General features: G+C 49.9%; 7 protein-coding genes across 13 annotated transcripts; 2 read left to right on the forward strand and 5 right to left on the reverse strand.

The window, feature by feature from the left end:
• Positions 1–3,450: 3,450 nt before the first annotated feature.
• GDAP1L1 (ganglioside induced differentiation associated protein 1 like 1) lies at positions 3,451–16,284 on the reverse strand. Its single transcript, XM_049817375.1, has 6 exons — positions 15,821–16,284; positions 12,777–12,969; positions 9,179–9,352; positions 6,953–7,050; positions 6,676–6,790; positions 3,451–3,802 (listed from the first exon to the last, which is right to left on the reverse strand). Exons 1-6 carry the CDS (start codon positions 15,998–16,000, stop codon positions 3,459–3,461), a joined length of 1,104 nt encoding a protein of 367 aa, XP_049673332.1. The 5' UTR covers positions 16,001–16,284; the 3' UTR covers positions 3,451–3,458.
• A 3,866-nt stretch (positions 16,285–20,150) lies between these two features.
• LOC126045832 (oxidative stress-responsive serine-rich protein 1-like) lies at positions 20,151–25,556 on the reverse strand. Of its 2 annotated transcripts, XM_049817383.1 has the most exons (4): positions 25,458–25,556; positions 24,643–24,763; positions 22,857–22,967; positions 20,152–22,192 (listed from the first exon to the last, which is right to left on the reverse strand). In XM_049817383.1, the coding sequence occupies exons 2-4, from the start codon at positions 24,717–24,719 to the stop codon at positions 21,508–21,510; spliced, it is 873 nt and encodes a 290-aa protein (XP_049673340.1). In that variant the 5' UTR covers positions 24,720–24,763; positions 25,458–25,556; the 3' UTR covers positions 20,152–21,507. The 2 variants fall into 2 exon arrangements, with proteins under 2 accessions (XP_049673339.1, XP_049673340.1); XM_049817382.1 differs by lacking the exon at positions 25,458–25,556 and having other exon boundaries at positions 20,151–22,192; positions 24,643–25,196.
• Positions 25,557–25,652: 96 nt separating this feature from the next.
• LOC126045834 (oxidative stress-responsive serine-rich protein 1-like) lies at positions 25,653–33,120 on the forward strand. Of its 6 annotated transcripts, none has more exons than XM_049817389.1 (4): positions 25,653–25,723; positions 29,581–29,697; positions 31,445–31,558; positions 32,305–33,120. In XM_049817389.1, the coding sequence occupies exons 2-4, from the start codon at positions 29,621–29,623 to the stop codon at positions 32,996–32,998; spliced, it is 885 nt and encodes a 294-aa protein (XP_049673346.1). In that variant the 5' UTR covers positions 25,653–25,723; positions 29,581–29,620; the 3' UTR covers positions 32,999–33,120. The 6 variants fall into 6 exon arrangements, with proteins under 6 accessions (XP_049673346.1, XP_049673345.1, XP_049673344.1 ...); XM_049817388.1 differs by lacking the exon at positions 25,653–25,723 and adding an exon at positions 26,021–26,331; XM_049817387.1 differs by lacking the exon at positions 25,653–25,723 and adding an exon at positions 26,021–26,317 and having other exon boundaries at positions 29,584–29,697.
• A 3,859-nt stretch (positions 33,121–36,979) lies between these two features.
• Positions 36,980–70,362, forward strand: JPH2 (junctophilin 2). The gene is made up of 6 exons (XM_049817348.1): positions 36,980–37,700; positions 45,212–45,995; positions 61,202–61,320; positions 64,802–65,592; positions 66,679–66,776; positions 67,838–70,362. The coding sequence occupies exons 1-5, from the start codon at positions 37,322–37,324 to the stop codon at positions 66,757–66,759; spliced, it is 2,154 nt and encodes a 717-aa protein (XP_049673305.1). The 5' UTR covers positions 36,980–37,321; the 3' UTR covers positions 66,760–66,776; positions 67,838–70,362.
• Positions 70,363–77,387: 7,025 nt separating this feature from the next.
• LOC126045827 (thyrotropin-releasing hormone receptor-like) lies at positions 77,388–86,506 on the reverse strand. Its single transcript, XM_049817370.1, has 2 exons — positions 85,721–86,506; positions 77,388–77,857 (listed from the first exon to the last, which is right to left on the reverse strand). The coding sequence occupies exons 1-2, from the start codon at positions 86,504–86,506 to the stop codon at positions 77,477–77,479; spliced, it is 1,167 nt and encodes a 388-aa protein (XP_049673327.1). The 3' UTR covers positions 77,388–77,476.
• Positions 86,507–101,438: 14,932 nt separating this feature from the next.
• Positions 101,439–104,933, reverse strand: OCSTAMP (osteoclast stimulatory transmembrane protein). The gene is made up of 3 exons (XM_049817367.1): positions 104,890–104,933; positions 102,928–103,972; positions 101,439–101,907 (listed from the first exon to the last, which is right to left on the reverse strand). The coding sequence occupies exons 1-3, from the start codon at positions 104,931–104,933 to the stop codon at positions 101,566–101,568; spliced, it is 1,431 nt and encodes a 476-aa protein (XP_049673324.1). The 3' UTR covers positions 101,439–101,565.
• Positions 104,934–111,594: 6,661 nt separating this feature from the next.
• On the reverse strand, positions 111,595–138,438 carry SLC13A3 (solute carrier family 13 member 3). The gene is made up of 13 exons (XM_049817352.1): positions 138,325–138,438; positions 127,735–128,000; positions 127,206–127,369; positions 122,178–122,244; positions 121,257–121,442; positions 120,249–120,374; positions 117,776–117,871; positions 115,885–115,989; positions 114,788–114,885; positions 113,397–113,509; positions 112,885–113,046; positions 112,394–112,531; positions 111,595–111,789 (listed from the first exon to the last, which is right to left on the reverse strand). Exons 1-13 carry the CDS (start codon positions 138,433–138,435, stop codon positions 111,604–111,606), a joined length of 1,818 nt encoding a protein of 605 aa, XP_049673309.1. The 5' UTR covers positions 138,436–138,438; the 3' UTR covers positions 111,595–111,603.
• Positions 138,439–138,765: the final 327 nt, after the last annotated feature.

Raw genomic sequence — 138,765 nt, forward strand, 5'->3', positions numbered from 1 at the left:
AAGATTTCAGAAGCTGTAGTTCTACAAATCTGACCATTGGGAGCCTATTAAACGGGAGGCTTGGGATGGGGGAGGGAGTGACCGCTCCTTGTGAGCTCGCTCAGTGTCATGAAGCTCCACCTCAGGTGCTCAGGAGGGCTTGGACTTGACAAAGCAGACCCCGATTTTCTTTCCTCTGATAATTAAAAGTTCCACATTTCAGCACAGGTGCAGATTTTAAAGCCCGGAGGTGCCTAAAAGCACATTTGCCTCCAAAACACAGAGAGTTTTTAAGGATAAAAATTTGCTTGGGTAAATAAGTACATGTAGGGTAAAGCCTAAGAAGGACCCTAAGTGGGGTTGGATCAGGTACACAGGAGTATTTGGTGCAAGATACAGCACAAGCCATTCCCCAGGGGCAAATTGTAAAGTGTCCCAGTGCAGACTTTGCTCCAAACAGTATCTCTGAGGTGCCTGCCCTTCCAGCCCTACCCCTGGGTGCTGCTGTTACCCCACACCTTGCTGAGAGGAAAGCCTGAAGTCCTGGCATGAGAAAACAGGTTTTTGTGATTGTTTTCATGTTTCTGTGTGCAGAAACTACCTTGGGCAGCAAACATTGGGCCAGTGCCTGGTTTATGGCCATGTAGTGTGATGGTCTCCCCTTTTAAATGGAACTAGAGCAGAAGTTGTCTGATTAGGCTTGGATCAGCTAGAACAAAAGCAACTTTTTGTGATGACAGCCTATAATCACCACAGGGCTGCTTATAGTAACTCACTAATCTGGATCGATTGGGGTGGTGACATTCATCTCTCAGTTCATTTCAGCATGGTCTTGAACGTCAATCCAGCCTTTGCCTGTCACACTAATTGTCTTTTATCACTCTCACAGATTGCTTTTCCCTGGAGCAAAGTCCTGGTATTTTTTTCATTACCACAGCAGGGAAACAAGGCCCAGTGACAGGGAATGGCACTGTCTTCACTGATTTTTGCTTTCTTTTTTTTCTTTTTTTTTTTTAATTTGGTCCAAAGCAAAGGCTTGTTAGTGAATATTTCTAGCTGAAAACCTGTACAAAACTCATCACTACAGCATCTGTGGCTTCCCAGCAGCCCAAGAAGCAACATGACGGACAGATCTCACGTGTTGGTCCAAAATGACCTGTGCCTTGTTCCACCTGCTGGCTCTGTCTGGCTTCCTTATAATAGTTGCATTTTTAACAGTCTGCTCCAAAATAAAACAGACACCTATTTTCTCCAGCGTTTAGAGTTCTGATTTGCTCCGTGATTTAAAATTTATTCTTTGGTTTAACAAAGCAAGGAGCAAAGTAACCAGCAGCAGTCTTGCTAAGCTTCCTTCTGCCTCATTCTTGGGCTGAAATCCTGGGAACTGTGCGAGTATTTTGCTCTCATTCTCTCTGGGTTTCCTGGCCTTGTACCCCCTTTCTACCCTTCCTTTCTACACCCAGCGTGTGCATTTCATCAGCTTTTGGAGATCACCAGGGAATGTCCGTGTAGGAGAACGGGTAAAGGTAAAAGGATGAAATCCTGGTAAGGGTTTCATGTCAGTGTATCTTTGTACATTCTTGTGGGGAGTTTAGCATCAGCTAATAGACCATGGGTCATTGTGTATATTCGTACACCTTTCAGATTCAGCAGAAGGGATGAACTCAGGGGACCCTCTTGCCTCCCTCTTCAAAAAGAAGCAGAGTAACTTTCTTCCAAAGTCATTGATACCGTGAAGCAAATATCTAACTGTATTTGGGAGAATGTGTCTGTAACATTTGACTCGGCAGCCTTGGCTGCAGGTGCCTGGTCTGCATGCGCAGGTGGTGGATTTGGGTTCTTGCACACCAATTTTAAGTGTGGCCCTAATCACTGGGGGGGAACACGGATAACATAGCTATGGGGGTCGTTGTATTCCAGAAGTATGTCAGGCCAACCTACACAACTGCGTCAAGCACAGCATGAATTTGTGCATTTTGCACTGTCTAATCACTATGTGCTCATCCCTTGTAATTCCTGCTAAATATTCACAATTCCATGGCTGCCAGGTTGTATCAAGAACCAAAGCTCCTGGGAAATCCTGCTGCTTTCAAATACATAAAGATAATTTTTGAGTCGGAAGCAAATGCAATTCATATTACTTCAGTCACATGTGGCATATGTTCCCGAGCCTAAAGATGTAACGTTACTCACTAGGGATCACCAGAGCACTCGGAAAACCAGCCAGAGGAGATCCTAGCAGGCCGAGCACTTACAGAAATGAGTGCCTTGGAAGAGGAATACATATTGTTTCCATGCGAGTTTTATACCAAGGCAGTACACAAGAAAAAGTACAAACCACCTGCACATCCCTCTGCCCTTCCTGCAGAAGGATGTTGAACACATTTAGAAATGTGAAGCCGTTACTCCTCCCATATGGTTTATTGAGGATCTCAGTTTTCAAAGCATGAGTAGCAGTGAGGCCTGTTATTCTTTCCAACATGCAAAAGGCACAAGAAAGTCATCAATGTGATTCTGTGCAAAGTGTCTCTAAGAAAACACACAGCGAGGAAATGACAGAAAAGAGCCCCCGATGGAAGAGAAAGGCAAAGTGCCTTCAGGAAAGTGCTGAAAAGTTCTGAAAATGGTCATACTTTTTCAGAGTCCAGATATGCTCAGTCGGTGAAAGATGCTTTGCAAATCCGTGAAGGAAAACTCAAGAGACAGAGCCAAAAGACTTAAAACAATAATCTCCTTCATGTGCCAAAATTCAGGATGGAAGTCGAAATGATTTCTCTCAGGAAAAAAGTGCGGCAGTTAAAGACAGACATTAAATTCTTTAAAAAAAAGCCCACCAAAACCAGACGTAGAAAGTGGTTACATTCTAAAAGCAGCTCAATAAAAAATATTCCTTTTAATGAAAATAATTTAAAAAATGGATACTTGAAGAATGCAAATCCACCTTGACTGTGACCAGCTACTGCACCCTGCTCCCAGGAAAGCCTCCGAGCACAACAACACAACGCCTTCTAGAAGAAGAAAGTCCCCGCTACCTGCATGTGTGAAATGTGGCCAGTGAACAATTTGGAAACACAAATGTACAGGACCGAGTATCCGAGTCCCATTAGTTATCTTGGGCGTCAGGAAACTTCCCGGGGTTCCTGCCTCTCCCACTGGAGCCGGACGGTGCCGGAGGCGGTGTCGCTTCCCGGTGAGCACGGCTGAGCCCGTGAACCCCTGAGCCTCTCACTGGAGTTGAATACTTAAACCTAAAAAAGGCATTTACAAGTTGACGCATTTTTTGTTGTTGTTGTTGTTGTTGTTGTTGTTGTTGTTGTCTTATTTCCTTGCAGTATACGTTTCTACTTCTAGACTATGGAATGTTACATTAAACAATATAATTATTCATTACCTTGCTTCAAATTTCATTACAGTTACTGAGGCTTCATCATAATTTCACACAGCACAGAGACACCAAACTAAACACCAAGCAGCCAGCACTAGATGTATTTTTTCTTTAAGTACCAATAAGCAAAATATCCCATTCCCCCCAGAGATCCCATCAGGAAGGAGGCTCCGAAGAAGGAGGGAGGTTTCCGCTTGACCAGCCTGAAGGCATTGGGTACCACTGCGGAGAGGAGAGTGGTATGTATATCTCCCAAAACTTTCCTGAAGGCAAAGCGTTTTTGTATCCTGTCAAAGAAGGACTGTAGGTTAGGTCTGCTGCCATCTTCCCAGTATTTCTTAGAGAGTCCCAGAAACTTGAGGCGGTGCAGGGTGGCTCCTAATAAGACATCGGCCAAAGTAAAGACGCATCCGCAGAGCCAAAGTTCACACTTCTGCCCTGGAGAGATAGAAGTAAGTAGGGTAAGAAGAAACCCTTGGGTGGGCACCCAAAGGCTTGCTCAAAAGATCCACAAAGGCAGGAGCATTTGCATTGGACCTGGGGTGCTTTTTCTCAGCACTCTGATATCCCAAGAAATCAGATCCCTTCTACCAGGCTATGTGATGGAGGATATGGGGGGGCCACAAAGCTGAGAATATGAGATTATCATTTATAGCCCACATGAAGATTCAAATCACTGTCTGCAAAATGGCTCTGCTACCTCTCTCTGAAGTCAAGAGCAGCAGGAGATGGCATCCTCCCGTACCCTGGAGGCCCCTGGAAAAGGGCCCTTAACCCCCCCTTGAAGGAAGGTGTGGTGCAGTGACCCCTTCTGCTGTGTTAGTGCTCAGGGAGAGCAGCAGTGTTTGTCCTTGGCCGTACTGGGAGCTGTTTCAGGAGTGTCATGTTAACTTGTCCTATTTTAGGGATGTGAGAAATCCTCAGGAATCAAAACCATTTGCTGGCCCAGTCTGGCTGCTCTCCCAGTGCGCTGCTGAGGAGGTCCTGCCTCTGTCTGCTCTCCTGCACCAGGGACCCTGCTCCAGGACACCAAAACCGGCAGCACATCTGTGCTGAGACAGGTTTTCAGGGGAGGCAGAGCTCAGTGTGCATGCTGGTCATGAGGAAGGATGCTAAAGCTTTGATGGCCCCTGATAATGGGTGACCCTGGAAATAACCTCACCAGAGAGATGTCCAGGAATAAACCAAGCTGTTGTTAGGCTGCAAGAGGCGGGCTCAGGCCAGGATAGTGTTAAACACCCCTCTGCTGCCATTTCAATGCTAAGGAGCAGGGCTAGGATGGAGCTAAGGCAGATGAAGGGAGGTGTAGGTGAGGAAGAACAACAGAAGGGGCACAAAACCTGGCCCCATCCAGCCTGAGCCCCCGGCTTTGCACCAAATCCTTAATTTTGGGGCTCTTCCACTGTCCTGTGGCTGCTATATCAGGGAAGGAGAGAGAGGCACCTTTATTGCACCCCTGTGCAGGCATTGGTGCTGTAGGGCTGCCTGCAGAGCCAGGCCAGTGGAATTACTGGTAATTAGCAGCCCTCATTTGTAGCCGCTTGGCAGCCTGCCTAATCCGGCTAGAGGCACAGCCCAAGTGGACAGATAGCCTGTGCCTAATTAGTCAGTAAATGTTTTCAGTGACTAATGAATTGGGGGGGTTCTGTGGGGACCCTGAGGATGCTTTGGCTCAGAGGTAAGGGAAACGGTGCTGAGGTGGCTGCCTTGCTCCCAGGCACTGCTGCAGGCGAAGGAGAAAGTACGTGTGAGGATGGCGACTTTGGGAGAGAGCCATGATCCGGCCCTACCCCTCTTGCACCCACTGCTGAGACCTGGACCCAGCTGTGGGGTGCCCCAGCCCCTTGCACCCCTTCCCATCACCAAGGCGGGGCAGAAGCACAAGCAAAGGTAACTTGTCCCCTTTGCACCCCCAGTTTGGACCAGCCTGTCCCAGCTGAATGGGGTGCCTGTGGCAGGGGGTCGCCCTGTGCTCCTGCAGCATCTCCCACCCTCCTCCTGCCTGCCCTGCCTGCATCGCTGCGCCTCCGGCCGGCAGCCTGGGCTGCGTGGGAGGAGAGCTGCTGCACTGCGGCTCCTGGGAAATTGCCAAAGGGCTGGTGCTTGTGCCCGCTGCTGAGATCCTGACCTGGCTGTGGGCACGGTGGGGGGAGTTTGGGGGGCAGAAGCAGCACGCAAGTACCGAAGGCAGCAGAGTGCCCAGGTGCTGGCAGTAGCAGCAGCAGCAGCCACCCCTCTGCTCCAGGCACTCAGGACGTCCTCCAAGGGCACCTCATTAGACTGAATTCTGCTGAGCTATCCCAGCTCTCAGATTAGTTAATGAGAGTGTTCGTTGGAGGCAATTAGGGCAACGCAGGGTGCTGCTGTGAGTGCATCAGGGCTCTCAGCAAATCCCCAACCCGGTGCCTTGCAGGGCCCGACCTCGGCATCTCCGAGGGCCCTTTGGTGCGGCCCTGAGCGTGACGCAGGGCTCCCCATGGCCGAGGCCAGCCCCAAGGGCAGGGGCAGCTGTGGGGCCGTCCCCCGATTAACCGCATCTGGGCTCTGCTCCGGACTTGGCACCGCAGCGCTGGCAGCCACTAGCCGTCCTGGGGCTGGGGTTACGAGCCCTGCCAGCAACAGGGACAGGAGGATGATGGCGTCAACCTGGGGTGACGGCGGGACAAGTGATGCCCAGCTGTGCCCATGCATCCCTGTCTGCCAGGGCGCTGGGGTGGCTCTCAGCAGGCACCCAGCAGCATGTGTTTGATGTCGGGGATGGCTGGTGTTGCTCTCTCCCACTTGCTGGCATTTGACGCAAGTCAAAAGTAAAGGCTCCCACCCCTCCAGGGCCTCTCAAATTCCCATCAGGTTTCCCTGCCCGTGCTCTGCTGAGATGTGCAGCAGTCCTGTGGCCAGGGGGGTTGGCTGCAGGACATGTCCCCAGCCCTGCACTTTTGTCAGCCTGTGCTCCTCATGGTGCAACAGCTTGGGGCCAGCCCGCTCCTTCCTGAACCAGCCAGGGCATCAGTCACTGGCAGCCCCTCACTGGGGCGGAGGGGACCTGCCACCACCTTGCAATGACTTTAGAGCTCCCACAGAGCAGCTACGAGGACAGAGGTCCTGCTGTCCCCTTTGGCAAGGGGTGCGAGGGCTCCCCAGAGCAGGGGTGGTTTGCCGGAGGCTAGTAAGACCACAGCTGCAACAACATTGGTACACCCAAAAACGGTGGTCGCCCATGGGGATGTTCATCAGGTGCAAAGCCATCAGCTCTTCCTGGCGTTGCACGTCGGTCTCATGTGGAAAAACGCCCCATAAATGCGGCCCAGTACCTTGGTACTCCAGTTTCCTCTTCTCCAGCTCGGCCTCAATCTGGTCTAGCACCATCCCCAGTTCACCAAGGATCTTCTTCAAGTAGTTCACGTTGTCATGCTCCAGGATCTTGGCCTGGGTGGAGAGCAGGATTAGGGTGGGGAATGGATGGATGGATGGATGGATGGGCACATGTCCCTGCAACCATGCAGGGATATGAGGCACCAGGTGCCTGTGGCAGGTCCATGGGTCATGTCCCCCAACTGCCAGAAATGTGTGCGGCTTTGACCTACTTACCATGAGTTTCTTCTGCTTGGAGAGGTAGGGCTCTGAGAGCTGTGGCTCCTCGTCATGGTCCAGCTTCATCAGCTCCGTGCTGGCATTAGCTAAATGTCCTGGGGGGAGACAGAGGGGCTGGGGGGGCTGTGTTTGGCAGGGGTCGGGATGACCTTGTGTCCGGTAGCAAAGCACCTCGTCCTGCATGCAAAATAGCGTTGTGGCACCAAAGAAAACACCCCAGAGAGTTTAAATGGGCCAAATTCACGGCTTGCTGCTTGCTGTGCTGCCATACGGGTGGGTGGCTGGGGCATCGCATCCTCTCCCGAGGGCACGTGGTTTCTTCAGCCCTCCGATCCGCTCACGGCAGGCAGCACTGGCTGCGGGGTACAGCAGATCCCCCTCCCTGGCTGTGGCCAGTCCCAGCTCTGTGGGTTTCAGGGTGGGTTCAGCTCTCCGTTTCCTTTGCTGGATTCATATTAGAGCTGCCAGCAGATCTCTGTCTCTTACTGGTTTAAGAACAACCCCGAGCTTCCCCATAACCTGGTTCCTGCAGCTCCATCCCCAGCAGGTCAATCCTTTGGGATGTCTGAGCTGGCTGCCCACGTGTGGGTGTGCGTGCAGAGCAGCACGGGGGTGAGGGGGGAACGCTCCCTCACGAATGAAGTTGTCCTGCCCGGCTCGGTGTCTGGGGATGCAATTTAGTAGTGTGGAGCCCATCGCGAGCGTGGGAGAGACGCCCACCCTCCTCCCTCCCGGGGCATGGGGAGGATGCAAAGGGCTTTGTGCAAGGGAGCTAACGGAGGGAAAGGAGCAGAGTAAATGGAAGAAGAGAATACGAGATGCAGAGTAACACCTTAGGGACGACATAAATTACCCGAAGCTGGGCTAATCTATTCCTGCCAGGGACCATCTGTCTGTCCCTCCTTGTCCCTCCAACAAGGGCTTGGCTCTGCCAATGCGTGGGTGTGGGAGGTGCCAGGGCTGGCTGGGGCGGCAGCCAGCAGCAGGCTGTGCACTGCCACAAAATGGTGAAACTCCCTGTTTTCCACCACAAGCCTTGAAGCTCGTGCTTGCTAAGGCTCCCAGCCAGCTCTCCTGGGGCTGTAACTCAGAGGGAAGCCTGGATATCACCCCAGTTTCGTTCCTCTGTTCCCCTTGGGAGAGCCTGGCCCTTGGTTCACCGTCTCCTTGGGTCACAACTGCATGGATTTGCCTCAGCACCCACTGCAACGGGGCAGCCCAACCACTGCGTGGGCATAGGGGATGTGCTGGGGAGGAGGGGCACCACAGACTCTGGGGCATCCCAAGGACCTGCCCATAGCCCCTCTGTTGCAATGGCTTGGGAAAAATGCCGCCATCAAGGAGGTTTGGACAGGGAGATATTTTTAATGACTTAAACAGAGTGCTGGGGAGGTGATGCAAGGCAGACGGGGTCTGAAGCCATCGCAGCAGGACCTCTGGGGAGGCGATGGGCTCTGCACCCTGCATCTGCCCAAGGTCTGGGGGAGGAGGTGGTGCTTTGTGACATGGGGAAAGCCGCCTGTGCAGGGTGCCAGCAGAGGCAGGGCAGATCATGAGATACACCTCAGGAACAGCCTATTTCTCTTTGTGGCTGAGTGCATCCCATTTCAGAGGGACCATTTGTGAACCAGCAGCTGAAGGGACAGTGGGAGGGGAACAGTGTTTGCTACAGGTGCCACTTGGGGCCGGAGCCTAAAGGAGGTGAGAGACATGGGGCATGCCAGTGCCCTCCTAACAAGGTCACTTCTCTGGCAAGGGACTCTCTCCAGGAGCAATCCTTGCTGTTGAGTTATATTAAGCATCGTCAATGTTTCATGAGCACTTGAAGGTCAGGTACACAGTCTTATGCCGATTCATCCACTATCTGCAACTCTGGCTGTAGTCACCCACCTCTGCCCTTAGAGCTATTGGAGGGAGAGGGGATGTGCAGGAGAGGGAGCAAATTCATGTGCCCTAGAAAGAGCTGGGCAAGAAGTCTGCAGGGCCCGTGGGAGCCTGGACACCCCCAGGGCTAGGAAGCCTCTACAGGGTGCCTGCAGTTCCCAGATTAGCTGTGCTTTGCCATTTCCCAGCTCTGTCCCTGCCTGCATTGGTGGAAAGGGGAGATGAGCAAGAGCAGGGTAGCTGGCCAGGCTGCAGAGCCAAACTGAGCCTAAAGCAAGGGCTGGGGGACCCGTCCTGCTGGCGCCAGCCCTGGGCAGCCCCGCTGGAGAGGCAACTTACTGCGGATCTCAGCGGTCGCGTACTTTGGGATCATGGAGTCGGTGGTGAGCTCAGGGTGCAGGATGCAGCCGTGTGTGTAGGCGTCCATGGGGAGGGAGTCCAGCAGCTCCCGGTACTGCAGCACCCGCGAGTGCAGCAGGCTGCCCGGCTCGGGGATCAGCTGGGTGACGTTTTCTGCAAGGACGAAGGGAAAACTGTTAGCAGGACCCGGGAGGCTCAGGCACTCATGAGTGGCTCATTAGCCTGCACTGGACACCAGTGTGCAATCCTGCTTGAGCTACCTCTACGCAGGGCTGGCTGTAGCAGTGCATTAACTCAAAACCATACCCCATACTCTGACCTCTCCACTCAGCCCATCCCAGCCAGGAGTGCATCCAGGCCGTGCCCAGAGATCAGCAAACCTGCAGGACCACAGGGACGTGTACGCATGTAATTACCCACACCCGCAGCCCCCATGTCCACAGGAGCTCAGCGTAGCAAGCCCTTCATCTCTGCAGCGCCTTAATTTGTACACTGTGGTTTCACATCTCTTAGAAGAGGAAGAAAATCTTCCCATTCTGCAGAAAAGAGCTAAAACACAGGGATTTGAGTTTGGGATCTCCTGAGTTACGCACTCGTTACACCAGTGGCAATGAGATACCTAATTGTCTTGGGCTTCCTTGAAAATCCCATTCAAAATGGGTAATCAGGGAGTAGATGACCAAAGAAGGAGCCCAGCACGTCTTCCCTGGGTGCTCAGCCGGTGCCTCAGCTGCAGGAGCATCCCTCACCCCAGCTGGCTTGGCACCTTCCTTGCCTTGTTGGGTTTGTTTTATTCATCTTTTGCGGAGGGCAGTTTGTATCCTGCTCTTTTTATTACACTTTCAGCTCAAAAGACACGGTGGATGACACCACAAGGAGCAAAATGTTGCTCTTGTCTCCAAGAATATCGGGTCCATTTTTTTTATGGGATCATAAAGGTTTATGGCATTTTCAGGTAGCATTTAATAGGTAGTGAGTAAATTTACCACCAGGACTCAGTACACCCAGTTGCCCACGTGCCGTCCGCAGTGCAGGGCTCGCCGCACGCCAGCATCTTGGGCTGAGTTAAGGCACATCAGCAGAAGGACTTTGGCAGACGTGGCCAACGCAGCTCCTTAACTAAGGGCCTGAAATGAGAGCAGCAGGAGCAGGACTGCGGGCACAGCCTGGCGATGCCTGCTCAGCAGAGACGCACAGCTCGCTCTGCCCTGGGCCGGGCAGCATCATGCCTGCCGGCACCTGCGGCTGGACAGGAGCCAGGGAAATTTTGGCAGCTCCTGTATTAACAAAACTCCTCACAGCTCTGATTCAGGGCTGTCTCTGACCGATGGGCATCAGCATTACTGTCCCCTGAGCAAGGGGAGGTTTTGGTAGCTCCTCCCTGCCCACGGGCTGCTCGCTGCCTCCACTGCCTGGACTCCAACTCTCCAAGCAGGGATTTTCCACCCGAGAAAAAACAATCAGCTGAATGAAATAATAATAACTGACCTATAGCCTGTGTGCTCCTTCCATAGGACTCCTGGCCAGCACCTGATGGGCAGACTGGGACCGAGGCTGGAAACCAGCACATCCAGAGTGACTGCCCTGTCCAGCAGCGAGACGGAGCAACCACAATGAAACAGCAGCGTGCTGGCCACCAGCCCGTGTCCTTCTGCACATCCCAGGGAGGTTTTTCAGTGGGATGGTGCTCACCCTGCCTTTGCACGCCACGGCAGACCTGCACATATGGGCTGCTGTTGCATATACTCAGCAAGGGATGGGCCATGCAAAAGTGGGATGGGGGGAGGCTCAGAAGGATGGGGCTGGGGGTCCAGCCCTTGGAGAAGCTCCTTGCCCAGGCTCTGAGAGGCATTGCCACCGGCCACCTCATCAGTGGTTTCTTGGCACTGCTGGGTGGTGCCCTAGTGAGAAGCACCCTCACAGGTCCTTATTGGCACTATTCACAGCTTTTTTGGGGAAAGAAAAACATTGCTCATCACACCACCCTTTACTGATAGCTGACCCTCAGTTTGTGTGTAAGCAACTGAAAAAGACCATGCTCCCAGCCCAGGGGAAAATGTAACTCAGTGAACAGACCTTCTTATAAAGGCATTTTCAAGCTCTGCACGTTTCTGCAAGTTGTGTGTTTCCCCCTCGGACCAACACCATGGCATCCTGATAATGCTTTTGCCAACTAGGGCTGGTGGGCAATGGCTCGGAGCAGAGCACACAGCAGGGAGTGATGCTCTGGGCCCTCTTCTCTGGAGCTTCCCCTCTCCATTTTTCAGTGAAAAGGTAAGAAATTGCACCTGGCTGGAAAATCTCAATGACAGGAGTTTCCCAGTGCATGGGCAGCACTGTGTCCCCCTCCCACTGGGGACAGCCTGTTGTCACATATGCCGGAACACCTGCCCTTCACAGAGACCGGCTGAAGCTGCTGCGCAGTGTGGGGTCCACAGAGCGATGCTCCCTGCTGCCCCTTGGCCCCTCGGCCGCCACCAGGCAGGAAAGTGGCTGCCGTTCCCTGGGAGCCGCTGCCAGCGTGGGCTCTTCCTGACCGATCCCATCCCGCTGCCCTGCCGGTGAGTGAGCATTATGCCTCCATCAAGCAGCACCACCGTGGTGGGGCTGGGAGAGGACAGCAGCTGAGCTGGCAAGACGCCCTTGCTTTGGGAGCTATTTTGAGATGTTTTTGATGTCTCTCTTGCAAGGGGGATGGATGCTGGGGCGAACGTCGTGATGGCACAGCCTGAGCTCCCTGCTCAGCTTTGAAGCCTCCTCAGTGGAGGGTCCCAGCCTGACAGCCTGCAGTTTTGGGGAAATGAGGGCGAAGGGACGTGAGATGCTGGGGAGAGGCTGCTTGTCGCAGTAGCCCTGCAAATAGCCGCCTTTGAGCGCCGTCTCAGCATCCTGGTGTACCGGGCTCAGCTGGCCGCTGACTGCAGCCCTGCTCCGGGGGGGAATACAAGCTTCCCTCTCCTGGCTGTGTCTTCCTCTGGGTTTGTGTCACATCATCCTCCCGCGGTCCCCAGACCCGCTGCCTTTGACTTTAAAGAGGCAGTTTTCTCTGAGGAACAGCAACACCGGCGATGGCAGGGTCCCCTGCCCATGACCAGTGGCACAGGGCTCATCGAGGAAGGGGAGAGGGGAGCAGCACCCAGCTCAAAGGCACCTTGTCTCAGCAGGGCCACTTAAAAGGAGTTACTGGGGTTTTTGTACCATTACCCAATGCCAAAGTACAAAGGCAGCTGAACTCAGAAGTATTCCCATGGGCCGTGCCCCCGCTGTGGCTCTGGTGAGATCCCACCACGTACCAAGAGAACAGGGGGAAATGTTCCGCTTTGGGAGCATGACCTTCAAGGCAGAAAAAGGGGGCACCCAGCTACATTTTCCCCCAGAGCCTCCCAGCAGCACTTCCAAGGGACATTTGGGGATTTCTGCTGGAAATCCTTTGTTTTCATGGGAAAACGTAAAAGTTTGAGGAAGGCTGGTGGCTTGCTGCTCTTCTGGGGTAAAGCAGAAACTTCAAAGGACATTGCATTTGGCAAACAACATCTGGATTAGAGCCAAGTTTCCCCCAAGACACAGCCCCCCTTACCTCCTGTGAAGTTCTTCTCCATGTAGTCGATGATCTGGTTGTAATCACTGATGATGTTGTCCCTGTGGATGATGACGGGCACCTCCTCCCCCAGGTTGAGCCGCATGAACCAGGGCTCCTTGTGCTCCATCAGGGGCATGCTGACATCCCGCTCCTCGCAGGGCAGCCCCTTCTCCGCAATGACCAGCCGCACCTAGGGCAAGAGGCCGGGGAGAAAGGGCTGAGCCCCATGCACCGAGCTGGCCCTGAGAGCCCCACCACCACCCCATCGCACGTCCCTGGCCCTCCTCTGCCACTGAAGCACAGTGATGTGCCATGACACATGCTCGTCCTGCAAGGAGCCAAGCAGATCTTGGCATGGGGCAGCTGCAAAATCCAGGCAGCCAAGTGAGGATTTCTCTTCCCAGCAAATGGGGGAGACCCAAGCCCATCCTAACTTTGCAGTATCATGGACCACCATCCTCCCGCTGGTCACTGGTGGCCCGTGTGACAGGTGGAGGGGCCAGGGGTCCTGGTGGGCTGCAAGCCCAGCCCTTGGCAGCAGGTGGAGAGAGGCAGCAGCTCCCCAGCTGGGGGGAATCAGTGATACTGCTGTGGGTCCCAGCAGAGCCCAGCACACACCTGAGGAAGAGGAAGAGGAGGAAGCAGCAGCAGCAGAGGCTGCTGCAACACTACACCTTGCATGCGGTGTGTGCTACCACCTGGCTGAAGGATGCCCAGATGCTAACTCAGGTATGTCCCATGCTCGGGGGTGGGAGATGGCTTTGCTGGGCATGTTTTGAGCAGGAAAAAGGCTCCGTTTCACGGAGGGTTTCAAGCAGCCCCTGCACAGTATCACTCCTGCCACCAGCCTGGGGGCATCACCCATTGCCTTTGCACCTCCTGTGCCAAAACCACTGCCTTCCCCTTCCCCTGCTGCTGCCCTCCCTCAGCGCTGGGCTAGCGAGCAGCACCGTTGGGGTGGCACCCACCCCTCTTACGGGTGGGAAAGCAGAGTCCGGCAGTGCAGAGGGGCAGGAGGAGGCAGGAGCGGGGCTGAAATTGGGGCACCATCCCCATCGCCCATGGACAGCCCTCAGGGCTGATCCTGCTACTTTGCTCTGTGCTTGAGATGGTGTTAAATATGCACTCAGGGATGGATTTTAGGCTTCTGGGTCATAAAAACCTGACCATTATGAACTAAGTCTGTCAAACAGGCAAAAAACCCAAACCTCAGGGGACATGAAACAGTCACGTCTTACAGAACCACTGAATGAGGGAAAAGCACTTGTTTTCCTCTAACTAGCAGCAGCTAAAAATACAACTTAACAAATATAAGCATTTCTGTGAGTACTTCAGAGTTCTGGGGAATTAGTCATTAATTATTCATAGGGCTGGCAAATTATTTTTTTCTTTTAAAGTCAAACAAGGAAAAGCCTGGGTCCCTCAACTGCAACTTGCTCTCAGGCTTTTCCTCCCAGCTGATGGATAAACCCTGGGCAGGACCACCCAGGGCATCTGTCCCCAAACTCCCCATGCTTCCCTGTTCTCCTCTCAAACAAGCTGAGGCCAAAGGCCTGGCAGGAGGCAGCTGCTGGGCATGAGGCAGCATGGGCAGGAGGGCTCAGGGGGTAACCCCAGTGCCTGCGGGCAAGGGGAGCCCCTGACAGCACCCCAAGGAGGGGTCCCAGCTGGGGGTGACAAAATGTCCTCGGACCCCCTACCCAGTCCCTGCAGCACCGGCACAGCTGCCGTGTGGCGTCTTGTGTAAAAATCCAATGCTGGCTGTAAAACTCCAAAAATCTCTTTGCAGGGAGGGCCGGATCCTGGCGGGGGCTCAGGATCCCTCCCACAAACAGCCCAGTGCCCATGGAGGGTGGTTCTGAGCAGCGCCCGGGGCAGAGCAGGAAAACCTTCGCCCGCAGCCGGCTCCCAGCAAAATTCCTCTGCAGGGGGGTCCGGTGCAGCCCCTGCCGCTCCCAGCCCTGTGATGTCCCTCACACCAGCCTGTGCTTGTCCACCTTCCAGCAAACGCTCTTTCCTTGCAGGTGACCTCAAAAGCAACGCTCGAAGCGGTTCCAGGTGGCCCGGTGGCTCTAGGTGTGCATGCCCTGTCCCCAGCATCCCCAGCCCCGCAAAGGTGAGGCCGATTGTAGGAAACCCCATACAAGAAGTGCCTTAACCACTGCCGGCGGCCAAACGAGCAAGACAAAAAATAACAGCAAGGCCAGAGCGAGGCGGGAGAGCTGGGCACGAGCATCCCTCGCCGGTGCGGATCAGAAGCTCATTAGTCACCAGCTGCCAGCGGCGGCGAAGCCGACCATGTGCAGCCACCCTGCTGCATTGGGCATCCTCCCCTTTCTTTGTGCCTGCAAGTAGGAATGGGCGCCTCTGCCCCCCGCCTCCCCCGGCCTCCCCGCCGGGCTCAAGGGGGCCCTTGCACCAGGGGAACTTTGTGTTCCCCCCACCCCTCAATAGCCCGTTCCCCAGATAATATTAACGGTGTGGGAATGACGGGGGGTTTGGGGCCGGGACGAGAAGGTCGGGTTTGCTATACGGCTGCTGTGCTGCAAAATGAGCATTTACTATCGCCTGGAAAATGTGATTTCTCGCTGGGGCACTCCAGGAATTGGATTTCCAGGGCGCTACTGCAATGCCAGGGGTAAATCGTTGCTGCGTGCCGGGGTCTGCTCCCTGGAAGGAGCCCGGCTCGGGGGCTGCCGCCCCCTTTCCCGGTGGCAGGGTGGTCCCAGGGCCCGGCTCAGCCTTTGTCTGCACTCCTGGCCACGCCAGAGTGGGGCTGTGAGGGAGCACAAAGCCAAGGCGGCTCCCGCCACGATCCCAAAGCAAAAGCAGGCTTTGGCTGAGCCCCCCCTCCCCCGTTCCCTCCCCAGGCAGATGCTGTTAAAATGCAGAACTGCAGGTACAAAAGAGCTGCCCGGCCACAGGCTGCTGCCCTCGCCAGCCCTGGGGACGAGCCCCTCGCCCTCCCCACGAAGGGGATGCCCTGGGGACTGGAGGTGATTCCTCCCTGGGAACCCGGCCGAGAGATTATTTTTTTTTACCTTTTGTGAGCTGAAGGACTGGGTCCAGTGGTACAAAACCAGTCTGTCCTGGGATTTGAGAGCGGGGTCTGTCGGGTCCTGGTTTTCCTCCCCCTCCGTGGATTTCCCTGCGTCGTTCTCCAGCGCCGAGATGGGCCACCAGCTGCAGTTGGTGGGAGTAACATTATTGGGAGTCGCCATGACAGCCTGCGAGCGAGCGGGGAGAGGGACGAGGGAGCGAGCGGCACTAGCCCAGCATCACATGGGCTCCTGCCAGCAGCATCACTCCTGGGGCAGCTCCATCTCCCCGGCTGGGGTGGGCAGCGCGGGGCGGTGGGTGCCGAGGGTCACGGGAGACGATGGTGGCAGCGGCGGCGGTGGTGTGGGTGAAATCGCAGCCCGTCCCCGCTCGTGGCGGGGCTCCCACAGAAACGCGCAGGCATCGCTTCAATAGGCGAGTCAGCAGCGGAGGCTCCTGCTGCCTGCCTGCCTGCCAGCTCGGCAATCCGGGGCAGCTCCGACCCCTGGGGCTCCTCAGGAATATTTTGCAGCAGAGATTAAGATTTTTTTTTGACTCGTTTAGATATGGCAGATATGTAATAAATAGCCGCATTGATGGATACTGGCTTTAAAATGTCTAGCAGGTGTCTTGCCTGCCTTGCAACCTTCATGGAAAGAAGTGGCAATGACCCTTTAAAGGTATTCAGTGAATTTTGGAGACCACAAATTAATTACTGCCTAATAAGCATTATGTAGTCTGTACCAGGGTAGACCCCAGGAGCCCTCGCTGTGTACCAGAGCCGCGGGGTGCTGGGCCAAACCGGTCAAACCCTCCTGCACCAAAGCAGGCATGGTTGGGGGTCATTTCCAGAATTAACAGGGTGTGCCACAGTAGCAAACTGGCTGGGTTTCCATTGCTCAGGGAGCTCCAGAAGGAGCTGCTGCTCTCAGGGCACTACGAGCATCACCCAGAGGTTTGCAGGCAATCGTGTGTAGGCAGCTGACACCTTTCTGGGCACAGCGACCTGGACATCTGGGCCTGTGTTTTATGACACCGGGCTTCGTCATGCTCCATCTCCAGCAATCTGGCAGCCTGGCGATAATTTCCCACACATGGGACTAGCCGCCAGTGCCAGGGGGTAAAACCAGCCTGGTTATGGGGGTTGTAGAGGCAGCTTTTGGAGAGGATGGAGGTGAGGGTTCTGCAGACGCAGGGAGCCAGCTCGCGCCTCGGGGCTGCGGGAGGGCTCTGGGTGCGAATGCAGCTTCTCCATGTGTTGCTCCTATCTCCACCCACGCTGGAGCCGGTGAGGTTGGAAACGGGGGAGGGTTTGGGAGAGCTGGCTCAAGTGGGGAAACCGAGGCACACTTCACCCAAGAGCACTGGGAGGGAGCGGGGCCAAACTGGTACCCAGCTGCATCAATGTAGCAGAAGGAGCAATTTTCTGGGGACTGGGAGGTGAAAATGAATCCTTTGGTGTCGTGATGTCCTGCTCCCAAGGATGTGCAGGAGCGTGATGGCGGAGGGGTGAGGTGGAGAAGTGCTATGGCCTGCCCTGCCTCCTCCCTGCTTTCTCCCCCATAGGCAGCAGCCCCCAAAACCATCCTCCCTCCCCAGCCCAGGGCTTCCCAAGGGCTGTCAGAGACCCTGCGCTGGCCTCGGGGACACCCACAGGGAAAGGCTCTGGCTCGGCCTCTGCTTTGGGGCTGCAAAGTCAGGGCAATGGCCCCCACTGATGCAAACTCAGAGCCAGCTGGGCTTGGAACAAAGAGCTGGCCCCATCGCATGGTCCTGCTCTCTGCTCTGCAGCCTCCCTCTCACCTGCTCTGCACGGGAGAACCCTCGCCGCCCTGGAAGCATCTTTTGGGGCTCCCTTCACCTTTGGGTTTAGGAAAGGAGCAGCCTGACCAAGCAGAAGCCGTTCTCTCCTGTGGATTGCTGTCCAGAAAGCCCCATCTAGTGGCATATTTTGTGATGAATTAATGCTGCGCCGTTGGGAATAAAAAATGACAAGTTGCTTCATCCCTCTGGGTCATGCAGGTACGTGGCACCTCTGGAGGCACTTATTTATTTAGCTAGGTTTTGGCTTGCTAAAGTGAGCAAGGCTTGCGGGGCAGGATTGGTGCCAGCCCCCTTTAGGGGTGCCCTGACCTTGTGTGACCTTGAGAACATGCCCAGCTCTTGTCCCCAGCCTCCCTGCCTGCGAAAGGGGTCGATGCTGGGCTGCCCCGTGGGATGCTGTGCGGCTGGACCCGGTGGCATTGGCAGAGCCCTGGCAAAAGGTGCCATCAGGGCAGGATTGTGGGTGCTGGCAGTTCGGAAATACACAATCTATCTGGGGTGTCTCATCTCAGAGCTGATGCAAACATTACAGAGGGGAGAGAGCAGCCGGCCAGAGTCAGTCAGGGGATTTTGCAGGCACAGAAGCACCTTCTCTGTTTTAGAAGGAGGGGGTGGAGATCGGGCTGTAGAATCAGCTCCATTGATTTTTTTATTTTTATTTTTTTTTTTCCTGGTGGCCTGATTCAGTGTCTGCCAATGTAAAGCTTAGCTAGGAGTCAGTTTGGCTTCTGTAAGGTGAGAAATAAATTTTATTGATCCATGGTGCCCTTCTGCATCACGCTTCAGTGGAACTAGTCCTGAAACTAGACAGGCAAGTAACTTGTAAAGTGCTGGGGGTGGGGGGAAGCCACTGAAAGAAAACCCCAGCCTGCATCTGCTGAGATAGGAAGTAGTGAGGTGGGATCGGACCTAAGGAAAGTCCTGGGGGTGCTGCAAGCCCACTGTGCTGTCTCAGAATATTTTAGACATATTTTTCTGTAGATTGACTGGGGACACATCCTAGAGCATTTGTGGACAGAAAAAAATTCCCCAGGCTTGTTGGGGCAGGTAGAGCAGCAGGCTGGGAGCAGTAAGGCTGGCAGGGCTGTGCTCAGCACTGCTTGTACTGGGCCAACTCTGAGGCTGAGCACTGATGCTCATCCATCAAGCTAATGTGCAGGCATTCCCAGAGAAGATGCAGTTTGCTAGTGAAGCTTAAGGTTTCTGGCAGGCAGCAAGCAGGAGTCAGTGAGTTATCAGAGGAGTGAAGTGGGTGAGCTGAACTGGGAAGGCTTTGAAGGAAACAGTAAGCTTGGGCTTGGGGCCTCTCTTATTGTTCTTTGTTCCACCCAAAGGACATGGTTTGAGCAATGGGAATGTCAGCAGCAACACTTCAGTATGTTTGATAAAAGCCTGATAGCTGCAGTCAAGAACCCAAAGTATCTGCCCTTCCTGTGCCTCAGGCAGCACTAGACATGCTGGAACACTAGCACAAACAGTAATTCAGGCAGAATATTAAACCACTGAGTTATTGCCTCTTTTTATCCCTTCCTTTCTCCCCACCCCCCTCGCTACTAGTTACTTCTGTCCTGCATAGGACACTACAGAAATGGTCCCTGAGAACCTGCTCTCAGGCTCTTCCCTCCCATCCGGCCTTCTGGCAATCTGAATTCACTTCTCAGCCCTAAATTGCAGGGTGTATCTTGGACCAGTTTAACCTCCACGATTTCCCCAGTTCCCTCACTCTCCCTGGACACTGCAGGTCTACTGCACATTGCCCTGCTCCACAGCTGAATATGGCCTTGTGCCCTTCCAACATCATCGATCACTACTAGTTTTATGTAACACCATCTTGAAGGTCTAGACACTTCCAGGGGTTTGTGCACACTTTATTAAAGAGAAGCAAGACTGTGCTCCACTGCAGACACAACTGCACCAAGGTGACCTCGAGCCAGGCTTGCCACACCATGTTTTGGGGAACGAGCCTCACTGTGCGCCTTCATAGGGCTCCAGCTCCAGAGGGGAGTGGGGACAATCAATACTGGTTTTAAATAACTGTATTTGTGCATGTTAAAGATCTGTGCCCCAGCTTTGTATGCATGGACTCCAGGTCAACGCTCACTGAGAGGCAAGGTAATTGTTAAATAGTCTTAAAAGGGAGAAACACTGCGACTAGCAACAATACCTTCAAACGATTTTAAAGAGGGCACAAAGCCAAAACATGAACGGGAACATGAGCAGACAACCTCTGCTGAAGCAGAAATAGCCTTTGAAAAACAGCAGCAGCAAAGATAACTAGTCCTGAACATTTACGTTTAAAAGCCAAGTACATATTATACCAGATCTACTGTTGGGAGAAAGAAGGGAAAGTGAAGAAAACCAAAACTGCGTGTCTCTGTGTGTGTGTGTATGCTGGAAGAGGAAGGTGAAGGGAAGGGGACAGTAAAGTACTAACCCGAGAAAATTTAGGTTATCAGTTAAATTTAATTTGAGAGTACAACCCAGTATCACATGCTAAATAACTGTATGACACTTAAGAGCAAAATAAGTTTTAGTTGTATTCTTATGTTAACTTATTTGGATTTATTTGAACTTTAAATCTGAACTTCCTGGATTCGTAGTGTAAATTTTAGAGATGATTAGACTAAAATCTGCAGACAACGATTATCATCTAGAATGTCTGAGACTAGCACAAAATACAAGGCCAACTGTCTACATCTGCTACAATCTATTTTTATACAACTGCTTGTGACTCCTTGGCTTGCTGACCACTAATTTTTAAGCATGTAAGGAAAAACTGCAGTATTTTACTCAAACATGGTTGTTTAGCATGTGCGTACAGCTGATGCTGAAAGCAGGCTTCTCGGTTGTTTTTTTAAAAAAAATAGGTCTTGAGGGGAGTTAAGAGCAAGTCAAATTATTCAGTCTTTAAATTTGCTGGGTTTTGACAAACGTTTATTAATGCAAGTCTCAGCAACAAAATTTTTCATTTCAATATTTTCAACCAGAAGGAATGTTACAGCTTTACACCACAAAGCCTGTATGATACACACTTCTTGTTTACCGTCTTTCCACACTGCTTTGTGTATCAAACATACTCAGAAACAACCTGTATAGATGGCTCCACCATCTCCATTTCTGAGACAGCGTGGCCCAAAAAAACTGTTAGCCTGCTTCACTCCTCGCTAAATTATTCCATCTGTAAAGCACAAATAACAAAATATATTTTTGCTTCTAAGAACTTCACTTATCTGCAGAAAAATAGAACTGCTTAAGAGTGAGCTAGTTAGATTATGAAAGGGTCCAAGCACACACCCGCACATTCTGGTCCTCCCAACAGATTTGTGAGGAGGAAGCATTCACAATTTGATTCAATGAAAAAGGAGCCAGATAGTGTTCAATGAAAGGAAATTCATCCTATGCAAAATACTGGATGCCTTCTCATTCTTCTCTCTTGAGCAGCATGAGGAGGACAGAGCTGTGACTATAAAACATTTCTCTTAAGTACTGGGACACATTAAGAATGAACCTTCCAAACATTGCAAAATTTCAGAAAAAAACCTAAAATGCCTTTTTTTTTTTTTCCTTCTCTCAAAACATAGTGAAAACAGCATACAAAGCTTGAATATCCACAGCACAAACCGAAAACCAAAGGAAGTTCATTTGATCTACAGTGCTTTTGTTAAGGTATTCAGAGACTTTAGTGCATTCTTTTTTAGAACTAAGCTCAGAAACTATATTCCATTTTTCATTTTAGTAGAAAACTGAACTGTATGAGGCAAAGAAACATTTGCTGAAACACACAACAGTGAAAACATGGCACTAACAAGGCATTTAACCCAATCGTTATCACAAACTCTGATTCAGGATTCTCTATTGCTTTCAGTCAAGTATACATCATTTCTGCCATGTGAGACATTTTCTTGGGAATATATAAGTAGTATTCCATGTATCCAGAAAGATCTTCAATAGTCACGTCATCCACAAAGGCTCGAGCTTGCTCAGAACAAGATCTAGGAGAACCTGATGAGGCTGTCCCACAAGGGGATCTATTTTGAAGAGACTGGGCATGGACTCCTAGGACTGCCTTTTCGCATTCTGACAGGACGCTCCGCAAGCCGGAGAAAGAGTACACTTCCATGGTTCGCCACTGTTTGCACTGGCAATTCTTGTCCGTACAAGGGCACTGCCTGCCGTTGCTAAGCATGGATAAGGACTGGAAATCTGAGGTTTGGCTAGAATGCAAGCTAGTTTCAAAGGATGAGGAGAGAGTAGGGCAATTCCCTCTTGACTTCTCCAAAGGCTCTTCGGCGGTGAAAGCTTCCAAAGGTTCAGTTCTGTCATCACTGGCCTCAAAGTGAGAATCGTGCCTGTCCTTCGTACCGTGTTCTGCTGTAACAAAAATGTCTGAACTGATACTACCCTTTGATGTGTCTGCCTGGGTTTTGTGTTTCAGCTGGTTGTTGGCTTTCATATTGCAATACGTAAACTTGGGAGGATGCAGCACAGGAGACTTTGAGCGTCTGCGACGTGGGACTCTTGCCGATCCTCTGGAAGGCTTTCTCACACACCTGCAGGGTTATAACAGGTGAGCAAGTAGGTAACTCCAGAATCTACACCATAGCTCAATAGGCTCTAAAATGTGACTAAAAACATTTTTGAGATTTTTTTTTCTGCTTAGAAATATCAGGTGGCTGGTCACTTAGAATCTTTGACATGAACAGTGGAGGAGTCTGAAGAAACTGGGGCTCCCCCAAAGGAAAGACACATACAAACAGTCCTTATTTAAAGGCACTTCCCCCCAGATCTTCTGTGTTAAGCAAATGATACTTTGTCATCCCAAACAGAACTGCAGTGCAGAACCTGGATATCAGTTGGAGCTGCTGGCAGAATCGCACTGAATATGCAGGTACTTCAATACAGAAATAATAACCCAAGAAAGAGGTGAGAGGGGATTGCAAAGGTATAAGACTTGAAGAAAAGGACTTCTGAGGAAATCAGTGGAGAAGGAAGTTCTAGGTACCCTCCCTAAGAGGCAATTGTTTTTAAAGTCTTTGACGAAAGCCCCTTAAAAAACATCATATCAAACACTTATAGTAAAGTTTTGTAATAGAAAGGAGAAAAAAGATATGTTGAAGCACCTAATTAACAACAACCTTCACTGAAAACAGTACACAAGCGTTAAGTGTCTCAAACCAGAAGCACATGCACAGTGCAGTGAATGGTATCTTTTACCCATGCCACGCTTCCTTTGAGCAGACAGTCTGTTGCTTGGCTCCATCCATGGCTGCTCTTATCGGTGTTCTGAGAATTGTCCCGTCGCCCACAGACAGAGCTGCAATACATCTGAGTAAAAAGGGAAACGTCACGTTACAGTAATGCCTAAACATACTGCTTCAGAGGTCTAGATTCAGCCTATTTGCTTTAGATGCTTAGCTAAGACACATAAGTTTGCAGCCTTGACTTCCTCTATAGTCAGTGGTTAGAGACAGGATATGACAGAGATTTATCTAACCACTCTTACTACACTGACCTCTGTCAAGCGTCTAAAGATAGGTGAGATGAAATGAAAGGAGGCCAAAATGCCCAGAGGCTGATGTCATGCCCTATTTGGACCAAAATGACACATTAAAAGAATGTAAATTCAGTTTCCAAATGTTCTTGTCAGACAATAGTTGTTAAAGATAGACTCCTACTCATCTAAAATGCAAAGTCTGGAACCCATAGCAGCAGGCTGAGGAGTCATCAGTGGAGCAGTGCATGAGGTACAACAACAGACATGGAGAGATTACTAATTTATTTCTCATTAGATTTCCCAGATAAACATAGAATGAAAAAAAAATCTGGCTCTAGAGGTCCAGAAAACAAACATAAATGCCTCGGGATGCAAATTTGTATTTATGATGGCTGTATGTGTGATTTGGAATGCAGGACAGGAAATCATAAGAAACAAGGCTGAAATCCTAGCAGAAGAGCCCAAGTACTCTGCCCAAAGTTGATCTTAGGGGATTAGTCACAAGACTCGAGCCGTTCAAAACATACGCCTGCAAAACAAGATCTTTTTATGCCTAAGAAGATACCATCAGGAATCAACCAGAATTCCACAGAGTCTGGCACTGGTAAGACATCAGAAGTGGTACGCTTAACAAGCATAGTTCCTTGTCAGAGAACAGCTATTTTTTTCCACATTTAACAGAACCTCCTGAAGCAGAGGAAACAAGTAGCAAAGCAAAATGTATTTCAACATGCAGAGGAAGTAATGAGTTCACAGTATCGGTGGCTACGGAGATGAATTCACGAGGTAACATTAATTTTATCAATACAAAGCTTTCTCTTGTGTCTGTGAATTCTCAAAAGGCTTCAAGTGAACCACCTCACAAAGTGTTAGACTGCATAATTTTGTTGACTCCTACTTTTAAGGAGGATGCTTATACTATATATTATCAGTATACGCAGCGTGTTCTGGAGTAATTTTTTAGTATAAGACTGTCTGCAGACATTTTACTCTACAAAATCCCCCGAAATCAGAACTGATCAGTGCTCATATTTAGCCTGACAACTTCCAGTAAGACTGGGCTCTCCAGCACACTACGAAGTGATGGTGCTGTCCTTCAGACGCTTTCCAAGCAAATCTTCATGCACTACAGTCAAGGCTGATAACGTGGCTGAAGACACCAGCAAGTACATGAATGGACAGACAAGTTCTGTATCGCGCAAGGTGACTTTGGCTACCACAACAGTTAAGAGCGGGTTCGCTGCTTTGGGCAAGTCATTTCACGTTTTCATACAATCACTGTGTAATTTCAGTTGGATACTGTGTCAAAATTAGTCAGTAATAAAGTACTGCTTTGCCTATTAGGCAGTTATAACGACTGCATTTCACGTGAAGTGAGGCAGTTGTCTCCTCTTGGAGAGTAAGGAACCTCTCACCAAATGACATTTGAGATCCAAAATAATAGAAAGCAAATACAAACACGTAATAAGAAACCGACAAATTAGTCTTTTTTTGTTGCTCACTTACCCTGCTGCATCCACTCTCAGCTTTTTGAAAGCCGTCTGCAGACTCTCTTCCTCTTCATCTTTAGCTTCCAAGTCCATTGATGGGCTCTCAGTGTGTAACCAGCTGTGCCATATAGAATAAACTGAAATACAGAAGTTAGGATCTGATGTTGAGGTCTGAACACGCATGGTCTCTACAAACCCGAAATGACACGTGTAACGGATGCTCGTTCTTCGGCTCGTTCTCACTGCCCGCTGCCCAGACCCGCCTTCACTTTTCACCGTGAGCTCCAAACCCCGCGATCCTCAGAACAGGCACAGCCTGGGTCAAAAATAACGACGCCTCTGTTGTTTTTTGGTTTTTTTTCGCTTCACCGGGTGAGCCGGCGACACACACCCCGCCAACTAGCACGACTCCGGCTGGGGCGGCGAGGGGGTCTCCGCCAGCAGAGCCAGGGACAGCTGGGCGCTGCCCCCGCCGCCGCCGGCTCGTCCCTGCGCGACCTCCCGCCGTGACAGCCGCGCCGGCCAGGGGAAGGGAACCCACGCCAGACCCCCAAGAGGCCCCACGCTGCTGCTGCCGCCGCACCCCCGGCCTACCCGAAGGCCCCGTAGCCCCTGGCAGCGCAACGCTTCACCTCCCGGGGCCGCCGTTTCCCGCCCCCCCCCCCCTTCCCCCCGCGTCCCCTCACGGCACCGCCAGCTCCACCGGGGCCTCTCCTCACCGCCTCAGCGGGAAGGCCCGCGGAGGCCCCGCCCCCCCCAGTGCCCGGGGCCGTCGGGGCGCTCTCGGGGGGGGGGGGGGGGGAGGGAGCCCACCTCGGGGGTGTCACTCACCGCCGCCTCGCGCCCCGGGCGGGGGGGGGGGGGTGTGGAGGAGGTGGGTGGTCGCGGAGCACAACAGGAAGTGAGGTCACCGCCCCGCGGGGGCGCGCAGGCGCGGACGCCCCCTTTCCCCCGCCCTGCCGAGGGCGCGTGCGCTGAGCGGCGCCGGCCCCGCCCCCCCTCCGCCGTTGCTTCCGGTGGGAGAGGGGCGGGTCTCATCCCGGCGGCGCGGAGCGGCGCGGCCCGGCCCGGCGGGTCCGGCCCCTCGGGCGAGCGCGGTGAGTGTGGGCGGCGGGGCGCCTTCCCCTGCGCGGGTCCCTCCTCTCTCCCCTCGGCGGCCGGCGCCGGGGGGGCCGTCGCGTCCCCCTCCCTCGCGGCTCCTCCGGAGCCGCCGCCGGTCCCTTCGCGGGGGTGGAGGCCTCTGGGGAAAGCCCCGGCGGTGCTGAGTCACCCCCGCCGCCGGCCGGGCCTCCCTCCCGCCGAGGGTCGGCACCGAGCGCCGGCGGCGGGGCTCGCCCGGAGCTGCGGGGCCGGGGTGTCCTCGGGGTTGCGCGGGGGGGGGGAAGCCGGGTGCCGCTGGGCCCGGGGGCTCCCGCGCCGGGGGGGAGCGAAGGCCTGTGAAGCGCCCGGAGGGCGGCTGCGGGCGGCAGCCGTCTGCGAGCGGCCGGGGAAGCGCCGCTGCCGCTCGTCCCCCTGCCCGTGTGCTGCCCCAGGGGTTGCCTGTGTCCCCGTTCGGTGCGCTGCTCCTGCTGCTGAAGGCCTTGGCCGTGAACGTCGGGGAGCCTTGAATCCCTTTACGTGCCCGTCTTTAAAGCCAAATGGAAGCGCTGGTGCGTTGTACCGTCGGATGGAGCAGTGGCGGAGGCCCTGCGGTGTGCCGAGCTGGGTTGGTAGCCCTGTATTGCTGGGAAATAGCTGGAAATAAAATGGGAAAGGATGGATGTGTCTTCCCCTAGCAGATAAAGAACATAATGTGGTTCTATGTGGTTTTTGACACAACATTGAACTCTGGTTGTTTTTCACAGTAATGAATTGTTTCTTTTTATCGGTGCTAGTTGGCAGGTGTGTCTAAAATGCTTAAGCTTATACTTAGTTATCACAGAGTAGGTGGGTTTTTATCTGAATAAATTTGGTGTCGCTTTGAGGGTTTACTGGGTCAGTGATGAAGGGCGGCATGATAAAATATTTAGTCTAAACCTGGTAGTATGTTTTGAATAATGTACAGTGATTTAAAAACTTCTTGCTCACCTTCTTGCTCACCAAGGTTATGTAATACAGAGGTTTGGTATTTTTTTTTTAAAAAAAAAAGGTCGTAGGCTGAATTTTTTTTATTTTAAAGACTCTTCTTTTTGGGTCAAGCAAAAATCTTACTTACGTAGGGACCATATGTTTCACCAGAGCAGTATTATTTAACTAAGAGAGTATATAAAATAATAACTTGCTCAGATGAGCATCCTACTGTCAGTCTCTGCGTTTGCTTCCTCCTCTCATGTTTACTTGCTGTCTGACTCACTGGACAACGTGTGCCTTGAAGTTGTTATGATACATTATCCTTCTGCGTGTGTTATAATAGCTGTCTGCAATACAGGGCGTCCAGATGAAATCATACCAGAGTGAGCTGGAACAAGAGTGGGGAAAGCTGCCACCTCCAACAGGAATGAGGTTGTGAGGGAGCAGAAAGTACCACTCTGTACTGCACAAGTAACTGAGCTGCAGAGGTTCAGATTACTCCTCTCTCTTCACCGAGACTGTTTCTTTTCCATGCTACAAAAAAGCTGGTGCTTAGTTGGTAGAAGTAGTACTAATGTAGGCATTATTGCTGTATTATTAGGTAGAGTTAGTGCTCTCTGTAAGTGTGGTGTTCTTAAAAGAGCTGTTATCACTTGCTGGGTTTGGATAGTTACTTTCATAATGGATTGTTAGAGCTTCAGGAAGATACACAATCACAGAGCAGTTGAGGTTGGCAGAGATCCCTGGAGGTCCAACCCCCCTGCTCAAGGAGGGCCACCCCGAGCCTGTGTCTAGATAGCTTTTGAATATCTCTGAGGAGGGAGACTCCACAGCCTCCCGGGGCAGCCTGTGCTGGTGCACAGTAGTCCTCACAGCAAATAAGTGTTTCTTAATGCTCAGACAGCACCTCCTGTGTTTTGGTGGCCTCTGGTCCTGTCACTGGGCACCACTGAAAAGAGCCTGACTCTGTCCTCTCTGTACCCACCCTTCAGGTATTTATATACATTGACAAGATCCCTCCCGAGCCTTTTCTTCTCTTGGCTGAACAGTCCCAGCTCTCTCAGCCTTTCAACATAGGAGAGATGCTCCAGTCCCTTCATAATCTTAGTGGCCCTTCGCTAAATTCTCTCCAACATGTCAGTGTCTCTCCTGTAGTGGGGAGCCCAGTGCTGGACACAGCACTCTAGCTGTGGCCTCACCAGCGCTAAACAGAAGGAAGGATCAGTTCCCTTGACCTGCAGCCCAGGATACCGTTAGTCCCTTTGTCACAAGGGCACGTTGCTGGCTGATATCCATCCTGGTGTCTACCAGGACCCCTAGGGCCTTCTCTACAAAGCTGTACTGGCACATGGGCTTGTTCCTCCCCAGGGGCAGGGCTTTGCACTTCCCCTTGTTGAAGTTCGTGAGGTTCCTGTCGGCCCCTTTCTCCAGCCTGTCAAGGTCCCTCTGGTGTATCAGCCGCTCATTGCAGTTTGGTGTCATCAGCAACCTTGCTGAAGGTACACTCTGTCACATCATCCAGATCATTTACAAAGATGTTAAACAGGACTGGATGCAGTATTGACCCCCAGGGTACACCACTAGTTACTGAACTCCAGCTGGACTTTGTGCCACTGATCACCACCCTCAGGGCCCAGGCGTTCAGCCACTTTTCAGTCCACCTCACTGACTGCTCAGCCTATGCTTCATCATCTTCTCTATGTGGGAGACAGTGTCAAAAGCCTTACTGAAGTCCAGGTAGAAAATATCCACTGCTCTCCCCTTGTCTACCAAAACAAGAATGCTGTAGAATGTTGTCAAGTATGACAACCTTGTAACTTAAAAAAAAGACTGAGAAGATGATCTCTTCGTGACCCATACAGCGTGGCCAAAGGCTCTCGCAGTAAAGGCACCCACACCAAATGGCCCTGTTTTTCCAGAAGTAGTGAAGTCAAAAGCATTAAATGAAGCAGGCTAATCAGCCAGGTAAACTTCAACAAATACTGAGCTTGAGGTAGTCTGGTGTAGAACTGAGACTTGCTACTGTCACTGGTTTCTGCTCAGCAAAAGCAAAGCCACGCTAAGGAATCAGGCCTTTATTGAGTATTTTTTTAGCAGAAGCATGGCTGGTGTAGGATGTGCATGTGACTGCAGAACTGTAAGGCACTGAAGAGCATCAAGTTTAGAAAGATTTGAGATTCCTTTGTAGCTAGATTAAATGATGGCCAGGGTGGTTTTAAGAAGAAAATACATCAGCCAGTTTGCCAGTTTTTATCAATTCCTTTTTTAAATTTAAAACAAGGCCTACCATTTGCTGTTTGTATTCTTATTTGTGTTTGTACTTGTTCGAGAGCAAATAAGAGAAAATTTTAATGGCTATTGGCAATCAAAATACCATGTTCTGATAGGATAGCGTAACTCGTGCTGGGATTAGACATAAGATCAAAAAATTTTGTTTGCTTAAAACTTTATCTTGTTTTAAGAAAAATCTTTTGGGTTTGTTGTTTTTAAGTATATATGTAACATCAAGTCCCAAAGTAGACTAGTAGTAGCAGTTGTAGAAAGTCAACTGTTTCTAATACTGCTGTTCCTTCTCACGTTTCACCTCTTCTGCAATTATTTTGGTAACACTGTAAGACAAATGGAAGAGTCTGTAATGGATGTGCAAGACACATTGACACCAAATTTTACTTTAAATTGCTAATTCACCTGTGCAGTTGTACAAGAGACTATTTGTTCCATTCTTTGGTATCATAAGGCTTCTTCTGAATCAACTTTCAAAAATGTTCTACTAGAATGACCTCAGCTTTGTGCACTCAGTGTGCTATTTTGAGTTTATTTTCATGTATTATGATGCTGCTGGGCAACTAATGTTTTTAACAAGGCATTGGTCCTTATTTTCATATGTCTTTTTTTCTGCTTGTAGCAGTACATGGTAGCTCTGTCACCTTCTGGCCATCCCAATAATGAAAACAGAAGCTAAGGATGGAGAAGAGGAAAGCCTGCAGACAGCGTTCAAAAAGCTAAGAGTTGACACAGCTGGGTAAGTAACACCACAGGGAGGTACAGAGTTAACACATTACAAAGGGGCTCAAAGGGAACACCCTTGCTGTTAAATTTGAAGGAATGAGGTAATTGCAAAAGGTTAGGCACTGAAAGGCTTCATTGTAGTTAAACTGAAATAAATTCACTAGCTGTAGACTGTGCTTCTCAAGGAATTGTAATTTGTTTGGTCACTGTTGGCTCCCAACAGGCTTGAAACAAACCTAACAATAGTCTGCAGTTGACAATATGCTTGAAACTAATTTTGGTGTGAATCTGGCTGCCAGCGGTTATGTCCATAGCACTAGAACTCTACTATTGAAGTTAGCATATTGTCATGGCTCTGGAGGCCTGTCATGAGAATAAACTCCCATCTTTTCCCAGGAGAGAAATGTTCTTTCCATGTCAGTAAAGGAGAGTGTTAGATGCAGAGCATGATTCCCATACAAACTATTTTCATTGCTGTCACTTACAAATTTCCTATTTATAACCAAAATCACTAAATGGGAAAGAATGCTTTTTACGTTGTCTTGTTTTGTGGGAGATCTGACATGTGTCACTTACCCTCCCTGTCCCAGGTGGCAAAACACAAGCAGCATGTGTCTTCTGTTGGTGATGATCATTTTTATAGCGGGGGGGGGGGGAGGGGGTGGGGTCTGCTGACAATTATGCTGGTAACTGAAATGAAATTGTAGGTAAGGCAGTATGTAAATAAATACTAAGGTGATAATTAGAATTACCATAGAACTTAGACCGTGAGTAGATGGGCTTCTAAAGTTATCTTTCATTTAAGTAAGTAAACTTGTTAGAAATGAATCACCAGGCAAATGCCTCTCATTTCTTCAGTATCTCTAGTCCCACACCCCAGTCAGGCGTACTTAATTACTTTGGAGTTTTTACTGTTGGCCTTCAATTTTCTGCTCTGTGTTCATTGTCCTTCAAATGGAAAATTGCAGATGTTTGACTAACAGTTTGGACTCTATTAAATATCAGTTAACCCTATCCTAGATTGGTGTGTGGGGACTGCTTTTCAGGGAATCTGCCCTCCTTACAAACTAATTTAAAGTACGATTTGGAAAATAATTTCTTTGTGAATTCCAGTGTAATATGTGAAGTCACAACTTGGAAAAATTGTTCTTGGGATTATTACAGATAATTGAAAATGGGAGTTTGGGAAGAATTTGCAGCACCACAAAAACTAGTAAATCTTCCAAGGTCCCTGGCTTGAATAACAGTTGAAGATCTGACACAACAATGTTGCTCAAGTGACTGAACTTGCAATAGTGTGAAGAGTTTTAGCTTATGTGGTCCTAGACAGAGGCTTAAGTGTTCTTCAGTTAAACAAAGTCTATTTATGTCCAAAGAACATTTATTTTTAGGAAAGAATGGCTGATTTGTCTCTGGAAAAAGAGACGTGTTTCTTCAGTGATGGTGTTGTTCCCCCCCCTCTCCCGGGAAACTGAATTTTAGCCATTGTGTGTGCTTTGTCATTGACATGTGGAGTTTGGATTTGCAGTCTAGTTCCTGAATGGCATCATGTTTGGTGAAAGAGTCTGTTACACAAACTTTTGAGATAGGAATGTGTAAACACTATCTTTCTGATTTGGGTTGTCTTTGTGAGCAGGTCTTTTAAGACATAGTGTAAATGATTTGGAGCCATCTTTTGTGGGAAAGAAGATTCATAAGTTTTTTCGTACTCATAATGCTAACCAATTTGGGCTGATAACTTTTCATTCTGTCTTTCACAGATCTACTGCATCTCTCTCTGTGGGTGAAGGGACAAGTCCAAGACCACTAGTTAGAACCGTGGCAGATGAAACCAAACCTAAGAATGTGTGTACTTCTAAGGAAACCTGGCATGGGTAAGAGAAGCTTGGCATTATCAGACTACTTCAAATGATACTGCGTTGAAAGGGAATTTTAAATAGACAAGGTTTCTGGTAACTACGCTCCTAAACAAGGGACCCAAGTTTTCTTTATTAAATGGCTATATGAAATACTCTCCACCACCTTTTTCTGTTCATATGTGACTACTATTCTTATTTACAATTATGTGAAGTGAAAGGAAATGCTGTTCAGCTATAGGTTGCTAAACATTATAGATGTTTCTTAATATAAACCTGAGGTGCTGTTTTTGAATCAGACAATGCATCTCTTTCAATCATTGACATTGCAGAAGCTGTCACTGTGCCTTGGGAACTAGATTCAAATAAAGAATTGGTTTCTGGAGTGTCTATGGAGAACTTCACGCTCGTCTCCTGCTGAAACAAAACCACCCTTTGCCCTTGATTCATTAGTTTTGTGCTGTCTTGTGCTTTGTCATTCTCTTAGAGGTTATTTTGTCATGTTTCACATGCTTTACTTATTTTCTAACTTTAAAAGCATGCACTTTGGTTTCATTTCTCAGGTGTTCCTTTTACGTTTTATACAGCTGCTTGACTAGAACAAAGTCAAATTCCAAGGTAGCAGAATATCCTGAGCAAATACTCTGAGCTTAAAGCTCTTGCATGCAGTATAAATGCAGTAGAGATTTTGCCCAATGTTATTTGTAATCCAGCAATAAGTCTTCTACTAAATCTTCCCTCCCTTTCGTATCTTTCCCTGGTAGGTCTATGAAGAAGCCTTCAAGAGGAGTTGTAAGAACCCAGCGTCGCAGGCGTTCCAAGTCTCCAATTCTTCATCCTCCAAAGTTTATCCACTGCAGCACAAAATCACATTCCACATGCAACCAGCTAGTGCACAAGAGTCAGATTGATGCCCAGGACGACAGCGGTGTGTTTGGGATGCCAGTCCCAAAGGAAGCTTGTGCACACGAACGATGCAGTATTGCTCCTGACATCGGCCAGAAAGGAGCTGATGTTGAGTCTTTGGGAGCTTCTGTTACACAGTTGGCATCAGAGAACAGACAGGAGAACTCTGCAGCTGCCATTTCTCTAGTATCCAAAGCAAGCCTAAAGACTACGGAGCTTTCTGATTTTCAATCTATGTCCAAGCTGAACACAAATAAGCCATGTGCATGTGCAGATAAAGCCTGTCAGTGTAAACGATGGCAAGATATGGAAGTGTACAAATTCTCTGGCTTGCAGAACACCCTCCCATTGGCACCTGATAGAAGAACAGTTTCTGAGGATCACTCCCAGTCTTTGCCATCAAGAACTCCCTCAAGTTCTCCACGCTCTTGCTCTGAGCAAGCCAGGGCCTTTGTGGATGATGTGACTATTGAAGATCTTTCGGGATACATGGAATATTACTTGTATATTCCAAAGAAAATGTCTCACATGGCAGAAATGATGTACACCTGACAGCAATGAGCACTAAAACCAGAAGGGTGGGTAGTTTAAATCTGCCCTCAGTCACACTCATGTGAGATGCAGCCCACTCCCTGCTCACTGTGCTTGCAATAAAAACACTTCTTTGCATCTTAGCTGATGTTCGTTATTTAAGCTGGACAAACAGCTCAGCTTAAGCATTACCATTTAAGCTTGGCATAGATAATGAAGTAAATAGAGTGAATGTGTTTAGAGTGTACCTGCCTATACGTAAGAGACCTAACACTTGGGAAATTCTACTTCATTTTCAAAATCCTCTTGTTTTGGTTTGTTGGAGGAGAAGAGTCTCTCAATTGCTTGGTGATGAGAGCTTTTATTGTGAGAAACTTGGTGTAATTCAGCTTCTTTGAAATCACTTTGATCACAGGTTGTTAACACTTGTGGTTTTGGACACTTGTGCCTCTGATTTTATTTCATAAAGGAGTTACCATCTCCTGTCCTCTTCTTGGTACTATTACTGCTCTAGGCAAATTCAGGAGACAGAGTTGTCTTTTCTTGGGTTGGAGGCATTGTTATTTCTTTGTGCCTAAAAAGGCTTTATTTCTGATCAGCTGCACAGGCATCCTCCTGCCCTATCTTTGATGATGTTAATGTAGTCAGATGCTCTTAGGTTAACACAACATTTGCTTACCAAGCTGCCTGATGAGGAAAAGAAACTTGGATGATCAAAGCAAGATTGTTTCAAGAGGTTATTCTGATCTCTGTAGTGTTGGTTAGTGGAAAATGTAAAGCAAGGGTAACTTTTTGTTGGATGTCCAACAGGCCTTAGAGACTTGTCTGCAGCATGAGAAATACCCTGCTTTCTTCAGGGGGATTGCTTCTTCAGTTAACCAAAGGAAAAATGAGATGATGGACTCTGTTCAGTGTGTTGTGAGGGCTGAGACAGCATTTGCTCACTTCAGTGGTCTTAACTCATGCCCTCTTGTGGTTTTGGCTTTTTTTCTTTAGCTTTGTTCAGCCTGCTCTATAACACCAAGTACAACCCTTCAAAAATTAGGACCTATAGACTTGAGTGAACAGTTGTCAGCTGCACAGTAGGGAAATCCTGAGCACTGTGTTTTCTTTCTCCTCCCTTCCAGTCTTTTTACTAAACCGTTGTCACTTTAGATGCCTTGTCCAGGTTCAAAACATTGGTGGAGCCTTGCATTCTTCCTGAAATCTACTTCTTCGTAAACAACCAGCCTGCCATACTTTGTGTGTGTCAGCACAATCTGTCTTTTATACATATGTGTATAGCAACAGAGCATCCCGTCAAATAATATGATTTGTTGAGGGAGAGATGAATCGTATTAAGTTTGTCTTTACTATTTGCAGTGCCCGAACTTTTCTGACCTGTAAGGTCTGGAGAAGAAATGGAGACAATTCTTTGGTGTTACTCTCGGGGGTTTTTTGTCATTTCTGTGGCAGTACCTAGTATCTTAGAACTAAGTGGCCATGCAAATTTACCTGTTCTGCTTGTTCTGAAGTGTCATCTACCACTTGCAGAGTGTACTTGGGTCCCACATCTCCCTTCCATTTCCCTGCTCTTAAATGGCTGTATTTTTACCACCCATGTTCTGAATTCAAGGCAATTGTTGGGTAACTATTGTCTGCAGTACTGGGACGCAAAGTGCAAAATGACCTTACTTCTCAATTAATTATTCTTTACTGTTCCCAAATGATTGTAGGCAGCAGCCACAGCATCGTTGTGGGGCTGAGAACACCTTTCAAGACCACGCTGCTTTTTACCATTTCTTTCATTGGTCACCATAGACCTGTACCTGCAGGATTTAGGATTGCAAGGTCAAGTGCGATCCTCATTATAGTACCTCCTTATAGAAAGTGGATTGAAATCCAGGAGGTAATGCAAAAAAAAAAAAAAAAAAAAAAAGGAGCAGAAAGACGGGAAGTGGTGCAGACTGGGAAGGGAAGCAGTGTGAACTGGTGCGGATTGGGAAGGGAGGCGAGCAGTGCTGGGCCACTAGAGGTCACCCCCAGGCCGGCTGCAGGCTGGCTGGGTGCAGCAGGCTCTGCTGCCGCCTCAGCCTTTTGGGTGAGAATGTGACTTTTTTTGCCAAAATGAAGAAATAAGACCAGCTCTGTGTCGTGCCTTTGTGCACACACAGTGTTAGTGCTTTCTGAAGCTTGATTATGTGGGTATGTTAGAGGTCAACAAAGGCTCTCCAAATGCCAATATCTGCATAAGTTATTAATATTTAAATGAAATGTACTATCAGTTCACAACTCTGCAGTGTAACTGGGAAGAGTTGCTAAGTGAATGATTACATGGTCCTGAACTTGGTGTCCTCTTAGGGCAGTTACAACATATTTGGGCTGGTAAATCCTGGAACACCATGAAATAGAAAACCATGGGCAGCTGCAACTGCTGCCTTGACACTTTCCCTTCTGTTACTACAAGGTGTTTTAATGATGCTTTGGTCTACCCAGAAACCAAAACCCTCTGGTTTTGCTTTGAGAAAATATGAATTTCCAGCCCTTAATCGTGCAGCAAGGACCTTGAAAGCTTGACTGAGTAGTGCAAAAGCTTAGCTTAAAAAAAAAAAAAAAAATCCAACTTGAGCCAATTTCAAAATCTGACTTAAAAAAAAAAAAAAAAAAAAGGAAAGTTTTAGAGGACTAGTTCTGCCAAGTGGCACTTCTGAGTTGTGTTGGAATCCCTCACCAAAGTGCCTATTCCTTCCTGTGGCTGAATAAACCTGAGGCCTTTTGTAATTAGCTTTATAGTGGGCAGCTGGTCCTTCTCACCTCTGCCTACAGCTATGTTCTAGTTTATATGCTGCATAGACATACTTAGCTTTTCTTGCATTTATATATTGTATGGTTTTTTTCTATGTCTCTTCTTTGTAGAAACACTGATGGGGAGGTTGTCCAAGTTGTAAAGCTGCGTTATGTGCGTCTGAAACTTGCTGTTGTCTGTGGCAGCTTTGCCCCAGAGCTTGGTGTGGGTCTTAGGAGCTCATCTCGAAGGGCAGAGCACAGCCTGCTGACCGCACGGTCTCACCCCATGGTCTTGCAGCTTCTCAGCAGCTCGTGGTCGGTGAGGGGAAGGTCATCTCTTCATGGTCTTGCTGTGACAATGTCTTTAGGAGATGGGACAGCTGTGGCTGGAAAGAGGGAGGCCTTGGATTAGCCTGTTACCTGGTGGTTCATTCCTTGTCCTCTCTACCATGTGTATTTGATGACATGGATTGTTACAAGCAAGGAAGGTGGGCTGTCACTACTAAGGTGTCTGCAACAGTCCCAGGGGTAGGGTCTCACCTTTCTTTTCCAAACATAGACTAAATTACGTGCCAGGTGTTAAACAGAAGGAGATTTTGGTGAGTTGTTGTTGCTGGGGAGAGAGGAGGGAGTGACTACTGGTGAATTTTCTTCACTACCCTAAAGCAGCTCTGGAAATTCACAGGAGCTGTGAATTTCACAGGGAGGCGAGTTGCGCTGCCCTCAGGTGAGTGGGATGTACGCTGTAATCTGGGTGAGGGCCGCACTTCCACTCCTCCTTCTGACCCTGCCCGCTTCAGGACCGCTGCGAGCAAGCCCGCCCGGAGGGGCTGTCCGACGGCGCAGCGTGCTCCCCCCGGCTGCCGCCGCCTGCCTCTGCCCATCCCTGCCGGGGTGGGGGGTCCGGCGGGGCGGGGCACGGCTGCCCTGCCGGTGCGCCCGGTGTGGAGGGAGCGACGCGCCCCCTTCCCAGGCTCTATTTTAAGCAGACATTTACTTTCCCAGCCGTCTTCTCCGCCTGGATCCCTGCCCGGGGCGGGGGACGGGGGACGGGGGGGGATGTGTCTCTTCCCTCCTTCATAAAAGGGCCCCGAGGCGGAGGCCGGGCTCCGGGGGGTTATTTTTGGGAGCAGCTCCTGGGATCCGATGGCCTTGTTAGGGCAGCGCTGACCTTTCTCCCGGCGGGGGAGGAGAGCGGAGCGGGCCGGGCAGGGCAGCGGCGGCGGCGGCGGCCGGGCCGGGGGAGCGCGGCCGGCTCGGGACCCCCTTCCTCCGCCGCGGGGCTCGGCTCCATGCCCGCGGCGGGGGCGCGGCGGCGGGGCAGGTAGCGGCGCGGCTCGGCTGCCCCTCCCGGGGCCGGGCCGGGGCGGGGGGGGGCTCGGGCTCGAGCCCGGCCCGCCCCTCTCCCCTCCCTCCAATTTCTCCTTCCTCCCGTTCCCCGGCCCCTCGGCCGGGCGAGGCGAGGCAGGAGCCGCCGCTCCCGGCGCCCAGCCCGGCTCCTTCGGGGATGCGGCAGCCGCGGCCCGGAGCTCTGCCCCTGGGAGAGCTGCCCGGCTGAGGGGGGCACCGGAGGGTACCATGAGCGGCGGCAGGTTCGACTTCGACGATGGAGGTGCCTACTGCGGGGGCTGGGAGGGGGGCAAAGCCCACGGGCACGGCATCTGCACCGGCCCCAAGGGCCAGGGCGAGTACTCGGGCTCCTGGAACTATGGCTTCGAAGTGGTGGGTGTGTACACGTGGCCCAGTGGCAACACCTACGAAGGCTACTGGTCCCAAGGCAAGAGGCACGGCCTAGGAATCGAGACCAAAGGACGGTGGGTTTACAGAGGCGAGTGGACCCATGGCTTTAAGGGACGGTACGGCGCGAGGCAGAGCATGAGCAGCGGAGCCAAGTACGAGGGTACCTGGAATAACGGCCTGCAGGATGGCTATGGCACCGAGACGTACGCTGACGGAGGTAAGGGTGACTCCGGAGGGGCTGAGAGGGTGATGAACAGCGGGATAGCCAGCCTGCCATGGCAGAGGCTGCGTGTTGTGCCCGCCGAAGGGGTGACCTAATCCTGTCCCCAGTAGCGAGGTCCGGACAGGCGTGATGGTCCACAATGAACCGTTGGGGTGCTTGAGTTGAGAAGCAGGGCTTGGGGGGCAACCGCCTCATAAGTACGTGTGTGTCCCCTGTCCCCGCCGTCGGGTGCGGCGTGTGCGGCTCGCTGCCTGCGGACACGAGGGAGGAGCAGCAGGAGCGTTGCCCTCACCACCCCTCCCTCGGGAGCTGCTCTCGAGTGTCCATATCAATAGTTAACACCAACCAACTTGATTTGTGAACTCCTGGTTCCCCAGGCACTGGTTATTGCCGTTCATCACTGAACTAGACCAGAAATGCTTCTCTGGCGTGCGAGTGCAGCGAGCCGGTCACTCCTTGCTGGGCAGCGAGTTGTGAATGTTTTCACGTCGGATAGAAGCCACCCACGGCATCGTAGAACACTTCGCCTATGCATTAAACGCCACTTGCGTGCCTCTGACGGGCTGCCTGGACATCTGCCTTGCTGAACTGTTTTGGTTGAGTTCATCTAAGCTGTTTACGTAGTCACACGCCTTTCCCTAAAATAAATCCCTTTGATTACTTGGAAGCTCTCAACCCCTGTAGTACACAAGTGCACCGCATAGTCAGATATTTGTTGTGCTCTGTAAATGCTCAGTCTAATTGTGTTCTTGCATTAGTGGCAATTTTGGGGTTAGAAACGTTGCAAGAATCTCTGTGCAAGTAATTCTGTAGCTCTTCAGTACTGTAATGTTCCAGGCTGCCATATTTAGGATAGCTAAATAGAGAGGGTGATTTGAAAGAAATACATTTCAAAATATGGATCCGAATTGCATCTAGGTTTATCTAGGACAAGCAATAGAGTTAGTTTGTAAAGAAGAATAACAGTAATGGTATAAATTTTCCTAATGAAAAGCATCTGATTTATAGACATTAGAAAAATGGACTGATTCAAGACTGGCTGTCAGGGTAATGTTTTTTCATAGATGTTTCTCAATGAGTTGCCTAGGTACGTGGCTAACTTTAAGCCTGGGAATATAGTATTGAAGTTGACTCATTTTCTTTGTGCCCTTGGAGGTTGTAGGTGCAGACACGAACTGATGTGTCCCCCCGGCTCCTTAAATTTTCTTCCCCCTCTGCCCTGTGGCTGTGGAGCAGTTAAATGCTGACCTGCGCAGGTTGCACAGTGGCAGCTAGAGTTCAGGCTAACGCACGTGCATGCACTCGTGCACTGCAGAAACTTCACGTGTGGTTGTAAGACGTGTACGTTACGTGTAAGGTGTGCTCTGGTGAGTACCGTGCAGCGATCAGGTAACTATCAGCAACGGCTGCCGTTGGGACTTTAATTTTGGAGATGTCAAGGTCTCCTATGAATTTGTATGGCCGCTTCCTCGCTGCTTCCTAAAGTGCATCTTCTTCTAAGAGTGCAGGGTGACTGGATTTAAAGTTAATGTTGCACAGAATTTTGAGAGGCAAAACTTGATGTAGGAGTTTGAATATGATTAGATCGCGGACTGAAAGCTTGGGATAGAAGAGGGAGAAAGACGAGTCAAGAATTTCTCCTGTAAGGATATGTAAGATATTGCTTCGGTCGACGTAGTGCTCCCCGGGGTGTTGTCCCACACCCAAGAACGTGCCGTCTGTGCGATCCCTGGTGCCGCCCGAGGTTGGCAGTTTCGCCTTGTTCCGTGAAGATGTGCCCTGCCAAAGCCTCCCCGGGCAGCGCTGAGCGGAGCCCCCCGGGGCCCGGCCAGACCTGGCTCACAAGGGCTGCGCTCCGGTGCCCAGCAGCTGCTCCTTGCGTTGGGCCATCGCGTCCTGGCCGATCTGAGCCATTCATTCAAGACGTGAGCTTCTCTGAGCGTAGGGGAATGTGTAGAAAGCTGCATCTGAAGCCAAGGTGGGGATCGCCAGCCAGCATCACGTGCGTCGGACAGGGGTGGAATGATCTTGCTGACTTGCAGGACAGGCTCGTGTTTTGTCTCCTCACCTGTGCATGGTAACCATCTGCAAGATCCAGATGTGGCCAGGCTGCTAATTGGACCTGTTAATATTTGAATTTGAGGTTGCCAAGATAAACATCTGGAAAGGCTTTGGAAATCTGCCGTCCCTTGAGTAGGGGACGTGATTCCCAAGGTCCCTGGAAGCTAGCCACGTGAGGAAGAGGGCTCTGGGAACGTGCAGCTCTTGCCAGGTCGTTAGAAGCTTTAGGTCATGGTTGAGCTGCCTGCAGGTTTCAGGGAGATGTAGCTGATTCTAATGTTTTAAATTAGACTTTAAATTAACTTTTTATATATATATTTTAATATATATATACACACACACACACATAAAGACTTTTAAATACACTTACAAATCACAAACAACCTTGTATTTTATATTGTGGCTGGCCAAGGCTGGTGGCTAAATAAGGTCCAAATCTGCAGTGAAGCTTTTGGAAATCATATGTAGATTTTTGGTGTCTATTAAGAAGTGGACTTATGGTATGGTTTAGCCTAGGCACTGCATGGGTTGTTTGCTTTTTCTCTCAGCTACCAAGTGCCCATTTTTGTGAAAACTACAGGTGACTGGTGGCTTAAACGACTTGCCTTCTCTAACGTTGATTGAAATCAGCCAAGGGGTTCAGAGCTCCTGGTGTGGCCAGGCAGAGACAGTAACATTATGATTATGATATATTTCCTTGGGTATCCAAGCTATGAATATACATGCGTGTCTGCTGCCGTCACCAGCAAAGAGCTCGGAGCCCTTTACAGGGGCAGGATGCGCTAGCTAAAGCGGGTGGTGATTGGGGTTGTGGAAGGCACAGCATGAAAGAAGTCATCATTTTGCAACCTAATCTATGAGTAAACACTTAGTCATTTGGCTTCCACCTGTAGGTTTTGTCTCTGCTCTAAGAAAGGCCTCATTTTTTGGTTACTTTTGTGCTTTTGAGTCTGAGTGTTTGACTCAGTCAAGTCTCACTGCAGAAAAAAATCTCGCTGCTAATGCAGAATTGTACCGCACACACAGGATCTGGGCCCAAAGCTAGGCTTTGCTATACAAATACTAGTTTTATATATATCTATGGCGGCGGGAACTCAGCTGCAATTGAAGCAGGCTAAAACCAACTTATTTTTGACGCTGAAATTTGGTCTCAGTGCTAAGAGAAAACAGTGGTGTCACTTAACTTTGTGCAGAAACAATTAGACCATTCAGCAATCACGAGACCACAAGAAAGGGGAAGTGTGCTTTACCAGGTGAGATGAAATGGGGTGATATGGAGCAGCACCAACTCCTTGGGTGCCCAGGGCAGGGAAGGCATTGTGGGAAGGGGCCTAGGCTGGGACAGAAGGAGCAGCATCCATGGGACTGCAGCCAGGGAAGCAGGAACGGGCTCTGGGTGAGCAGAGAAGGTGCTGACTTGTGTCTGCTGCCTCTGTAGCAAAGCTCCTGCATGGCTGAATTTGACCGATGAATTAATGCTGTGAATTTTTTTACCCCTCTCTGGGTTTTTTTTCTGCCTTTCTTTTCCAATAGAACCCATCAGATAGTACTGTTGGCACCAAAAACAAGCACTAGGTTTTCGCTCGCCTGTCTTGCACATGGTGCTGTGCGTTGATTGAATGTCACTGGCCTTTTACACCGAGTTCTTCTAACGCGTCTGTCATCACAGTATTTGGGTAACAGCAGAGGATCATAGGGCAGTGATACGATTTGTTTGCATTATTTACCTGGTTGGTTGTATTATTTACATTCATCGCTAATTATACTAGAGCTTCGAGGCAGGCTGGGAAGGGGAGATGTGACACTGCTGACAGCAGGTTCTCGTTGCCGGGCTGGGTGTGCACCAGGAGCTGAAGCTTTCACCTTTGATGCAGCCAGGCACCGTCCTGTCCCGCTGCCAGGGTGAAATGGAGGGTGCTACCACCCTGTCGGTGTGTTTGGAGGTGAAGGCTGCAGGGATACTGTTTTCATCAATCCCACAATTTAATTCTTCCCATCCTATGAAGACACCCAGGTAGGGCCACCCACCTGCTTTGGTCAGGGACGGGCTGAGGTGGTGAACCACGTACCTGGGGGTCACAGAGAAACCAGTGGTTTTTGTCATTACGACAAGAAAAAATGCAGGCAATAAAGAATTATTGAGGTCCTGCCCCCAGTAATTGCACCCTGATGGGGTTAGGTGGCTCTGTCCCACCGTCCTGGTGAATCAGGCAGGGCTGGGAAGGCAGGGAAGCAGGGCTCTGTCCCATTTGCATCCTAAATAGAGATTATTTTTTTAATATTTTTTTCACATCCACTGCTTTGTAAATTATTCTTTACAGAACTTCAGATGCATGTGAGTGCATGGCTGCCTGGCTGGCGGCTTTGTGTGCTGCCTGTCGCCCCTTGCCGAGGCTGCTTTGATATTCAGGGAGTAGCAGTGGCTCAGGGACATGCAGCCCTGCTGACCGCGTGCGGTGCAGAGAGGGTTTGCACAACCCCATTCTCTCTTGAACCAGCTGCATTGGGACGTGTTGGTGAGCCAGGGCTTGGCTCCACTCAAGCCTTGCGTGGCCCGACGCACGGCCGCCGGTGCCTCCAGCTGCTCTCAGCAGCCTCTGGCTCTGCTCCAGAGGTGGTTTATGGCTCTGTCCTGGCATGAAGCCTCAGCCCAGCACTGAATTGCAGCACGACGGCGATACGGCACTGCCTGCTCACCCCTGCCTTGGTCGAGCAGCCGCGGTCAGCATGGTGTGTCGGTGCCCTCTGTTAAGCCAGGTGGGGTTGGCAGGTTTGGTCACACCACGTGCCAGAGGGATGACGTTGCTTGTGCCATGCAGGCTGAAATTGGGCAACTGGGACTAGCCTGAAGAGCTGGTGTGAAACCTCATGTTGAGGGTAGGCATGTGTGCCCCCAGGATGTGGCACCCCGGTCTCCGCTCCCTGAAGATCCGCTGTGCCATGTGGCTTTTCCCATCCAGGTGGCCTGGTGCTGCCTGGGGGGATAGAGGGGCTTGGGGACTTGCTGGAGGGCAGCGGCTGCTCTCACCTGGCCCCCGAGGAGCAGCTAAGCCCCCTAAACCTGTGAGAGGTTTCCAGAGTTCCTCTTCCAGGGGGTTAACATGGCGGCTCTATCAGCTGTAGCCTGTTATGTCCGAGGTTGTCCTGTCCTAGGAGGAGGTCTCCAGTGTCACCCCGATCGTGTGTCAGCCCTGCTCGCTGGCTGGGCAGGTGGGGATGGAGCACCGACTTCACTGGCTCTCAGTGGGGAGGGATGTGGGGGCACTACGGGGTCTCCATAACTTCATTTTGTGCTAGGAAGACTCGTCACCATTTTACAGAGAGGGATTTGGGAGCACAGTGAGGAACACACTCAGATATCTGGACATCTCCAACAATGGTCCTTGGCTCCCAGCTCGTGCCCAGACCCCTAACCCACGCTGTCCATCTTATTTTTCCTAACAGATCTTCAGGCTCTGCCGAGAAACTGGGCAATGGCCCCTTGTTCTGGCAGGCTGCTCCCCATGCCTGGCCACAGCCCGCAGATGCTCTGTACTACCTGAACCCTTACTTTTTTTAGTAGGGAAGGCCAACTGTTGCAGGGAGCCCGAAGTCCTGTGTGCCGCAGGGTGGGCAGGAGCTGGCGGGGGGCGGCTCACCCTGGGGCAGCAGCTGCTGCCCGCTCGGGCACTTCTTGTCTTTCCTGGCCCCCAGCGCTGTAAGTTAACACCCCACAGGCAGGTCCAAAGAGGATTTCAACGAAACCTGAAGCTTGGGAGGAGAGATTATGCTGCAGAAGTGGCCTGGGAGACTGTAAAATATGCACTCCCACAATCACCAAAGAAGGAACTGGATTTGCTCCCTGGGGAGCAGGGTCATCCCTGGTCTCAGTAACAGCGTCCGAGGGGGGAGATGAATGCCTTGAAGATAGGTCACCCCCTTCGGTCTTAGCCTGGCCCTGCTGAGTCTCCCCGGGACCCTGGGAGTGCTTGCTCTCCCCAAATTTGGTGCCTCCTGGTAGGTCACTGCTTAATGAAAACCACGTTTAGGAGAGATGCCTGTGAAAATGCCCCCAGAACAGCTGACCCTTCGCTTGCATGAAGCAGCGCCTGGGAGAGTGAAGGAGTGGGGTGGCCTTTCCAAGGGTGTCTGTGCTTCCCCAGCACCCTCTAGCCGTGCCCCGCGATGGGGAGCTGCTGGCAGCCTCTGCCCTGCAGGGTGCTGATCTGGGGCGAGGTGGCCCATTCCAGGTCCTGTAATGCCAGGAGCAGAGCTGAATGCTGCTTTTGTTTTGCGTGGTTTGCTGGTTTCTGAGGCAACCACATCTACAGACTGAGGAGAGCCGGGCTGGGGAGCTCGTCCCATCCTGTCCCATTCCACAGGGCTCAGCGGGGATGCGCTGACCCTCGCAGCCTGCTGTGCTGGCCTGTGAGTGTGGGTGCTGTAGGCAAAGGCTGCCCTGCCAGCCCTCCTGCCCTTCCTAGGAGCTCTTCTTGCAGGGGGCTTCGATGCTACTAATTTAAGCCTCTTGACATCCTCGTGAGAAAAATCAGAGCGGTGGTCTCCAGTTCGCTCTTCTGGAGCCTGCAAACCTGCAGACCTGGAGAGGAGCATTGTGCTTTTCTCAGTCCTTCAAGGTGTCTCTGCCAAGGTCCTGCTGGCTCTTAGCAGGGTCTCGTACCCCGGGTGCAGCCCTGCCATGGCAAAAACAATCCTCTCTGTGTCCCCCCCATCATATGACACCATGTGCCCTCTTGAGCTGGGTTTGGAGTAGCATAGTAGAGCAGTGGTTTTTGGGGCAGAGCTGGAGGAACCCTGCACAGAGGTGCTTCACCCTTCTTCCTTTTTCACCCATCTCTTGCTTTGCACAGCGTGGCACAAGCCTTGGTCTTGGGACCACAGAAAAGCTGTATGTCAGGGCCAAGCAGATGCTGCTGCAGGTACCGGGGCAGCCTGTCCTATGGCCAGGTGCCTGACTCGGGGGTCTAGAGCTGGTCCGGGCAGCCTGCAAGTGATAAACTGCAGAACAGGCTGAAAGGGACTGTCACTGAGCCAAGAAGAGCTGTGCCACCGCAGCTCGCGTGTCTGCTGGGGCTGCTGCCACCCTCTTGGCACAGCCCAAACTCCAGCCCCACGGGGCTGCCTCCCACTGCCTGCTCTGGATGCAAACCCAGACTCTGTTCGTTAAGTGGCTTTGGGTTTGCACCAGTGTCCCCTGGCATCCCAGTCCCTCTCCAGTGAGCTGTCACCTGCCAGCAGCGGCTCTCAGGCTTGCGTCCTCTGCCCTCCACTCCCTGGGGACTGCTGCTTTTGCATGTGGGTGAGCATTAGCAGAGTTGGGGCTCCTCTCCAAGGGAAGGTGGGTACATCTGCTCTAGGGCAGCGCTACCCTGCAGCCCACCTTCCTTTGCTGGCCCACCCAGGAGCGAGCTACCTTTTCACCCCATCCCTCTTCTCTCCCGCAGGCACGTATCAGGGCCAGTTCACCAACGGCATGCGGCACGGCTACGGCGTGCGGCAGAGCGTGCCCTACGGCATGGCCTCCGTGGTCCGCTCCCCGCTGCGCACCTCCCTCTCCTCCCTGCGGAGCGAGCACAGCAACGGCACCCTGCCCCAGCAGGACTCCCCCGCCGCCAACCCCGAGAGCCTGCCCCTCTCGCCCACCATCACCCGCGGGGGCTTTGCCCTCAGCCTCTACGCGGAGGCAGAGGCCGGCAAGCCGAAGAAGGGGGGGCTCTTCCGCAGGGGCTCCTTGCTGGGGAAGCTGAAGAAGTCTGAGTCCAAGTCGTCCCTGGCCAGCCAGAAGAGCCGCGTCAGCTTCCTCAAGAGCGAGAGCGGGATCAGCTCGGCCGCCAGCGATGCCACCTCCACTGTCAGCCTGGGTGAGGGCGCCGAAGGCGAGGAGTACCCCCCCTTCGAGTCCGACATCGACGCCACCACCACGGAGACCTACATGGGCGAGTGGAAGAACGACAAGCGCGCCGGCTTCGGCGTCAGCGAGCGCTCCAGCGGGCTGAAGTATGAGGGCGAGTGGCTGGACAACCTGCGGCATGGCTATGGCTGCACCACGCTGCCTGACGGCAAGAAGGAGGAGGGCAAGTACCGCCACAACGTCCTCGTCAAGGGCATGAAGAAGCGTGTGATACCCCTCAAGAGCGCCAAGATCCGGCAGAAGGTGGACAGGAGCGTGGAGGGGGCTCAGAGGGCTGCAGCCATCGCCCGGCAGAAGTCGGAGATTGCGGCGTCCAGGTAGGTGTTTGGGGCTCCAATGCGCAGGTCCTGATCCCGCAGCACACAGCCCCATCCCACAGCCCGCGATGCTTTAGGATGCTGGGAAAGGAGGAAGCAGGGAGGGCTCAGCCGGGTTTGACCCCTTTTGGCCCCCCAGTTTGTCCTGGCCAGACCCCAGGGGTGGGAAGAGGGCTGCAGCAGCCGGCAGCGAGTGAGTGGCAGCGTGCCTGGGGATGCATGCCGCAGGGGCGCGTGAGGGGCTGCTGCGAGCACGTGGCAGTCTCTTGCACCGGTGTCCCTTGCACTGACAGACATGCAGGCACCGCTGGGCACCACGTTTCCCCTACGCTGCCTGGTATGTTGGGACCAGACAGGTAGACTCTGACCAGAATTAGCTGTGTTAGAAACTAGTGGGAAAGGAAAGTGCTAATTGCTCCGTCATCCCTCCTGGGTTGGAGGACGGAGGAGATGAAAGAGCGGCTCTAGTGTCTGCCTGGGAAGGGCAGGAGAAAACCTCCTTCCCCTGCTTGCATCCCTGCCTGTGTCCGAGCTGCGCCGGCAGCACGTTCCTCCTCCCACAGCATTCCTGCCAGTCTCGGAGCCAGCCTGGCAGACACCAGAGATTGTCAGGCAGGGGCAGAGCCTTTGCTCCTCCTCTCTTCCTCAGGAAAACGTGGTTGTGACAGACCTCGAGGTTTCACCTTGCCTTTCCATCAAAACCTCGCCCCACGCGGGCTTTGCTCAGCTGCTGGGCAGTGGCCGCAACTCTGGGCCGTCCTCCCTTGCTCCTTCTTAGTGCTGTTTAATTATCAGTTACTTCATTGTCAAGCAGAAATGGGAAATAATGGCAGTGGGGACAGCGCCTGTTCCCAAACCCCATCCGTCCCCTCTAAGAAATCCCGGCTTTACTCTCCTGGCAGCCATTTCTACTCCAGAGTTTTGCGGGGAACATGATTGGGTTTTTATCAAAACCCAATTGCCTCAGAGACCAGCAGAGAGAAACCGGCAGGATTGCAAGTGAAACGCCACTCAGGGCCAGCTAGGATAAAAATAACAGGCTGGGGCAGCATGGGGCTTGCTGGAGCCTCCCAGCAGGGCAGGCTTAGCCCGACACCACCTTTGCCGTGCCCAGGAGAAGTGTGTGGCCACAGTGCTACGCGCCCGTAAATAAGGAGGCTGGAGCTGCAAAAGCTGCTCCCCAAGAGCTCAGCTGGTTTACACAAGCCTCTTTTTATTATACACTATTTACACTTTGGATCAAAAGCGGCTCTGCAGTGTTTTCCATCAGGGGCTGGAATGCGCCTGCTGCCCTGACGGGGGACTGCATCCCTCCCCAGCACAGCTGGGGAATAATTTCCTATTAAGGAAACCTTGGAGCTGGAGGAAATAAGACATTAAAGCCGCTTTCCTCCAGGGAGTCCTCCCCTAGCAGACCCTGCAATAGTGCGGCTGTTGCAGCAGGGGAAGAGAACGCCACTTTCCCCAGCAGTACCATGCCCCTGATCCCGTGCCTGCCGCACTGCCTGCAGCTGAGCTGGACCTGCTGCAAGAAGGAGAATTCAGGCTCCTCCGTCTTGTAAACTGTAATTCACCACTTCCATCAGTGTTTATTCCTGGCGTATGTTGCTCTGGGCAGAGCCACTCTCTCTACCTGCTGCCTTTTGAAAATCTGACTGCTGCTCTCCTCCCTCCTCTTTTCAGCTCAGCTTTGGGGTCGAGAGTAAATATAGATAATTTTGTCTCAAGAGGGTCCTTAGGTTAAACGCCAGCTCTCCCACTGACTTTTTCTTTGGCCTTGAACCTTGCCTCAGTTTCCACACCCAGGACAGAGAGTAATTGCAGACAGATTGTGAAAATCGATTATTAAGGTTTACAAAAGGGCTGTACTATCATTAGCACTGCCCAAGCTCATAACTGCGAGGTGGAATTTCCTAGATGGAGCATTTATATTTCTCCTCGTATGGCAGCGTATACCTTACCAAAGAAATGTATTCGAGTCTACACGAATCTTTTTGGGGGGGGAAGATGTGACATATCTATATGTAAGATTATTGCTAGGAACTAATTAGCAGGACACAGCAACCGGGCTGCACAGATGCCCAACTACCTCCACATACCTGTGCTGTTGTATATGGACGTTTGAGTTTCATTTGCTTCTGGCACTCAGGGGAGCCCCTTGCAGACCTAACCTACTGTAACATTCAGCCTTCTGTTGTCTGGGGTTGAAATGTCAGGAGGACCAGATTTCACCCTTTTGCACCATAAAAGGCTCTTTAGGGATGGAAATCCTGAGGAAAACAAGCCCACGCCTGGAAGCTGCCTCAGCCGGTTGCACCACAGGAATCCCAGGCACGTGCCGGAGCTCTGGTGGTGCGCAGGCAGGCGGCTACCGGCAGCACTGATGGGCGCCCTGCCTGTGATCCGCCCTGCGGAGACGGGTGGGAGAGCTGTGATGGTCAGGGGGATGATGGTCAGCTGCTGTCAGCAAACCTTCCTTGATCCACACTCTGCTCTGAGGGTGTCCGAGGCACCAGGCTGCTTTGCAGTTCCTGCCCCACGTGCCCGCTTGGTTTGGACATTCCAGCCAGCGCCATGGGCAGTGCCAGCTATTGCCTGCCCCACTGCCTGTCTTGCCCAAGCAGCACTGCCCTGGCCTCCTTGGCTCCCTCCTGAATCCTCCTGGGTCGGCAATCCAGCTGCTTTCTCTGTTGTGCAAGAGGCTCAGGATAGAGCTGGCATCACCTCGCTGTCAGCTGAGGGAAGGGCGATTTTTTTTTTTTTTAAAAATTCTTTTTTCATTATTTTAGTGAAAATCATTTGGCATGGGGCCACGCTGTCCTGAACAGCCCATCTCCACTCCGCCAGCTGCCCCCTCACCCTAGGCAAAGCCCCTCAGTACTGCTCAGACGTCGGGCAGAAACCCTGGGCACATCTACTGACAGCGTTGGGGATCAGCTAAGAGGGTGAAGCTAATGGAAGTTAAAGTATGATGAATCCTCACGCAGACTGCATCACTCGGGAGAAGTTGTCCTGAAGCCCAGGCTCTGCAGCAGCTAGTGGAGATGGCTTTACTCCTGCCTAAGGGTAACCATGGGTGGACATGGGGTTTAACATGCACCATATGATGTCTGTTAGCCATGCCCTGGACTGCTGGCGCCCTCGGACTTGCCTTGCTGTGATCCCAAGGGATTCCTGTCAGAGCTGGAATGTGACTGTTCTCATGGTTTCAGGTGAAGGCACCTACCGTGTCCCTGCAGCCTCCCCCTTTCCCATCGTCTGTCCCATCTGGGGGCTTCTTTGAAAAAATATTGGGGTGGGTGGGAAAGGCAGTGAGGTCCTGGGATCGCAGCTGGGACATCATCTCCCCAGTGCTTAAGTAGACAAGATGGCTTGAGGACTAGCTAGAAGGTCTGTCCTCCACCAGCCCCAGCGAGGAGGGGACAGCCACCACCAAGCCATGAGCGAGCCAGTTAAAAGCCAGTCTGAGGTGTGTAACAGCTGCCCTGGAGTTTTCTGGGCGAGTGGTTTGGTGCCAAACAGGGTGCTCTGCACCCCTGGGTGCTTGGGGAGCAGCAGCACCCAGGGATGCTCCCTGTGCAGTATGTGCTTGCCTGTCACGTGGGGAGGATGGCCCTACTGAAAGCAGGGAGAAGGAGCGTGGAAGTGGTCAGCTTTCATCTCTTCAGAATAGATTAAAATAAAATAAAAAGCAAGAGGAAGTGCAAGATGGGTTGCAGGGGGAACCTTTGGTTTTTTTGAAAGCTGTGCGTTCAGTAGCCGGGCAGCTCATACAGGGCACTTCTTTCTCACTGGTGGTTCTGGGGGACAAAATGAGCGTAAATACTGCAAATCCCACCTCCATCCCACTGCAACAACTGTCATGGTCTGCCTCTGCATAGGGTTGTGCTTCCCAGTAACTTGGACCGAAATCAATGGAGGGACTTGGCCGTGTGTTCTGCAAGGCACAGGTCTGGCCACACTCCGAGATCGTTTGACAGGCATATGTCCTGTTAGCAAAACCTCAGATATATCTGCCAGATGTCACTGGATCAATAGGAAAGCAAGGGACAAGGGGCAGTAATTTCTGCTGTGCTTCACCTGTTTGTCTTCAGATGCTGGCCCCGAAGCCCCTGTGCAGCTGGAGTTTTTTATGCCTGCAGAGTACAACTAAAAATGAATACATTTTTAATTTATTTTTGGTTGTAATGTAATATCTATAGAGGTCCTGCAATACAGCTGCTTGGCTACATACCTGTAAGAATTTCTAAACTGCATTCTGAAATGTTGGGCTTTAATTCCTGTTAATGTAGGGTTTACTCATGACACTGAGCCTGGGCTGCATTAAAGCACTGTAGAACTGTGGTGAGCGCTTGGCATCAGAAATCGCATCAGTGCAGCTTCCCCAGCAGCAGCACATGGGCATCATTCATAGTGTGAGCTGTTGCCTGGTTTTGAAGCTTAAGTTGTTTTTCCGTCCATACCCATGTCTTCGGAGCACGTCTTAGCTCTCCCTTCAAATAACAAGAGTTCTTGACAGCTCCCGTATCACTTTCTAACCTCCCCTGCCCGGCCACATTCCCGGCAGCGCTGCCGCCGTCTCCCTGCGCTCAGCGATTCCAGCCTGCGTGGCCAGGCGGCAGCGAGCGTCTCTTCGGGGAACGCGGGTGTGTGGTGCAAATGACGTCCTGAAATCGCTGGAGTCAGCAGAGCCTCCTGACTAAATAAGGGCAGGCAGAGCAGGGATTTATCAGCGCTGCCCAAGCACGACAGCTGAGAGCCGAGGCCTGTGGCAGCCCACGCCGCTGGAGCTCGGCCGCGCGCTTCCACCGATAAGGTGCTTTATTTGGCACGGCTCTGCCCCGCCAAGCTCCTGCCCTCGTCCCCAGCCCTCTGGGGGGTTTATGCTGCTGGTGGGGAAGGTGGGCAACCAAGGCGATGTCTTCCCAATGCACCTCTTTGGTGAGCCATGGTGTGTGTTCGGGGCAGAGCTGGGCTGGGCTGGTGGCCATGGTGGCCTCGGCCTTCCTGGGGCTGGTGGTGCAGCTCAGCTTCCCTGAGGCCAGATTGGGCCTGGGATTTTCCTGAAAATCCCAGCTCACGCCTGGGATTTTCAGGTCTGTTGGACCCCCGTGCTCAGACTTGGGAGTTTGCTCTGAAAGAGTTTTAGGATTTTTTAAAACATCCTTTGCCTTCTGCTTCCTTGGGCTTTTAAAAAGCCAGAGGTGTGGGTGGGCCCAGACCTTTCGGTCTGAGGCCAGAGGGCAGGATGCTCATGGCCACCCCACAAGAGCAGGCAGCAGTGGTGGTTCAAGGCAGTCCCTGCCAGGTGGGCTTCCCGCTCGGGAGAGCAGCTGATCCTCCTCTGCTGTCCCAGCTTCATGATCTCTGTGCTCCAGGACGGCACACCTCCGTGTGATGGATGGGTGTGTAACGAGGAGGCAGCAGCAGGCAGGAGATGGACAGAGCTTGCCCTGGCCCTGGGTGGTTTATTGGCTGCGATTTGCCTCTCTGAACGGGAGCTGCCAGGGAGAGACACAGGGGTTGGGAGCAGCATTCTGCAGCTGTACGATCAGACACCAAAGGTGCTGCAGCCTGACCTCTCAGGGGCCTTAAAACATAGGTGGATGCAGGTGGAGGGGGAGACAGGACTACCCTGGCTTCATTAAAATCCCCCCCCCTCCCCCGATTCCCTGTGGGGTGCAGCTCATGCGTATAAGCATCTCGGTGCTTCCATAAGCAGGGCTCGGAGAGAGCCAACGTGCATGTAGGCAGGGAGAAACGAGGGCAGCCGTGCGGCTCCTGCCATAGCTGGGTGCCAGGACACAGCAGTGAGGGGACGCTCCTCGGTCCTACTCTCCCAGCAAAGACATTTCTCACAGAGCTCAGTGTGTTTATAAAGAGGATAATCTTGTTTCATTCACTCTTGGTTAATAGAAACCCAGTCGCTGGCATGTATTTCTGAACCAACTGAAGCCTGGGGCTGGGACTCCCCCACTTTCTGTACAGCACTAGTGCCAGCAGTGCTCACTCCTTCCCATGAAACCAGCTGAATAAAGACCTTTTCCCTTTGCAGCTCCCAAGCAGGCGTGATCTCCTCCACATGGCTTAGCACAAACTGAGGTCAGTGTCCAGGATAACCATCCGTGGGGATGATGAAGGGAAACCTGCCTGGCCTGTGCCACCATGGCCAGGACCACTTCAAAGCTCTTGGAGCAAGAATGCCCCTGGCTGCCTTGTGCCATGGTGTTGTGTTGTCACTGCGCATGGTTTGGTTAGGAGCAATACTTCCACACGAGCCTCCCCATGCCCTGCATTGGGAGCTCAGGCACTTCGTGTCACTCGCATCTTGGAGATGGGGACACCCAGCTCCTGTCCCAGAGCCAGGGCTTTGTCTTTACAGCCTCGTGATCGGGACTGAGCAGGGCTGGTTTGGGCTTGGTTGGGCTGGGTTTTTGTGGTTTTGCTGCCCCAGCACACCAGTCTCCAGCTCTGTAGAGGTATTGCCTGTTTCAAATTGCTGCTTGACCCTCATCCGACCCCAAAAGGCCCTTGGGCTCACCCCTCCTTCTAGCTTACCCTTGCTGTCCTGGCTGCTGGAGCTGGGCAGGGAGCAGGCTGCAGGGTTCAGGTGAGCCCCTCTCTATTCCTGTCCCGCATGGCCATGGGGACAGCGAGACCCAGGGTTAGGGTCCAGCGCCAGGATCAGACACCTGCCCCAGCTGCAGGATCCCCATGATGTGTCCCCACCGTGTGCAGGGCTTTGCGGGCTGGAGGGGTTTGGTGCAGTGAAATGAGTGATGGCGTGATGTCTTCACCCCTTTTTTCATCCCTTTCCCAGACTGGCCTCATCTCCAGCCCAGGCTGGCTGTGGCTCCAGCACTGACACATTTTTGGCCCACCGTGCTTGTTATGCTGATGCATTTTGACTCTAGAGGAGGGTGCGCACGGCTTTATCTGTTTTCCTCCAGCCTCGCGTGAATTTCCTTAGGCATTTTCATGCCCTATTAGGGTAAGAGGGAGCATGCACTTTCAGTAGCTCCAAGGAGAAAGCATCTGTTGGGCAGCAAACTGCTTTCTCCAGGACTTCCTGGGTCTTTGGGGTCGAAGCGAGCAGGGCTGTGGCTTGCAGGGATCCCCTCAAGAGGACCAGAGTCGGCATGGCAGAACGTCAGCCCCAGGTATGGGTATGAATCAGATAGCCGGTCAGGCAGGGAAAGTGGAATTAATGGACTGTTCATTCTGACCTTGTGGGAAATCCTTATCTCAACAGCTTACAAACACAGAAAGGGAAAAATGAAGTGTGACTTTAATCTGCAAAAACGACTGTGAAAAATGGTAGCTTCTTGTTCAATTGATCTGCTGCCGCGTGGAGCAGGAAGGCTTTGACTCCCATCAAAATGCTTGAAATCAGCCAGCAGGGAGCCAGGCTTTAAAATCATCTGATTCAGCCAGCCTTTGCTCAGAGGTTATCGTCAGTTCAGTGGAATGTGAAATAGGCTTATCTTGAAACAGAAAAAATATTTAAGTAAAATGTCCAATTTAAATATAAAGGTTGAGATACAGAAACCCTCCTTCCTCCCGGAGGAGGTGCGGTTTTTTCAGCTTAGCCTGGTGCTGAGCCAGAGCTCTTTGGCTTTTTGAGCCCAAGTTTTTGTCATTTTGCTCCTGTGAGGCCTGCTGAGCCTTCAGTGAGTGCCAGGAGGGACCTGTGTCCCATCCACCTGGGTGCCCGAAGCAGCCTTGGGTGCAGGTGCAGAGGATGTGGGTGCTGCAGCCCAGGCAGTGGGCTGGCAGCCCTTGCAGCTCCCTGCTCCCTCTCTTGTTTCTCCTGGACCTCAGATCTGTGAATGTCAACTCAAGAGATGTAGAGGGTTGGGAGAAAAAGGCTTCTGCCTTAAATTTGATGAATAATTGGGCTTCTGACCAAATGCAATATTTTAAGAAATCTGCCTGCTTTCATTAAAAAAAAAAAAAATATCCTGTTTTTATTTTTTGACTGGGGAGAAAAAAAACCCCAAAACAGATACTGCAGTTCCTCACGCTTTTGGTTTGCATTGCTGAAATCCAAAAAACATTCGAGTTAGAAGTTGCTAAAACTTTTCGCTGAAAAAAACAACAATCTTGGAGAGAAAACACACGCTTTCTGACCCATTTTAGCACTGGCAGAGCTGGCAATTGGGTAAAACACACTCGGCTTGTGGATGCTGTCCGTTTGGCAAAGCTTGGGGCTGGGCAGTTGCTCCTGAGTCAGGCTGTGCTCCCTCGAAACAAATGACTGCTGCAGCCCTGGTGTTTTCTTGGAAGTGGGAATTCATTCTTCTGGGCAGGGCAGGCAGCAGCCCCTGCCCGCTCAGTGCAGGGAGGCAGGAACACATGGGGGACGAAAGGCTGGAAGACCCTGATTGCATATGTGCTGTATAGATGTTTTGCTGCACTTACTAGTGGGACAACCCCTCTGCCTTGATCTTGCAGTGGTAGGTAATTAAATAAGAGTCCCCAGAGCATTCGCTGAGCCCCTTTGGTAACGGTGTGGTGGAAGTTGGAACAAATCAGTGGCGTTTGTACATAGTCCCAAGGCTGTGCTGCTCTGGGAGACTTGGCCCTCTGAGCTCCGCTTGATCTGCACTCAGGGCAGTGCAGAGAAGAGCGGACCTGAAAACCAGGCGGAGGAGGAGGGAGTCCAGCTGGCAGCTGGAAAGCTCCCCTTTTTTTCCCCAAAGCTATCTCTGTGGATGCTCTCATGAGCTGCTCCCAGCCTGGCTGTGCTGGCAGGATGGGCTCCAGCAGGGCAGGGAGCTGCCCGTCCAGCCTGTCTGGGGCCAATGCAGTGTCCCCGTGGCCGTGCTGCCATACCGGTGGCCGGCAGTCCTTTGAGCCGGCAGGCTCTGGCTTGCGCTGCTCCATTTAGAGCCGGCTCCGCGCAGCTGCCGGCTGGCATCCGAGGGCTGCGGGGGAAACAGCAGCTGTGGTCTATGCCAGTCCTGCCGGCTTGTCGCAGCCCATGGGCTCCCATGCGGGCTGCCACGACCGAGCCCTGACGGCTAGCTGCCCAGCCGCTCCCACTCGGCTTGTGGGGCAGTCACGGTAGCGGAGATTAATTGAGCAAATCTCCCGTACGCAGGGCCGGGGTGCGTAGGTTGTCATCTTATTGAAGACAGCTGCAGATATGTCTGCTGTAAGATTAATATCACTTTAACTGTTCCAAGGGGAAGTATCCCTTGGTGAAAGATGCAAGTGGCTCTGAGCTATTTAGAGCTGAGGATAACATTTCGGTATTTTAAAAATTCACCAAGTAATCATAAAGGCTAATGCTTGCTGAGCTCATTAGGTGGCAGGGAGCTCTGCCAGGCCTGTGCTCCTGAAGCACGGCACAGAAAAGGATGCTTTTCTCCTGGCTGAATGGTCTGTTCATGCCCTTTCTGTGGAAGGAAGGAGAAAAGGTCTGCTTTATCCAGCTAAGTAGCCTGGGCAGGTACAGAGTGCCACCACTTCTGTGTAAGTGCTGGTACCATGAGTGAAAAGCCTGGGACATCTCATGAGCTGGCTGCAAGGGAAGAGAGGCTGGAGGGCAGAGCTGCTCTGCAAGGTCAGGATGGCTTCTCATTTGGGATTTCTTGTACAGTGATGTGACGATGTTTCCTTTAGGAGGCAGTTTGTGTTGATGTATGCTTAATTCACAATTTAGATCACACCTTGCAGGTGTAGAGTCCATAATAGAAACCAGCAAAGACTCATTCACCCCAGGGATGTCAAAGTCTAAATTGAGTGGGTACGTGCACATGGATGATGTAGCAAAAACAGCAAAAGGAGGGCGAAAAGTACCACTGGCTCTCAGAACAGGACGCCCGTGGAGTGGGACACACAGATGGGTTTGATTGTGGGCTGGGAAAGTGGCATGAGAAATGGTCTGAAAAGGGATATTCAGTCCCATGGGCTGGTTACAGGCAAATGAGAGTAGCAGAGATTTGCTGGTATCTGTATGCACATGGAGGCAGAGGAAGAGGCACAAAGAAGATGGATTGGGACTGAGCAGGAAGAAAGGGATGCTCCAACTATAGAGGTGACACAAGTCCAAAGACAGTGTGCAAAACGGAGAAGCCAGAAAGTGTCTGTCCAGGTCGGGTCATAGAATCATAGAATGGTTTGGGTTGGAAGGGACCTTTAAAGGTTATCTAGTCCAACCCCCGACACAGGTCTGTGTTGGTCAGGTCTGTGTGTCTTGCCCTTTGCAATGCGAATCCAGAAGGGACCATGTTGTCATCAGCAAAAGCATTTCTGCAGCTTTCCCTCTATCCCTTCTGAGTGCTGCAAACATTCCTGCCAAGACAAACTGTAACTTAAGTTTCTTCAGAAGGCCAAATGATTTCTGCTGGATGCTGGAGCAGGGATTTGCCTGGGGGTGGAAAACCCAGTTTCCAGGAGAGAGGAGTTCAGCAGAAGTCCCCCTTACTAGAGCTGACTGATGAATTATATTTGCTTAATGGCCTTTTTGGCAGCTCATGACATCAAGAATGGCAAGAAAAAGGTGTTCAGCTGGTCCTTGGTCAGGGTTTGCTGAATCAGTGGGAGGAGGGAGACCCCAGAGAAGGAAGGATGGTGCTGGACAGGTCTGTCTTTCCCTTAATAAGCAAATGTGCAATAGCTTGGGCAGAGAGCTAAGCTCTTCCTCTATTTCTAGCCCCAAGGTCATCGCTGCACCTGCAGGCGCCCCAGCCCCGTCTGGTATTTGCAGTATTCTCTGCTAATTCCAATCTCATTTACAGTCTAATCCAATGTGGATGTGCAAAACTGCATAAACTGTCCAAAGAGATGGGCATGCTGGCTTGGCTTTGGGTCTCACCTGTTAGCACGGTGCTCAGCTGTGGCTCGTGTATCCACAGGGGATTTTAGTAGCCGTCAGAGGAATGATTCAGGCAGTGTTTCTGGGAGACGGCCAGGAAGGACAGGAGTGGTGCTCTGTCCTGCACTAGTACAAAAAACTATTAGAGTATTAGAGCCATGCCAGAGGAGCAAATAAAACAGCAGATGCATTTAACCCTCCCTCTCCCACCCATCCAGCTGGGGTGTGAAGCATCCCTGTCCAGGGCAGCCCTGGAGCAGCCACCGTGACCCAGCCGGTGCTGCCGGCAGGCAGCGGCAGGGAGGCTGGGATGGGGGCTGCAGGCATTGCCCACATACCTCCCCTCGGCTCGGCACAGGGCTGCTGCTCCTCCTTGCAAAGAATTCACTGGAGCTATTTTTAACAGCGCTGCCTGGGGAGATGGCTCAGGGTGAAACTGGGAAGCACTCATCCCAGATGGTAGTGTCTCGCGTTGGACAGGGAGCACCAGCGTTGGTTTCTAAAGTCCCCTCTCTGTGTTTATTGCCCCCAGTTGGTCATGTTTGATGTTCGTGGCTCATTTTCCAGCACTGCCTTGAAAAGGGGCTTTTGAATTCTGCGGCTGGGTGCTATAAAATCCATGGGCCTCTGTTTCAGTTTCACCCCGACCCCCTCCATCTCCAGACTTTCTCCTCTGATGGTTTTTGTGTGGGCTGCTTTCTGCAGAGGCACTGGGAGCTGACAGCACAACCAGCAGTAAATAATAAAGTGTGGCCCTGATTCAAGCGCTGCGTGAAAAGTATCAAATTTATATGCATATAATAAAAGGCCAGCATTTTCCTTTTTGCAAAAGCTGTTTCTGGTTTTTGAGCAGATCTTAACCTTGGAAGAAGTTTTTCCTCTTATATTAAGTTTCATGTCTAAGGTTTGAAGATTACCTTCCTGCTTCCCTCAAACCTGCCTGAGCTTTTTTTTTTTTAACTACTGTGCCCGGCAGACCCTGGGCTATGGGCTGGGAGAGGCTTTTGTGCTGTGGGTTGTGTGTGCTGGGCTCTCCCAAGGCAGCTGGGATTTGTCTCCTGCTTTGCAGTTGGGGCCAAGTTTTTCTCTGCGTTGAGCTCCCAGGCACTGCCAGCCATGTGGACAAATAAAAAAATTCAAAAATACTCCAGGCAAGTTAGATGTTATTGTTATGGCTGGGCCCTTTCCTCCAGGCTGTGCTTTGTCACTGTGTTACTAAACCCTCAGCGTGGCTTTTTGGAGGGCTGTGAGCAGCAGTGCCTTCCCTTCGTGCCGCAGGGATGTGCGGCCAGGGGAGATTTACTTAAAACACCATGCTGTGTCTCCGTAAGCCAGATGTTTATCACCTCATTGCAGCTGTAATAAATGATCTCAGCGACAGAGGGACCCAGTGCAGGGCATCAGCATCCCTGCCGGGGCCAGGCTGGTGGCTGGGGGAGAGCAGTGCTCTGCCTTGTGCCACGGCCTCCCCGGGATGCCGGCAGGGCCAACATGGTGTGCCGGAGCTGCCAGATTTGAAGCTGCAGCTGTGTTGATCTTAGTCCCCCAAATCAAACACTCTGGATGTCTTTGCAAGCAGGGGGACAGGAGCAGAGGTCAAGTGTGTCCCACAGAGCGAGGCAGCCGGGCAGAGCTGCCGTGCAGCTCACATCCCCGGGGCAGGGGGGGATCCCAAAGTCGTGCCACTCAGCTTGCTGTCACAGCTTTATGTGTGGAGCTCGGGAGCTGTCCCGTGGCCTCCCTGGCCTCACGCCCCTCTGTGCCCAGGAGGGCTCGCTGTAGAGCCTTGGTAGCCTTGGGGCCACGGTGGCTCACAGTGATGGCTCAGCCCAGCCAGCTCAGCTCCCCACCACCCCCAGCATCCTCACTGCAGCCTCTGCAACCCAGGTTGGGGTCTTCCTGGCCTCGCCATCTCTTTACCCGCAGGAATTGCAGTACTCAAGCCCCACACAGCAGCCAGATAGCATCCAGCAGCTTCTCTGGAGGAAAGGTAATCTCCGGCAGGAGAAAAGCGTAACTGGGAACTGCCTTGTCACCTCCACCACCCCCAGGCTGTTCCCTTGCATTTGCCCCAGATGCTGGGGGAGAGTTGAGCATGTGGGAGCCATCTGCACCCATTTGGTAACACATCGGCATGAGTCTGGCTCTGTCCTTACTAGCGGAGGGAGCAGACCCTTCATGCAGTCCAATTCCAGACTTTTTTGGAAATCACCTTTAGGAAAGCATCCGTCTGCTTCCCAGGAGCTGCCTGCTGCTGCCCCAGCTGGGGCCAGCTGGCTGATTATCTGGCTGGAGAGTGGCCGGGATAGCCTCTGCTTGGCTCGGTGAGCGGCTGAAAGGGAGGATTTTATCTCTGTATGGTGAATCCCATACTCTGAGAGCAGCAGGACAAAGCCAGGGGTCGGAGCACATCCTGCTGAGGTGAAGAGCTGGATCCTCACTTTGCAAGCTTCTTCCCGGGACTGGCGCCGGGCAGGCTGTGTGCTCCGCGCCCAGCACACTCTGATCCCCCAGGCATGGAGAGCACAGAAACATCCCCCTTGGCCCCTGCCAGATTATAGTGGAATTAATCACGCTGATTATATGCTACCAAAAAAGGAGGTGCTTTCTCTGTTCAGAGCTGCCTCAGACCTCCTGCTTGTGAGCAGCAGCTTAAAATTGCTGTTTTCTGCCTCATCGTGTCTTGTTTCTAGGTTTTTTCAGGAGTTGTAATAATTTTGGATAAGAAGACCAAGAATGACAGCAATCCTAGGCAGCTCAGCCTGCAGAGAAAGCGGGGAGATAATGTGTGAGTGTGGGCAGGGAGGTGAATCATGGCTCCAGCAGAGCGGGATGTCATCCCAGGGAGAGACAGGCTGAGCCACAGCAGCTCTGCACCCTCTTCTCTATCGCAGGGTCCTGAACAGCATTTTCGGCTCCCCGTCAAGTAACACTGTTGCCTGTATCAGTTGGGATTAATGCCCTACATTTAGTTCTTTCCCCGCAGCTACTCAAAATGGTGTGTGTATGTACGTGTATATATATATCTCCTACCTTCTAAGGATCTCTGAACAGCATTTCTATCACCTTTTCCTTGCACCTGTCGAGTATTCGGACTAAAGCTAGTCTTGTCTGCGTACTGCATCTCAGTTCAATGGGAAAGAATTAATCCTGATTTCATGACTGAAGTCCAAAAATTCCTCTGGAACATTTTTTGCTGCAGGGATAAGTACGGCATGTTTCCTCATGTTTTGTCCTAAAACATGACCAGATACCAACCTGAGTCTGAAAAGGGCTCATCAAACACCCTAGGACCAATTAAAGGTTGTAATTCGTAGTGAATTGGTGTTTGAGGGCTGCTAACTGCTTATCTAACTGTCCACACACAAATATGTCGTTGTGCGTGTGCAGCCAGCGTATGCTCCATCACATGCAGCAAGGGACATACAGGGAGCCTCGGCAAACATGATAGTGAGAGCATGAGGAAAGAAGTTCTCTGTAAGCCCCAGGTGGAACAAAGCAGCTGAATATACTATGCTTTACCCTCCCTTATTTTAAGGTGCAATTTTGCTGTTTGAAGTCAGCTCCTTTCCAGACCACGAGCAGCTGGGCTGTAAAGCCAGCCCTTCTTTTAGTGTAAAGATCACAGGGCCCCGAGGATGAGGCATGCGAGGAGTATGACAGCCGGCCAGCGAAATAACTGATAGCCCTATAGCCCTTTGGAGCAAGGAGGCAATGTGCTGTGAAGGAGTGGAGAGGACTCGGGGAGCCGAGCCGAGAGGGAGTCAATAGCTCTGCCTTTCCTAGCACCGGAAAAGAGAGCAGCCCCCCAGGCTGCGGTGAGTAAAGAAGCCCCATGGACAATGTGCGTTGTTTGCTGGAAAGACATTTGGGGTAAAACGTGTCTGGTGTGCTGGGCAGGGGCATGCTGCCTCTGGCAAGGTGCAGCAGCTCAGGGCCGGTGACAGCACAGTGGTGTTCAGCCATCACGTTATTGTCCCCTTATGCTCCAGGGATGCCTGCGGTGATGCTTTAGGCATTCCTCTGAGCTAGGTTTTCAGTACTTCGCAGCACGGCAGCAAGCCTGTTTTGCAGCACCTGATGCCTTGCTGCAACATATGAACCTGCTCACGTTTGCAAATACACCTGCCCTGTTCCTTTGTGTGACTACATACAACTTTCACACCTTAGCCTTAAGCAGCTGTGCCACACACTTGTTGAAAATCTGGTCTTTTCTCCTCAAGTGTGGGGGTTTGGGGTCAGGTGGGCAAGTGCTGAGTGCTGTTATGCCAGATGGGCTGATTTGATTTTGTTGCTGGACAGGGTCCACTGCTCAAGCTGGGACAATCTTGGCTCAGACGGTGGTCACTGTTGTCCCCTCTTCTCTCCCCTCTTCTCTCCGCAGGACAGCTCATGCCAAAGCCAAGGCTGAAGGGTCAGAGCAGGCAGCTCAGGCAGCTAACAACGAATCGGGCATAGCCAGAATGATGGCCAGGGAGCTCTCCCCGGACTTCTATCAGCCAGGTAGGACCAGAGGCATCTTCTAAGAGGGATTTTGCAGTTTCCTTGGGGAATCTGTTCAAATGCTTCACCCGCTTTTTAACTCCACGAGTTGCCCTCCTGTCTATCCTAAATCCTCTTTCACACGAGTTCAGCTAGCCCCCTGCTCTTGATGATTTGCTGTCCTCCTTACACCACTGTTCTACCTGCTGGAATATGTTACCATACCCTGGAGGAATAACCCACAGTCCCTCAACTTCTCCTCATGTTTCTCCATGTTTGAAGCCCTCCCAGTGCCAGGCAGGGCAGGCAGCGAGCTCGAGTTTATTTGGAGCACTCCTGTAGGTATATTCCTCGTGGCTTTTTCTTGGAACAGCTTTGCACACTGACTCACAAGCCCATATCTTGTGGGGCCCCACACTGCACCAGGGTACAATCAGACTTGGTTACTTAGAGGCTGTAATATCCTATAAGAAAGTTGCTAATGCAAAATACTACCTCCCTGATTCCCTATTTATTTGTTAGCATCACTGCTGATTATTTGGCTGGGAAAACACTTGGGAGGTTCCTTCTGTGAGACCAAGCACTGAGGATTAGTAGATCGGAAGTGTAATATTAGAAGCAGCATTGTGAATGCCATTACCTTTCCCTAGACTGAGTTAGCTGGAGATATGTTCTTCCTGGAAAGCTTTCCTTTTGAGAGATGGAAGGTAGTAACAGAGCAGAAAACAAGGATTTCAGTGCCTACATTTTTATCCTGTCTTTCTTATTACCAGCTTTGTTACCTAGAACAAGTGCCCTGTGGCTGCCGAGGCAGGATCACAAGGGACCATCAGAGTGGCAAAACTGGGGGTAGAAGCCAAAGGATGACTCCTGCTCAGCAAAACCTGCCACCTGCTCCTGCTCTGCTTTCAGTGCCTCTGGGTCTCCGGTACTACACCCCGGCACAGGGCACACAGTGGGAAATGGGTATGGCTCACACCCGGCGCTTGGCTGGGGAGTGATGCTGACAGATTTGCCTAAATTCCCTGTACTCCCACCTTGCCCTGCACCTACTAGCTGGGGAGATGCCATGCTGGAGGACTGCCTGTTCCTCCCCATCACCCAGCGAGGCCCGTCAGAGCTGGCTTTCAGTGGGGAAACACCACAGCACCCAGGCATGGGTGTGAGCCAGCGTGTGGCACTTCATTTAACAATAGCTAAACATCACTTGATCCTGACATAAGCCCCCCAGCTGCCACTCACAGCTCCACATTCACCCTTTGCACACTGGGGTATTTATAGCACAGAGGCAAAGGAAACTGGAATTCCTGATGGGAGGTTTTTGACATCTAGCTAGATTATTTTTTCCACCCATGGCAATTGAATGAGACAATTGAAACAGTCCCTGCAAAATGCCTGAAGCAGCCTGGCCTCCACTACTGGTTCCTCAGGAGCTGAATCCTCTCACCGCTTTTAAGTAGGGCTTCGCTTGGGTCCTGGCCTCTCTCGATGGCCTTGTAAACTGCTGATGCACTTTTTATTTCTATGATTCTTTTAAACCTCTAAATTCCTTAAGTGCGCAACAAGGGGAAATGTCTCTTCTTGCACAGCTGCACCATCAAAGAACAAACAGACAAAAGTTCACCCTTGGATTTTGCTAGGACTCGGAGCTGCTGGTCACACAGCCAGGAGAGCCTGGCAGTGTTCGGCAGCTGCGTTTCCCCCTGCTATCCTGGCAGATAGACCCTGCTACGTCTGGCACAGGGCATACTCAGCAAGCCCCATATCTCTCGTAAGTATTGAGCCCTGGGTTTCCTTTAGGATATCAACCTGAGTAGCTTAGAGGAGAGGTATGTAAGCCAAAGCCCTCCCTTGTTGAAATGTCATGCTGGGAGGTGAAGGTGGGGAGGTGAGGAGGACTGGAGCTGTGCAGTGCCCTCCAGGCAGTTGGGATTTTTTTTGGTGTGAATTATTCAGGAGGATAAAGCAGCAGGAGAGAGCAAGGAGCCTGGAGCTGCAGGCAGCCTATTTTGAGGAGTCTGAACAACTGTTGAAACGGCTTCCAAATAATCCACTTGCAGCCAGAAATAAATGGCCCTGAATGGGTCCCCTGCTGATTGACAGGAGCGTGCAGGCAGGGCAGAGCAGCTAAAATCAGTGCCCTTTTACTCCCCACTGCCCACTCCAAACGGAGGCATTGCCTGCGTGGGCAGGAGGTAGCAGTGTGCAAATCACACCACTGATTTATTAGAGGGAAGGGAGCACCAATCCCAATTTCCCAACCAGGCTCAAGTCTGTATCAGTCTTTGGAGTGGAGGAGGTGAGGGGAGGAACTGCGAGGCAGCCAGGGATGGCATGGCTCCAGAGTCCGTGCCATTCAGGAGCATAGAGCAAGCCCTGTACATCTGCACCCCTCAGCTTCGCTTGGATGCAGCAGAATGAAGCCAAAGCCACTTTCAAAAGCAGGTGCTTTGCTTTCAAACAAGCTGCTTTGCGACCTCGTGCTGCCCATAAGGAGCGTGCTTTTCTTGTTCTCACTTGCTATGAGCATTGTGGTGCTGTGCAGGGACCCCTGTCCCAGTGCGGGTCCCAGCGTGCAGAGCACTGTGCAGGGTTATTTTTCCAAAAGAGATTCCCAGTTGTTCAGTGGTGGATTTTGCTCAACCAGCCACCCAGCACGATGGATGTCTTTGGTGTCAGGCTCTGGCTGACTTCCCCAGACTGTAGCTGGGCTACCATTTGCTTTGCAGACACGGCCTAGGGTTAACAAGAAGTAAAGATTTAATGATAGGTGAATAATTGAAGCGAGAGCAATGTTGCTAAGAGCTGACAAGTCGGTGTGGCAGATGAGGCCAGAATGAAAGCTGAAGCCCCGAGTCACCTTGTGTGACGCTGCCAGGTAATTTCGCTGCTGTTGTGGGGCTCAGTGCAGAAAGGAGGGCTGTGAAACTGTCAGCCCTGCTCAGTGCATGAGAAACGTGTTTTTCTCATCATGAGGGATGACAGGTGGGTAATTTGGGAATACCTACTCTTCCCAAGGAGACTGGGCATCCCCCGTATCAGTTGTGAAGTTACCACGCTATTAGACACCAAAGAAGCCACATGGGAGAGCTTCCCAGCCATTAAAAAAAAAACCAAACTTGGATGGGAGCTGGATTCTCTTTAGCCCCAGGATAACCTATCTGTGTGACCACAGAAAGCTGAGCTGCAGATTTTCCCTGGTTCTTTACCCTCATCTGGAGCTCCCTGCCTGCTCCTTCGGCTCTTCCCAAACCAGCCAGCCAGCACGTGGTGGGGCTCAGAGCCTCTGGCTGCTCCTGGAGGAAACCCCTCCTGGAAGCAGCCTCTGGTTTGGGAGCACCTCCTGTCCCAGCCTCCAGCCTGGGCCCCCTCGCAGTCATCCCCAAACGTGTTGTGGCTGGGGGCACAGCTGTCAAAGGCATGATGGTGGCGCGGAGCTGGAGCGGCCTGCTGTCCCTCCGGCCCCCGGGCAGCTCCTCACACCCAACCCCTCTCTCCGCAGGCCCCGAGTACCAGAAGCGGAAGCTGCTGCAGGAGATCGTGGAGAACGCCGAGCACGCCGTCAATATGGAGGAAGAGGCGCCGAGGCCCGAGGGCGCCCCGCCGCCCCCCACGCCCCCCGAGAGCCCCCAGCTCCACGAGCAGGACGAGGCCCGCCGCCGCGCCAGCCCGGCCCCCAGCCCCGCTGCCACCCCTCCTGAGGCCAAACGGGCCAAGGCGGCCCCCCACCACGACGGCGCCCTCCGTCCGGGCAGCTGGGCCGAGGCGGCCGGCCGGCCGGGCGGCGGGAGCCCCGTGCCCCCTGAGGGCGAGGGCCGGCCGGCCTCAAGGGGCTGGGGGCACCCGGCCGAGCAGATGGAGATCGGGCCGCTGCAGAGGATGGCGCGTGAGCCTGACGTCGAGCTCTTCAAGGGCTACCACGGCTACGCCATCCGAACCTCCCCGGTCTCCCCCGCCGCGGACTATGAGGAGGAGCCGCTGCCCGAGCCTGAGGCGCCCTCCCCGGAGCCCCGGGGGGGTACCCCTGCCCCGCCGCAGGAGCGGGAGGAGAAGCCGGCGGCCAGGGCAGAGGCCAAGCCGGAGCCGCCCCGGCCCAAGGAGCTGAAGCAGCGGTCCAGCCCCGAGCATAGGGCGGCGGGCCGGGGCGAGCCTGCTGCCGACAGGAAGACTGAGGCCAGGGCACCGGGGCGGACGGAGCCCAAGGCAGGGGCCAAGCGGAGCCCGGCCCCGGCAGTGGCCCCGGCCCCAGCAGCGGCGGTGGCGGCAGCACAGGAGGCGGAGGAGTGCGAAGAGGTGACGTGGGGGCAGGCCGGGAGGCACCCCTGGCAGCCATCTTTGCCTTTTATTTTTGGTCTACTTTTCGCCAGGAGGTCAGGCCCAGGGGCCCAGGGGGATGCAGAGCCATAGCCTCGAGGCTGCAGCAGGCCAGAGCGGTGCCCGGAGGCTCTTTTTGGGATCCCAAAGCCTGCTGGAGGAGGGCCTTGGTTTTCCCTTCTCCTGCTGCCTTCCCAGCCTGCCCTGCCTTGGCTGCTGGGGCTGGTGTTCATAACCCTTTTATTTTAACTTCCTCTCTGCACCAGGGCAGATGTGCTTTCAGACACGTCCCCATTTCAAAATTTGAGGAAAATGGGCATCTTCTGATTCACTTTTTAGACTGTTCTCCCCTTCTTTTCTCACCCCTTTACCAGCCAACACGGATCTGGAGAACTGGGGGGAAAATGTAGGACAGGGAAGAAAAAGCTGAGTGGGGTTTCTTTTTCACCTGTTACTTTCTGCAGTTGTGGCACCTCATGAGCTGAACTGTGGTATCAAATCACCTGCTGATTTCCCAGGTTTAAAATACAGTCACTGAAATTCAATTTTGCTGTTAGCAAAATACAGCTGTAAAACCAGACATTTTATTAGCCCCCTGCTTCTCATCTTGCAGCCCTTTGGACGTGAATGGTTCCAACACGACTTAAGAAAAGCAAAGCCTGGAAATATTTTGGTCTGAAATTAGAGCAATCTCATACAGATGCATTTGTTCATCTTAAAAATGGCAGCTTTACAAACGTGGGCAATGTGGGTGGAGAAATGAGATGGGAGGAGCAGCCTGACATAGGCTTGGCAGTTTGTGTGCCTGTAGTCAGGGTCTCCTTTAATCTGCTTTAGCCTCAGAAGAAGCCTGATTTAGCCTCCTTAGGAGTCTGCAGGGGAGAAATAGGAATAGGGATTGATAGATACTCAACTAGTTTGAAATTCAAGCTGGTTGTTAAGTGCCAGATTTATGTGCGTTGGAAGGGGATGATTCTGGTGGGTTTGAATAGCAGAATCAAACTGTATCTATCTCCTCACCTGGAACTGCCATGTGTAACACTCTGTTCTGGGTTTTTCCTTCAGGGACCTAACACAATCGTGATCTGCATGGTCATCTTATTGAACATTGGTCTGGCCATCCTATTTGTACATTTTTTGACATGATGTGCCCCTCAGACAAGGTAAGAGAAGCAACGAGATTTTATCCTCAATTTGTAGACTTCACTGTGGACATTTTAGGGTTGATTTGCTTTACTGCCAAAGTAAATCATTCACTAATGGATGCCCTGGTGATGAAAACGCATGGGGATTTATTCAATAGCTGCAGTTGCCTTGCATTGAGTGTTGAGATTGTCAGTAACCCCTTGTCCGTTCAAAGAGTGGTCTGTGGAGTAATTTCAGTGGATAGTTCTCTAGTCTTTTCATAAAATCATTTCCTCAAAGTTAAAAAATTGAACTGTGTTTATTGGATGCAATGCCACAGTATACTTTTGCCTTCCCAGCTAGATGGACATGATTCGTGGAGACTTCCAGTGCAAGAATGTGTGATGTTAAATTTGAAATTTATTTTCTGCAAATAAGCTGCAAGAAACACTTTCAATTTGCTGTTCTGCAGCCACGGCTGCCAGGTATCTTGTGCGTTGCAATATTTCTTGGCATTCAGCCCAGCAAAGATGCAGGAACACAAAGCAAATGTGAAACTATGAAGTTTGCAGCTTTAATTGTACCATCGCTAGTTCTGCCACTGTTGTTATGTAGTTGGTGTTACCAAAGATAAATATGAGCTGAGATGTGTGTCTGACTAAGGTTAAACTGGAGCTCCCCCAGGTCTTCCACTTGAATTGGGATGCGGGTCTGCATTTGGATTTGGTGGCAATAAAACCTTGTGAGGTTACTTGTGCCTCTGGGGTTCCTGCATGCAGGAATGCATCATGGGTTTGCACAAGATTTCTGTTGCCTTGGGCTCAAATATTGCAAAAAAAATCCCATCAAGGCTGAACCTGACCCTTAAGCCTCACATGAACATAATGCAAGGGGTGCCTCCCAAGCCCCCGTGAGGGTATGGGGCTGCCTTCCCAGGGCCTCCTGGGGATTAAAACTGTTCTGCTGGGCACTGCTTTCTGTGATGTTATTAGTCCCCACTCAGCCTGCAGAGCTGAAAGTCTTGCAGACAGCCATGATCATGTGTCAGTTGTGTGTTTTGCTCCCCCTTGACTCTCCTATTCATCTGTGTCTGGGACAGGCATTGCTGCTGATGGAGATCACAGACCTTGGCGGGGATTAAATCTCAGCCACCTGGAAACACCTAAGAGGAGGACTTCAGATCCCAAGGTTGCACTGCAAACATCAACCTTAAATGAAAGCGCCTGAAGATCGGTTCAGTCTCCCTGGTCCCAGGCTGTGGCTGGCCTCTGCAATCTACCAAGAAAAAGCCAGGGTTTCTGCAATTCAGCCTCCTTGTCTTCTGTGTATAAACTAGCAGTTGCCTTAAATTGTTCTCACCAAAGCCATCAACTTTCCTGTCATGCCAGGGATGAGGAATTTATCTGTGTCTGTAGGAAAACAAGTGAGGTCTCATGCGTGCACACTGATGTGTTTTGTAACTCCCTTGGTTGACTCAGTGTCAGAGATTTCCCAAAGAATATCATCCATGCGTGGAGATGAAACAATACACAGCAACCAAAAGACTCACGAGAGCTGCGCCACGGCTAGGGGTGGACAATGTCGCCCTCCACACTTGGAAGTCATCCAAATGGACAAACAAAAAGTCTTTCCTTTCCCTGTCGCCTGGAGTCTTTTTCCATGTATGGAGGACTGAGAGGGGGGCAAGTTGAAATTTGGCTTATTGAAGTGTAACCAGAGTCCTGCCCACACCTGCCGAAGTGCCATGAATGGGGGCTGTGGGGTGGGGTGTGAGGGACTGGCTGATCCGAGGCTGTTCGTGCATGTGGGGAGTACTGCAGGTGGAGATGGTGCCCGTTTTGGGACCAGGTGCCATCCAAGTGCTCTCCAGCCACCAGCAATACTCTGCACAGAGGTGTCTTGCAGTGGGAGACTTCCCACTGTAACAGGAAGGGAAATAGGTGTGCTGAATTTGTCCCTTTACCCCTTTTTTCTATGAAAATGTTGTGACTTAAAATGAAAAGGAGGTACTTACTGAAAAACACCACCATACACCTGCATGTTCCTCCCCTTGGCACTCTGGGCTGCAGCGGGGCTCCTGGGCTCTCTCATTGCAACAGAGTGAACAAACTTTCAACCAGAGGATGCAGGGTGGCTGTCGTGGGAGAGGTTATGTTATTCCTGAAAGAAAAAAAGGTGCAGAGACCCGAGTGACTCCAGTGTATTTGGGTGTTAGGCTCAAAAATACACAGCAGCCAGACTTCAGCGGTGGTAGAGCGCAGTGGGGTAATTCTAGCTGTTGTTCTTGTGTGCGAGGCTTAGAGGCCTGGGCCGTTTGCACCGATTCTTCCCAAAGCTGCAACAGAGAGTGACCTTTGGAAGTAGATGTTTCCACCATGATCTGCTCCAATCCTTAGCAGTGCGAGCTTAGAAAGTCGGCACAGATGAAGTTACAGTTTAGTGCGAAGCTGAGTGCTTGGACATGTTTCTTCCTTCTTTTAAGAGCAATATGTATTTTCTATCCCTTTTTAAGATAATCAGAAATATTATTTATAGTCGGTTGTGCACCTCTGTGTATCCTGAAGTCCCACAGCACAGGACTGGGTGGGAAAACCTGAGGGACTGGAAAGAATGGGGAAATGATGGTTAAGGAAAAAAACAGATGCCCAGTCTGCTCCAAAGGTCAATCTGAAAGGATTTCAGAGATGGGGTGGCAGACAGGCAGGGGTTTACACTGACTGGCAATACAGGGCAAAACCTGCCCAATGTATCTGCTCTAATTATGGCATAAGAGAGTGAGAATAATTCAGTACTTTTCTTTGTGAACCAAGTTTATTTTTTAACCTTACTCAGCTCAGGAACGTTGCCACAGTAGCAAATACATGGTGTTAACTGTGGGAGAAGTGAATGTGATCCCTTCCTAAAAGCCATGTGGCTGTACCAGTCCTGAGAAAGCTGTGCAGCATCATCTGCACTTCCACAGAGCATAGTTTAGTAGCAATTTGCCTCTTTCCTTTTTTTCTTAAGTATAAATGTATTGCAAACCCCAGGCTCTGCTGCCTTTGACACTTTATCTCCATTTGCTGGCACTCACTTGCCAGCTCTGCAGTTTCAATATGCCAACTGCTTTTAACCACCAAGACAATTTCCGTTGAGAGACCTGAGGGGCTTTTATTTATCACTAAGCACAAAAAAGGATCTTTTTCAACAGTGCTAAGGTAATTCCCCCCCCCGCCCCAATTTTTTTATGCATGTGATGTGCACTCAGTAATGTGCTTTCCTCCTAGTAACCTTCTGAGAAAAGTAGGTAGATTTGCTTTTATGTGACATATAAATATATCCATATCACACTGAGATATGGAGAGAGATATATATATATATATATAGCCCCTTAGGGATTTTGTTTTCTTAGATGCAAAAATAACGGATTTACCTCAAAATGCATGCTTTCAAAACTGACTAGGATATTGTGTTATACTTTTCAGGTCTTACAAAGATGCAGATATATTTCACTCTTCACACAAAAATACCTTTATCACAGATTTTGCAAGCTGTTTACTACAATCTGTGTACTACTGTCCAGAGTTTTCTGTCGGTTGTTCTGCTGGATTACGTGCAATAATAAACAGTTATCTGCTCACTGTACCCATGTGGATCTTTGCAGGGGAATCTCCAGGTTTCATTCCAGGTTGACACATTCACTCCAGTCTTGAAGGAGAGTTCATCAACATGTGGCACAGAATTTCGTAGGTGGCATCTGGATGGTTTTTAGCTTTTTCCCAGTATCTATTTCAAAATCTTGTATTTTTTTGTTGATGGGGGGTACTTTGCAAAGAGAATTGTTTTCACTTACTGTTTTTTAAAAGTTTGGTGCCAGATGTTTGAGGACACCTACTGCCCTCTGTGCAAGCTCTGTGTGCCATCATCACGCTGGCCTCTGCCAGAGGTTGCATGGGGCCGGGAAGAAAGGCAGCTCACTGGCCCAAAGCCTGCCCGGGTGATGCAGACGACTGCTGACAGGTCCCTTCACTGCCTCCTGACCCCAGGGCTGCTGCCAAGTTTCTTCCAAGCTGTGCGTCACTGCCGGCTCCTCCAGTACCACAGTCCTCCGGGGGTTGGGGAGGACTGATTCTCCTCTGCCCATGGCCCTTCCTCTCACTCAGCCCCTTGAAATGACCAAAGTGAGAGGAAAGCCAGGCATGAGGGACAGGGAAACGGCATTCGGGGAAAGAGTGATTTACAGGGGAGGATGGGAGAGCAGAGCCCAGCGCCAGCCAGGGGCAGCAGGGCCCAGGGGCCCAAGGAATCCAGAGTAGCCAAAACCTTCAATCCCTTTTCTATTTCTGGAGTGTCTCACATGAGCAAAGCTGGGCTGTGCAGAGAGGCTGGCGGGACGCAGGCTCAGCCTCTGCAGACAGCAGGGCCTCCCTCGGCTTCTGTGGGTGCGAGGAGTCTTGTGGCGGAAGATTTTGTGCTCTAGTACAGACTTAAGGAGCTGAGTTTGGTGAAATGATGGCTTTACTCTCCTCTGGGCTTGTTTTGCTTCTGGTATGGGAGGAACCAGCAGCATCTCATTCATCCCGTCTCTAGGAGGAGGCTGGGGGCAGTGGGGTAACCTGAGCCCTTTGCACCTCATAAATCTCAGGCTGATGAATGGAGCAGATCTTTGGCCCATGTGTGGCAGAGGCAGCAGGGAGGGAGGTGGGTCTGCTGCTACAGCAATGACGTATTGCTTCAAAAATATGAATAAAGGCAAAACAAAAGGCCTGCCCCTTCCCCAGGGTGGGGGGGACAGCGCTGGGTCTCTGCTTCAGGAACTGCTGCTTTCACAGGTAACGTCCCCCGCACTGCTCCTGGCTGAGCGTTCCCGGGTGCGGGCAGGGAGGTGTCCGATATGTGAGAACCAGGATAAAGGCACTGGCCTGGTCCTGTGACCGAAGGGCAGTGGCCTTAGCCTCCACCGGTGGGAGGGAAGGTGCAATCTGAGCCCCCGTGTCCTTTGAGCATGACCTGCCGAGGCGTCCTGGGGACGGCTGTGCTACCCTCCACCGTCCTTGCAGGGCATTGAGGCTCACAGGAGCAAACCCCTCTCTTGGCCTTCGTCTTTGTGTGAGAGGAAGAGCCAGACCTGGGGTGAAGGTGGCCCTGGCAGCAAATAGGTGCTAGGAAGCGCAGAGGGGTTACTGTGCTCCTTTCTGGCCCAGGAGCCACGGGCACACCATGCCTGGCTCAGGGCTGGCAGCAAGGGGCCCTGCGGTGGCCACCTTATCCTGTCAGAAACACTGGCACTGCGTGGCTGGAAAAAGTTGCTTTTATTTTATTTCCTCTGAGCAGCCACCCATACTGTGCCCGCAAGGACGGACAGGATCAGCCAGCACAGGAGACCAATGGGCCCTTGCTGACTGTCTCAAAATCATATTAGCACCAGGACCACCCCAGGACCTTCTTCTTGAAAGGGGAAAGCTTTTAAAGGGTTCCTGCCTTGTGGCTTCAGGCATTACCTTTTGGAGGAGCAGTGAGCGGCCACTGGTGCACTTGCAGCATCCCCTGTCTCTACAGAAACAGCACATAGAGCACAATTCACAAGGTCGTTATTAAAGAAAATTCAGCAATTACAAAACACAGACTGTCCTTAATACTTCTGCCCATCACCCATGTCACAGGGGACCTGTAGTGTTGCAGTCATGTCCCCTCCCTCGGGCAATAGCTGGGAAAGTGCCCCTGATCTGGGGCACAGGCAACGCCAGCGATGCCCTCCCATCAGGGTCTGCATTTAGACCCTGGCAGTTCAGAAACTTGCAGGGCTGGTTAACTGCTAAACTGAGGGTATTTCAGTAAAATAGAGTCAGTCCTGCAGGCCTGGCAAGCTTCAATCCACTGTGTGTTACAGCGTGCTCCCCAAGATGGATGCCTTAGTTTGAAGGGTGCTGAGGAGCAACCTCTGAGCGAGCAAAGAGAGAAGGCAGGTCCAGGAGGAATGCTGGCCAAAGAGGCCTCCAGAGGCCTTGGGAAACACGAATTGCAAAATAAACAAATAACTGCTGAGTGATTACATTAATATTGCTGTAGGACTATCCCCCAGGCTTCATTAGCAGCTCCTTAATTGGGGCCTGCTTGAACTAATTAGTTCAAAGAAGCAGCCAGGGGCAGAGCAGATTGAAAAGGGGCTGTATCCAATTGATTCCCTAATGTGTGGTCCACTCTCTCTTGTGGCTCTGAAAAATTTAAGCATTTACTCAGCATCCTCTTCAGTGACCTAAGTATTACCGATTTAAAAGTACCATGATTTTAACTTTAGTAATGTGCTCTTTGCAGGATTGTACCACAGAGCAGAAGCTGAGCTCTAATAGCCTGCTCTGGTTGCAGGGAAGTGGTGGGTGCCTTTATGGTCTTTTCATCCTGTTTTTTAGGGAACTGCTAGTGTTTTGTGGGTTACCCCCTAATGTGGCCCTGGGCCAGGCTGGCTTCTGGGATGCTGGCCAGGACTGCAGGGGAGAGGCTCTCCCAAAGAGTCATCAGAATGGCCATGGTCTCCTCTGGCACAGGATGGTGTGGATGCCCAATTTCACCCCTGAAAGTATCTTTTCCACCACCCAAATCTAGAGACAAGGTAAGAAGACAAGCTGACTAGGGCTTAAACTGAAAATTTGGTAAGTTTTAAACTTCTGTGTTTGGCACAAGTAAATAACCCTTCCTGGGCACCCATCTGTGCACCACATAGAGGCAATTACTATGTGGCCTCTATCACCAATGTATTGGGACTAGCCAGATTCAGGTAAATATCCTGGATGTGGTGTCTCCTAAACTGAAAGTCTCTGATGAATGCTGTGTGCTTCAGCCAACCTGCAGTTCTTCAGGCCCATAAACCTCACCCATCCTTCTCCCACCAGCCCTTCCCTCTCTCTGCACCGCTCGCAAATTCATCCCCTCTCCCTGGGGCTCTGTGGCAGTGCCAGGTCCCCCTCTCCTGCCAGGGGACTTGTTTGCTTGTAATTGAAGAAAGCAGATGGCATTTTACCAGGTTAACAAGCACTGGAAGGGCAGGGGTTAGAAATAATGAGCTTTAATTAAGAAATAACAGGTTAGATTAAACTGAGGAATGGCTTCAATGTGGTAACTTACTTGGGAGTAATAGATTCGCTCTTTGGTGGCATATTTGTAAACTTGCAGCTTACGCTTATGCTGTTGAGACTAAATAAATGCTAAGGGTAAAATGCAGCTTTGGACATTATGAGTGTGGTGGGCTGTTGCAGGGTACAAGGTAATCCAGGGTGAAGCTGGAAGGGGGGTCTTTGATTTCTTATAAGGAATTAAGGTTTTTACTCAGACCCTGGCTATCCAGAGGAAGTTACAGTGATGAGTTATTTCTTTTAATTCCTTTCTGCTAGTGATTTATTTCCCAACAGCACGCAGTTGCCTGTTCTCTCAACCAGCATCTACTTAGCAAGCTGAGTGCTGACCTTCTGCCTCCACTTCCACCTAAAACTCTCTCAACTCCTCCTAACATGTCAGAATACGTGCAGGGGGAATGAGTAGGAACTCATTCCTCATCTACAGAGTTTAATGCTCTGGTGCATTTGCTGGAGATCTCGTGGTGCTGGGGGAATTTATCTGCCAATTACTTCTCAAAAAATAACAAAGGGTCACAGAGCACTTGACAGATAAGGACAGAAAGAGGAGAAGAGAACTGGGTTTTAACTGAATTCCAAGTATGTTGAACAAAAATTTCAGAACTCTCAATTAGCTGTTGGCCTGGGGCTGAAATTTAATTAAGAGAATAGTGCTTTTAGGATGTCTCAGAGAGGGGAAAAAAGCGTAAAGAGGAACATGTGATGGGGAGGTGGAAAAGATCCTGCTGGAGATGCTTCAGAGTTGAGCTGCTTACTTGGGTTCACAGAGATCAAGGCCGTCTGTCAAACTGCACATCCCATACCTGAGAAATGCCTTACTTAGGATGCAGGTGGGTTTCTGAGCTTGGACAGTAAATCCTCCTCCCACGTGGCCTCAGGGCAAAGCTGGCTTTTGTGCTACTCTCTGCACCCACAGCCATAGGATGAAGGAACACAGGACAGCCTGTCCCCAAGGAGATGCTCCCTGTGCTCGAGGTCCCAGGGAGGTCCCATCCACCACAGCCTCCCAGTCCCGCAGCACCCAGGGCAGCTGGGCAGTGCTTTGCTGCTGTGATCTAGTTATTGTACCAAAGCAAAGAGCACGGGGTTGCAGAGTCCCAGTCCCAGCTCTTCCTCCTCTCCAACCCTACTGTGCTGCAGGGTGTTACTGCACTGCTAAGAGGTTAATTTTCTCCTTTCTTCCTTTCTTGCCATCCCCCATCCCATTATGGCTGTACAGACTAGTTGGCTGGAGAGCAGGGAGGGAAAGGGGAGAGGAAAGGATGGGACACTGCTTGCTGTATGTCCTTGGCTGTTGGGGCTGGCTATGGTGTGTGTGCACCCAGAGGTGCTTGTGTGCTCAGGGCCCTGTGCTCCAGGGAGCTGCAAGCCACAGTTGGCTGTGAAGATGAAGAAAATTAATCCTGCGCTGGCTAGACAGGGCATGGAGTGGCTTAAGGGGAAGAAGTTGTTATGTTTCGAGGAGGTAACTCTGATGCATTGGAAGAAGGACTCATTAGCACAAGAACCCAGCTTAGCTCTGAGCTATGCAATAAGTTGTTCCTGTTAGCCTCAACCCAGCACATGTAAGAGCTGATGCATCCAAACCTCAGCCCTGGATTTTCCCATGTTCAGGGGACCAGCAGCTGCCCCAGGGGTCCCCTTCCTCATCCTACACCTTACTTGTGTATACTGCAAGGCACCCTGATCCTTACTGCTCTGGTTCGTCTGCAGATGTTTTTATCAATGGCTTGTTGCAAGCTGCTAAGGAAAAATCTGTTCTAGGGGGAAAAATCATCTGTACTAGAGAAAAGATTGTTACAAGAAAATTATTTTATTTCCTAGTTTCTTTTGCTAATTGGAACAATTTTCTCTCATCGTAGCAAAACCACTTCCATTTTCTTCAAGATGCAAATCCCAAATCTCTGTGCAGAACTTCCTTAACAACAATAAAGAGGAACTTTGCTCCTGAATTCCCAATATACACAGAAGAGTGCAAAAATGGCATGAATTCTTAAATTCCAAACATGCACCATTCCAAATAATTGCAAAAAGCCAATGTTCTCTTCCCTCGTGCTACAGTTATTTTGGGGACGAAGTAGATAGGGTAATAACTCACAATAATAATCATACATGCAATGCCACCCTACACTGAAATGAAATAGTTCCTGACACATCGGTGGGAGGTGAGGTCTTGTTTTGACTCACCCAGGGAAGTGATTTCCCATAGATGCAGAATGGTTACTTAATGTCTTGTGCTCTTAAAAATATCACACAGATATTTTCCAAAGTGGATGCAAAATTCTAAGATCTTTTAACACTATAGTGTGGTGAAAAACAGTGTTGACTAGTGAGGCTGAATTGGCTGTTCAAAGAATTTTTTACAGTTGCTTGAGGGTTACTAGTGGCTGACACTTGTTTTATTTGGCAAGAGCCTTAGCATTTGGCTCATGTATAATCTTATTCATTTTATACCTAGTCCAGATAGTCTCTTGGAAGTCTGGGGCAAGTGTCCTTGGGTTGGTTTCTTGGATGCCACAGGTTATGAATAACTACTTTGCTCACAACACGATAGCAGCAATGAGTGTTGTTAATGTCTTACAGTCAGTGTGTAACTTATCACTAAACACTTGATGGACTTTCACAAGTTATTCTCAGGAAGTAAGAGAATTTCTTCACCTGCCATTGAAATGCAACTGTAGCTGGGACAGAGAGCAACACTGCTTGAGGGTATGCAGCTGCACCACACCAGGGCTTACAGGACAAGGCTGTGGTATCCAGCTGAAGCAACTAGAGGAATTTGGACAGAAAATGTAAAATTATCCAAAAGAAGCTTAGACCACAATGATGGAAGCATTACTGTTACCTTATGGAACACTCATTATTACGAGGTTCATTTTTCTGTAACAAATCCAAATGGTCTGGACCTTGGGTCTATGTGCTACCAGCACCGCAATATTTCCAGAAGCATGAGGTGAGGTTCATGACACCCAACTTTGGTGTTATTCCTAATGTAGGAGTCTCCACCTGAGAGAGTCCCTTTACAGTCAATGGGCAGAAATAGTCACATCTGGTGAGGCACTCATCTCCTTGGTAAGTATGCGTGTTCCTCAGAGGACTATGCTGAGATGAGAAGAGCAGCTTCCTGGAAGTGCCTAATTGTCCACATTAGCTCTAGAAGGACTCTAGAGAAGCAGCTCACATGGGGTGTCTGTGTTACAGGCATGTAAATTTGGGTAGGTGAATCTCATTCTATATAAGAACTGGTCCAGCAGAAAGAGATTGTTTTGGTTGTTTTTTTCCTTTGAATACTCTTCTCTTCCTGGATTTCCTTTCAATGCTCTGACCCAACTCAACAAGCAATTGCACTCGCATGTAACACAGAATGGCGTTGCACTGCTATATTTAACTACAGATTCTTTAAAGATGCTAAACACTGACCTGTGCCTAACACTTCACTGAACAAGAATAAATTAGCGTTAAGGAAAAACAAATTAATTTGCCTCTAAGAATCTGTTTTGTTAAATGCCCTGGAGAGGTATTAAATTAAGCTTGCTGCAATGCTAAAGCAATTTCTGTTGGCACTTTCCCAACACAGTGCATACAGCCACATAGCTCCCACTGCCTGCGTTGTTTCAGGGTCCCAGGATTTATTTGGCAGGCTTGCTCTTCTTTGCAGGTGCAGGGAGACTGTTCAGATCTTCTTGTTCGGTGACATCGTGATCAGAGCTGTCGTGAGGATAGTCCTTTGTAACGCTGTAGTACACCGGGGTGGTGTACGGTGCAGGGTTCTCAGCACTCTTCTCTTCGCAATTCCATAACTTCCTAAAGGCAGCCCTGAACTTCTGTGACATGAGGTTGTAGATGATGGGGTTGATGGCACTGTTCAAGTAGATGCACATGCGGCAGAAGAGAAGGAACCAGATGTTCAGGTACGGAGGGTCCATGAAGGAGTTCACCACCACCAGTGTGCGATAAGGCATCCACAGAAGGGCGAAGAGGACTACCACAACAGCCAGCATTTTGGTCACCTTGCCAGTGGGGATATGCAAAAAGAGAAACAATAGTCAGATTATGCTAAACCTCCAGCAGAGCTTTCCTACCTGGAGAAATGGTGCAGACAGCTAATTCAGTCTACATATTGCTTATATCTTTCTTTAAGCATTTAAAATAGGCACCCAAACCATGGGGCTATTCTTCTCTGAATCCATTTTGTTCATGAAACAATCTTGCATAAATAAACCCCTTCAATGATAGGTTTTCACCTACCGCTGAAGAAACTTTAAAACTCTTTACGAGAAGCATCCACCAGCCTGGAAATGGGCTGGGATAATCATGGGAATTTCTGTACCAGCAAGCAAATTTGAGAATTGTACATAACATTAAATCAATGGGGAAAATAACTTGTGCAAAAGTGGGGACCTAAGTTTTGGGGGTGCCATGGGGTGTATGTCAACTCCCTGCCTAGGATCTCCTGCTTTTCTACACCAGCTATGTTGTTCCAGGGAATAGGGTCATGGTAGAGAGCAGCACCAGGAGCAGAGGAGACTGTCTGGAGTCTTACGTAAATTCCTACTTGTGCTGATATGGGAGTTACTTAGCTAATTGGTATGGGCTATTTTAATTTGCAGCACACTAGGGAAGTACTACAGTAACATATTAGGAACAAGAAGATATTGAGAATTCAGAAGTAAGCAGTAATTGCCCTCAGCTTGGCTCAAGCTTGTTTAAGAAAAATGGGTGTTTTGTACTGAAACTCCAGTGATCCTAATAATTTCAACAGCTATTTCTGGTAGGTGACAATCATCCTCCAACAAATACTTACAGAATACACATGTCCCCAAGGAGGAAAGTATGAGTAAACACTGATGCCGCACGCATATTAAGGCAGTGGCATTTCAAACGTCAGAAAGGGAGTTGTGCAATGTCTCCAGTTCTCGATATGGAATCACTTAGATCACATTCACAGTCTCTCAGCTTTTCTTGGAGTGCTTTTTTTACTTGGTCATGAGCAACTGTGCCTTCCTGTAATGCTGTGAGTAGAAATCGGGGGTGGTTGGTAGTGGCAACAAAACCTTCCCTACAAGAAAGGGACTATTACCAAGCCGAGGCCAAAATAGAAGTGTTTTGCTGTGTGTGGTTTAATGGGAATGTTGAGGACACTTCCCAGAGTAAGCTCTTGATACAGTGAGTGCTGAGGCTGTTGCTAAAACTGCCGCTTGTTTGCTACCACAGCGTGTTGCCTTTTGGGAAAGATATAAGAGATTGTACAAGTCGTGTCAGTAAAAGGTTTGCTTCTGAGCTTTTCAATGCCTTTTACAAGGGCTGGCTGGATCCAGAAGAGTGAGAGCCATCCCATAAGCTTTTGGTTTCAAGCCACCCTAGCTAGTGTGCAACTGCTAGGGTGATAATCTGCTTTATAGAAATACTCCTGAACAGATAGGCTGGGAGTGGACAGTGGCTGCTTGGCCCACAGTTGACCATGATCAAAATCTTTACGTACCAGCATGGTTATAGCCGCTGCCTCTGCCAAGGCTGGCAAGGCAATCCAGGCTCGGCCACCCCTTGCCAAGGGAAGGACCGTCCTGACAGCAGTGGTGAGACTGTGTTACTGTGGTCTGTACTGCAAGACCTGGGAACAGAGAGCTCCCAGATACCGGATCAGCCCAGGAAGAAGCAGATTTTGTGTCAACACCATGTGCCCCATGAGCAGTGCGTACGGAAGGGACCCATGTTCTCTACTGTTCTAAGCACCTTTATAGCAAATACTCATGACGGCGATGGAGCATTCAGCCAGCCTGCTGCCTTCCACAGAACTGTTTCACAGGTGTGTGGAGAGAATTGTTTTTGCCATGTTTTTGATGCATCTGAGGTTCATTTCCCAAGAATTTGAATGAAGCTGATCTGAACAAAGCTGTGCTGACAGCTGAACCCTACAGCGAAATGCAACCAACTCCTCAGCTTAAGTGGTCCTAAGCACCATTTCAGCCAGAATTTAATTCCCCTCTGCTAAGCAGTTTAATCCTCCTGGGAGGTGAAGGCAGGCTCTGTGCTTTTCCATCCCATGCAGAAACTGAACATGTCCCCATCCTACCTGGAAAGGTCCATGTTAAAGGACTATCTTGTGGGTAAAGTTGATGGGAGTCCTTCCATCAACTTCAGCAATCCCTAGGCAGCAGGACTGCTGCAAAATATGCCCTGGGAAAGAGAAATACCACAGCTCTGCAGGTCCTCACTGAGACACAGGCACTTCTCACTCAGCAGTTGTCTCAGTTCCTGAGATGCAGTTACCCCACACAGGGCTGGGGAGAATAAATCCCTGAACTGTTATACACTTAGCTCTGCTCTCTGGTGTCCCTTCCAGCTGGGAGGTTTCTGTATGACTAAAATGTCTCCTATAAAGCTAATGCATCAATGCTGCTCATGTGCTGTCTCCTGAGACTGAAACATCTTTGGCTTTTCGACTGTTGTAACTCTCTGCCTCGTTTTACTGTTCAGGAGCCCACAATGGTTGTGAACAGTGATCTGAACCCTGCATCAAAGTGACAAGACCAAGGAGAGCGTATCCTAATAAGGCTGAAAAGTAAGTTCATTCTGGTCCTTTCTGAGACCAAAAGAAATGTAGTCTGGAAAAGAACCAGTGATTCATCTTCTTTTTAGCCATAACTGTCCCTGCTTTTCAGCTGGTTGTTATGGAAATGCTGGTGGTGCCAGCAAGCGCTTGCCCAGCTCCTGCCTGAGCAAGATCCCAACACTTCCCCCCAGACCACAGAAAACCACAAAGTGCTGTCATCCAAAGAGCGCTTCCTGCTACGCGTCCTACAGCCCTGCGAAAAAGCTGTCTTTGTCCTGGGAAGGGAAACCGGCTGGAAACAGCACCGTGAGGATTTATTACTTCTGTCTCACTAAATGCCTTCAGTGCTCCCTGAGGACGCTGCATCCAGACCACAAGCCAGGACGGGCAGCCCTTGCCCTGAGCTTTGCTGTAAGATTGAAATTTACCTTTTAAAGCCAACTGTCCATACAGACCATGTTCTCCTGGCTGCAACTTTAGCAAAGCTCTGTGAGCACAAGATGCCTCTCCTGGATAAACCTAACAGTCTATCCCAAACTCGCTCTCATATCTTCACTGTGGGGAAAGAAATCTCCAGTGTCGTCTGCATGCAAGGCTGAAATCTGTCTCCATGACTTTCCTCACTCTGCCTTGCTAAAGCAAGTGCCTACAGCATATTTGAGGTGCTCTGAACTTATTTCTGGTCCTCATGTGACAAATGAACCTAATAATCTCTGAGGAGAGCTTGGGACATTTATCCCTAGCTGGAGTAGTCCTCAATTACGGCTGCAAAAAAACAGCTGCACCCAAAAAAGCCAGAGCTTTGCTGTAGCCTCAAAGCATCCATCAGTGAAGCACCAGCTCAGGGACAACAATTTTTCCAACAAGTGTTTTGCAACAACTCTGTTGTACACAGTGTGTGCACACAACAGCAGTAAAGGAGCTATGGACAGAAGCAAGACAAGGGTTTGTAGACAGAACTGGATGTTTTACTAGAACAGTTGATATTTAGCTGAAAAAAAACACTTTTGAGCACATAAGCCAGTGTTGTTGCTGGATGGCCAAGGATATCTGCTGTACGGACCCCTGACTACATCCTGGGTCGCCATGTCAAAGCTAAGGGGCAGCTCATCTTCCACCTCCACAGGCCAAGCCTGCTGTAACTCCTAAACCAAACCCACTGTGAACCTCCTTCTCACTCCAGAAGAGATGATGGGCATCCTACATCCCCGCACAGCCCTTCTGACCCATCTATTCTCGCAGTGCTGTGTCCAGCCTCTGCCCCTGTCCTGGAGGTCACAGATGCTTCTCCCCAGCCAGTGTCATCCCTCCTTGTCCAGGCACTGTTATCCTGAGCTGCAGCATCCTTTTTTAGGAATCCCACTCCCTCTAGTGGTCCCTCTCTGGCAGGTGAAATATGGGCTTGGAGGTGGCTGGTGTTTTTTATCTGTGGCCCTTTCTTCTGTAGGTGATAAATACAGCAAAACTCACACCTTGCATTGTCCTGCTCTGGACTTACGTGTTTGAGAGGCAGCAGTGAGGGAACAGCAGCATCTTCATGCTCTGAAAAGCAAGCAGGGCAGCGCTGGGGCTGCGTAGGAGCACACATTAAGAATTTTATTTCCAAACTCTGCATCTCCACAGCAAAACACCCCCAGCCATCTAGGCTCTTTAGAGTCAAGGGAGAAAAATGGGCACCTCTGTGGTAGCCCCTTTTGGACATCTTCCAGGGGACTCTGGGCAAGGGGCCTGGAAGAGTCAGTTCTTCTACAGAGGCCAGAGGAGAACCGCTGACATAGGTGCCTGTACCCTGGTCAGAGGGATGTCCTGAGCTACACACCTGCCCCAGCACCCGTCCTCTCACCCTGTTCTGCTCTTCTGGTCGACAGATCCCCCAGGAGCCAAACTACCCTCTCATACCACTGGTCTGTGATGGGAATCTGGCAGATGCTTGTGCTCTATCAGAACAAACTCAAAGGTGTTTGCGGGGTTGGAGTCCCACTTCACCACATCACTGGGATGCAACCTGCTTCCTGCAAGGTCCTGTGAAGCTCTTGCTGCATGTGTGAAGCCTGTCAGACAGCAACACTACTGCTGTTTTGGACTAAACTTGCAGCCATGATTTCTAATGGTGTCTTCAGTGGTTTAGTCTATATGGCAATTGCATTTTAAAGAAGCTGCACCCTCACTTCAATCTTCCCCACCAGTAGCACATGCACCACTTTCACAGCCTCCTTATCACCCTGTCAGATTGGAGACCACCAGCATTTGTTATTAGAGCAGTTTCCAATGCTGTGTCCTCACTTCTGGTGCTCAGGATAGGACCCTTTACCAAGGGCCCCCATGGAAATTCCTGGTGACATTTCCAAGGGCTGTCAGCACTCCTCAGGAGAGTGTGAGAAGTCAATGGCATTACCTCTCAAGCTGCCCTTTCCTTTCCACCTGGCCACAGGTGATTAATGAGCAAGGAAACTTGCTTATGAGCTCCTCAGCCAGCATCAGCTGTTGTAAAGCAGCGTCAGGTAGTCTGAGCTGAGATCCATCTGTGTTTCTTCTTTCCCCAAGTTTCCTCTGGCTTTGAGGGCAGTGATGCCACAGCTATCAGAAAATCAGAGAGGAAACCTTTCTTCTGGTGAAGATGACACAGGACACTAGTGTCCAGGCTGCTCCCTTTTAAGGCTCATACCTGCCCATTGCACGAGGGCTTTTTGTTGCTGAGGTGAACTTCACCTGGAGAAGACCACTCAGGTCCTTTCTGTGCCTCTCTCCTGCCTTTGCTAAAGCCAAGTTGATGGGGTGTCCCATGGATCCAGGTGCTGGGGGTGATATGGGGGCTGTAGCCCCCCTGGACTTTGCCCTGACCCTTCACATGGGCACATGCATCTCTGTCTCGCTCACCCACATGTCCCAATCAGGGGGCCCACTGGCCATGGGAATGCTCTCTCTGTGCTCACTTTTAAACCCCTTCTATCCAGCACCTCTATCTGCCAGCTCTGCTGGCATGAATGGATTCAGCTACCTTCTTTCTCACATTAAAATCCCTTTCTTAATGATCTGCCCATTCCCCAGCACTCAGCCAGTGCTTCCCCTCTACTCTGCCCCCACAGCCCCTCTGGGGTCCTGCATGCTGCAGCATCTTCCTGAGAATATCATTCCTGGGCCCTGGCTGCCCCTGCTCAGGGAGGCAAATTCCAGGCAGAAACCTGTGCTGACCCCTTGGGGTCTCAGGAGGCCTCTTTCCTCCCTGGGTGGTTGGGTTGTTGGTTTTTCTCTTGTAACTAGATGCAGAATCATGACTCACTGCAGCTTCTGTTCCTCTATTCATTGCAACACCAGCAAAAATCTCTGGCTGGATTTCAGGCAGTGCTCAGGTGGATGCTCTGACAGGACCTGGATTCGTTATGCTCCAAGCACTCCTGTTCATACTACCCGAAACTCTTATCAAAATAGCCGTGTGGTTTTACTTGGCTTTGGTGCACAGATAACTTATTTCTGCACCAAGCATCCAGCAGATCCCCTCAGCAATGAATCAAATGCTTAAAGTTGAACCCCTGGTTTTGCCCCCTCTGATTTTATGGGCAGTCATATAAATTTCCCTATGATTATATATAAAATGAAGCAATCGTCCCATGTCATATCCAACTTGTGAAAGATGTTTATGGAAAAAACTGGACTGCAGCCATCTCTGGGGTGCAGCACCGCATCCATTTGACTGCCACCAACCCGTGTGTCAGGCACCTAGCCCACATGCCACCGGTGGCACAGCTGCGGTTTCTTCCTCCATCACTCTCAACACAGCTTGCTTTGAAGAGCTGCTGGTGTGAAATGAGAAGAAAGCATTCAACAAACCATAGCTGGAAGCCCTGGGAAACTGCTTTACAGTTTAAAAACTCAATGACACCAGCTCTGCAATGTCAGGCCAGCAAGAGGAAGTCTTTGCATGCTAAGATATTTCAGGAGGTAATGACAATCTCAAGAAAACTCCTGGTGTAACAGAAAAGGGAGCACAAGATGTTTCCAGGAGCTGGAGTGCCTGTCATCCAGCTCCATCAGCCACTCATCCTAATGATGCTGGAGTACGCTGTGTGCGGCACAGCCGCTCCATGGCACAGCACTGCGGGGGGAGCGGCACAGCCCCTGCAGCAGCTGCTCTGGAAGGAGAGGTCCGTCGACCCACACCTTTAGGTACTGCCTTGTATTATCTAGAGACCTTGCTGCTGAACACCCTGCCCGAGGCTCCCGCAGCAGCCAGCGACCCTGGGAGAGCAGGCAAGTACTTCTGCAGAAGTCAGGATCTGCTTTAAACCTTTCTGTACTGGAGCAAAAGGGAGAAAAAGCTGGACTGGAGAGACTTGGAAGTTCATGAAGAATTACACATTCTTTGGGCTGTTTGCTTCCCCTCTGCGACTGAATCATCTCTCCTGGGGAATGGAGGTTCCTGTGCAAATCAGGCAATGAGATACTGAGTTGGAAAAACAAGGACTTTAAGACAGGCTGAAGCCAGTTTCAGGCTGTCTGGAAATCGGATCCTGCTCACTCAAAATCACAGCAGATCTGGTGATCTCAGGGACTTATGCCAGACTCCCAGATTCAGCCCTTTCCTTTAAAATTGCCTATGTCTCTGCCTATGCGAAGTTCGAAACCGGAACGCGATAGTCTCCTGCAAACAGCCAGCAAGAGCATCTGTCCCGTGTCCAGATGCTGACCTGTCCAAGGAGATGGGGCAATAGTAATTGTCCATGTGGACAGAGAAAGAGGAGGAAGGAGGGCAGGAGGTGGGAGGAGAAGGAGGTGTGGAGCGAGCAGGCAGCTGAATGACAGAGGAGTCACTGAGGAGGCAAACACACCACCATGACACCGAGGTGCCTTCCTCGGCTGCAGGGACCAGGGGGCTGCGGCCAGGACTGGACCCAGAGGGCAGGAGTTCATGCCAGCTCTCCCCTCCCTTTGCTCCTCTAAATCTGAGGTGACCTGCCCAGGACCCTGCCTGGGAGGCGAGTCCCGCTGGCATAATGTGACCCAGCAGTCCCCTCCTTGGGGAGGCAATCAGTGATTAATTATCCAGCAAACACCCCTGCACTCCTGCCTCTCCCAAGTGATGCTGGAGCCCTGTCCTGCTCCGCCAAGCCCAGCCAAAGCAGGGGGAGCCCATCTGTGCTGCCAGACCCCAGCTGGGCTGGGGGTGGCTTCTGTGCAGCAAACCAACCCTCTCCATTCCCTCCACAAAGGGAAGCAAAATACTGGGGCAGCCCAACCCCTGCCAGAATGCCCCTCAAAGCACTGAGCCCCTGACAGTGCTGCCTGCAGCCCAGCATGCCCCAGCCCGGCGGGGAGCCCCTACCTGCTTGCGGGAGCTCAGGACCCCCTTGTTGCCCCGGCAGGAGAGCTTGAGGGAGCCGCCCTGGTGCATGGAGCCCAGGCAGGGGTGCTGCGGGGTGGCGGGCAGGGGGCTCATGAAGAGGATGCGGGCAATGAGGCCGTAGAGGACAGTTGCCAGCCCCAATGGGATGACGTAGAAGACGGCAAAATCCAAGAAGTAAATGGGCATGTAAAGGCTTCTGGAGACCCGGTAGCCACAGCTGACCTGTGCCCCATCCGAGAAGGTGACCTGGGTCGTGTCCACCAGGAAGAACCACATGAGGCAATAGAGGGAGGTGAAGAGCCACAGCGAGGCGATGATGCGCTTGGCGCGGGACACGGTGCACAGGAGCTGCGCTTTGATGGCGTGGCAGATCGCGATGTAACGCTCCACCGTGAAGGCAGTGATGGACCAGGCGGAGATGTTGATGCCCAAGTACTGCAAATAGGTGATGCAAAGGCAGCCGGCGTAGCCGTACACCCAAGAAGCCACCACCTCTGAGATGTTGGGCAGCCCAGCCGCCAGCAGCACGATGAGGTCGGCCACCGCCAGGCTCACCAGGTAGCAGTTGGTGGGGGTCACCATGTGCTTGGTGCGCAGCACCACCAGCACCACCATCGCGTTGCCCGCGATGCCCACCCCGCAGATGAGCAGCACCAGCAGGATGGTGACCACCTGCAGCTCCAGGGGCTGCCGGGGCATCCTGCCCAGGGTCTGGTTGCCGCTGCCGCCCAGCGCGGCTCCCGGGCTGGTCGAGGCGTTCTCCATCGGCCGCCGAAGCCGTCCCCGGCAGAGCTCCGCGCACCTTGCGGCGGGGAGTGGGGAGAAGGGGGAGCCGGGAGCCGCGGCGCCCCGTTGCCCCCCGCGCCCCCTCCCCGCCCCGGCTCCTCCCTCCCCTTTTTTCCCACCGTTCTCCCCAAGTCTCGCAGCCGCCCGGCTCCTTGCACCCACCTTCCCTGCAAACCCTCCCGCCGAGCCTCCGCCCCTCCAGCTCCCGGGGACACCCCCCCCCCCCCCCCCCCGGGATGCTCCGGGACCCCCCCCCCCCAGCCCCGGGAACCACCCGGGACCGCCTAGGACCCCCAGCTGCCGGGACCCTCCAGAACCTCCCCCAGCCGCCGGGACCCCCGGGAACCACCAGGACCTCCCCAGGACCGCCCGCGACCCCCCAGGGCTACCCCAGCCGCCGGGACCCCCCATCCGCCTCCCGCCGCATCCCCCGCCTGCGCCCGCCGGGTCCTAGCGCACCGCTGAGCCGAAGAGGAGGAGGACAAAGAGGAAGGAGCCCGAGCAGGGGATGGGGGTGGTAGGTCGGAGACCCCGGGGGAGGAGAGGCACAGGGGCTGACAACACCCCAGCGAGGAGTGGGTCCGCTCGGGGACCCGGGACTGTGGGTGACTTGTGTCCCCAGCCAAACCACAGGCTGCACTGTCCCTCCCGGGCAAGGAGACCTGAGGATGAGGCGTCCTTCCTTCCTCATCCTCAGGAGGACGAGAGCAGGGTGATGCCACGGAGACCCGTGAGCTTTCCCGTTTCCCTTGGGCTGGGGCAGAGGAGCTTCCTTCCCTGGGGGTCATTAAACACGAGGTAGTGACCTCCTCGTGTCATCTTTCCTACAGCCACTCCTGTCCCAAACGAGCACATCAGTGTCGCTCTTTTGGGAAAAAGCTTACCCGGTCCTGGACTGGGAGATCCTGTATCGCCCAGCTGGGAGATCCCGAACAATGAGGCTGGGATATCTGGTTATCTCCCTGATGGTCAGACTGGGAGATCCAGTATCTCCCTGATGGTCAGCAGTAGCCAGAATTTGCTGCCAACTCCATGCTTGCTCCTGACGTCTCTGCAGTCTGTCAGAAAATGCATTTTGAAATTGAAAGAGCAATTGTGTTTGCAGCGATAAAGTGCTAAGGGTCCCCTAACCAGAGGAGTGGAGGAAAGGACAAAGGGAAAGCTTGCTTTTTTATTAGATTAGATTGCAATTAGAGGCAGACCTGCTCCATGAATTCCAGACACTGAGGCACATATCCAAAATGTGAAGGATCATCCTGATGCTGGGTGAGTCAAGACCAGGGTTTCACAGGCAAATTTCTAAGCCTGGCCTGTCTGGGTGGATAAAATGCCTTTTGCCTCAGCTCCATGCTCCTCTCCCAGGGAGCAGCAGGTTGCCCCAAGCTCTGGCTTGCTGTGGCAAATAATATTTCCCCCTTTTCTCTGGGAAACCTTATGCCTCCATTCGGCTCCACAGAGGACAATCCTCGCAGGTTTTCGTTCCCTCCAGTGACATTTCATTCACCTTTGCATCAGTTATAAAGGAAAAATATTCTCTTCTTCTCTTTCCATTTGCTTTCCTTAGGACTCTGCTGGCAGCCTGCACCAGGGCCTGCGTGTGCCCTGGCCAACCTCACACCTCTGCCCTATGGCTGGGGGCTGGGGAGGCACGTCATGTCCCCGTCCCTGTCCCTGGAGACCTGCCCAGGCTGCACTTCGCTCTAACTTTCCCCCTTTTTTAAAATAGGTGCACTTTAAAATCCCCCTAGGAATTACAGCTGTTTAATGATACTATTTAGGCTGCATTCACCTACTTGAGTTGGCAGTCACCTCTTCAGAAGCCAGGCAATGCCCCCTTTAGTCATCCCGACAGCCCAAATTTCCCTGCTTCTCCCTCTGCATCATCCTGCAGCCTCTCACCAGGCGCCTGCCACCTGAGCGCTTGCACTCGCTGCCATTCCAGCACATGTTACAGAAATACCCATCACCTACCTCCACGTAAGTGCCAGTCTGATGGAATCCATCACACTCTTTTTTTTGTGAGGCTCGGGGAGCTGTCAGGCAAAAGGCACTACTACAATTATCTGTAATAACCACCATTGCCTGTTGTAGGAACACAGTCTGGTTATTACGGGTGCAGCATCCCGGTTGCTTTACCCTGTGTCATTAGCAGAGCTGCAATACATTATCCCTCTCTGAAGTTGCTCCTCAGTCCCACTGTCAGTCCCATCTGCCTTGGCCCTTCTCCAAGCTGAAAAAACCACGCTACGCCTGCATATTGCTCATTGTGGTCGGCACACAGTTATTTCAACAGACGATGAGCTGTCAGTGCCGGCAGCTCCCTGTGCTGCGCTGGCAGTGATGGATACCGCCAGGAAACACCCAGGTCTGAGGATCGTGGTGGTCAGAAACCAGCCTCCACTACTGCATGGCACTTGGAGTTAGTTGTGAAGCAGCACATAACAGGAGATAAATGAGCAATGACAAGATTTAATCTTATTGCACATGTTTGTGGGAAGGACGGGGAATGTGGGCATGTGTATTTGCCCACATAATTCAAGGGTTTGCATACTCCGCTGCTCTGGAGTGACTAACACAGACAGGCTTCCAGCGGTTCATCAGGCTGCTGCTGTACCGTAGCGATGCTGGGGGTCCTCCAGATGCAGACTGTGGCAGAGACAGCCGAGGCCTCAAAATTACAATCATTAGTGCCTGCTTTTCCTGAGTTTATGGAAAACAATGTTTATTTCAAACAGGGCAAAAGGGCATATCTTTCCCTAAATATCTGCCCTTCCTCTCCTTTTCCCCTTCTTCCTCTTTAGAGATGATTTGGGCTTCTCTGTTCTGTAAATCCTGTCCTCCCACAAGCGGATGGGCTGGCTGGGAGCTGGAGGTGTTCACAGCATCATCCCCCTGTCACCGAGATACAGCCATGCCTTGGTCAAAGTCGCCCTGCTCTGCAGGAGCACAGTGTGACACTCCTGCTTAGGTTCGTGCCCAACAGGGCACTCCACTTCCAAGCACAATTTCACCGTGATAAAAGTTCCCACAGGTTTTTAGAAAGACACCAAAAAGGTATAGAGAAATACCTCCCAAGCACCAAAAGATGAGTCCTTGCATCTAATAAATTCATCTCAGAGGGGACTGGCACCTGTGGGACAGCCACATCCTTGGCGCGCTCTGTTTTTCATTGGGATTTGAGACCTTTCGATCCCTTGAGATCTCTCAGCTGAGCAGGAGCAGAGCTGAAAATGAGATCCAGCTTCCAACTTAGTCCTCTGCTTAACCCATGAGATGATGTTTCCCCTTTCCTCACCTTTATTTGATGTGTTGAGGCACTAGATGTGACATTCAGCAGCATCACGTGGCCACGCAGCCCCGAGTCTGATGCCCATCTGTTGACAATCCTGCAAGCCCCAAGTTGCGCCCAGCAGTGGAGCAACCGTTCCAGACAGGCAAAGATCTTATTCCTGGCACATCCCTGACTGCAAAACACGGGTGGGCGAGCTGCCAGTGTGGTGGCGCTGCACATGGGAGGGGAGAAGGCACAAACCCTGTGTAAACATCCTGAAGGGGAACTTGGGGTTCATCTGCTTCCTCAAACCCATTCCAGAAACTGGCTTTGTGGCATCAGGAAACAAAAATAAACTGCTGCAGAGACTGGAGAAAGTTTTTGGTTTGTTTCAAACCTGGACATTGTGTAGGATCATTGCAGATTATTTTGCTTGACACTTTGCTTTGTGGCACTGATAATTCAGTAGTTATTAGCTCAGCGATAACAGCAGCATTAAATCACCCAGCTGAAGCAGCTCCTCCTGCCTGAGTCCCTGAGCTAATTTGTGCATCCCCCACATGGCTGGGGCTGAGGGGGGCTGTCTATGCCCAACACACACAACTGGGTGAGATCTCCTACACGTCAGAATGGTTAGGTTTGCTGTGAAGGCTGATTGACATTTCCCATTATAGACTTCTTCAGTAGCTGTAACGTTCAGGATGTGACTGAGGAATGTATTTAAGATGAGACCAACCAGCTTGAACCTTATATAAAATATTTTCTTCCAGTTTGACTTAAATCCAAATATTTTGATAATCAAAGACATTGATTCTTTTAACTAGCATTGCATGTTAGGTTCTCTTAACATACTTCTGTATTTCCTTCTCTGCTGGCATTGCCTCGAGCTGCTGTCCTCTGTGACTACTTGCCATCACCCACTGCCTGAAATGTCAGGAAGGAGAGGTCTTAATTTTCCTGGGGGTTCCCAAATGGGAATGGCCGTGTCCCTGGGCACTGGCTGTGGTGGGGCTGCTTCTGGGAAGGGGTGGCTGTGCAGGCCCATGGCTGGGTTTGCAGCACTTCACCCAGGCTGGGTACTAGGGAAGTTCAGCACCAGCTTCAGTATCTCCCCACACTCCTCATGCAGCTCTTCCCTCTCACTCAGCCTTGCTGGGTAGCTCATTTAGTCCTGTGGACAGAAAAGGCCTTTGAGGCTTCGCATATTTAATAAATAAAGGTGGGAGAAAGCGATCATAAACACTTCTCAATTCTCTGGTGCTTCATAACCTACAAATATTAAACCCATAAAACTTCTGCTGTTAGAGCTGGGGCACAGAGGCTGCATCCACAGGGTGCCTGTGAACATGGAGAAGCTGAATTACGAAGAGGCCACAAGTGGTTTTGGGGGGCTGGGTTACAGGATTTTGGGCCCTGGGAAACTGCCATCTTTTGAATTGTGAGTGATGGCGGGGAAGTGCTTCCCACCTCTGCATCCCTGCAGCTCAGGATGGAGCGGGCAGGAAGGTGCTCAGCCCACCGGCAGAGCAGCCTGAGGGCTGACAAGGGCTGTTAGAGATGGAATATGAGTCAGTCTGTTAAAAGCAGTATTATTGCTCACTCAGAAAGACAAAGGAGGGAGAAGTTCTGTCAAAGTTGCCTTCACCTGTTCCAGAATCACAGTCTAGAAGCAAATCGGTTTGGGGCTTTATGGGTTAATGCCCTCAGAGATCAAACCCAAGCAAAAAGGCAGCTGTCAAGGAATTAAAAAGATGCAAAATCGACCTGGTTTTGTGTTACATGCACGTAACAATGAACTAGCTCGTGGTTTTCTAATGATTCCTGTGAGCAGGGAAACATCCCTGGAGGGGTGCAGCTTCTGGAGAGCCCCACAGGGACCAGCTCACGGACCTGGGCTGCATCACATCTGTGCCAATGGTGTGGAAGGTAATAGCATATTGTCCCTCTGGAAAACCTTGTGGATGAAAAGAAGACTGAGGGAATGGAAAAAGATTAAGAGGAAGGCAGTGATAAAGTTTTCTGTGGATGAAAACCAATTCAGGCTTGAATACAATGAAGAATATCTTTAGGTTCTTAGATCCAGGAATGGGGCAGGCAGCATCTCCCGCGAGGGCACAAGGTGCCTGACGGATGGACAGGAAAACCTGCCTGGTGGTGCCAGGCTTAAGGAGCTCCGACCACTTATTATGTCACCAAGCTCGGGGCAATGCAGTCACTTATGCAGCCCTGCAGAGAATAAGATCATGGGAAAGGATGCTTTGTGCAGCCCCCAGGGTGCCGCTTTCCCCTCACTTGTAAACCCCCATTGCTGCAGGCATTTGGCTTGAGCGAGCCAAGCGAGCACGGGCGCACGGTGTGTCTTTACAAAGCCTGGGAAAACAAACGTTGTCTGTCCTGCGTGCCAAGGGATTCCCTGCCCTGCCCCATGTTACCAGCAGCGCTGGGTCCCGGCCGGCTGCGGGCACCTGGAGGCAATTCAGCCCTGGGAGAAGGAGTCCAAAGTGCCCCTTCTCTTCACACCGAGCCTAGCACCCATGGTATTACCTGCACACCCCATTGCCCCTCCAAGGCTTGAGGCATCTCCCGCAGCATCGAGTCGGTGTTCACAACTCTTACTGCTGCCGATAAGCTCTGCCGCCTGCTCCACTGTGCCCAATCCACCAGGAATTCTGCCTGGGTGAGCACAAAGCCAGGAGACCAGGTGGACGTGTTGGCTTTCAGGGCAGCACAATGAAGGGGAAGCCCTGAGAGTCCCAGCCTTTCCTGCATCTCCCACTCAGCACAGAAACCAAGGGCTGTAAGGGGAAATTGTGGTTTGGGCAACAAAAACTGACCCTTTACCAAAACCAGCAAGGCTTGAAGCTGTCTTGAGTGTGAAAAATGACACATCTTCCCGGCACCAGCTGCGTCACATCTGACCTGAATGACCCACCCCAGTACTCATCCCAAGGACAACACGTGCAGTCGGGTACGCCTGGGGTAGGGACAGAAATAGGCAGTTCCCAAAAACAATAATCAGGGTGGATGAGGTGCTGGAGGGGCATCCTGGGGGGATATTAGCAGTGATAACGCTGAGGGGAGACAAAAGCACTGCATGCAATATTACGAAAGAAGAAAGCCCTGGCAGAATAATTAGGCTGTAATGATGGGTTATTTCATATTCTGTGACATCTAAATGTCAACCCCGTAACCCTGTAACAGCAAGCACTTGGTACAGCACCATGCTGCACACCTGATGACCGCAGCCGTGGGAGAGACGCAGCAGCCTTTAGCTCTGCTCCCGCTCCCCTCCCAGCCAGCGCACAGAGCCATGACCTGCATCAGGAGACGCGAGGCCACCTTCACTTGGCGTCCAGGTCCGGGGGGTCATTCTGTGACTGGGGGGGCACACCAAGCAGTGTGCCCTTTGCCTTGCACAGCAGAAATGCTCAGGCAATGACAGTGCAGCCAGCACAGGGGTGGCAAAATACTGAGTCCTTAGTCAGCACTGATGCAAATAGCCAGGAACCCACTTGAAGTGGTGTCCATAAAGTTCTCCATCACTGAACTCCATCACTGTTCTCCATCACTGAACTCTGGTCACTGAATTCCATCACTGTTCTCCATCACTGAACTCCATCACTGTGCTCTGCCTAACTGTCTACAGCATGAAAGTACAGAAAAAAGTCTGGCTGAAGCTCACCTCTCTGGTCCTGCTGACACAGATGCTCCCCCCAAACAAGTGTTTCTAATCCACCTGCCTTCACGCCTTGGTGCTGCATGGATCATGCCTTACCCACTAATTCTGCCAATATGGTTAGTCCCAAAGCACAGCAGGTGAAATGACAGCAGCTCTTGCTGCTAGGCAGCCTCCTCCACCCAATTAGTGGTTTCAAAGAGTTTCAGCTGATTGTGGGGTTTGATCATTTTTCAATTTTTCCTGTGGGCACTGCTCATCACAGTGCCCAGCCAGAGGAAAATCTCTCCCCACTCTTGAGATGAATTTGTTTTAATGCCAGAGAAAACTCCTTCCTCCTGTCAGCCCCATTGGGAGCGCTCAGCTCAGCTCCCACGGAGCCCAGGCCCACGCATGCAACATCAGCTGCTCCTGAGAGAGCAAAACCCATGCTGATTTTTAGGCATCTTTTTTTTAGGAAAGGGCTAGATGGGACCAAAGTTCCCCCCGCGCTGCACACCCACCTAACTGGGGTTGTAAACTTGGCTTTGCTGATGTCCTGCTAGCACAGAGCATGAAGCATTGGGCACATGGAGCGATTTTTTCTCTCCCCTGCTAAAAGAAAATGTGACTCAGCCCAGCCCAGCTGAGCCCTCAGCTACGACCTGCTACTTCTGTAATGCACAGAGTTCCTGCTTTATTGTCTGAACAGCCATGGCATATTTCCAATTGATGCAAGAGGAAGCTTTCAGCCTTGGAACTTGGCCATTTAAGTTTCTCAACCTACTTCAAAGGAAAACCTCCTGTCCAAGCCATGGATCACCCCCGACTAGTCATACCATTGTGCTTTTTTTTAATCTCTTGGGAAATAAATTGACAGAATTGGCTTCTCTCCCTTCTCAGATGTGAAAGCATCTCTCCAACTATTTCCAGGTAGGATGAGGAATTACAGAAGGTTCAACTGGAACAGCATATAAATAAGAAATGTGTGGAAACGTGGTAATTTTTTCACCTTATGTTTGCACGTTGAAAACATCTCTTCTGGTGATTTGATTTCCTCAGTTGATCATCTGCAAAGAAACCCAGAACTACTGCTGCCCTGGTCCTTGGGAAGGGCTGCAAAGTGATGGAGGCAAACCTCTGACTAACTCGGTTTCCTCAGCACCTCCTCAACGTGCCACAACATCTCATGTCCCCTGTGAACCACTGGAGATACTGGCTGAAATCACATGTCTTGGGGCTTCTCTGAGTGCTCGAAGAATGAGCTGGTGGTCAAATCTCCCATCACCTTCGAAAATCAGTGATGTGGACAGAGTCCTGGAAATCAGGGGGCTGAGAAAGGTGCCTGGAGGATGGGCTTCTGTGTCCACACCCCGGCTTTTAGAAGCCTTCTGGGATAACCAGTGTTGCTTCTTCCTCATTTCCACTCCTTTTCTTACAGGCTGAAGGCTTGTCACAACTAATTGAGAAATGTCCTGTTGCAAAATGTGAGGCATTATGTTCAGAGCGAAACCCTGACACAATCTGCATTCAGAAGAGCCAGGACTAGGGAAATTCTCCCTGTGAATTTCAACTCTCTCCCCTTCTCTTTGCAGCTGTCTTACATCTTCAACTCATTTTGACCCATTTTGGTTCCTCCTTGGAAAAAAATTTGGGCTCTAAGAGAATTTGCTCAAAAGAACAAGAACCAGCTGTGGTGCCAGCTCCTGATTTGCATCACATCTCTGGCAGTTGCTTCAAGATAATTATTTGGTATCATTTTAGGAGTGATGGGACACCTGGTCATCAGCTACTGATCCTGACAGTCCTGGATCACATCTGCCAGCTCAGTGCAGGTGGCAGACACCGCAGGAGCACCATGGTCCTGGGAGTTTATGAATTTGTGCCTTCAGCCCCAAGTCAGGAAACAGTCACTTTTCACCAGTACCGGGCATCGGTTCAGTATAACGTGGTGCTGACATCTCCTTGCTGCTTCAAATCTGCAACCTTTGCACTTAGCGGTTTGTTTATCACCTCTTACCTCTAAAGAAAATCTTGTCTCTTTTCCCTGCCTCTCATTTTGGCACCAGCATCTCACAGCCCAACCAAGGCCCTGGAGTAGGCTGTCCTTGCAGGAAAGGCAGTGAAAACCCCTTCCAAAAGAGGCTTTTCCCCTCACCAACTGTCTGGAAGGCTTTGAGGAATTTCCTCATCTCTCTCACCCTTGTCTAAAAGGTAAAAGCCTTGGGCTGGCGCTGCCCTTGCTGAGTGGCCATGCAGTGCTTGGCACAGTGGGGTTGCCTTCAGATGGGGCTTCTCATGCACAAAGGGGTCCCTTAAATAAATGCTAACTCAGGCATTCCCTGCCTGTGGGGAATAGCTTGATGAAGTCTTGAGCTTCCCCATCTCAGTGGTAATCAGAGATGCAGACTCGTGGAGACCATTGTTACTGAATCACTGCTGGGAGGTTTTGCATGTTTCTATGGAAGTTGCAGATGGGATGAACCTTTCGGGACGATCTCCTGCTGGGCACCAGTGCTGCTGGCAGCACCATGCGGGTGTGTGCTGGCCCTGTGACACCAGCCTTACTGCAATGAGCAGTTCTGGTGACACGGAGAGCAATTCTTTGTGGCCAGCCACAGCATCAGCTTCTGCAAAGCGAGATTTCAGCGGTCAAATCAAAGAAAGGGAAGATCTACCCTTCTAGAATACTTCACATCAGCATTATTTTGCTTTCCTTCACTGAAGTCATGTTTCATTTGACACTTTTGACCATGGTGCAAATCACCAGCACCTCACATCCCGTGAGGAGGCTTCCTGCAGAGACGGGTTCTCCGTGTGTTCGCTGATGCCTCCTTGGGTAGGCTACATGGCACTGTGAGCAAGGGCACGCATCCAGGGCAGAGCATGCACAATGCTATGAAGTAGCTTTTATTTGCTTGTATTTATCTTCATTAATATTTCCTTTTCTAAAGTTTGGTGCATGTAATTGTTACTTCTTCATTGCAGTTGCAGCACAAATACTATAGATAAGACAAATGCAATAAAAATGGCATTTGCTTAAAAATCAGGAAATACTTCTGGAGAGAGGTTTTTGTTTGCTTGGGTGTCTACTCTGGTAGATGCAGATTTGTGGCTGTGGATGAGATCTTTCCTAGATCGCTGTCTTAGCTGAACAGTTTACATTTGCTCCTCAGTATATTAAGGCCATTCATTCTTGACTGCCAGCCAGCCATAACCAGGAACTTAGCATATATTTTATCTATGAAAAATCCATAAAAATACACCACAAAACCCTAAGGGAATCAGGGGCTTCGGGGCAGATCCTGTCCCAGGTGTGAGGGTCTTTCTGTCCCCTGGGCTTATTGCACTGATGGAGGAAAGACTAATCCATGGGCGCCTTTCTCTCTTGTAATTAACTTTTCTCTAGGTAATTAAGAAGTCTCAAACCTCAACAAGTGCAAGGAAGAAAACAGGCAAACAGCCCTGCCTGATCCAGTTTTGCGTGCCCTGCCAAACAGACAGCTCCGCAGGCAGCATGTGGTGGTAACTCCTGGGAAAAAAGACCTCAGGGTGACCTGGTGAGGGAAATGACTCCGGGCAGGGTCAACCAAGGCCAAACTAAAGAACTTTGCCCCCAGCAACGAGCCCCGCTCTGACGGGAGCTCCAAGGAGAGCTGCCAGTTGCAGTTGCAAGTCCCCTCTCTTGCCCAGCCCTCCAGAAAGCCCTCTGGTTCCCATGTCCTCAATGGGTTACTGCAGCATCCAGCTCTGTAACAGCGAGCAGCAGGGAAGGGCAACTGCAGATACAGCAGGCTGCTCCAGCTCCCCCAAAATCAATGGCAACATTTCCAGTGGTGGCAGCTGAAGCAGATTTGAGTTACAATGACAAGCCATGACAGCAGGGTCAAGGCTGGATTGGCAAAGATGTGAGCTGGCACTGGCATTAATGAGCAACAGCAAGGGAGTTTGGTACCCATCACCAAATGCTCTCCAGCCCACCCAGCCTTGCCTCTGCCTCACTGCACACAAACGTTTGACCCTGAACTTTCAACTTCACAAATTTCCAAACCTAGAAGCTAGACATGATGAAAACCTTCCCTGCAGAAAGCAGTTAGAGACAGTAAATAAGCCACTGTGCCAGCGTAGGAGCAGCATTGCCCAGCAGGTATTTCCCCTGTGGAGAAGATGGACTCGTAGGACCTGCCCTGTGGGCTCCAGGCAGAGCACCAGGAGCTCGTGGGGGGAAGCAAAGCCTCGCTCCCTGCTTCCTCCTGTCTGCGAGACAAGAGGGTGGTGCTGAGGGAAAACGAAGGCAACGAGAGCCGTGATGAGCAGAAGTGAGGGTGGGAGTATGGAGGGGCTCTGAGGGATGAAAATCCCTTAGCAAATAACAAGGCTTGTGAATTAGTACTACTTAATAAAAATATGTAAATAAATCAACTTTGCCTGCCAGTTAAATCTGTTCAGTATTTCTCTGCTGCACCATTAAGCAAACTCCGGCAAGTCAGTTTACCTCTCGAGCACATAATATGACTCTATAATGGGTAACATTTTCTATGTTGTCATGCCTTTGTCTTGCTGAGGAACAAGACCTCACAGGAGAGCAAAGCAATTTCCAGCAGGTCTGCCTCTCACCACCCCCATTGCCCAGGGAAAGCATCACAGCCCAATTTGGCACCAGGGATGATGTGGCTGATGTGCTGCACAAGCTGTTCCTGCTGAAGCAGGGACAGTGGGAGCATCCCTCACTCCTCAGGGCCTCCCTTCCCATTTCTGCTCCTGGGCTCCTGCTGACACCCCCCAGGGATGTCAAGAATTAAGGTCCTGCCAGCCATGCTGGCAGGTCCCCTCTGCTCACCCCATGCAAACTGCCCTGGGTCTCACCTCTGCCACACACTTCTTCAGGTTTAACTCCATACCTGTGGTTTCCCTGTGACTCTCCTTGCTGGTCCTTCAGGCTGGAAACCACTCAAACCTCTTCTTCCCTGCGTCTCTGTTGTGGTTTAACACCAGCTAGTAACTCAGCACCATGCAGCCACTTGCTCACTTTCTCAGCGATAGACAAGTATACCTGCCTTCAGCACGCACACTTTTCAACACCAGTACAACTTCACCTCTAAAATAACCATAATGGGTATCAAAGTGACATTTTCCTTCCTACATTTAAAAAAAACTCTTCACACTAGTGAGATGACACTTCACAACGTTTATTACCCTCCTTTCTAAGTAACAAACCTCAGCATCACCATAACAAAAGCCAGTTTTTCAGCTCCCACCCAACCCTTACCTCCTCACCAGTGCTTTGCAAGGTGTTCACCTTCTAAACCCAAATTCTTCCCATGCTCATTTCTACATGGCTATTAAAGCTAAAAGCCTTGCATGAGAGTCCCAAGGCCGAGGAGAGGGATGGCACCTGGGGCACAATCCGTTGCCTCCTATGGCAGATGGCCAAACAAGGGCAGGACAATTGATCTCTAGATGCAGGCAGGCAACACGGACTCTGCTGCCCATGGTTCCCTTGTCAACAAACCCACTGAAACTGGTGTGATACCCACCAAAGAACTTTATAAACTCTTGTCCTTAGCCTCTTCTGCAGAATGGAAATGGGAGCACAACTCTGCCTCCTGGGTTTATGAAGGCTGCGACTCTGGGGGCAGAGGCAGAGCGGCTGTGCCTCACACTAATTATTATCCTTTCAAGCAGATGTAATTACGCTAATCAAGGCTTGTCTGATGCTGAATTTTACAGTCTAGAAGTGCAAAGTTCCCAGGATTAGTCTTTAGTGGTTAAAATTTAGTGGGAACTGAAGGAAACTCTAGAGAAGACAGGGAGAACTGCTCTGGACTGGGGTCAGTTTTTCCTAATAAATATGATTTCTGAGGCTGAAAAGGGGTGTTTCAGGAGCTGCCTCACAGACTGCTCAGCTGCCCTGGCTGGGAGCTGCACAGCGCCCGTCTGAAGGATGCAGTGGGACACTCAGTTTGGTACTTAGTCCTCTTAGTCCAGCTCTGTGGTTCCACCTGCTCCAAACCCCCATCTGAACCCAGAGAGCCCATCTCTAAAACAAAGCCTGACCCATGCTGGTCCCCAGCATTTCACAATTTCAGCCTCTTCTCCCCATGCCCCAATCTCCTCTGAAGACCTCCCTCAGAAGCAAAGAGAGGAACTGGATATTGCTCAGGAGAGTTCCCCAAATGCTGCTGGCCATAAAAAAAATATTTCTTAAACATTAATGTGCATCTCTTGCCAAAAAGATGAGTCTTCCCAAGGAGAAACTTTTTTTAAAGATGTGTTTGTTGGAAGGCAACACGCTGCTGGGACGGTTTGCTGGCTGAAGGGGCTCCTCCTCCCAGCTATTTTAACTCCTGGCTCCAGATCATTTTGACTACTCAATGGGCATGTGGAAATCTATTTGCTTTCCCCAAACAACAACACAAAGCATTTCTACAGAAACCTCATGGCAAAGTCCCCTACTTGCTGTAGAGGCAGGAAGGTGCTTGGATTAATCATCATAACAGCAGGAAATTGAGAAACCAGGAGAGATGAATGCACCAGGGTTTTGTTAGTTGGATGCTTTAAAAAAAAAAAATCCAGATCTACTTTGTTTCAAGCACCTCAGAAGCTGAGAGAATTCGGTGCATCTGACTGCAGCTGCCACTTCATTTCTGTAATTTAATCTCATTGAGGTGCATTATGTCAAATAATTATCTTAATGAAGATTCTAATGGGAGATGGGAGGAAAATAATAGAGATGCTTTGAAGAAATGAAGCTGTGAAGTTGCTTTGTTTTTAACCTGGCACTGATTTATCTCTCCCTCTGCCTCTTGCCCTTACAGAGGTCTCTGATCTGCCTCTCTTTCAAAAATAACATGTTTCAGACACTGCCTCAGTGATGGATTTTTCCATCTTGGATACAATACCAGAGTTTCTGAGTTTTAAACAACCCAACATGTAAAACCAGCTCAGTTCAGGCAAGCCCAGCCCTCCAAGTCCTGCTACTTCCCTGTTCCCTGCAGAGCACTGATTCAAATGTCAAGTTTCTGTCTACTACTTTTGAAGTCCTCCAGGATGTTGGCTTAAATTAGAATCATAGAATCATTTAGGTTGGAAAAGACCTTTAAGATCACAGAGTCCAACTGTTAACCTAGCACTGTCAAGTCCACCACTAAACCATGTCCCTAAGTGCCACATCTACATGTCTTTTAAATCCCCCCAGGGATGGTGACTCCACCACTTCCCCGGGCAGCCTGTTCCAACACTTGACAACCCTTTCGGTGAAGACATTTTCCTAATATCCAACCTAAATGTCCCCTGGTGCAACTTGAGGCTGTTCCCTCTCATCCTATCACTTGTTACTTAGGAAAAAAGACTGACACCCAAATTGGCCTTTATTGGCTGGTCCCCTCCTCTTCTAAGGTCCTTCAGCTATTTTATTTATATTTTATTTTGAAAAGCCATTGTGAAATGATTTCATAAAGTCCTCATGTGCTGATTTCCACTAGTACCTATGACTAGCATGTGTGTCTCATGGTCATATTGGTCCTGAATTTATTTCAGTGGGCTGAAATGACACTTTCTTAGGTGAATAAACTATCTTCTAAAGGCTAATATTTATCCAGTCTACCCAGGTTTCTGTGCATGAAACCTGAAAGAAAAACTCCCTGAAAATTAAATTAATGAGTCAAATGAGCTTCCTTTTTTTGCTGCCTGAAGGCATAACTTGAGAAAGAAAGGAAGCATGTACTTCTTCCAGCATGGATGTGATGGGGGAGGTAAATAAGCTCTTCCCGCACCCCAACTCCCACATATTTCCCAGTTAGCCTTGCCTAATGCTGCAGATATCCTCCAAGTCATATGAGCTATCATCTCCCACCATTCCTGAAAAGCTGACTCCAGGCCTTCTAGATTAAAAAAAAAAAGAGGAAGAAAAAAAGTAAATTTAGCCCATTTTTCTCAAATGATGCAAAATGTGACATTTCACCTTTTTTTTCTTTTTTTGGCAAATATTTTTTCCTGAGAGTCCAAACATGTTTCTGACTCTGGAATATTAAACGTGTGATCCTGTTGCAGACGCCTGTGCCCAGCCACTGCCACAGGTCTCAGGCATTCCTTGTATTTCCAAAAGTATCCTTAGTTTCTCATGCAGTTTTGCTCCTCCTTGTGCTTTCTGGACAGCTTCTTGTAGAGATAAAGTGCTCGCTTCTCCTCCCAGCTCTCGAAGAAAGAGCCTGCGATTTTTCTGCACAGGCGGTGTGCATAGGTTTCCAGGAATACGGTGGCATAGAGGATGCAGAAGAGCAGCCCCACGACAAGCAGCACAGAGGGGTTGGGAGGCTTTGGGGGACTGACCCTGCAGTGGGCAGAGCTGAAGGTCAGATAATGCTGGTAACTTCCTTCAAAGTCCCGAAGTGGTAATTCTTCATCAGGAAGCCATAAAAGTTTCCAAAAAAAGTGCAGGATCCCCATTTTAGCCTGAAATAAAGAGAGTTAAAAGTTAAATGGGGTATGAACAAACTAAAATCATCTGGTTACTACAAAAACATCAGCCTGGAGGGGTATAATCACCCTTACAGCTTGTTTGGGTGCATTGAGAGGAGGGCATCGAAGCGCATATACCCTTCAGGCTAAGTGAGAATAACAGCATGATCTGTAGGTGCTGAGTACTTGGCACAATGAGACCCAGCCATCTGTCATCTTTATCTGCTGTTACAGAGATCATAACAGATATTCACTGTGTGAGATTTACAGTGAAAGACATCATCCAGACAGCAGTATTAGTGGCTGCATATGTGAATATTAGGTTTTTTTCTAAGGCCTGATTATTTTACTGTAAATTCATCATAAGCAAGTATGTGTACTAAGGAACCCTGGGGCTGGGGAGGGAGGCAGGCTGTATTATAGAAGGAAGCTAAAAAACTAACCCAGAGCTAGTCCAGATAAAGGATATTAAAATAGATAGAAACTGGGGAGGTTTGTGAAAGGCATTGCACAGGGTGACAACAAAGCTTTCTCCTTAAAGGACAGCCAGTGCAATAAGATGAGGAGACATCTTCACAGCTGAGACGTAGTCATCTGCTTCCCCCTTCCTTTTGTGCTTGCACCCACTCTGTGGCAGGGGATGGTGCTGCAGGGACACCCGTTCCTCCACCCTGCCTAGGGAAGGGACCTGGAGATACAGGCACGTCTGACTGCCACCGGCTAGCCGTGTCTTTGCAGCATCAGGCACTATTTGCTCCCCTCCTCGCTCCCAAGGGGCTGTAATTGGGAGAGGGTAAATGCTGCTATTAGATGCACTGGAAGGAGCAACTGAGGTTGTGCCTCTACCTCCTCCCCGCCAAGCCTGTTACGTTACTTGTACAGCTGGCTTCTGGGGAGGGAAGTAAAGATCATGTAAATAAGGCTACAAAGACTGCAATCCCCACTGCTGCCTCCTGTGATGTGATGCACAACGGGGTCCCCGCACAGGGAAGGAGAGGGGACCCCAGCACTTACACGGTATTTAATGCTGAGAGTGACGGGCACTGTGGAGAACTGAGCTGCCTTTCTCACCGCGGTGTCTGCCACGCTGAATGCAAAGTGGTCCATTGCCACGACCACGAGCATCAGCATCAGGGCCACGGTGAGGAGCATGGCTTGCACGAGGCACAGCATCGCTTCTTCCCGGGACAACTTCAAGCCTGTTGGTCGAATGAGGGTTTTGGATGAGCCCACCAGCAGGTGAGCTGCTTTTCTGTCCACAGCTAAACGTTCCAACTTCTTGGTGATGTAAAAATTGTCAAAGCGGAGGTTGGTGAGATAATTTTTCAAATACCAGGTGGACTCAAAACAAAGATAGAGCACGGAGAAGCCAGCGACCAGCTTGTTGCCTACTCGGACAGAGTCTTTGACCAATACCTCAACAGCCAAAAGGTCCCTCCCAATTTTCTCACCAGCAAGGTGCATTTGTTGGTAAATAAAGGAGCTGTTCTTAAGCAATGAAAACTGAAAATGTCCATTCATAGGCCTATAAATATTAATGGAATTAATGCTTTCTTGGATTGCACCCCCAAACTCCCAGGAAGCTGTTGCTAGCAGAGCAGTTGAGTTCAAAAGACTCTCAGAGGAATTCTTGCAGATGCACTTAAAAACCTGCAGTATGGTTTTAATGTTGCTTATGATGTTGGGTGTTATGTTAATCACTACTATCATGATACAAGTTGACAAGAGAAGCTTCCGGCCTTGTTTGGTACCTAACGTAGGCATGATCATACTGAAGACACAACGGGCAGGATGCACCAAGAAAAGGGTCAGGAGAAGGAGCGGACTGAAGGACATGGCCATTGCAATGGAGAGATGCCAGGAGTATTCCAGGGAAGCAAACATCCAGTTGTAAAAGAGGCCTCCTATCACCACTGTAATGCATGAACACTGCAGAAACAAGGTCCACAGCTCTCTGCCGTTTGCTGGGACAGGCTTGGAGTAAACCGACCACAGGTCTGCTGTGGTCCTGCAAACCTTTGGGAATAGAAAGTCTTCACAGTAGGCATGGGCTCTCATCCTGTAAAAAGAACAAGTACCTGAGTGTTAGCAGAGGAAGTACAGAAATGCACTAATCAGGGGGCTTTCTCAAGATGATCACTCATGGGTCTTTATACTGTCCTTGTCTGAGTGCCTCTGGTCTCACTCTTCTCTACTTCTCTGCTAATCTGAGTAGCAGGGGCTGAGATCTTCCCTGGAAGCGTGCAAGACAGGGAAGTTCAAGGCATTTCTTGAAAGATCAAATAAAAAGCAATGCAACTGCTCCTCCTTTAATGCAAGCAAGGGAAAGCATTGTATTATTCTATAAAAAATCAAAATAAAGTCACTCAGAGGGGTCAAGTCATTGGCAGTGGCTAGGAGTGGCTTTAGTGGTTATTTAGGGGATGCTGGAGTGAGAAAGAGGAGGCTCCTGGCTGCTGTGGAAATCGTTAGACCAGCTCTGTAATTACAAGGTGTTCAATGAATGAGAGAGATGTGAGTGAGAGTTTCTGCTCTCCCTGCATCTTAAGAGGAGACCAAACAAAAATCTGCAGGTTTAAGGGTGACAAATACAGAACTGATCAGAGAAAACAGTTTCACACTAAAGCTCCAGTACCAGAGGAAATCTCCAAGGATAAGAATTTGGCCACTGCAGACAGGATGAAATGTCCCATAAAGCTATTTAAATGTCTAATGAAAACAAATGTTTGGGAAGGAATATCATTTCTCAGGCTGCACATCTGGAGTGACTCTCCAGAGAGCAGAAAACCTGGTGGGGAGAAGGAGCCTCTCCCCAGGATTAAACTCAGTCAGGCAATCCCCCCCTGCCTGACAGCAGCCTCAGTTATCATTTGAGGGAGAATTTTCACTAGCAAAGGAGGTTTTTCTGTGGAAAAAGGCCATTCAATGGCTATCAAGACAGAGCAAAGGAGAGGGATTAAAGCAGGCACTACTTACCCAGCAGCAGAGAGGTGCCCCAGTCTTGCTCGAAAACTCTCCATGCTCCAGTGCCTTATTGCTCTGAGAGGATCCTGGATGCAACTGCTGGGAGATGCAGGATAGGAAACCAAGGCGGCTGGCACCAGAGAGCCAGGAGTCAAAAAAACCCCACCCCAAACCTCACCACGTTTTAAGACAATTCAGATCAGCAATGCTGGCAATTCCTGAAGTGAATGGGCAAACCCGGTGCATGAAGCCTGGGGAATAACCCCACTACAGGACTGAGCCAGGATGCATAGCACTGCTTGGGCTTTACACTTCTGATATTATTGCTGTTTCAGAGAAGGCTTATTTTCATGGCACGTAGCTGAAAAAAATGAGTCAATGACATATGGACTGACGAAGATGGAACAAGCATCACATGGGACATGGGGTGTCACCACCCCTCATGGGGAAATCAGCTGTCCTATCCCAGCTGACTTCTCTCACTTCTCACTAGCAAGCAGCAAGGCTGGGATTCCTTTCAGAGAGAAGGGGAGCTTTTCCACTTTCAGACATCAGTCATGGCACAAAGGGTATGGTAGGATCCAGCAAACCATGTGCTGACAATTGTTCATCTTTTCTGGCAGGCTGCTGCTCCTTCCTGAAACCGTGAGCTTGTGTGGAGGGTACACAAACTGCTTAAAGGCCCATCTCATAGTCCTAGCAGAGCAAGATGAAGCTTCAGACTTGAACCTTTCCCAATTCCCGATAGCCAGCAAATCCACTGCAAAGCAAGCTCTGCCACAGGCAGGATTCCCAAAGCGCTGAGAAGCTCCCAGACGTGCACGCCAGGATGTGTGGTCCCCATGGGACCGACTCGCCTGACCCCTGGCATGTGCAGAGCACAGAGCTCCAGCCACCCAACCCACTCGCCGGGAGATGAGGACCAGCCCGTGGTGTTTGCTCCTCAGTTATGTTTCCAAAAAAGAGGATTTCCCCTCCTCCGATTAGCTGGCACACAAGAAAAGTGTACCACCGCTGCCCACCCCCCTGCACCGAGCTCATGGGTTACAGGAGCCTTCCCTGGCTCCCACCAAACCCGCCTCTTTGCCAGATGCTTTCACACTAAGCCACTGCTTGTGGGCAAAGGCAACGCAGCTCACCCAGCCGCCGCTGAGGCTGCTCTTTACAGGGACCCGCTGTCCCGTGCCGAGCCGAGCCCTCCCGCCGGGTGGGAACCGCTGGGCCCCCGGGATGTTCTCATGCTCCCCTGGGCGGGAGAGAGCAAAGGGCTGGAGGTCAGCCCTGTCCCCGCCGCCCCCGGGGACGGAGCACGCGGGGCTCTGCTCTCCGGCGAGTGGTGGGAGAGCAGCACCCTTCCCCAGGGGACGTGGCCAGACCCCACGGCAGCGGCAGTCGTCGGAGGACGAGCAATCACGAGCACAAGCGGGCAGAGCAAACCTCTGCCTGCCTCCTCGGCCCTTCCTGTAGGTACCAGACAAGGTCCTTTCTGCCCTTGCTGCTCCACTCAACAACTACTCTGCTTTATTCCTAGATTTTTTTCTGTTTCTCACATGGCTGGTAGAGCAAAGGTTTCCTCCTGGTGCCCTGGAGCACAGACACCAAATGAGAAACTCTGACTGACTCCAGCTGGGAAGAGGCACCAGCCAGGCGGGCGTGAAAGAAAGTGCCATTTGTTTGGAGCATCCATAGCAATTGCTTGCACAGGCCATGAATTAGGTCTTGAATTCAATTTGGACCACCCCAAAAGGCCCATACTTGTATTCTGCAAAACTCATCAGGTTCTTCTTAGTTGCTATTCTGACATTAAACTTCTTCCTCGCTGTATTTCTGAGCTAACTGATTTCATCAGCCCCTGGGACCCCATCCAGGCTAAGCAGGTAGCTTTCTGGGCAGCAAAATAAAAATGTTAGCAATAAAGAACCAAAAAACCCTCAAGTCCACAACACAGTGATTAGTGTTTTCTGAGCCTGCTGCATCATCTGGCAAAGGGGAGCTGAAGTCTGTGGGGGAGCTGTGCTTGACCAGTAACTCCAAGCAGCACCAAGAAGTGTTTGTATGCAAAGTCAAACCTAGCTTTTCCTCTGGCTCAACTCAAAATTGATCTCTGCAGGCTGGACTATCCTAAATCTGGGATATCTGCTATTTTATACCCTGAACTGATAATGTCTAAATGAGCTAGAACCATGTATGCCTAACTTTCCCTAGGACACAACGAACAAAGCTTGCTTTGCTCAAAAAAAAAAACAACAAACCCCCCCAAAAAAACCAAAACCAAAACCCCCAAAACCCAAAAAATCACCACCAAACCAAAACCCCAAACAAGTGTGTGTGCTTATAAAGACACAGGAAGAACCGCGGGCAAAGGCTGGGGAGTAGGACACGGGCAGGACCGTGCATCTCAGCAAAGCAACTGTGACATCTTGCGGTCACATTCTGCTAAAATACCTCAAGGTCTGTCTTCATTTCAGCTCAGAAACTAAAGAAGTCTGCGGGTGGGGGAGTTTTAAGGAGAGCTGAGGAAGTGAAGGAGAAACGGGAGACTGCGAGCCGTTGTTGGGGATGCATACGCTGTGTGTCCCCGGGATGCTCCAAGGTGCATTTTCCCACTGTGTCACTGGGGATCTTTTGGCCAAGCTCCTGGGTGGTATAAAGGGGTTTTGCTTTCTTGACTAGCTCCAGTCTCTATAGAGCTTAAGCTCTAAAATTTTCTAACATCCCTGATTTCGACTTTTTAGCACTACAGTAGGAGATAAAGGAAAGACCCACATGCCTGCAACTAGCTTGCTGGAACTATAGGAAGACAACAGAGGGTTTCATTTGTATCAGAGCCGGTAAGCATAGCCTGGCTTTGCTCTGATTAGGGACGGTGGCTGAGCTTGTACTGACCAAGACAGAAATTTGAAATCCATTTCTGCTTTGCAGACTGCAGTGCTCACAGAGTGGGGCTCAGGGCAGTCCGAACAACAGCCTCTTGCCAAGACACCTACAAGTTCAACCTGTAGTGACAGGGTAACCCTGCGGTGGTGACGATGATGGGAGGGGGTACAATGTAAAGGAGCAGCTATATCACAGGTAGAGTGTGGGGTACATGAACTACACAGCTTAAGAAAATGACTGGATAAAGCAGAGTAGTGGAGGGCTAAAAATAGGATGATGTAAGGCTGAAGATATTTCTCCATGACAATATCATCAGCACCTGTTGATCACATTATTCTGCCAATTCAAGAAATTGAGGGTGTGGGAAAGATTAGCCCATTAGTGGTGATTCTTTGCTTGTTAAAATCACATGGAAATGAACAACTTATGGTGAGACAGACCCAGGTCGTGTCTTCTTAGGTGTCTACTATAGAAATATAGAAAAATCCCAGCAACATCCTTTCAGTGACTGTTGAGGGATAAATGTGATAAGGGAACCAAGGCTATCTAACTTTCAATAGCTGAATTTCCCCTATCGTGCCGGGCTTTCATTTGTTTCAGGAATCTTTCCCTTTTTCTCCTGAACTTCCACATCGCTGCCGGGTGCACATCGGCTGAGCACAGCCCCAGAATCACTCACTGCTGTAAAGACCCATATAGCAGCTTTTCTGTGTGATGTTTGTAAAGCAACTTGAATGCTTCTGGGATAAAAGATACTACAGAAGGCTTCCCTACTGTAAATAAACTAGAATGATTTTCCTCCCAGTGTCTCAGGAGAACATGTGGATGTTGGTCCAGGATTGGATGGGGAACATCAAAGGAGTAAAGCAGAGATATTCTGGATGTTGAATTTCAATGCGTGAGTGGCATTTCCTGTTAATTAAAATTCACAAGCAGGCTGCTAATGTGAATGGCTTTTGTGATGGTTGTTGGATTTTTACATTCCTAGAGAAATGGTGCATAGGCAGGCAAAGTTCCTTTAAAATAATACAGTCAAAGTTATAGAAGGTTAGTACAGGACTTGAAATGCCACTTCCTGGGAATTTTCATATCTCTACTCACATCACAGACCCTACAAGAATAATGGGATTGACTTACCATTAAAGGCTGCTTTTGGCAAATTTTAGTACTAGCAGCAGCAAATGGAACCAGAAATTATTCACGCAGGCCAGTTCACCCTTGAACCCCAGAAATACTAAATCTTAAAATCTCTGTTTAAAAAGAAATTTTAAAATCAAGCATGCCGGACTGGTCGTGCTTTCACAGATGCATGAACAAGATACGAAAAAGCAGAATTAGGTAATGCTGTCGTCCGCATGCCTTAAACCAGATCCTCTGGGGAGCTCTGGGAACCACAGAGGCTGCTGATAGAGCTGGGAGAAGCCAGGCCTTTGACTGAAGTAGAGGTTTAGGATCCAGGTGCTCCTCCCACCTTTCCCAGGTCTGCCAAGGCCCTGTTGTGTGATCTTGGGTAAGTCACTGGTCCCCTCCCTGCCTTAGTTTCTCATGTCGGCACGGAGGTAATAGACCTTCCCCGGCTCCACTTCTGAAATACCTTTTGCTCTCTCGACAGTGCCACAGACATGCCAGAATGCTGGGAGTGATTTTTGGAGACTTCTACACAAACTTTGTGGTCTCAGTTCTGCTTTCATGCCCAAGTAAAACTATCCTCCTGGATTCAGCTAGGATGCAGAGCCAGAGCTGAGACCATTAAGTAAACCTGTGACGCCTACACCTGCAACGGAGCCGGACTGGATGTTACCCTCTGAGTCTCGAAATTAGACAATCCGAGGGCCCTCGCTGCCTGTCCTCCTGGCTGCAGGGACAGAGGCAGCTCTGTTCCAGCGACCGACTCCGATCCTCAGCAGCAGCAGCTCTAGCCACGGCAGGGCAGCGGGACAGCAAGTCTCCTTCCTGCGATGCCCGGCCACCCAAGGGTACAGCCCGTTCCCTGGCCCAGGGACAGCGATGCCGTGCTGTTCACGGGGCAGCCGGCTGGGAAAGGGAACTGCAGGGAGCAATTTTCCCTTCCCCATTCAGCCCATCTTCACTAAGGCATGACGAGGATCATCCGTGCAGAGCGACAGTGCCCAAACCCAGTGCGTAGCTGGCATGGAGCTGCCCCGGGGCAGCAGGACAGGGATACGGGGTATCCCCAGCAAAGGCAGCTGCCGCGGCTGCACCTCTTTAGCAGAGCAGCCCTCGGATGCTGGGCTATGAGCTTTCCCATTGCTCCAATGCTTAACACGGCTCCATTTTGGCTCAGACTGGAAAGGAGACCTCACTGCCCTCCCGGGGAACCACTGCCCAAATCAAGGGGTGAGGCGAGGGGAGGGGGAAGCTCGGGCTTTGCTTTTCTCCCCTCAATCTACAGAGCAAACAGGACGATGTGATGTGCTAACAAATGTGCTTTATTGTACGTTTTCCACAATCATTAAGGATTTTGTTGAATATTAAGGATTTTTATGAACTTGATTGATTGAAGTTCCACATTCAATTGGTTTTGGCAGTTTCGGTTCAAGCCCCAGGAGTCCCCACCTACCATGCAACCCTAAGGGTAATCTCCTGCAGCAGCAGCTGTGGCTGGTGAGCATCACCCTGCCAGCTCTCCCACCTGGCCCTGGGGTTTATCAGCAGCACAGGAGCAGAGGGGACGCGCTGGATCCCTACTCCAGGCCAGTCTGCCTTGCCAGCTCCACCAGTTTACATCATCAGAGAAATCTGTCCCAGCACAAGGATCCAGTCACTCACCTTCCCTAAACCAAGAATCAGATCCTTTATCATTTAATCCATCTATTTCAATGACTGATCTTTTAAATTAAATATTTTAATTCTTACAGAAAATAAAAAAAAAAATCAGATAAAACGGTGATTAAAATCACAGTCAATTTGCAATGCTTTCATTGAAAGTACCCAAGCAACCTGATTTAAAAAGATGTTAAGAATCAAAGCTCATTTTTCAGAAATGTCAATAATATTCCAATGCAACTTGTCCACTGACCTGTGACTCAGCGGGTCGCTCATGAGTGAGTCAGTCATCTCACAAACCTAAGACTGGCCACATTCACCAATGGTGAAACACCACCGATGTCCAGAGTTACGTCAGAAATCAATTTGGTCCCAAACCCCCATCTGTGTACTCAGCGCAAACAACCAGACAGCAATTACTGTCCTGGGTTTTCAAAACACTGAACATGTTTGGAAACAAACTGTTGCCTTCCTGTTTCCAAAGCTTGGAATAATGCACTGAGTCCTACCGACACATCTCCTGAATCACCCCTTCACGCACAAAACTGAAGAAATGGTCTTCATCCTCCATGAGAATTACTCATGAGATGGTGATGAGACCCCATCCTTCACATCCTGCTGGAAGCACCCAGCCACACTGCCCTCCCCCCGGCCAGATTCTGATACACTCGCTCACATTGGGCTGGACATAAATAATCCAGTTGCCTCCACCCTGTTGCCAGGACTACTCTCCAAAACGAGGTAAGGTATCAGAAGCTAGAGCAGCAAAGCTCGCTAGCTTTCATGGGGGGAGAGGCATCTACCCAAAGATGCTCGATGCTTACAAGGTTGTCCAGTTAACAATCACCTATGACAGATGGACTCTGGGAGAGTCTGATTGGTACCTGTGGAAGGTGGGGAAAGATCTTCAGAGAAAATAACAAACAGGTGTTGTGACACTGACCAGTATTTCTAAAAATAAAATTAAACCAGAGGGTCCCGTGGCTTTCCTCCTGTGCATACTCTGACGATTCCAGTGCCCAAGTCCTAAGTGAGTGAGTCCTTCCCCAGGGATGGCTTTGTTCATATTTTATTTAGTGCACTTAAAGTGACATTTTCTACAGCTGCCAAGAATGAGGTGGTATTTTCTGCATGGATGTTGGCCCATGCAGGGAAGGTCCCCAGCTGGAAGATGCTCTTGGCCCATGTGTTCATAGCCAAGCTAAGAAGAAGAACTCCCATAAGATTCATGAGCAACCCAGTTCTTGCCTACAAAAGAAATACAAAGAAGACAACTGTTGAGTTTAGACTGGACATCTACAGCATGTGAAGCATGAAGCTATTTGAATATAAACATTATAAAAATGAAAGGCTTAATTGCCGTTAATATTAGCAACATCTTAAGCAGGCTTTCTTAAGCCACAAAGGCCATTCTGCAGATGCTTACCAAGCTTTGATCCATCAAAACAGTAACATCTGTTTAGCCTCAGGAATGTCAGCAGGAACTGGGACTGCGGCTAATTTTACTCATAAGCTTTATTTCACTGAGCTGGGGAACTTGTTCTGCATCCAGAAGCCTATGAAAGTTGAGCTGCTGACACTAGCAGGAACAGGAGCAAGGTCTGGGAGATGCTGAGCACATTCAAGACCATCTTTGCCACCATTTGGAGCCATGGTGGCACCAAATTTCACAGGGCCAGACTTCATACACGCTCCTTCCATACCCCTGTGCCTTCAAACACTGCTGAGAACAGTAGCAGACTTCTGTTTTTTCACTTTACTACATAGTGAACTAGTAACAATCCAGAAAATTCCTTTTTTAAACACTCAGGATGATTGTTTTTCAGCATTTTCCATATCTAAAAGAACTTACCATATCCTTGACCATCAAGTGTCCGGAAGAAAACGCAATTGAGTTAGGAGGTGTAGAGACTGGCAGCATGAACGCATAGGAGCACCCTATAGTTCCTGGTATCATTAAATAGAGGGGATTTACTTTCAGACGAATGGCCTTGAAAAACAGAAAGGAACAGAAATTGCATCTTGGGAATTCGGAGTCATAGGCAGATATATCAAAATGCAAATAGCTAGTGCACTGTGCAGAGCCCTGTCCCACACGCTGTGATAAGTAATCATTTATCTCGCCAACAACATCTGAAGTACTGTTGTTATCTGGCAGTATCCACGTTACGCTACAGGCACTTGCTTTGTTGCTCCTACGGATTTCAAAGCGCCTGAAGCCCAGAAGCAGGAGAACGGCACAGCGCCTGTCCGAGCACAGACAGAACACAAACCTGCCCATCTAAGGGGCAGGGTGAGGAGGTGAGCAGAGGAGCAGCTGGTCTTGCCATAGGACTACCTTACCAGCTCTGCCAAGACAGGCAGAAAGATGATAATAGTGGCTGTGTTGCTGGCAAATTCTGTGAATAAGGCGATGACAATTGTGATGAGGATGACAGCCACGGGCGGTGGTACGCCCTCCAAGGGATGCAGACGGCCTCCTATCCAGACGGACAAACCAGACTCCTGCAGAAGGGGAGAGCAAAGAAGCTGGAGAGCAGAGCTCCTGCGTCCCTGCAGGTGAACTGATCCTCTCCTAGAACTGCAAATTACATACAACCTTCACAAGCATCTATGTCCAGTGTCCCTGGGGTATTTAACAGCAAGCAGTTTGAAAGGAGTTGCAAGATCTCTTAATCTCCTTAGTTATCTGCTGCCCATTGTTGTAACTTGGAGTTGAGAAACAAGTCCTTCAAGTGTTGTGACTCCACAGATGCAAATTTCCCAGAGCCAAATGAGAACCCCAAGTGCACCCTGACAAAATCCAACTCTGTTGGGCAGGGTGACTGCAACTTGGCTTCTGTGGCAAGCCTCACCTCACAGCCCTTCGCCATGGCAAAGCCTCCTCCAAGCAGCAAGATGATGTTCCAGGGCACTGTCTCTTGGGCCTTCCTCCAAGTCAGCAAGGGCTGCGTCTCAGTGTTTGGTGCTAGACAAAGAGAAAACCCTCATGTCAAACACGCACCCAAAGAGGAGCACATCAGTCATCATCTGACTGAATGATATCACGAGCCTGACATCAGTGCTGAAGCTCACTAACCACGAGCTGCTGATAAAATATACGTATGGAGTCTCTTAAGCCAGACAATTAAAAGATCATTTAACTTAATATCAGATCTTTAAAAAAAAAAAAAAAAAGCTAAAAGAAAAATTTTAGCACTTAAAGTTTTATTTGAGGCTTTCTTGAGGGAACTTTCAATATCAGGTTAATTTTCTCTCTGTAACAGACATAAACATTGTCCTCAACAAATGGGAGTCTGTGGAAAGAGGAAATTTTCTACCATTTGAATTATGAAGATGTTACTAATTTTCCACTTGGTGTTCAACAGCTGGAGAGTATTATAGCAAAGAGCTCATCTCCCCTAAAGGCCATCTCTTAATACATGATGAAGTGAGCTCTGTCATATGGAAGTATGCACTAATGAGACTGTAATTTTCTGTCGAACAAGGGCACACATATTTTATCCAGAGGAGGCCTGATTAAACATCTTTCTGTTTATGGACAGCACAACAAGTGTGCATGACTCAGAGCAGCTGGTATTTTGTTCCCATAGACCCCAGGTAGTGCTGCACCATCCATGAAGGGCCTTCATCAGCTGCATCTCCACATTAAGACCATTTCTTACTCTAAGTGGCTTATGAATTAAAATTTATATCTCATTGCTACTCAGGAGGACAGACCCAAGGTCTCAAAAGACTCCTGGTACCAAAACATGATGGAGAGTTGGGGTGTTAGAAGTTTAAATTCTAAATCATTCCAGGAACAGAGGAAGGGCCCCTATTTTTGAGTACAGACATCTCGCCCAGCCCTGCCTTCTCAGAGATTCGTGCTCCCCCCTGAGGGACAGGAGCTGTTTGGGAGTCAGCAAGCAAATCTCTGTTTCACATTCAGGCTGCTATGGTAAATCAACACCGATTTCAGTTCACTTCAACCCACCGTGGCATCATCTCTGACAGCTACATCAGCAACTGAGTCATTCCTGCAATCGGCAGCAGGGCAGTGACTGCTAAACTTCTTCTGCCACTTCAGAAAAAAAGCCTCTGTGGGATTGTATCGCACCTCCAAACCACACTGCTCCAGACGGCCAGTGCAGCTGCTGTGGGCTGGTACAGGTCAAAGGGGGGATAGTCTTGGCTCTTGCTCCATGCCTGCCCTGCCAGAGCACAGCAAGGACAGAGTCTGGGCCAGGAGGGGTCTCCTACTCACCTTTCAAGTCAAACCACCACCTGAAGGAAGGTTTTTGTGAAGGGAAGAAGAACAGTATAATCACAATGGTGATTCCCGTAACCGCATCTGAGATAAACCTGTCCAAAAGCAGCAGAAACACTTGTAAGCAGCACAAGTCTGTAGAATTACAAAGTTTATGAGAACAGGGATTTACCAAAGAAGATTAAGAGTTTCCATCAGGTTTGAACAATGCTGATTGTTCACAGTTCTTCTCTTTTTAATTCCCTGTCGAGCTACATTTATACGATGGGCTGTGAACCCCCTAGAAAAGCTGCCCTACAAATGTAAAAACCAAGATCTAATCCCCACCACACTGATGTTCTGGCTGTTCCGATTGTGGAGTCGTGGTCAGTCCATGAGGGGCTGTGAGGACAAGTTTCCTCAGCTCATTGCAGGGAGGAAGACAGGCAGAGCCCAGACCATCTTATTTCTATGAGCTCTTTGCAAAATGCTCAGACTAAGGTGAAAGGCAGGTTCCATCCAGTAAAGAGCTTAAGCATGGGTTTGACTGTAAGGAGCTATTAACTAATGAGGAAAAAGTCCATAACTACTTTGTTCTATTAAGGAATGATTTATTAAGCTAGGGCTTTATTTTACAAAAACTATGAAGGTCTCTTCTGTTAAGAAATAACAACACCCTCTCTGATAGCATTGCCCAACTGCTATATCCGTTCATCTTCCCAAGGTATGGATGTCACAGGGGAGACAAACTTGCTAAACAGACAGGATAGCACTTGGGGTCAGCTCCTGCCATCTCTCTCCAGTCTCCAGACCTCCAGTGAAATCAGTGGATTGCATAAAGAATTCAGTATTTCACTGTAAATGTACCTATAAACAGCATTCCCAACATTAAAACCCTAGGGATGGCCTCAGATAGACACATGCCAACTTCCCACCAGGCTTCATGTACTTCCTCTGGGAGACAGAAGCAATAAAGCTGGCTCTGCTACTTGCAGCTCAGCTTAATTTATTCCAGGAAACCTGAGGGTTAAGCAATACAGTCAGAAACCCAGGAATCTCAAAGACTTGGAAATGCTATTGAAAAATGTGACAGTGGAATTAAAATAAAATCTTACCCTGGTGCAAACAAGCTTGCCCAACCTGGAATGAATTTGGGATCCCTGGAGAAAAGCATGATTGCAAACATGCAGAAGAAGAAGAAAATTGCCTGTTCTGCAAACCTAAAACGAAAAGAAATGCAGTTAAAATGCTGATGTGCTAAAGGGGTGGATCCAAGCTAGCACAAGTATTGAGCTCAGGCTGCAGAAGCTTGGGTGAGAAGTTAGGCTGGTTTTCTAAAAATAACTACAGTGCAACATTGGAATAGATTGTAAATCTATTTACAAATATTGGTATTTGCCAGGAATTATCTCCTATTGGAAAACATTAAGGAGAGGCAAGATGGGCATCAGGAATGCCCAGATGTCACAAAAGGTGTATGCAAGGCTGAGCCTCTGGGTGTGGCAGAGAGGAAGGGCCAAGCAACTTCTCATGGTCATTCCTCTTACCGCTGCCCTCCGGGATGTCCCTAAGGCACGGTCAGCTAGGGATGATTTCACTCCAGTTCAAGCAATGTAAAAGGATAGCTGAGATTCAAATCATATATGAGACAGCAGGAACAAACTTCTTCAAGGTCAAAACCTAAACAGTATCCATTAGACACATGACAAACAGCAGGGTAAATGGCAATATCATTCGCTAAGTATCTAGTGGAATAAAGATTTAACCAAGACAATGCCTCAAAACACTGTTTAAAATCTCTCCAAGCACAAGGAAGGGCATTTAAACCATTGGGAAGAGGCCACTTGCATTGATTTTAAGTTATGGGGTTGCTAATCAAATTGGTAGAGCACAGCTTAATGGACTTTCTCACTCCTAGACCTCAAAGTGGGACTTTGATTCTTTCAGAGACATTTTGCAGGCTGCTCGATAATGTACTGAATGGAACAAATAAACCAATTTCTTTCATTTACAGCACAGGCACAGACAATTGTCTTTGAAGAACCACTCTATTTTCCACACAACAGCAATAATTACAATGTCGATAGCATGACACAAACATCACTGAATCTTCACAGCATTGCCGTGAAAATACTATTTTACAGATGGAGAAACACAGACCATTTAAGGTTAAGACCTACAATTTCAAAAACCTTCACTAGCCCTAGTTGCCCAGAATACCTGTGTCTGGTTGGACATACCTAGGGTTTGATTCTTGGAGACACTCAGCTTTTCCTGCTTCCCTCTTTTTTGGCATTTTTCATAAGTCTAAAACTCATGTTTCTTTCTGCTGGTTCCTTTCTCCAAAATACGATCCCCATCACTGCAATTTGCACCAAGCTTTTTCCAGAAGACAAGACCTTTGAGAAGCTACAATAAGAAGCTAAAACAGTCTTGTTCTTTCTTCACCTAATACAGTTGAAGGAGTTATTCAGAAAAAAATCATGTATTCCATCACATGGATCTGACTTCTTTCCATATACTTCCTCTGAGCAGCTATTAAGCTTTCTTAAAGTATATCCACAATCCATATGATTCATATCTATCATGTGATTCATCAGCCTGCTCAGCAAATGCTTCCTGCTTCGCACAACAAGTACACACAAACCTTCAAAATTCAGCCTGTGTTAGTTAGTACACAATATACACAGGATTGTTTTTGTCCCTGGAGTAGAAAAATCACAAACAGTAATTAAACAACCCAGCATGAATTCACTCTATAATACGAACTTTGTTCTTGAGAAGATTTGAGTACAAGCTGCTATTTGCAATTATTCCTGTTAGTGAAGGTGGAGAGGCTAGAGCATGCAAAAAGCAAACTTCAGCAGGTTACAAACACTCTGAGTGGAAACATCCATTTCATTTTCTTCTAAAAAACTCCATTTCCCCCAGTTCTCCACTCTTAAGACAGGACATTTCTAACCTACTTGATTTCTTTTTCATTTCAGTCCCGACTTGATGACTCACTTTGTTGGACCCAGTTTCTGATAGTCTTCCTTTATCACTTCTCTGGCTCGGGCTTCTGCATCCGCTCTTATATTTGATTTTTTTGTTCTCCAGCCCCTGCCAAGAAACACAGTTATACCTTTACATGCCTCTAACAGAACCAACACATAGAAAATGCTGCATTTAGTAACGCAGCATATGCACACACGATGCCCTCCTTCAGTGACTGCACTGCAAGTTTCAAAAGAGCTGCACATCTCTGGTGGCTCCGTTTGCGTTATCTTCAGATCATGAAGACTGATGGTGAAGGTCTCTGGTGCAGATACAGGTAATAAGGCCCTATTTTATATATCCTTTCTCTCTGCATTCATACGAAGGAGACCCTGCAGAGGTTAGGAAGTTTCCTCTCATTTATATTCTGAACGGTTTCCTCCAGCATGGGCTCTGATTGCCAGAAGAAAGTCCCAACTTTGCAGGATTTCCTCATCTCTAGCAGATACCTACTTGGGCAGAACGACAAGGAAGAGGGTGACACGGAAAATGAATCTGTCCCTTCACTTCTCAAGTCACTTGCAATTTCCTGGGTGCTCCCAGGATGCTGCTGAGGATCAACAAAAATGTGAGGAATTTCTAACCGGCCAGGAATGTTAATGTGCTCCTGGCTAAGCCTCTTAGCCCAGCCACACTGACCGCAAACACCGTTTGATCCTTTGTAGTATGAGCATACAAATGATATATTCATATCTCACACCTCATCTCCCATCACATCCCATGCCGCTGAACCCAGTTTCTAACCCTGCCTGTGACCTTGATTAAACCCAGCTTTCTGCATCAGTTGCATCCATCCGGCCCCGTGGTGCCTGTGCTTCCTTAATTCATTCACCGTTGCAAAGGGATATCGTGGCTGGATCTTCTGCGTGGATGAATGGTTGATCATTCAGAAATTCCTGAACCTCTAATAGGTATACTTGGCCCTTTAACTTCTTTTTCTTTTTGGGGGGGTGTTATTGATCACAGCATCAGCTCAGCTCAACCAGCCTACACCTAAGCCTTTTAATGTCTTTTGGATTCAAGCAAAGCCAACCTGCTACTGGAGCAACGTCCATCTGCCTGTCCTGTCTGCAGACACCAAGGACTTGGCCACATAGAGTGTCCAGCCACTATCCCCGAGTCGTTACAGTCAAAGCAGCCCAACAGAGTCCTGCAGAACCTCAGCTGTACTTGTGCAGCTTTGCAATGTCTCTTCCGAGGCACCTCGCCACTGGGGAATACTGGTATCTGCACTGGCCCAGCTATCTCAATAAAGCCGGGCTTTGTGCTGACAGAGACGAGCCAAGCAAAACAAAAAGCATCACGTTCCCCAAGCACAAGAGCAATTCTGCATTTCACCAGGGGCTTTGGCCAGCACAGCTACCTCTTCCCTCACCTGATCATTGGGGGCTGTGCCGGCAGGGCGCCGGGGCTGTGCCCCAACCCTCACCATAGGACCCCGGAATTCAGGCTCCGCATCGCACAAGCCCCGGGCACGCGATGCAGAGCAGCGCGCGTCTAAGCGGCTGCGAGCCAGCAGAACATCCCACAGCAGCACGCAGAGCCTCCTGTGAAGCCCCACGAGCAATTTAAGGACCAGCGTTTGGCATTTTCAGGATTGAAACTTTCCCATTGATTTTTTCCTGTCTCTATGACAATGTAAATATTTGGACACCTGTTCTCTTTTTTTCCCCTCTTCTATTTGCATTTTTAACTCAAAATAACAATTAAAGACTTTTCTAAATACTAGAAATTCTGCACGGTCCCTGGAGGAAGCAGGACTGTGAGTTTGTTACTATCACATATGAGAGTATACAGGGAGAGAAAGGGCTCCGAATGAACCAGCATGGCAATGTTACAACCGTCTTAAGTAGTGTACACTAGGGGTTGCACATATCCAGCAAAGACTTACCGAAAAAACATGTTATTCTCAGTTACAGATTAACACGTTGTTGTAAAATTAAACCCTGTTGTGAAGTAATCTGTTCCCAGCCCCAGTTTCTGCCCCAGGAACAAATCCTGGCTCTTTTATGTTCTAGGAGATTTTTGCTACCAATTCCAAGGAAACCATGATTTCATGCTGGTCTTCAAAGTTTGATCCTGCTTTCCCTTCTGTCAATTAAAATCTGTCACTGACCTCCACAGGCCCAGGTTGGGCAGTAAAACAGCCTTTAAAAATTGTATATTTAAATGAATGAATATATATCACAGACTCTGTACACATATGTATTTCAGTTAGATAAAGTATATGTAACTATGAGATACCTTTAAAACCTTCCTGTTGCATATCAGCTTTGTAAAAATAGATGACTTGCTATAGCAGGACCACCCTGAAGTTAGTTATGAAACCCCCCACTGTCAAGGAGATGATATCAGTAGATTTAGTATGAGAATTGTGATGAACATGTATTTCACAATGCTGGTATAACCAGACTATGTATACGTATAGTGAATATAAACATACCTCAGGTTAATTCCTCCATACAGGATGGAGATCCATAGCCATCCCAGGAGAAGAAAAATCAGCATTAAAGGAAATGCAAACATAAACCAAGAACCAAAGTTCACCACATCACATTCTGGAAAATAACTAAGCAAATGGGAAAAATCAAGTTAATGCAAGAAGGGAAAACAACCCTTCAATTTACGGGTAAACAAACATCTGAAATCAGCAGCAAAATGTCCCACAAACTTGCCAGTCTGCATTTAAAACCTATTCCCCTGTGTGCATTAGCAGTTACCTGGGCACTAGGAGATTTGGGGAGGGTTGTGTTGGGACAACCTCCCCCGGCCACCCTGCCACCCGCAGCTCACCCAGCCCAGCTGTGCAAGCTTTCATGGGAAGATCTGAAAATCTCTCCAGATGGATACTCCTGAACACCCAGGATTAAACCCTGCTACAGTAACTGCTGGGAGGCTGAACATGAACCTCATAGGGATGTTGAACATGCCTGGGAGAGCCTGAACACACTACTTATAGACGCCAGTAAAGAAATACCTGCAGGCACTTAGAATGGCACAAATCTCTGTTCCTATGCACATAGAAGGCATCTTTTATGTCTAAGAAAACAGGCCAGAATTAGCGGGTACTTTATTTTCCTTTCTACCATACAGCAGTAGATATAATTGCTCACAAAACACAACACAGCTTGTTTCATCAGAACAGTTACCAGGTTAATTCTAAGTGTGTAGTGAAGCCCCATTAAATTCAATGGGATTAAGGGCATCAGTAAGGTGAAACATATATGCATGGGTTCGGCTGACAGCCTGGCTGGGTATGCTGGAAACCCACTTATTACAGCCAAGACTGATGCAACCACCCTGCTTTCATCTGTTCAGTTTCCCAATATGTTCTGGAAGGGCATGAATTTTCCCAACTAGTTCTCGGCACAGAAGGGAATTTCCTACAGGGATGAAGAACACATCTCTGGTTCCCAGGATTTACAGGATTTTCTGGGATGGCCTCCCATACCTCTTCAGCTGTCCCAGAAGGATGAGGTTTGGTGCAGTTCCCGTCAGCGTTGCTGTACCTCCGATGCTGGCCGCGTATGGGATTGAGATGAGGAAACCTTTCCATATATTTGTTTTGTATTCCTCCTCCTTCTTTAAGTCTGAGAGAGCATCACTGGCAACCTCCTTCTCCTCCGTCAGATCTTTGCTTTAAAATAGTCCAAAAGAGAATCTGGTGAAAGCCCTGGTTTAAATACTGCACAACCACTTCAGAGCCTTGACAGAAGGAAATTCCCAGGTTTTAGAAATCCAAGCTAACACTGTCCTCAAGGACACCTTAGCAGCTCAGTGCAGCAGAGGGGTCTGCTCAGTGAACTACCACATGGGACCGGCAGCCTTGCAGAGGGCAGAGCACCCTCAGCACCCATCCGTAGGCACTGAGGGTGCACGTGCCTTGCCCAGCCCCTCAGCAACTTGTAACACTTAACATAAGGCCCACAGGACTGCTAAAAGGAAAAAAAAAAAACAACACAAGAAACATTTGATAGCACCGAGAGGAAAGAAACATCTGTTACTGAAAAGATGCTTCCTTCCCATCATTGTTATCAAAGCAGGACCATCACCAGTGTGTAAATCCTGGTGGGTTTTACATCACCAGCTTCACACATATGATGTTCCTGAGAAAAAAAAGGCACAATTCCCCAGCAGGAGACACCTCTGGCTACCATTTCAGAGTGACTGGAAAATCTCTGCAATGATTTGGACACGCAGAGGAGTGCTGGACACACGGAGGACAGTTTCTGTCATTGGGCTGCTAGTGATTGGGATGTTTGGTATAATCAAAACATTTCAGTGATTGAATTTCAAATTCCTAAAACTTGGTCTAGCTCAGGGGATAATTCTCTCTCTCAACTCTCTAATACAAACTTTATAGTTAACTTACTCCTCAGTACTTGCCAGAAACTGCATCTCAGTTGGTACAGTGTAAAGTTTATTCTGCTGTAAAGATGCTGAAAAAGAAAGATGAGGACTTTAAAACAGTTCAAAGCATCTAGAAAATTCTCCTTGAACCAAACAGAGGAATGGAGCAAACAACTGCTATTTACACAGGAGGGGCTGTGCAAATGAAGGGTGAGCTCACGTCAAGGGGACGGGGTCAGGAGCACCTGGCAGGCATGACCAAGCCCATCTCCTCCTGCCACCACTCCAGTCCCACTGCAGCACCCAGCTTCTCCTCCAACACCCAGAGGCACTCAGTCCTTTTACTACTTCTGCCACTGGTCGGGCTCTGGGATATTCTAACATGACCAGCAGTTCCAGGGTGTCCCTTATCAAGTCATGGGTTTGGGGAGGGTTTTTTGGGGGGAGGGTTAATCCTAGCTCATTCTTAGGAAGAAAAACTGTTGGGCCTGATGTATCTGTAAGGCACATTCCTCAAGGTACAGCAGGAGCACTCCCTATCACGGAGCTCCGTTCCCAAGGGATGAGAATTTTACCCCCTGCAGACACCTAGCGCAAAGTCACCATAAAGCTGTAGTTCGCTCTTTAAAGATGAGAGTGGGGCACACCTGGGGATTAGGCTTCGTACCAGGTCCTCTGAAATCCACCCCGACAGCAAGGACCATTCCCAAGCCCATCAGCCCCTCCATAAATGACAGACCCTGCAGGCTGAGCAACCGGTCCCTGACACAAGTTTAGGGCCACCCAGGAGGATTCTGTTGCATACCCAATTCCCAGGGACCCTCCTGCATATTTTGCATGGGTTCTGCCTCACTGTCCTCCTTACCACCAGCCACAGGGAACACAAGCAGGACTCAGGAGCACTTGAGGAAAGGGTGTATTTTGACCGGAATGACCAATGTTCTCTTTGGCAGCAAACTGGGAGGTGCACACCACTCTACCACACACATACATATGGGAGAATTCAGAAATCAAAAGACAGAAATGCGATACAATCACTCTTTTTTTACCAGATCTTACACTAAGGCTCGTGGCATTTGTAGTCCTGGCTCATGGCTTGACCTCCTGAGATTGAGAGTAGAGGTGTGCTATTAAACCCCATTTTCCATATTCCTCCTCAGGACTGGAGCACTTGTGAGTTGTGAGCACCTTCAGCCCAGGTGGCCCTTCCCCGTCACTGCCAGCTCTGCTGCCTTTCTTTGGGCTATTTGCATGGGTTTGGGTCCAGAGGCCTGTGTCCCTGCACCTTCCCAGGCTCTGCAGACCACTGTCCACAGAGACCAATGGCTAGTACTGCCACCCCAGCAGTCCCCAAATTTCCTTGCACCCCTCCTCAGGCCGAAACATCATCCTCTTCTACCCATATATGCACTACAGACAAAAAGCAGTGCATGGAGAGTAGCCAGTGGTCAAAGTCTCTGGACTCACTCACATGTACACCGAAGACACCGAGCTTGTTTCAGCTCAGTGAACCAAGGATTTTTTAAATGTCATGTTTTACACATCACTAATTTACTGAATTGGAGTTAATTGGCTTGGACGCACACATGCTGAGCTTTCATCCCAACAATGCTGCAACGGAGGGATGTAATTAGAAGGACAAACATTAACCCATAGTTGACTGTTGATCACCCAACGCATTTAGCCCAAGGCCTCTTACCACTGCCGTCCCATTCAAACCTAAAGTGCTGGCTCTGCAAAGACACATATTTCATTCTACCTCTTAACATTTTTCAATTTTTTTCTCTTCTAAGCCCAAACTCCCATCCCATCTTGTGAGGACCACCTGTGATTTACCTCTCAAGGAAGGTTTGCAAAAGGCAACCATGCAAAGGAAAGCCAGAGTTGCTGCAGAGCAAACTTTTCCTATGAAACTTGTAAAAAGGAGTTGAAAATTGTTATAGGTCTGTAAGTCAGAAGAGGCCAAAGACCACTGAGGTAGAACCTGGCTGTACACATACATCTCTCACGGAGCAGCATGAGAAGGATTCAGCAGCCATGTCACCCAAATACCTCATATGGCTTAAAGGCAGAAAGGTTTGTCCTAGATAATGACTTTTTTATTGTTTCTAAAACGTTGTAAAGGCCTGAGAAGTAATATTTCCACCCACTGAGGGGTGCAGGCAGCAGCTTTGGGGCCATACCCTGTCAGCACAGGCTGGGGTTAGGCAGCCAAACCAGGCAGTGGTGTCCAAAAAATGCACATTTCCCACTTGCCCCCTTAGAGTCATCATTTCCATCATTTCGCAACCCAGCGGAACACCTCAAGCACTAACTGCAGTTTATCTTCAATTTGCAGAAGATACTGCCTATGCAGGAAAAAGAGGATAGAAATATTTTCTTGTGATTTTTTTACCTGGAGATATTAAAGCTGCTCAAAGAAATGAAATATTGCTAATGATGGGTTAGTGGGCAGAGAGCAGGAGAGATGGTCGGGCTCACTAGCACAGCAGTTTCCAGCTTGTCACACACCTAATGCTGGAGATGTCAGACAGAATTGTAGGGGATCAATAACCCACCTCCAAAAGGAAAATTCTGGAAGTTGAAAAAAGCTTGTTGGCGTTCAGTTTATAACCCTACTTCGATCAACCAGAACCAGATGGGACTTCAGCCACCAAAGGTCATCTAACCACATTTTTGCATCAGTAGCCAATAGCATCAAAATGAACAAAAAACGACATTGAATTTTAGCCATCAAGGACACAAGCAAGCAAATACTTACTGACCTATAACGTGCTGCCCACGTGGTTGAGCATAAGTGATTGCAACCTTGAGGTTCTCTCACTAGCAAAAAAGTGTGACCAACTGATCAGCCACATCACTTTAATTCTGGCACTGTGTGTAAGCAAAGCCCTTCACAAAGCTGGTTTCATACCCTTGTTGAAATTCTTCAGAAAATCAAATGCTTTTACATGCTACATGTTCTTTAATATATTTGTAATTTTTTTTTTAGCCACCCAAGTATTTTTTAGCCTCCTGGACACTACTGGAGTGTTATTAAAGTATACCCAGGCAGATTTCAAACTGACCTTATCATATGCCACTGTAAAACTTTGCTTCCACATACAGTCCCCTTCTCAAATAAATCTGCGGGTCTTTTTTTGGAACACAGATTACAATTCAGTTAGATTACAAAAATCAAGTAAACTATGGAATGAGGATACCTTTTTCTCAAATGCATGTTTCTTTACATTGTCAGGTTTCATCAGGTCTGTGAAAAAATTAACTGCAACAGCCCCATTGGAGATGTGCAGCCAGCCCTGACTGCAGATGACACCTGACAGACAGGAACCCTCTGCAGAAAGTTGACCTTCACGTCTCCACTCCTAGGTGTAACATCAGATTCGTTGCTTTTGTCTGACTTCAGGTTTAGGGCTTCCTTCAAGGAACTCTGTTTTTCTCATCCAGTCAGAAACATTACAGAGAAGGATGAGTCTACTTTGGGACACTAAAGTTCAAACAAGAAGTCTACAAGAAAATCTGCATTTTGATGTTGTACATTTTACAGATGACTCTTCCTTCGCTTGTATTTATTACTTCTATAAGCTTCTACCTCCAAAGAAAAATACATCATCACGCCATCACATGATATTTGCAAAGCATCAGTTTATTCATTCTTCTACTTGCATTGCCTCTCCCTTTGCCTTTTTTGGCTTCTCTCACCACTGTAAGCGTTGTGAGCCAAGGACATTCATTTTGTGCTTGCCAATATCTAGGACAACAGGGGTCTTGATTTTATGTGTTCCCAAACTCTACTGTATTTACAGTCACAACTACACAGTCAAATCATTTCAGAGGTTGGGGTCAAGAAGGTTAAAAGCAGACTAACAAAACACAATGCTTCTACAGAATAAGAAATTATAGCAAGAAGGTCAGTGGTGTTGATTTTAATAGATGTCAATGGTCAAAAATTCATAAAGCAAATGTGATAAAGCCACCTGGAGCGCAAATATCTCATGATTGCTAGACATTAATGATGAATGATTAATTATATCTTTATTAGAGTATGCACACATTTGAGTCTTCTTCTGGGGAGTCATTTTTCTGCCTTATGACTCAGCAGGAATGAAAAAGCCATTGCTTTTAAATCACAGGGGCAGAAGAATTACCAATTAGTGCAAGAAAGAGAAGCCGTGACTACTGCTTCAACTATCAGCAATAGCTGCAAAGGGGACTTCATGACTTCATTTCTGTTCTGCTGTTTCCCACCACTGTCTGCCAGAAGCCCAAACTCCAGGTAAATGACTTGTGAAGAAAGGGCTGCAGGAAGACCTTATCTGACTGCATACTCCTGATCCAGCCTGTCCATGACCTGCTCAGGAACAACACCAAGCAGCAGCATCAAGCTGGGAAATCACAAAGCACTTTATAAATAGGTATTTAATCTGCCGGCCTTCCCTTTCATCCTTCCTTTCTCCTCCAGCTCAGGCTCCAGTTTCCTGGGGGTACAAACAGGAAAACGAGAGGAGAACCGGCCTGTCCACAAGCACACGGCAGGCCTGTGTGCTGCCACGGAGGGGCCTTGTCCTCACCCTCGTCCTGCTCTCGCTGCCTGGCCAGTCCCTTGCCTGCCCCTGCAGCAACGCATCGTTACGTAGCACTCATCTGCCCAGGTGTTACTCTCTGCAGCCCTCCCTGGCTCTGGCTATCCCCGCAGCAAGCCGTCCCTATGAATCCCATCACCACCGTGCCCACAGAGCTGGACTTTAACTTGGGCCAGCAGCAGGTTTATGGAGCAGGTTGGCTGGGCATCACCACTTCTTGGTTTGTCCAGACAACTCATAAGCATTGCCTCCTGCATGACATGAGGAAGGGGCAGGATAAATGGGAGTTTTATGCCAATACTTTTCCATCACGGTAATAAAGTGTGTATTAAAATGGGGCCAGCACTGAGACCAAGCTGCAGCTAAGAAACCTGGTACTTGTGCCAGTGAAGTGAATGAAATGGGCCATATTTGATGGCAGCCGGACAGACCTCAGCTGGCTTATACTACTGCCCTGTCTCAATTACCTTGGTTTTCTTCATTTTCCCTGTTCATATCCTTAGATGTGTCTTTCTCCCCAAAGAGGCTTTTTAAAATTGCATTTGCAATTGGAAGCATCATAGCAGTGGAGGCAGTATTACTTAACCACATGGACAGGAAAGACGTTGTCAACATCATCCCTAAAATTAGTCTGGAAGAGAGAAAAAAGGAAAAGCTGAATTTCTTCAGTTTGGCAAGTTCTCTGATATATATTATAGCTATAGGAAGAACACTTATGTGCAGGGATAAAGCAAAACTAAGCAAAAAGAACTTCTGTGACTATCCTGTAACTGGATGGAGCACAAATATGGGGCTGAACCAAATGAGTCTCCTTGTGCTCCGCTGGCCTCTGAGCAAAGGCAAACAGCTGAATAAACTCAATAAGCTGGAGAAAAGGGGGTGTGGGCAGCCCCCTGGTATGGGAGACACTCGCATCACAGCCCACCAGGGCAGAGCTGCTTCCCAAGCGCCTGTAGTTCATGTTCCCCATGGAGATCCCCCTGCTCCCGTAGTCACCTGGCTGGCTGGACTCCCACCAACATGAGGACCCGGAGCGCAATCCTGCGGTGTAAATTCCACTCCTCAATGGCCGAGGCCATGATTAAACCACTGAGGAAGAGGAAATTGGTGTCTAAAAAATATTGTGGGCAAACTTTGTTAGATGGGAGGATCCCCAAGAAGGGAAAGAGGACGATGGGCAGCAGAGCCGTCACGGCCAAGGGCAGCGCCTCCGTGCACCAATACAGGGCCATCAGCAGGATCACATAGAGACATCTTCCTTCCTGAAAAAGGAGGAGAGAGGAAAAGTAAGACGTGGCATTACAGAGACATCTTTTCACTTGGAGGCACTTAGACAAGCAAAACGCACCAATTACTCCCTCAGGGATACAGTATTTCTCCCAAATCATTTCCACCAAGTGCAACATCTCCCCCCCTACATTGTGTAGGGGTTCAGGACTGACACCGATCCTCTGAGACCACATGAAAACCCAAATCCTCCTCGATTGCCTGAGCTTCCTTTGTGCTGCAGGGTGGCAGTGCACTGGGTCATCAACCAAGGAAGCTCTGGAGAATAGGACCTGTCCCAGCACGTTGAATTAGGGTGCTAATCCTCAGCAGGCACTGCTGCTAACACCCTCAGGTGTCCCAATATCTGACCCTGCTACACTTAATGTTTGTGCTTTCTCTCCAACTTCCACAGACCGTGCTTTGCATGGCTATGGAAAAACAGCTTTGAGAGATGGATGTATCGAGTCCCCGCATTTGCAATAGGAGGCACACAGAAAGGTTCCTTTTCTTGGATCAGAGTCTCCCAAGAGATCTGTGAGAAACCATTCCATGGCAACCCATCCCAGTCCCTACGGAAATCAGTAAATCAAGCGCCCTGGTGTCACGCCACTTCCTGAGGGCAGGGAGCTCGCCCATGCCCAGCATCGCCCCAGCCTCGGCCAAGGCTGGCAGAAACCCAGTGCCCCCGCGCCGCGGCGTGAATTCATTCATCCGCCCAGGAGGCACAAACTAGACCAACGCCATTTGTCCTGACAGCCACAGCCGAAATGATGAGTGACGGAAAGAAGTCCGAACGGCTCCAAGCCCAGGAGAGGAGAGCCCCGGGGGGGGCAGGGGGGAGCCCAGCACAGAGCTGGGCTTGGTCACGGCGGGGCTGAACGGGGATATTGTCAGCGACCACAGGGCAGAGTGCCCGCAGCGCTATAAATAACTGCCGAGAGTCATTTGGAAGCCACAGAGCTATTTATTTTACCGCTCTTTTCCAGCTTCTTGAACAGGTTGAATCGTTGCTCAAAGGCACCTCTGTCCCTCTGCCTGGGCCTTCCTCCCCTGCACCCAGGGCTGGGCTTGCTGGGGCTTTTTTGCAAGGGAGACGACGGCTCTGCTCCCTGCCGTGGCTGGGTCGGGAACCGTGCGGAGCTGCGTTTTGGGGATAACGTGGTCTCAGCTGCAGCATTTGAGCGTGCAGCCAGGCACCAGAGCAGGTGCGGTGGAGCCACAACCTGCCTGGCTACCTGCAAAAAAAATTCACTTCAGGCATTAGCCGGATGTGGTCATCCCCAAGCCCCTAGAGCAGACACCAGCCCAGTAACACACCCACAAACTGGGGATAAAAAATAACCATGGTTACTGAGAAAGCCAAAGAGCAGAATCTACCCTGACACCCAGCTGGGTGCGTAAAGCCGAGTGAATTGAAACCGATAAGGATTTATCATTCAGTACATCTGTAGTGAGTGTTTGAAAAAAAAAAAAGTGGCAAGAATGACAGAATCTCCGATTTGCTTTTAGCACTCAGGCTTCGCATTTCACGAGCAGTTCTGCTAGTAAAGCTCCAGTGCGTCAGTGCACGTGGAGATGCAAATACCGCAGAACTGAGAATAATTTGCTTTGATTTTTTTTAATACATAATCTCAGCGGAGCCAACACTTCATGTGAAGTTCCCAAGATCTGGATTTAAAGACCACTGCCAGTCCTAAATTTAGATCCCAGTAAAATGACATATGAGATAGCGTAAAGTAAAACCTTTTATGTTCCCAGGGCTCAGCCCTGGCACCTGGCATTTCCCATGAGCTCCCCATGGCTTCGCTTCCTCCAAACCAGCAGGACCAGAGCAACAAACCTGGCGGTGCTGAATTTTGAAAAAATAAAGAATCACGTTTTAAAATGTTTGCACACTAGATTAGTGATTTCATTCCCGTGGCAACTGATAATTTCTCTTTACTCTGGTTCTTTTTATACACCAAAGAAATAGCTTTGCTCTCATTAAGCCCTTTTGCCCATGATCTCTAAAGGCCGTATAAATAATTTTTTTTCTCCCGCTGGCAAGGTATTCTTCAGTTTTCTGCAGGGAAAGTTGCACCAAAGTCAACTGCAACATAAAGACACTTTGTCTCTTACAGGGGTAGAGCAACTGAAAATATTTAACAATGCCTTGATATAAGAGCATATCAGTGAAGGCTTCAATTGACCTGATAAAATAGTTGAAGTACTATTTAGAAAACTAATTATAAGTAAGGGATATTTATTCTCTGGTGTATGGAGAATGTTCTGAAAAACATTGCAATGAAACACAGCCTGAATCTAATAACTAATCTTCATTGCAAGATCAAAAGCCGAGGAGTAAAACTGAAACAGGGCAGAAAGAACTGCTGTTTGGAGGGTTTTCCCAAAATTTTGAAACCTATATCGATCTACAGCAAACCACTTGAAAAAGAAAGCTATAGTATTGTTTATCCAATTTATTCTACCCCAGAAGAGGACAAATTGCACCCATGTTAAACAAGTTTTTCACTAAAGATAGGACCTTCATTGAACTAAAAAGGAACAAGACCACTTCAGAATAACTTAGATTTGGAGCAAGCACTCCCCAGAATAAAAAAATTTAAAACCGTTAATAAAATTGAACCAAACTCTATACAAAATTTAAAGGTTTTTGGTTTCCAGATATCTTGCAAATGTTAATTAATTAATGCTCTCGGTGCCCAGCAAGTTTGGTTAGTATGCAAACAATATATGCTAACAAATGTCAGGAAAACGGTCTTCTAGGGAGATGGGCACGGCTGCACAGCGACAGTCTGGGCTGCATCCACTGTTGTGTGCAGCACCATCACCCCCACATGATCTTTATCCTTCGCTCCCTCTGCTGTGTCACTGTCAGGCTCCTTCTGCTTCTCTCACCTCCCTGCGGCTTTCTTTTTATTTTTTTCAAAATGAGTCTATCAAAGTTCAGGGGAAAAATGGTAGCACATAGGAACTTTAAAATGGGTCTTGTGATTGGGTTAATTTTATAACCATTTAATGATTTCCAGGGAAGCGCTGGATGGCTCTGGACTGCCGTAGCTCTCCTTCCTGTTGCTCAAGAGCCTTGTGAATGACCTCTGCCCCTCCAAACACAGATCCCGTCTTCGCTGCACTGAAAGCACTGGGGATTTTCCACACTGGGGGACCTGCTCAGCTACGGCAGAGGAAGCCAAGCCACGAGGTAGTCTCCCATGGGCAGGAGAGCTGGAGGGAGCAGGAGGTCTCCTAGAAGGGCAGATGAGGTGCTTGACAGAAAGGAGGTGCTGGCAGGGAATGTGGGTCAGATAAGGCAAACTGGCTCACCCAGGCATAGCACCGAGGCACGGGCACATATGAGTCCCCAGTGCCAACCTGAAAGGGGACATCAGGAGCTTCAGCTGGACCTTGTTCTCCAGCAGCCTCAGGCAGCTCTTGGGCAGCACAGTGCCACCTGCCCAGCGCCCGCAGCCTCCCCACCAGACAGACCCAGCGCTCAAAGAAGCCATACCTTGGCACTGCCAAGTTTGGGGTTTTCTCCGTCATACCAAGAGATATTTGGGCTAAACTGGAGCTTTTAAACCCCTTTTAAACCACTGCTACCACAAAGGAACATCCTATTTGCAATATTCAGAACTACTCAGTACAAAAAAGCACCGGTGGCTTTTAGCAGCTCGCTCGCAAACTGCTCTCGCTTTGCAGCTGTGACGGTGCTACTGGCCGTCTCGCTCACACTGCCTGTTCTCCAGTGGGATGGATATGTGAATCTGATTTTTACTAACTCAGCTCTTGCAAACATTATGTAATCTGGACATAAACCAAGCCCTGTTTACCAGCCTTCCTGCCAGCAGAGTTGTTTTGCTCCCACTGGGTATTTGCAGAGTGGCTAGAAAGGGGCCGGTAACACAGGGGCACAAGCTGTTAATAGCTTCAGGGAAGATATTTTGCTCTGGAGTTTTGCTAAAAAGACATAAAGCTTATTAAACACTTCTATTTAAACTTCTTGAAGTATTTTGTAGTTGGCAGAAAACCAGAATAATTTTCTCTATTTTACAAATGGGACAGCTGAAGCTCAGAGAAAGTGGGCAAACTGACCAAGATCACATAGGAAGCTAATGACAAAAATGGACTGGGCATCTTAGAGAAAATCTTCCCTGGCTCAGAGGTCTGAGGCTCACGCTTTCTCTTGAATGCAGCAATAGATCCTACATCTTCAAACATTCATGGACTGTGAAACTAAAACAACACAGTGTGATGATTTGACACCGTGCATGAGGTTAACAGAGCTCTCTTTTTGAATCTCCATTTCAGCATCAGGGTTTGGTTTTGTTTTTAAGATAGATCCACCACATTTGATTAGAAAAAAAGAAACATTTTCAGTGATGGTGACCCACCACAAGTTTAGTAAACTGCTCCTATGATTAATTAACCTAATTGTTAAAATTATGTTGTGATAACCTGAATCTGTCAGCTTCAATCCTCTGCACCTTTTTATATGCTCCTCTGTTATGCCTTAGCCTGGACCACCCTTATCCAAACTCTGCTTGTGATTATATGCTTTCAAGGTAGCAATCAAGTTACTTCTTGCCTTTTTATTATTTGAAATAAATAGGTTCAGCTCCTACAGCCTTTCACCACATGGCAAGTTTTCCAGTACTTTACTAATTCTGCAACTCCTCCGGTTTGCCAAAGCCATTTCTGAGCTATGGAAGCCAGACTGGAAGGATGTTCTGGTGAAAGTCACACCCTCACCAAGTACCAGCCTCGTAGATCCTCACTGCTCTTGCTCAACTTTCACATGTCCATACACATATTAACCTTCTTGGCTGTGCGTAGCCAGTCTGGTAGCTGTGTTCAACTAATTACATGTTGCCATCTCAAGCTCTTTTTTGTCATCTACTTCCCAAGAGGGACTCCAGATCAGCCTGACCTGCGGTCAGCATTCCTGGTGATCTCCATCTACCCTGGGGCTTATAAAAATGCAGTCAGTTGACTGGTTCACAAAACTCCTCTGGTAGCTCTTATCAAATTCTTGTATGGAAGTTCGCTAAACCTGTAGATTTTAAAGTAGCCAGGTTGGATGCAAGTATTTTAATTTCCCTTTAGTTACTGTCATAATAAAAATATTTCATTATCAGACAACTTATGATATTGGACTGTACTATGAGCACTTTCCTGAGTAAGGAACAAAAATGCTTCACTGAATATGGCTTTTCTGCATTGTCCATCTGGCAACAGACTACCATAGGTCAGATTCCTTTTGTGCCACACACTTGAAACACCGCTCATCACCCTCAAGACCCTGCCCAGGGATGTCTTCCTCAATTCTTTCACATCTCTTTTCATGTTTTCTATGGTTCGTAGCTTCCATTCAATATTGACCCTTCTCAACTTCCCTTTTTGCACAAGTATTGCTGCTTTCACTTCCCCTCTGTGCCAGCTTGCTCTTCACCAGGCTTACCTTCTCTCCAGACAGAAGCTCACCGTGCCCATGGTAAAATATCGTCACCCTACTTCAAATTATCACCCCTCTTTTCTCACTGAAGTTCTTCCTCTCATCTCTTTTAAATAACCATTGCTTCCAGTTTTGTGAAATTGGCCTTTCTAAATCACCAAGCATGTACGTAGCAGAGATGGACTTTGTGCGTGAAATATATAATCAGGCTACGATCACTTATTTCACCTGCCAGGCTGCTCTCCTGACTGCTACCTCTTTGCCTGCCCACGCTCCTGCTGTGGTCTCCAGCCCAGGAGCCATCTCCCCTCCGCTTCCCAGGACACCCCGCTCCCAGCCCACCACTCCACTCGCCCACACTGGCATCACCCCCTTTCCCCACAATGCCTTCGTTCATGCTCTTTGCTTTCGAGTGCAAGCAATGTCATTTTTCTTCTGGAAGTTCTTAAAGTCTCCTTGTTCTAATCAGGAGGACTCATTACGTCCAAGTTAATTTTAAATTGCTCTATGGCCGCCGAGGAAGTCAAGTCTGTTTTCTGAAGGCATTGGGCCCTATTTGCCTGCTCGGAGTTCCTTTTAGCAGATTTGGCTGCCTCAGCTGTTACCAAGCCAAGAGGCTGTAGACATTGAGTTCATTAGAAGCTGTTGGAACAAGCTCTTTGCACAGCTCATTAAAAGTGCCCCCCATGCCCCTTCCAGCAGAACAGTTCCTCCAGCCCCTCCTGCCCTGCCCGAGCTCTTTGCAATCATTCACAGCTCTCTGAGCAGGGGGGTTGTGGGCACTTCCACTCACGGGACAAATATTCAGCCATTTCAGCAGCAACCAGAGTGGGAGGTAACACACAGACCCTTGCGCAAAGGACTGGTTCCTAGGAAGTGGCTCCACACAGAGCTTCTCCTGCTGCTGTTTTATGTGATGGGCACAAGTTCAGGGAGCACACCCTGAAGTCTCAGCAAACCCATCCACAAAGGAGAAATTTCATTTCTCTTAAATAGGGAAAGGATATTGCAGACAAAAGCATTTACGCAAGTCTCGGTCTCCACTACTGCAACCACAAAGGGCATCAAATAAAAACAAGGGCTATCAACGTCGTCAGCACCAGTGCCAGCCCTGATGTTGTCCCTCTGTGAAGGAACTCACACAGAAATACAGAGAACAACCACTGCAGGGTGATAGCTGAAGAGAGCTTTAATAGCCGCTTGCAGATATGGATGCTGGAGTTCATCAGCAATAAGCAAGGCCAGACTTGATGGATGATTTTCTTCAAAGGATTTTGCCTCCAGGGAGATGTCACCTAGGTGCAGGTTTCACTGGAAAACCCATTGCACGCAGAAGTATGACTCTGAAGTACATACTAATCCAAGAAGCCACATCCTATTTGTGATTCTCTGTTATATCAACTTTAGCTCATGATTTCTTGGTCGCCAGATCCAAGTGAAACGCTGCCCTTGAAGCCAGAGCACAGGTGGCTTTTTATGGCTCCAGTCCCTTAGGAGATTAAAATTGCTGAGCATCCCAGTGGGAAGAAGCTAAATGGTGACATGATGTGGGAACAGATTTTAGCATCCCCAGAGGAGGAAAGTACTGCAGAGGTGCCTGTAAGACACCTTCTCACAAGGGAAGCCTCATCCTGAGGCTAGCAAGGGCTGAGCCTCATTGCTTCTCATCTCCTACCAGTTTCCACAGCACCCTGCAAGGCAGCACACGGACCATCCCAGCAGGAACATGGGGTTCTCCAGCCCATCCAACTCTCCCATGCTCCCAATGTGCAAGTACTTGGTAGCACCGAGGTTGCTACAATGACTGTACCACACCTAGGAGCTCCTCCTGCCCCAGCCTGCTCTCCCTGGGTGCCCTGCCTAGGACAACCTCCCAGTGACACCAGCAGCCGCCCAGTCAACTGAATTCCTTTGGAGATAGAGCTTGCTGAAAGCCTGCAGCAGCTCTCATGACCTGGCTGCCCAGGAGAGTGCGAGGTTGGACTCAAGTCCCGTGTTAGGATAAACCATCCGACCCGAGCAGCGCACCTGGGGGCACACATTTTCCATCACGTGCCAGGATAACTTCCAAACACTATCACCCCAGATCCCCTGCCTGCTGAATGCTCGCCTGTTCCCCCCGCTTGGTGTTTTTACACTGTGGTTAAAAGCGTAACCTGCTCCCTTCCTCTCCAGCATCCCACTGTGGCTCAGGCTACTGAGGGCGGTTCAAGCAAGCTCCAGCCGTCAGAACTTAATCCCCTGTTGATGCAACACCAAGCTTCCTTTCTTGCTGAACAAGTGAGTGAATTTTATGTTGAAACTAGATGAATCACTGACCCCTGAACATGAACAGATAGAATTTTGTATGGTAGCTCACAGCTACAGGTTCACACCTATGCCAAACTGGGGGAGAACTTGGTGAAGCTGCAGTCGGACTTGCTTGAAATGTTGCACGGGTTAACAGCTGCACGAGCATCAGAGTTTTGACAGCAACAAGCGCGTGTACCAGCCAGTCTCACTGCTACCAACTGTAATGCATTTCGCACCCATGGAAAATGAAGAAGAGATCGCCAACGCAATTGGGCAGACTAGTCAGCTCTGCCAGGGCGTCTCCCTCCCTGCCCGCAGCTGCCCCACTGCTTCTTCACCTTCTCAGCTGCAAACACTTCCCCTTTCCCGTGCATCACCAGTTTTTCTTTAATAAAACAGCATTGATCATACTGGACTGCGCATGAGGTCCTCTGTGGGTTGCACCCAGGAGCGGGCTACCAGCACGCTGCAAGAGCGGAATGGGTGTGAACAGCACCATTACACCAGCAGAGACTTTTTTTCTTCTGTACATGTGGAGAAATCCCTTTCCTGAAGACCCAAATCTTTACACAGCGTGTGTAACACTATACGCTTCTACCAGTACGCAGAGCACCTAGATCGAGGGCCTTCCCGCAGTGCAGCGCCAGGTTCATCTGTGATTTATTCTCACCATTAACCACTGTGCAGTTCAGGCACCAGCTTGCACTGAGTGTACAGTGCGTCTCCTCACACTCTTAACCATATCTCATGATCTTACCACTGCCAAAGTCAAAGAAGATACTATTAAATATAATTGAAGTAACTTGTTCAGCTACCGTAAATGAATGTACAAATATAATTATCTACTTACGAATCTGCAAAGGAATTAAGTGTCTGCTGTGCAATGTGCTTTCTGCTCTTTGAGGCTGACATTTAGTATATTCCTATTAAGAACTCACCCAATAATGCAAAATAGAAGAAAGGGAGATTAAATCCCAAGAGTTCTCTCTTTTAACATGCTGTGTCATTAAATAAAGCAATGGTCATTCTGTGTTTTGTTTGGTTTTTTTTTTTTTTAATTTGGGAGATTTATTTGCTATCTTGAACATAAAGGTTTCATCTGACAAGCACTATACAGGCAGAAGTAAATGTCACCTTTGTGTCCTTACAGCACCTGAATCATTCTATAATCACTAAGTACAAACATCACTTATCTTCTGATGTAAACAAAGTTATTCTCAAATGGATCCGAGTCAGAATGCAAGGGTGAAATCCTGCCCATACTGAAGCCGATGGCACAAAGTTTCCCAGGGACTTCACCGCCTCATAGGTTTCCACCCCAAGGGTCAGACCTCCTGGCGCGCAAGAGCTGCGTACATGGGACAGCTGCAAAAATCCTGCAGTCTCCAAAATTTTGCCACAAATTGCTTAATGTGCAGCCTAGCACACATGCCAAAGCCCAAACCTTACCAGGAAACCAGCTTTTCCACGTCTACAGAACACCACAAACATCTTACTCAGAAAGCCTTTCTGGACACAGCACCAAAAGTCTCTCCCCCCCGCACCACCACCCGAGAACCGCCCACAGCGGTGCAGGCAGCACTCGCGGCTCCCCTGCATTTCCCAGCCCTGCAGCGCAAACTCCACTCCACAGCCACCTCCAGCCCTGCAGTGTTCCTCTCTCCCTGCCCACACCGCTACCCGGTGCGATTCCCATAGCAAAGGGGATGGGACAGCAACACCAGGCAGCCTCAGAGATCCGAGCACTCGCCTTCCACCCCAGCTCTACAAACACCTTGCTGGGTGATGCTGGCTGTGGACCCGCTTTGCCTCAGTTTCCCCAGCTCCCCTTTGAGCGCTACTGATGAAAACTACAATAAGGCAGGTAGGTATCAGCAAGAAGTATTAGTTAAGTGCCATTTAGTTCAAGGTGATTCTGAACCGTAGGTTCCTTACGCCTCCCAATGTCTATATAAGCAACATAAATACGGTTCACGCTATCCATCCCTTCTTCCCCCCAAGAAGTTAAAATAACCCCAGGATGCCCCCTCCATTCGCACTCTAAGGTGGCTGCAGAAGGGTGAGGAGCTGAGGCAGATCGCGGGCTTTGGTGGTCCCCTCCGTCCGGGGCGAATCCCTGGCAGGCAGCAGGGTGACCCCCGTGAGGGCCAAATCCTGCCGGGGCTGAGGCAAGAGGTGAGCGGCAAGGTGGGACAGAACACCAAAGCTACGTCCCCGGTCCACGTCCCCAGGCCTGTGCCCCCAGCCTGTAACGCTGATCCAGACCCTCGGCGTCCCCGGTTTGTGCTCCTGGGCCGTGGCCCCGGTTGGTGCCCCCCAGTCGGTCCACCCTGGGTGCTGCCCCCCCCCGTTGCCGTACCCTAGCCGGTGCCCCGCCGTCCGCACCCCTGCTCAGCGCACCCCAGCTCGACGCCCCCTGCCCCGCTCCCCCCCCCCCCTCGAGCGTCCCCAATCCGCAACCCTGAGCGGCAGCCCCAGCCGGTGTGCCCGCCGTCCACGCTCCGCGGCCGGTGGGCTCCATCCACGCCTACGGCTCCGTGTCACACAGCCCGCCACCCTCCCCGCCCCGGTACCTTGGGGGGCAGGCTGAGCAGCACGGGCACCAGCGCCAGCGGGGCGCAGAGCAGCACCACGAACCGCCGGACGCTCCACACCTTCTTCACCAGCGCCCCCAGCGCCGCCATCCCGCCCCCGCCGCCGCCGCCGCCGCCGTTCCCCGGCTTTATCCCGCGGGAGCGGAGCGCGGCCGCCCCGCCCGCCGGGAGGAGCCCCGCTATACCGCCCCGCCCCGCCATACCGCACTTCGCCCCCCTATAGCGCCCTGCCAACCTGCTCTACCGGCCCCCCTGGCCCCTATACCCACCCCCTATACCTGGCTATACCGGCCCCCCCCCATCTCAGCATTTTTCCCAGTCGCGGCAGAGCTTCGGCCGCGCAGCCGGAGGGGTTCGGCACCGGAGACGTTTCGAAACTGGTTCAGAAACTCTGGGAGCACAAGAGCTCGTTCAGTTTGG

Source organism: Accipiter gentilis, chromosome 14 (assembly GCF_929443795.1).
Source record: "Accipiter gentilis chromosome 14, bAccGen1.1, whole genome shotgun sequence".
In the NCBI taxonomy this organism is placed as follows: Eukaryota; Metazoa; Chordata; class Aves; order Accipitriformes; family Accipitridae; genus Astur; species Astur gentilis.

Excerpts from the sequence above, each read along its gene's own strand:
- GDAP1L1 (XM_049817375.1), bottom strand. The coding sequence starts at position 16,000 with ATGGCGACTCCCAATAATGTTACTCCCACCAACTGCAGCTGGTGGCCC. Across the intron at positions 9,353-12,776 it reads GGAGAAGAACTTCACAGGAG|AAAACGTCACCCAGCTGATC; the intron begins GTAAGGGGGGCT and ends TCGTCCTTGCAG. Across the intron at positions 7,051-9,178 it reads CGCGACCGCTGAGATCCGCA|GACATTTAGCTAATGCCAGC; the intron begins GTAAGTTGCCTC and ends GTCTCCCCCCAG.
- LOC126045832 (XM_049817382.1), bottom strand. The coding sequence starts at position 24,809 with ATGCGTGTTCAGACCTCAACATCAGATCCTAACTTCTGTATTTCAGTT. Across the intron at positions 22,968-24,642 it reads CTGAGAGTGGATGCAGCAGG|ATGTATTGCAGCTCTGTCTG; the intron begins GTAAGTGAGCAA and ends CTTTTTACTCAG. Across the intron at positions 22,193-22,856 it reads TCAAAGGAAGCGTGGCATGG|GTGTGTGAGAAAGCCTTCCA; the intron begins GTAAAAGATACC and ends ATAACCCTGCAG.
- LOC126045834 (XM_049817389.1), top strand. The coding sequence starts at position 29,621 with ATGAAAACAGAAGCTAAGGATGGAGAAGAGGAAAGCCTGCAGACAGCG. Across the intron at positions 29,698-31,444 it reads CTAAGAGTTGACACAGCTGG|ATCTACTGCATCTCTCTCTG; the intron begins GTAAGTAACACC and ends TGTCTTTCACAG. Across the intron at positions 31,559-32,304 it reads TCTAAGGAAACCTGGCATGG|GTCTATGAAGAAGCCTTCAA; the intron begins GTAAGAGAAGCT and ends TTTCCCTGGTAG.
- JPH2 (XM_049817348.1), top strand. The coding sequence starts at position 37,322 with ATGAGCGGCGGCAGGTTCGACTTCGACGATGGAGGTGCCTACTGCGGG. Across the intron at positions 45,996-61,201 it reads TCGGAGATTGCGGCGTCCAG|GACAGCTCATGCCAAAGCCA; the intron begins GTAGGTGTTTGG and ends TTCTCTCCGCAG. Across the intron at positions 61,321-64,801 it reads CCCGGACTTCTATCAGCCAG|GCCCCGAGTACCAGAAGCGG; the intron begins GTAGGACCAGAG and ends CTCTCTCCGCAG.
- LOC126045827 (XM_049817370.1), bottom strand. The coding sequence starts at position 86,506 with ATGGAGAACGCCTCGACCAGCCCGGGAGCCGCGCTGGGCGGCAGCGGC. Across the intron at positions 77,858-85,720 it reads TCCTGAGCTCCCGCAAGCAG|GTGACCAAAATGCTGGCTGT; the intron begins GTAGGGGCTCCC and ends CCCACTGGCAAG.
- OCSTAMP (XM_049817367.1), bottom strand. The coding sequence starts at position 104,933 with ATGGAGAGTTTTCGAGCAAGACTGGGGCACCTCTCTGCTGCTGG. Across the intron at positions 103,973-104,889 it reads GGGCACCTCTCTGCTGCTGG|GATGAGAGCCCATGCCTACT; the intron begins GTAAGTAGTGCC and ends TTCTTTTTACAG. Across the intron at positions 101,908-102,927 it reads CTCTCAGCATTAAATACCGT|GCTAAAATGGGGATCCTGCA; the intron begins GTAAGTGCTGGG and ends TCTTTATTTCAG.
- SLC13A3 (XM_049817352.1), bottom strand. The coding sequence starts at position 138,435 with ATGGCGGCGCTGGGGGCGCTGGTGAAGAAGGTGTGGAGCGTCCGGCGG. Across the intron at positions 122,245-127,205 it reads GGAAAATGAAGAAAACCAAG|CATCTTTACAGCAGAATAAA; the intron begins GTAATTGAGACA and ends TTTCTTTTTCAG. Across the intron at positions 114,886-115,884 it reads GCAAGCTTGTTTGCACCAGG|GTTTATCTCAGATGCGGTTA; the intron begins GTAAGATTTTAT and ends GCTTTTGGACAG.